Raw genomic sequence first — 135,114 nt, forward strand, 5'->3', positions numbered from 1 at the left:
AACAGAAGCGAAATCCTAGGAAACTCGATCGTACTCAGCGTGCATGCCGAGTGCAGTCAGTGAAAAAGGCTATTAGTGATGCAAATAAATTGGACCATTTAGGTCAGAAAATTATGTAGGTCAAAAATCACCCTCTAGTTTTAAGAAATCCGTTTCTCAATGGGTTTTACCGGGTTTCAAACATTGAGCGACACTGCTTTCGTTGACTCAGTCCTTAAGGCCCGAAGTAAGGCCCTGGGGTGATCCGCCGCGATGACCATGACCATATTACAGGCCAGAGGCCCAATACCCGGTATAACAATACCAATACCAGTCAACGCACCTTTTACGACAAGCGCCGCGCGCACAACAACTAAAGTACATGTCTATCTCCTTAAAGTAGATAATGATTCGATTCTAGATCTTCAGGATAGATCCCCGAGTGTAATTTGTGATTCGTATGTGACGTATACAGACAGCTGCCGTTCGGTAGAATCCGTGATCGAGGTTAACTTATAACATGGATATAATCTTTAAAATGTTCTAAGATCAAATGTCTAATTATTACGGCATAACGTATGCAAATTTATCTACCAAAACATTGTACACACACACGCACACATACATACGAGCAGCTTAATAAATACACGCTATTTACGTATATGTGAATGTATATAAATATTAGCTTAACTTAAATTAGTATCATCCATGCATCCAGCCATTTGAGATTAATTATTAGGAAACGTATGAGATACACGGAAGGCGAAATTCAGCATCGATTTTGCATACGATTATTATGCCAGGAAGACGTAGCCATGCATGTAAAAACCCGATAAAAACCTCGAGCAGGATCGATGCCCCTCTGCAAACTGTTTCCCTGCCGAACGCGATAAAATTTATATTCGCATTGGTTGTTTTTAATATTTACCAACTGCCGCGCGATGCTGAGTCGATTCGGCACTTTCATTTCGCGACCTTGGAGCATCTGATACTAAAGTTTATCTTCCGGTTAAGACTCAGTATTAATTTATGGATACGATAAGGAATGGAAGAGGAAGAAAAATACTAAAAATCGCGGAAGGACTTGAGTTTCCCGCCGCGGTGTTTTCCCAATTATCAAATACCCACAATTGTTCCATCCCGCAAAGTAAAGAGCTTTTAGCTACCTAGCGATGTTTCAAATTCTATTAGGTACGGCACAAATCTAAGGCGGAACCGCATAGCGCAAAACTTGAACATAATTACGCTTGGCTTATTGTTAGTAAAAGCTGCGAATTCAAACTCCGTACTTCGATCACGAAGGTACGCGGACAGCAATCTACACAAATCAAAAGTTGGAAGCCAATGGCTATTTGCGTGATTTAATTTTCTGAACGGTTTTTAAAACTCTTCAAAAAATTAGTGCGATTTGGCGAAAAGAAGAAGGTGCAGTTTGAGGGTTACCCAGAGGAATGAGGGTCTCAGAAAAGAGATTCACAGAAAACTTAATGCAGGCTACAAATCTTCCATTTTGTAACTATATAGATTTAATACTGAAAAAAGATACGCCAAAGACCGAGCTTTACTATTAAACACGAAAGTGTTCGATCGGTAATCCAAGTAGTACAACTAGTACAAGATCATCTGGAAATCGACTGTAACTGACATTAGGCCGGAAGATGACTCAATGACGGTTGAAATTCCACGAACATCTCATCAATATTCTCGACTACTTGTACGTATATATTTGCTGATTGAATTTTTGCACTTTTTAGACGTCACTAAGAGGTCGTTGGGTATTACGTCAGTCCCGGACGATTTTGTGCCACTTTGAAAGTTATTCTTTGGCTCTAAATGGCGTTTTGCCATGTATCTGCTTTGGTGGGTGCTAGGTTCCCGTGATTAAAAATATACGCGAGTACCATCACGGGTAAAATAGGTTTTGCCTAAAGAATGGTTCATGACGAATGCTATTCTCACCGGACTTTGTAGACGGTTGAACAGTGGAAGGGATGTAACAGTGCCAGATCCGTTCCGATATGAATTGGAAGGGGCGGTCGGCAGCATAATAATATAATAATATACTGGGTCAGGGATCTTAGCTTTGCTCGAGGGACATCGCCGCGGGGCATCCCCCATCCCTCCTTGGAGCCAACTTCAACAGAGATCCTTAGCCGCGGTATAAAAACTTGGGTAGAGTACAATTATAAGATCAGAGATATTTCCACGCAAAACCAAATAGAATCACGAGGGTGTTCGATGAATTAGGTACTAGAAAACTACGCGGATAGCTTTTCTTTTCGAGCAAGGCTTATATTCATATGTATAAGGAAATGTCAACGGAGAACCACTACATGCAAAGTGTATGTATAACACATGCGTAAGTGGCAAATATTGTCATTTGGTTGTATTCCAGTCACAGGCTGCAAGTTTGAAAGTTAATCGCTCGTTTGTCATGTATACATATATGTCGTATTCACTCTGTCAAGTATATGTATAGATACAGATCTTTCATTGCCAAAATAATGAAGCAATTTTCGTTACGTGTATTAGAAAAAACTTGAGCGCAAGGACCTAAAACAGACGAAAACTTCGGCCCACTTATGACGCGCAGAAACAACAATCCGCTATTTGAAATTATAATATGAACTAATCGCCGCGCTCGACATATGTAGGTCGACCAGCCGACGTAAGTACGCACATACATACATGCATGCGAGTATATCAAGAGCGAGTTATACAATTTGTTGCCTATTATTACGTGGTTCGACCAAAAAGCGTTCGTGATAATTTAGTTTTGTCATCCAACTTTTTTTCCACACAGAACGGTAGATCAGGATATGACACAAATCCTTTCAGAGCTACGTTGGTTTATTTTGTATTTTATATAAATGGGATTTTTTATTTTTCTACTTTGTCTTATATATTTTCAATTATCATCTATTATTGCTACGTTCATTTCTAGCTACACTTGATTTATGTAAATTCGAATGAATCAACTTATGGTGACACGAAACGCTGTATGTTTTCTTTTCCCTCTTTTTTTTATGATTGTTAATTTATGTATAATAATTAGTTCAACTCATTAGATGAATAATTATTACTTTACCAAGTAATTTGTAACATTATCTATGTCTAATCGATATAATGACGTTTCTATTCAACTAATAATTAAAATTTTACGAAATATACATAAAATATAAAGTATAATCGAAATCAGTACACTAAAGAAAATTTCATTGAGCAGTCGGCTGGACGGATGGATAATATATATGTGTATGACGATACGCGTTCAATGAAAACCCAACCGATTTCAGGTATATGGTAGTTTTAATACATTTATTCTTAGATATCCATATTTATACACAGTAGTAGCTATTATTAATAATTATAGTATGTAGTTAGCAGTAGTGGCGCAATGCATTTTGCATTTTCGATCATCATATCCAGTTTAATGTTTGAGAAAAATACAAAAATTATCAAGGTATAATAATTATTATGAGAACGAACGACGCTTTTTACTCTTGCCTCTTCTTGTCATATCAATTTTTTCCCGTCTCTTAGTCGTGTGTTTTTTTTTTCAAATTTGAACTTCTCATCATAGATATTTAAAAAAAAAAATTTTTGTTTTTTTTTCTCGCTTTTCTCGTACGTTTAGACTTAATATACTTCGTCCTAAGATCATCGTCATCATCATATTTATATGCGACGAATGCAAAATAAACTTAAATATCCTAAAATCAAAATATAAGGTGTGTCTGTCATCTTCTCGGGTATTTTAGTACACGGTTTATATGCGATCCCCAGCGATTTCTTCAACTGCTTCTCTCTACCTTCCTACCGCACGCTAACCTATCGTTCTTTCTCGCTCTGCGCGTGTGTTTCATATGTATAGGTACAGGTATCCAAGTACATGTTTATTTTCTTATCTGCCGTACTTGCAGCCTGCATTGTATATATTTATGTATGTATACATGAATACGAATGAAAAATTACTTACAATGATTTTTTATTTACTTTATATCAATGATGTTTCGTTACTTTGAATCATTAGATATATGTATATTTTATTTTTATTATTTGTAAACGTTGAACATCGTTTGAAGCGAATTTTCGTGCATAGATTTGCAATTTAAGATGGGACCAAAAAAACTGGGAAATAATTTGAAAAAAAAAAAAAAAAAAATTAATCAATACACCCAATCGACATTACGCGCGTACGTCCGAATTTTGTAGCACCCATGATAGATTTTCAGTCTATGTATATTTATAGATGTGTAGTGTTAAAATTATTTCTTTTATCCCTGTCTCAGAAAGAAATGACATTTCTTCTGATCGATTGTAGATAAAGATTAACATTTATGATTCTATAAACAGAAAAAAAAAAAAGAAAATAGAAAAGAAAAGTAATGTTTTTAGAATTTCAGAAACTACAGTATGTATTGCAATAGTACAAGATGATTTTTATTCAACTATCGTACAACGATGCTAAGATTAAATAAAACGTTCATTCGTCCGTTTCAAAGCTAGTTATATACGCTCCATGATGAAAAAAAAGAGAAAACTTAATGGTTCAATCAACGGAAAAATACGCTGTGATCTGATCTAGAACCGTTAAAGAATTTAAGTGCGTATGAAAAAAAAGAATGGCAACACTTTTTCAATCTGATAAACAAACGTGGTTCGTAATGTTTGTCAATGAATGGACATCCCTTAGACTATGATCATATTCAATTACATACATATACAGTGGCATTTGTATAGCAATAAGAATCCTATGCTGTAATGCCTATGTACGTATGTATGTATGTATGTACATAACTATTTATTACCCAACAGATCTACGAGATATGTCCCTTATTTGTGCATGAGTTTGATGGTTCATTTTATTAATTTTTTCTCATTTTTGCTAGGGTAAAAGTCTAAATGTTTGGTCAAGTGACTCGAGATGAAGGGACCGATAATGAATACAGTAGACCAGCTGTGTCGTAGATTCAGTAGAACTTAAATGTAAGAACGGAAAAAAAATTGAATAAAATACATAATAAGATGTGATTCTTTGTTTAAATTAAATATGTTCATGTAAAGAAATTATGTAGAAATCTGTTGTTTCGGCAAAATAAATGTTCACCATTCCCTACTATTTTATATCTTCAATTTTTTTCTCGTGATTAAATACACACAATGATAATCTACAGTAACAATACCTTATTAGCCATTTTACTCAGAGACCATATTTGGCTACTGCGTTTTAAAAGCACTTTAACCAGACGGATTAACAGCCAATTGGAATTATCCAGATAATTTGAGAAATTCGAAGAACCAGCTAACTTCAAAGTAGCTCTACTTTTGTTTGCAGCGTAATGCTGGTACAAATGAAAAGTAATTATGAAGAACGTTGCACTAAGAACGACGCAAATAATAATTTTATGTAATATCCGAAAAGTATACTTCGAATACCGATGATTAAATGAATAATTAACGGGAAAATAAAACTGACGGTAGGGGTTAAATTGTGAAATCTTAGGAAAAATTATATTTGTGAACATTTCATTCATTTCATTGGGTGCATCAAGTTAGAGAATTTAGCCAAGTCCTGGCTTGACGATTGCTTAAGAATGCGAGTTAACGGTTAAGACAGTGAAGGGCGTACGTCAGTTTAAATGATTTTATATTATGACCTTTGGCTTCAAATGCAAAACATTGCCAATTGCACTAATTTATGAAGTCGGATATTTTTGTTGAATTAGTATTTTAAAAATGTGTTTCTCATTTCGTCAAAAGTTATTTAAAACCCACCGAACCAAATTCATGTTGTAAATTACATAAGATCTTTGACTTTATAAGTGAGACCTTCACAACCGTGTACAAGGATGTTGGGTTGAGCTTATCCGGAATTCTAACAAACCGTAAGGGGCAGTGACCCTGTCATTGCCATTTAGTGACTCGTTGAAATATCGTGAGGTGCCGTAACGCCGAATGGAAGAACTAAACAATTGTCCTGATATATACATATATACCATATATATATATATACATATATATCATACTAATATTGTGAGTTATCGTTATGTTTGTTTTATCGATCCTTAGTATCATTCGTAACATGTTTTACAGACGGTAATCTCTAATAATATTTATACAGCTTATGTCTTATAAAATCTTTATATATATTCAAGTTCACTTCAAGGAAAGAGAAGTATATTATTTTATTCACCTACTATCTCCCTGTCTCTCTTCGGTAGCGTTTATAATATTAAGTGAAAAATTGTGTACTCATGTTAAAATTTGTATACATACATATATAAACATTTCCTAATTACCGATATGAAAAAAGCATGGGGATTTGTAGAAAACAAGCTGTGATTTTTAGGACTTTTATCATTTTCTTTCCAATTTACTTTTACTTAAATTGATTATTTACTTAGTTAGAAATGCAGTTTGTATTTATAATATTTAAGTGAATACAACGTGTGTGTATGTGTGTTTATATATATATATACATATACATATATATGTATGTATATATATATATATATATACGTATATATACATATGCATATACATATATATATATGTGTATATATATATTTTTATTTTTTTTTCAACAGACGTACGAATTTTTGATCTTCACTAGGTTTATATGATAATATATCTCAGCGTACCTGAAATGTTCAAACACGGTTTCTTGATTTTAGGACGTTTCATAGCCTACAGCACTTGATATATATTTATACATCTTACTTTGTAATTATGTATAAAAAAATTCGTCTATAAATTAACTCTCACTAATGAGACAAAACGAATTGTCTAATTCTTCCATTCCTTGGAAAGTTTTTTTTTTTTTTTTTTTTTTTTTTTTTTAATCCCCCAATTCATATAATTCGTTCCGAGTTTTTATTTTCAAATCGTCTTATTATAATCCAGTTATTTAATCGTCTATATCCTGTATATATAAAATCTGGTCTAGACCTGGTTTTTTTCTTCCTTTCATGTAGATCGTTAAAGCTTATCTAAATCTGTGTCGACGTGAATTGAACAATCTTTTCTTTTTTACGCTAACTGTATTATGTCTGATTAAGGTTAGTTACCACCAGCCCAGTAGCTTGGACTGTAACCTCCTGGTTTAGCTTGAGCCTTGTTCTGGGAACTTGCATTTGAACGCTGTCCCGTGGTGCTGCCGCTATCTTGATGTAAGGGCTGATGCAGCTGATGCGGCATTGTGGGAATAAACAAATGCGGGGCTCCGTAACCACCTGGTAAAGCAGCACTCTGACTTCCAGCTAACCCAAATGGAGGGGGAGTGGCCGAATGGAACGTCTGTTTATCGTATGACTGAAAAAACAATCGACTTATTCTCCTGACACCCTGAAACAAGATGCGGTTGGTTCGTTGATTGTCTTTCAACGTAGACTTACATTGACCTTGTTCAGTGCGACGTGACTCTTCCCATACATCGTTGCACTGATCTCAGTGGCGGAAGATCCTCCGGAGTTGGTATTTCCAGTGGATGTCCCAGTCTTGCCAGTTTGTGTACCTGTGTAACCGCTGCTGGCACCTTTATACTCGCCAGCTGGTCCAGCGCTTGCCAATGCATCATAACTAGCACCACCACCGTAACCAGAACCGTAACTACCTGGTTTTGCACTATATGCGCCGCTATTGGTGCCTGCATTTCCAGCTGCAGCAATCTGCTATAACCGAGTAAAATCGCATGTTAAAAATGCACAAAACGGTAGTCTATCAGAGGTAATTAGGTAATTACAACACAAGAAGGATAAAGAAAAAACCCATACAATACGAGTTCGCAATACTCACTGGGTAAATGGCTGGCGTTCCATACTGAAAACTTCCAGGCATCATACCACCACCATATGCAAAATATGCGTATCCAGGTGGTAACGTTGGGTTCATCATCGGTTGCTGATGCTGCGTAGCAGTCTTGAAATGTAAATATTCAAATTTAATACCAGAAGAGTGGAGAAGTAAATACATAATTCGGTTAGGGTATGAAGAAAACGTACCTGTTGAGACATAGTTGAGGGAACTGGCGACGCGTTGCTATCATTTCTAGCAAACCTGGCATCGCTAATACTGGTATAGGCCCCTTGTACACCCTGAACACCCTGAACTCCTTGGACGCCGGTCAACGCATCCCCGCGTCCTCCTCCGAGACTCGTTGCTGGGCCAGTCGTCTGATAGCCCAGAGCCGCGTCATAGTAACCAGTAGTGGACTGCACGTTAGTCAGGGAGGCCAAACACAAAACTACATGCATACACTGTGTACTCCAGATACGAGGAGACTAACTAAAACTAGGGTTTATGCCAACTAAATTAGGACCAATGATGACGTCTAGCCGTCTTTCTACTAATAATCTGGGCTCTACTGGATGGATGAATACTATTTGAAAATTGAGCCATGCCATGATTCCGCCAAAGAATAGGGTTGATAGATTGGCTTTGCATCAAAGAATTAATCATAGGCATAAGAATTGAACACTGGAATGAAATAAATAATTAACGAATCAATCGCCAGGCAGTGGTATAAAATGAAATGAAATGAAATGATATGAAACATATTGGCTTGAAGTCAATGTGGAAAAAGGTTGCTTCTTAAACTGTACAAAACTGTAAAATTTAGGAATAAAAAATATTCATGTAGATTTATTTTAAAACTGATGGTTCACTTAGATATACGAAGATCAGATTACTAGAAAAAAGATTCACAACTTAAGCATAGCAGTTCTACAAGATGACAATATTGATCAAATTAATGGGCAATGGAATGTAGAAAAAAAATCCCATCTACTATCGATTACTTATTTTTTTCACCTAACTCAGCGTAGTGTGAACTTGAATCAACATGTTTATACCAATCATACGGTGTCATTTATTGGTTGCCGGATACCTTACCCTTGAACCAGAGAGGCTTGCTTATGTGGGCCTCAGGTAAGGTTGGCTGTGTAAGTTGCATTTATGTTCAGCAACCGATAAAGGACCCCGCATATTGATGATACAGGTTTTCAATTCACTCTTTATAACACTGCAGGTTCAAAATTAGATATTTGGTTATTATTACTCAAGGCAGCCCCCAGAAACTAGAATAATAAACTTCCTGGTGCCACATTAAGATATATACCAAATAATTTTTACCAAATAAAAATAAGAGCGAGCAACTACCAAGCACCAAGTTAATAGTAACTATTGTCATTCTTCAATAATTTGAATAAGTATAATCATTATCCTTGATGTATCTAATATTGAATAAAACTTCAGTTCTCAATCGAAAGCATTAAATATAAAAATTATAACATTCAGCAATTGCAACATTACAAGTGCTGGTTCTTGTCCTTCTGGCACATCTCTAAAGTAAATATAGTTGCAAGTTTTATCAGTCAATCATTCGTATTAAGGGGTTTTGAGCACGAAGCATATTTTACTGTTTTTACTTTACACACTTTGAGTGAAAGTACGACATGACAAGCGTGTTGTAAATCCTTGTATTATTTATAAACTGTCTAGCACTATTCCAAAATGAATAAGTATCGCAGACCAACATAATTCCTTTTCCAAATGATCGTGGATTACCGAACGTTTCGATACTCGACGACAGGACAGTGATATTTAAATGACAGAAACTTTATTCTGCACAAATTATATACTTCCTAACATTTCTATGTATTTTTGCACGTAAAATGCTCAAACTTGTAGTTTAACATGCACGATGACTGAAGTATTTCCAATATGTTGGAATGTGAATCATAAGATTCTATATTACATTAATGTATGTCACTAATTTATCCAACGTTTAGGATAGGTATTATTCTCTAACTTCATAGTGTTGATGCTGTACTCAAAACTCCGTAAAGTATTTAGATAAGTTACTATAAGAAATAATCAGATCAAGCAAATCGAAAATACACTATTTCAAGTTTCGAAACTCGAAGTCAAGGATCACAGTCTTGCATAGACATCGTGAAAATAAATACACATCTAATCGCTTGTAGATGTAGATGAACTATTTGAAATATGTAAAAACCATTAACAAGCGTGTCAAAATGGTATGGATATAGAAATGACAATATTGGGACAGGTTGAGCACTTAGATAAATAGAGAAAAAGTACAATTTCCCTGTATACTAAAAAAAGGTAGAAATTTGCATTTGCACTGACCATATGTGGTATTCTCTGCTGCATCAGCTGCAAATCTTCGTAGCTGTACATTGGCTGTTGGAACGCTGCATACGGAACACCTTGTCCCATGATATACTGATGACTGAGAATTGGTGCCATGCTTCCAGCAGCACTACCACCTGTCATACTGCCAGCCCCACTGCCACTGCCAGTCACGACTCCACTCGACGTGCTCTTTGGTACAGCTGTCACAAAATTACATTCGATTTCGCATTATTAGAATACTAAAATCTTACTCGAGGTCTGAACCAATTTTCGAAAGTCGGGCGTGGTAAAGTTACCGTTTGAACTGGTTGCTTTTGCTTGCGAACTATTTGCTGTAGTCGGAAGACCCAAAGCTGGCGCACTTGTCGTGGCAAGTGAATTACTGGACGTTGTCGCACTGCCATCGTATTGCGAATCCTTATTTGTACCACTATTGAGTTTGTGATTGTGAGTCCCAGTCTGTGGTTGGCTACCATAACTGCTATACGCACTGGCGTAAACCTATAAACAGTAAGAACAGAGGTAAAAGTAAACTTGCGCAGAGGCATGTTTCAAACATTTTCAAATTTAAGAAATTCTTCGAACTATACCAATAACTAAATCGTAATTTATGAGCATTAGTTGTCACGGATTCATTACAATGAAATAAAAGTAAAATGAATCGTGCTTGCAATTGAGTGAAGTAACATTTTAGATGTTTCAACGCCAATTACCGATTGCGTTGCACTTTGATAGCCGCTAGACGCTTGAGTAATTGGTGAAGTAAAGTTAGCTCCAGAATTCTGATAAGCCTGTGGGGTAGATTGGAATGAAGAGGAGCCTTGATAACCAGTTGCTTGGTAACCCGAGTTGCTGTTAGCCGCAGTATTAGTGGCTACAGATTGCGGCTGATACTGAGACGTTGTTGCAGGTACATAACCACTTGCTGGCTGAAATACCTAAAATTAACATAGAAAAAAAAAAACATCTTTACATTACTAGGCACACCTGGAAAAATATTCCGACAGTTGAATGCAGGAATGTGAATTAAAATGAAAAAAAACTCAACAAATTCCAAATTCACAGCAATGAAACCACTCTAGTTCTACACTAGTATTAATATAGTTACCTGATTAGTCGTATTTTGGCTATAGGTTGATGCTGCAGACGCGACAGCAGCTGGGGAAGTTTGATTGAAAGTGGAGGCATTATTTTGGGAATAAGAGGATGACGTGTTGTAACCAGAGACCTGGGTGACTGCTGCGGTAGCTGAGTAACTGCTACTGTTACTAGCAGATTGTGCAGGGAATGATGATTGGGTCGATTGCGTACTAGTTGAGTATGCATTGTAGCTGTTTGGTGTCGCATTGGATGGCTGATAAGCTGTCTTCTGTGATTGATAGGCGGCAGTTGTTCCATATCCAGGTGTGTTCCCTGGAGATACCTGGGAGGAGAAGTCCTGCTTGGTAATATCCAGAGAAGGAGCACTATTGCCACTACGAGCGACAAAACCGCTTTGCGAACTTAGAGAGTGGTCACTAGACACTGGCAAGCTATCATTGCTTGACAACTGAAATCAGGGACAGGGAAACAAGGTTACAACAGGTCACAGGGAAGTTATCAAAGCAGCAAATTAGCTTTCTCTCTTTTGCTCAGGATGCATGCGCAATACATATAAATCTGACATGGTTAATGAGAAAAAACATACATTAAACTGTTCGTGACATCTATGCACTCACCATTTGCGATGTAGCGTTATACTGATTAGTATTTGTCTGGCTGGTCTCAATATCCAGAGTGTTTGAAGCGTTTGTAGGATTGGTGACATTTGTCAATGGAGTAACGTCTATCCCAGGTGTAGCTGAATTTGCCGCACTGTATTTCTCGGTCGCAGAGCCATCCAAAGATCCGGCATCAGTGCCAAATTCCAATGCTCCAAACTGAACGTCGAGAAATCCAATACCACTGTTCACAGCATCGCCAGGCATTTCAACCGCGCTTGACGGGATCTTTGAAGGAGGGGGTACTCGAGGTCGCTGCTTTGGTTGCCTCTGGGGCTGAAAAGCAGATACAAATTGATCAAGAATCTATAAATATGCGCAAATAAGTTTTTCGATTGTTCATAGAAATGCGACGTTGTCAATTACTGAATAGGTCATAAATTTTACCTGATTGTTCATCGTTGACGAGAACGCGCCTTGATTGGCTGCCTTCAAGTTTTCACTCGTTTGTTGAGTAAGCTGAGTGAAATACTGACTCTGGGCAGCTGTAAGAACTCCTCCGGTCGAGACGTGAGGTTGTTGAGGTAATTGCATCGTTGGCATATTCAACATCGACTGTGTCTGCTGCTGTTGCTGAGAGACCATGGATTGTTGCTGCTGCTGTAACTGCTGTTGATGTTGCTGCATGGAAGTATCTGACAACTTGGGCAGTTCCTAATTAAAAGTTCCCATTAACGAATTAAACCTACAGCAGCGGATTCTAGATTAAAATATAGTTTCCTGAGGTTTGTGTCCCTTACATCTTGTTGCAATGGAGATAGTTTAACAGTTTGAGCCGACTGTAGGGGTTGAACTTCTTGGTGCTTTGGATCTTCTGCGCCAGGTGTAGGTTCAGGCAAACCGCCACTCGGAGTAAAAACTTTAGTGTCTGCTAGAGAGCCAGTATATTCTTCGTTATCCCAATCCTCAGTGGGTTCGAGATTATTCCAAGCATCTATGTGCATGAAAGCTTATTCTTACTACACAGTGTTCAGCCGAGGTGACGTGAAAAATTTCAAATATTACTACTCAATGCTAAGCACATAGTTTTCCAAGTTACATTATTTGATAATCACTTATAGATGATGGAAGTTTATAAAATGTTTTAATTAAATGATAGTGATACTTCATTTTGTTTCAATGAGTAAAAATCATTTGAAAAAATTTGACTAGTTTTCAAGAAAAATGTAAAATCCAGGATATTTTTGAGAGACTATTCGACGAAGTAATAAATTCAAGAATATACCTGGAACTTGAAGGAATGTTGAACACTGATAAGATAAAAGTTTTCTTATGCTTGATTGAGGTTTCATCAATTGATATTCAAACTGCTAAATATATAAAGGTTAAATAAAGTCTTACCCATCTTGGGCTCCTGAACTGTCTGTTGCTGTTCTTCACTGCCAGTCCAAGTGTCAATGGGACGACTAAAGCTGTGCCCCGGTGCACCTGAGCCATTATCACCTCGATTGGCAAAAGTACGGGGTCCAAGACCCCTACCACCTCCTCGACCACCACGTCCTGACCGACCAGGTGCGCCTCTGCCGCGTCTGTTTCCGCTGTACCCACCCTCACGGCTACTATCTTCCATGTTTCGTTCATTCTCTTTGTTCTCTCGTCCACGCCCTATGACAAGCAACAAAATCGTTGATGATTAAACAATCTAATGGTATTATCATCCATCAATTTATACTAATGAGTAATTCTTACAGCCACGATTGTCATGGTTTGCTCCGCGTCCTCGCAAACGTGGAGGCCCACCGCCTCGTTGGTTACGTCTCTCTTCCCAATCTCCACCGTCGTCCTGGCCACCTGATTGATCAGCATTCTGCTTTGAGCCTCCCGGTTGACGGGTCTTCTTCTTTTTCACTTCCCATTCCTGCGTGACACCCTCAAGCAGATTATTGACAGCACGATCCAAATCACCGTCACAATCATGCAGAGCTAGCACCACTTCGTCCTCGGAACGGCGTGTCATATCCATCACTTGCTTTATGCGCTCTTTTAGTGTCGGATCCTCCCCGCCAGCCATCCGAGTGTCAATGATTTGTGCGTGTCGCATCTGGTCCGTATTAGGCTGCACCAACAGAAAAAAAAAACACGCCATTTCAGAACTGGATTAATTAGATGATTTTTAACATCACTGTGCGCACTTAATACATAAAAGAGTAGTTGACGCTGTTACTAGCGATTTGATCAATTCATCCTGTGCAACAAGCGGTAAACTTTACAGGAGATAAGTACTGTGGTTAACAATAAAAAAAAAAATTCCGGAGAACATATTCGCCAAAAGTTATATTATAATTATAACTCATCTATAGACATGTGCATATCAGGCATCGATCTATGATTATGTACCTGAAATCCCGATCTATTAGGTTTGTGTCGAAAACTCAAGTCACTGCTAACCCTACGATTCAGCAATTAATTGTTGAAGAGTAAATGTTACCTGGATAACTATTTAACATTATGAAATGGTGAAAATATGGTTGAAAGTTGCATTGATCTATATTATAGCTGTGTATTACTCAAACTCTTTTCAATCGATTATAATAAAAATAAAGTAATTATTAATTACAGCTTTTCCTATTGTTTCATGAGAAAGTATATGATATTTGTGCCATCTACCTGTGCTTTGTCGTGTTTGGCTGTGTCTGTGGACTTGGAGTGATGATGGTCAGACTTGCTGTGTTGCTGTGATGACTTGTTCTTATTGGCGCCTCTCCCTCCGGAGGGCACCGACGATTTGTTGCTTGAACTCATTGCCAACTAAAACCTCGTTCACCTATGTCACTCACCTATCACACTATGTACAGTCACTATTTACAATCTGAAACCACAAACACATAATTTATATTATTGAAAGACATTGCAATACATTCTCAATGTTTCTTTATTGTTAATTAAAATTTATTAACACAAATTAATTTCATTATTGCAAATAAATTGAAACTTATAGTTCAATGTTGTGTCCTGGATTAAAAAAAAAAATCCTAGTTCATAGCACGGAACATCCAATGGATGGAAAATTAAAAATTTCAAGTTGTTTGGATGAAAATTTTCCTTATTACAAAAGTGGAAAGTTGTATTCTGATTCATGCATTCTCCCTTTTGATCAATTTCATGCGCACTTATTACCATGTTTGAATGATGAACTAACAATGAAATATTTGAATGTCAGATATTCAAATTCCAAACTGGAAACTAGAAAATTGTTTCCAAGCTACTATCGTGAAAACAATTCGTTCAAGGAAATTTGAGAGCACAAGAAAAATGTATGATAATAATATTTCAGCTTCAAATTTTACTAGATTGAAATGATATGGTCCAGATTTATTATATGTTGTCATAAAGATGAAGCATTGATATGTTTACAGATTCAGTAAAAAATATAGGTCTATGTTAAAATTGTGTACCAAAATTCTACAAGCAATGTTTGCATATGTGCGCAGTTTAATTTTGTTTTAAAATCCCAACTTTTCTCATACTGTTATGGAATTCTCGAGTTCCCTGCGAAATCGAAACCTCTGCGATTTCCAGGTTCCGCAGGTTGTTAAGACTCCTTGCAAATGAATATTAACGACGCTTTATTATCTCTTTGGGCTAATTATAATGTTGTGATTCAGAACTATTTCCTGCGTAGAAAGAACCCTGCAACACGTTTGACGAGCAGTAGTGTCTGACGTTTAGAATTTATCGATAATATCATAACATCTATGTAAAGGAGTTGAAAGATAGCAAACATGCTCACGTTACTACAAGTGTGACGTGCTATGTTTACATTGCTCATAATTGAACTATCGAGAAATAGTTTTCTAAATCTCAAGAGCCACCGACACACTGGTTGATCTGTGGACATGTCAAGCTTGGCTTAACCACTTATCTAAAAACGAAATATGAAATGCTATAGTTGTTGCACAGTCGGTTGGTTATTTTACCTTAATGAATGCAATATATCTAAAAAGATGGAAATTTAGAGTGTATAAATTACTATGTCCAGATACAGGAGGTTGACTCTACGGCTACGACGATGCTGAGTATCTTGGAAGGTTTGAAAGTAAAAAAAGCACGAAGAAGTGAAATGCGTTCATCGAGTGTCTTGGAACGTGAAATTGGGGGCTATAGGTGTAAATAATTTTCATGGAAAATGGTGAAGTGAAGAATGGTGAAAAAGGAGATTTTTTGACGTGTGGCAACGCTGGGGCGATCCCCGGATGCACACAAAAGAAACTTGCACGATTTACTGTTGTTGGTACGGGGGTTGGAAAAAAATGTTTAAAAAAATCGATACCATCGTGTAGAAAGGGGCCTCGGAAGGATCCGTTACGATATACGTGCCGAATTGATAGAAATAAGTGGTAATTTTATCCAACCATGTGGACGAGAGACGCCATTTCCCAGACAAGGCTTGTCAACCCATCATCTCGCTCGACCATCAATACCCGAAGACCTGATGAAAAAACCGTCGAAAAGAGGGCAGAAATATACCCGTGAAATGCACAACTTTCACGTCTCTACGTTCCCTACCTTTATACTATCACAAATTGTCTTAATTCTCGTAGGCGGCGGGCGAATATCACGAAAAAACAACGATTTTTACCGTACCTGGTTAGTGCGCTCAAAACGCAGCTCGGTCACGTGACCCCGGGCTCCCCCCTTCAAAGCTCATTAACCCCCCGGCGACGCGACCATCGAAACATCGAAACATCGATGCGCGCGCCGCGTGCCGGCTTATTTGTCAAATTGTTCTGCGGGAACGGCAACACCGGCAACAATTTGCAAATTCGAAATTTGATATTATCAAACCGTTTCAGAATTCTGCGACATCTGACAAATACTTACATGTATCCGAATCGACGTAGCTGCTGTTGTATTTTCTATTAATGGCCGACATACCTGAATTGCGGCGACAATTAATATCGACAGACAGACAGTATGCATATATTTTTGAAAACGATTAAAATTCAAGAATTCTTTCGTAACTCACAGCGTTGCTCAGAAATTTGACTATATCGAGAAGGCTGCTGAAGTCGTAAAATTCAATGGAAAAAAAAAAAATCTGAAAACTCTAGAAAAAGCATAGACATCGCGTATCGACGACCGAATTTTTTTTCGCAGCCACGGAGGAATGTTTTTCTCCGATTCAAACTTGAAATTCTTACGGCATTTGAAATTACGTAATTGCGGATATTGCCGGCGCTTAGATTCGATATACGTTACGCAACGTTTGTTTGGCTTGAACTAGGTAGCTTTAGTTTGAACTTAACCTCTTTACCAGTCAAGCATCCTTTCGAGCGAGGTTACCGAGGATACGTTGGATAGTTGGTCGGGTTCGTCGGGTTACTATAAGCCTGCAAATAACCGCATCAAAATGCCGAAGATGCCATGGCACCCCGCTTCCGGAACTGGAATAGTAACGGCTGAAAATGCGAAAAAAGTTATCAGACTCGCACGGTACGGCTGTACAAACAGACCTTTCTTCCACATCGTTGTTACGGAGGTGAGAATGATGTTTCATAGGTTAACCCACGCGCTAATCTGAGAATCTGATTATCAATGTGTTTATAATTGCTTTGTCTTACCAAAAGATCAACTTTTATTCCATCGACAAGCGGATGAACCTTGGTAGAAAAATTTTGTACTTTTCATTCGACAAATTCCTAATCTTCATCTGTCTCTCGTCTCGCACCTAATAACTTTAACCTTGACATTTACAGTCGTTTAAAGAGGTTCGTGCACCGCCGATCGAGCAAGTGGGAACTTTCGACGAGGTCGTAAACGAAAAGAATGAAAAACTGGTCTCCCTCAACTTTGAAAGGATACAATACTGGATTGCTAATGGAGCCCAAATGTCAAAACCTGTGGCAGAATTACTTGGCCTTAGTGGATTCTTCCCAATTCATCCGAGATCCTACATGCTGGCTTGGAGAAATAGGCAAACTGCAGATGCCGAGGCTGCAGCCGCGACTGCTACTGCTGCTGAATCTGCGAAGCAAGAAACCAAGGCGAAGGATTCTTGATAGATTAATTTTAGCATTACTTTATAGGGACTTTATATTCTGTAGGTGATAAAAATTGTGCTAATAAACATGATATACATGAATAGAATACTTGTTTGTAGAATCTTTAAGATTGTTACCATAATCCTGATTCAGTTTTAACATTAATCATGTACCTGCAATGGTTCATTCGGATTTCTATTAAAGAAAGGATATCCATTTTACTGGCCTTATAGTGCATTATCTTTGGTATTATCACCCTTCATTATTCATTTTCTTTCTGAAATGTCCTGCTAACTGAAAAATAAAATCAAATTGTGTAAATATTTCACTTGTCAGTCAACCAAAGAATAATAAATAAGAGAGTAAATATTGTACCAGAAAAAATGACAAATAAAAATAATTCCCCAGGTGAGGCTCGAACTCACAACCCCGGCATTGCTCACGAACACTGTCTTATAAGTACCGTGCGCTAACCAATTGCGCCACTGGGGATTGTGCGTGTTAACCACTTACCAAACCATTTAAAGCTATGATAGTCATTCCACGATAAAGACGCATGTACTTTAGGTATAAACTGAACTCATACACGCAAACTCATGTCGAACGATCCGAAACATATCGGGGCACATGAGTCGGTAATATAACCGCGATATATAACATGTCAAGAATATATATATATATATGTATATTATGTATGCATCATTCTATTCACATGAGAGGTATACATAGGTATAGTAAATGCGTTCTAACGTCTAAAATGTAAAATATGTAGCAAAACTATCTAATACACGTGAAAAAAGTGAATAAATTCAAATAATATTCGCGCGAGTCGCGGACGTTCGATTATTGACCTGAATATTCTTTGAAAAATGTTGAGTAAATGGTTATTGAATTCTGTATCACACAGTTTCAAGTATTACGAATCCAGAAAGAATTATCTTGATTGCAAATCATTGCACCAAATTGTTTTCCGCCTGAAAATTTCTACTGATAATTGTTTACCGGCTGTTTTTATTCGCATATAATGTTTGAACTAATAATAAAATTTCCGGAAAGAGATGCGTAACTATTGACCAAGTTATGAGTACAACTGTGTGCCATGATTTAAATGCTAAAAAGACATTTTGAAGTGCCTCGTATTGAGAATGAATCAACATTAATAATTTCGTAAGCATCTCCGCCCTCGATGAAAATTCAACATTGGATTGAAACGGCATCGCTCTTACCAGTATTAAGCGGAAGGTCGCCCTTGTGTAAAATAAGCAATATAATATAATAATTATAATAAGACACCGTTGTTGAATGTGTGTATAATATTTACTGGAATAAAGCAGAGAGAGTAAAGAAAATATATATCTATGCTCGAAACTCCAAACAAGGGCATAACAGCACTGTATGTAAACTTATATGCGTGTAGCTACGATGTCGTCCGTATATGACGAAAGATTCTTATAACAATTTACGTCAGTCAAGTCCAGACTAGCGACAGTCTCTCCCTCGTCATCGCACCGTTATTCACTCCTTTTTAAATGAATGAAACCGTATTACATGCTAAAATGCAATAGAGTGCAAAATACCTTTTGTACTTGCAAGCACATGTTATTGAATCAAATTCCCCTCTGCAGATGCGTCTGGATTTTGGCTTCACCCTGGTAAGTGCCTGATGATCGGAACCATTGACGAATTAGGCTAACGGTTCTATTCCGAAGACTGGAATTCAAAACCGTTGTAAAGATTGACGATGGCCCTGATGACTGTTGATGAAATAGGATTGCAATCAATACAGTTTCGTAATATCTATAAGTGATATTTGATCATTTGTTGTTTAAATATGTTCGAACGTCACTATGCGTATCAGGCGGAAAAGGAGAAAATTTGGAGGTCAGAAACATTTTAGATCGGATCTATATACCTACCTGCAAACTATATCCGTTGTTCATTGTATCAACGCACGATCTACCAATTACACGTCAAATTATAGACTAAATGGCACCTTTCCTAGAGTGATTACACAGGTGCAGGCATTGACAGTATAATACCTCATAATTATATAATATATTAATTATATTATATTATATTATATCATAATTACCCCAGGTCAAGTCTGCACCCTGCACGTCAAGCTACAAAACTGGATTATGTCTAAATGAAGGTGAATTTTTTTTTTACCGCAGAATTCGATATGCAGAGTTCAAAGTAACGGTAAACAGGATTTAAAATAGTTGATCGCGTTAATGGAATAAATTTTATAGCATGTTACTGTATAATCAATATAAAATTACTGTTATCGGATCTTACAATTTTTTACTACCACAGGAGCAACAGGCTGACGTAATTTGAAACCTTTGACATTTCTGCATCTGCGAAAAATTAACTTTAGCGAACTGCAGTTTCGTAACGATTGTTCCTGAAGCAAAGTTATGTTTGACTTTTTTGTTCCAATAATGCCAATTTGGTGGCAATAATTCCTTTTTACGACCGATGTAACGTACATTTTTATTTTTTAATTACGTTGTACTTTGGCCCTAGCCTTGGATTATTTGTAGAATTTTCCATTGTACAGAAAAATGCAAGGTTGATTAAAATCGGATCACTCGCCTTTGTATTAAGTTGTTATAAACCCTCACACCTTACGTGTTTATTATTATTACAGATTATTGTATTTCGTGATGTATTATTGTCTCGTATCAAGTGGTCCTGAATTACCGGGTAGCAAAATTTAATTTTAAATATTTTCTCAAACCAACGACAAAACATATGCAGTTTCCGCTAAAACAGAACTTCAGTAAACAGTATTTTGTAACTACATACACATCAGTCATTTACAAGACGGTGGCAGAGAATTCAGCATATTTGCAACAGTTGCGTGAAAGTGAATCAAGTTACTTCGAGGACAGAGAACTTCTGGGAAAAAAAAAAAAAAATTTCCTCCAACTTTGTATTGGCATTAGAAGCAAAGTAGAAATACTGCAAAAAAATTATCGAATAAGGAATCGAAACAAAGGCTTAATAAAGTTTCTTCTTACAGATCGAAAAATTCAGAAGGTCGAGCTAATTTTTTCAATTACATACATATACGCTGCTATCAACGTTTCTGCTGAGAATACCACTGCAGGCACTTTATAATAATGGTGTTGAAGGACAGATTACGCGCTTGCACGTTTAGAACATTTTTAATTGCACACTCGCATTTGCCTCGCGCCCAATTTTTGTTGCAGCGTGTGAATCCGGAGCGTGAGCAGCAGCTCCTGATCTCTGTTGAAAATGCCACGCTTTACCGTTAGAAATGTCACTTTCATTAAGTTACACTAATGAAAGAGAGCGTTTTGTCATATCATGTGCGGTGGCATTGAAATCCCCAAAGTTGGATACTGTCCTTGCCATAGATTCAAAAATGCGCGTTAATATAATTTCAAAGTGCTAATAGTGCAGACAAAGTAGATACATCAAGAAGAAAGAATCTTCCTGCGTGAATTATACTAATAAATAACAACGTACAAAATATTTTACACCTATTAGATATTAAGGTGATCCTTAAAAAGATCATTTTCGAATTTTGACCGACTCGCCTGCCAAATCACTTCCAGATTATTCGAAAATAATTCTTTCATTTTTTCAGTTTTTTATCTCAACTTCAACGTGTGCTCCAAGGAGGGTGAATTCCATTCAACCCTTTCAAGGGCATTTGATCTCGATAAAACTCGCTACTCGAGAGTTCTCGAGGTCGCTGATTACGAATCTGAACTTGAAATTACAAAATTCAAAATGGTGGATCCAGTGTCTTTCGGGGTTTTGGTCCATCATATTGGATCCGTCACTTTAAATTTTCAAATTTTGAGTTCAGATTCGTAATCAGCGACTCAAAAAACTTTCCTACCACAAATTTCATCTAAATCCGTTTGGTACATTTGATGTGGAAATCCACCCCCTTTGGGGCACGGGTTAGAGTTAAGATATGGACCTGAAAAAATTCGGGAACTAATTTTAAATTATCTGGAGCCGATTTAAATTTTTTAAGGACCACCCTATTAGATATATAATATACATGTATACCTATGTTAGGTATAAATAATCGTGACGTTGTGAGAATGATAAATTTCCGTTAATTTATTTCCTAGGCGTTTATTATCATACGATAAATCATTTTTACTCCCATACAAATCAGGTGATAATTAGACATCATGCCCCGATAAAAAGGACAAAATATCAAACAGAAGTAAACAATTAATGTCTATCTTGAAAAAAAACAACGGATTGACGTGCAAGTAAAAAAAGTCATATAATCTATCATGCTGAAATTTTTTTTTCTTTCTTCTCATATGACGGAAATCATTAAAAATACATTACGATATCAAAATATCTTTACATTGCGTATCTGAATTGTCGAAGGTTGCCTTGACAGCACCTGTGACCGGTAATAATTATGCATAATCATTGAGAGAGGGGTAAATTTTATACAAAGTATTCTCCATTAGTTCATCATCCGTATGTGAACTTATGATAATTATCCGATTTATTCATGAAACAAGTGTGTTTTTTTCCGTATTAGAAGATCAATCTGCGCTTAGAACGACGACACGTATAAATAATATTACTTCCTAGACAAACAGAGTGCAAGAAAAACGGTGCACCAATTGACCTCAGAGCTAGGGAGAAGGAAGCGGAAGATCTGCATTTCAGATGTCGGACTTGAAACGGAGTAAAGTTCTCTAGCTTATTTCGTTTATCGTTAGTCCTTAAGAGTCGTCGCAGCCGAGCGGAGGTTCAGCTGTCGCCTAATGATAGCCAACCGCTGTTACACGTGGTTTCGGAGTTGCCTATCGCCAGGCTAAGCCGCGAACATCCGTTTGAATTATATTGGCGCGGTGAAACTGCACAACTTCATAATTATTTTCTTATACGAAATGCGATTTTTTTTCAACTGTTAAAACGCGCGTCACACTGTGAGTAATACCGACCGAATATATAAATCATGTGCTAAAGTTCAAGCCCTCAACCAAACGATTCGTATTACGATATTTATTAATTATTTATTTACTAAACAATTATCACATTATTTTACCAGTGGGCGGAACTGAGCCTGGTACATTGCACATTATTTATAAATCGTTTGTAAAACAGAAGAATTATTGCCCAAGTGACATAATTTCTTTCTCATTCACCAACAGTTTTCACGTGCACGTTAGTTTGACAATGGTTGTTAGCGATATAACGTACCAGAGAAGTTGCGAACTATAAAACTGTCGGAAAACACTAATTGACACTTATACTGACTTAGTGATTTCCCAATTCGAACATTGTGCGCAAGTAAAATGGTTAAATTTTAAGCAGCCAAAATAAGACTAAGCATATATGATTCTAAAACAACATCGTTACGTTAAAAATTCGTTAAAAATTCGTGCGTTTAAATTAAAGCCAGTCGTTTAAAGACCAAAAACACGTGCCGGCGTGAAATATTTCTATGAAATTGCGCGGGAAGCAAAACTGTCGAAAATTCATGGTGAAATTTAATTTAATATTAATAGTGACAAGTAAGTTCTAAAAAATGTTAGGTAGTGAGAAGTTATTTTTCTTAGCCTGTTTATTTACGCTCAATCACGGTGACACGATCGGATCCAATCAATATGTATCTGAAATACCGCAATACGCGGAAAATTTAGTACCAGACGCTGGTGCACCAAATTTCCCGGTCATTCGTTTGAACTTGGGATATGTAAGAGGTCAATGGTTGACCTCTGCACGTGGTAGAAGATTCGCGGCATACAAGGGAATACCTTACGCCCAATCACCACTGGGGAATCTCCGTTTCGAAGTAATTGTTGTTTTCATTTGCCGCACCAGCTGACGTCCGTCGATCAGTATAACGTGAGTAAAACGTAAAATTCTCACTTTCAGCCACCGCAAGAAAAGAAGCCTTGGCAAGGTATTCGGAACGCTTTTAACCACGGACCTCAATGCCCTCAACTACTCTATCTAGTGAACAAAATCGTTGGCAACGAGGACTGTCTCTATATGAATGTCTACGTACCCCAGGTGAGTTGTAAAGACTGCAGCATGGTTACATTCCACTCAATTCACAAATATTTTTTCTACTATCACGTTCACATTTGTGTCCGGTTATAGATATGTGTATATAAAGAGGTACAGTTGTGTGTGCCTGCGGTGGATGTGAGCGAAAAAGGCCCATTATTACAATCACAGTTATTCCAGGTTGGTCGATTATGTTGATGTCAGACTTGATAATAATGTCATAAACGTTTGTTTCTGATAAGGAATCCAATTATTTAACTTGAATGATAATATCAACTTCTATAAATAAAATAATCTCATTGATCAAAGATTACCGACCAACGATTTTACAAAGTCGATGATGACATTGACCTACCACTCGAAAATCCATGTTGAGCGTGAAAAGAAACAGGTATTTACCTTGAGAGCGTTCAGTTCAAATTAAAAATGTATTAAGGAATCGATGTATATGCATGATGACTTGACGGGTCGTTAAACCTGTGTTATTAATTATTTCAATAATGGAGTATAAAATATGGTCTCTATTATTTTCTTTCGTGCGTGTAAATGTGTTTATACCAGTGCTGTACCGCGATGCATACGTATAACACCTGAACGATTAGCTTTCCCATGAGATTTAATTATGGAAATTATTGTATATGTTAATAAGTGTTGCGTCAGTTTGCCCATGTTTAAAGTATACAGCATCGCTTCGCCTTGATGGTGTTCGCAATTTTAAAAGTGAATATAAAAATTATTGTAAACAAAAAATATTCCATCAGGAAGCAATCATTTTTTTCCTCTCTTCTCTCTCTAAACATTTCAAACGTTGTTGACTCAAAATCGATGAGGAGTTAATTTATAGTTACAACGAGTTAAGCAATAGCGTTAGGGTCGAAGTACCAAATCATTTCAATGATTTATACATTGCGGAAACTCTGCAGTTACGCGTGCGTGTATTCAATTACAATATTATAGTGGCAGTTGTTTTCAAGAAAATCTCTTACTTATCAGATTTCTCTTGGCCTAAGCGCACAGTATATTTATTTTGAACAACACGGAAAAACTCGCGTCATGGCACACTTTTCATCGCCCACTCAGAACATTGAAAATATTTATCGAAACTTAAAACATCCACAACGGTCAACTTATGTATGTGTAATTTGTTTGCTTTCCTCGTTCATACGCGCTCGAGCATATTCAATGTCAACTGACCGTAAAGGCTTGACTAACAATATATTTCAACTGAGCTGAGGTATGCGGAGATAATTAATCACATTCTCCTCAAACACTATTCTACAATTACGTTAAGAAATTCAGTATATAACAAGACCTGAGAGTCTGCTTAAGACTTCTTCAAATCATCGTTATACGTACAAATAGTTGCATTTACAACAGATGCACCCCTCGATACGCGTATTATTTATCTCGATACATAAAGATGATGCGATTTATGCATATATAATGCACCTGAAACGAAGAACAATGACATTGAGTAACCGTGCAATGTTAGGAACACTCCGTTTCGTCCAGATGTATTTGTCTCCTCTTATTCAACATTATTTCTTTTTAAATATCCTCTCCTCTTCCAGGCAAACGGAAGCCACGAGCCAAGAAATTCCAACGACCAACTGCTGCCGGTGATTTTCTTCATCCATGGTGGGGCGTGGGTTCTCGGAGCCGGGGACATGGATGACTACCTCTATGGTCCGGACATAATAATGGATGAAGACGTGATTCTTGTGACGATAAATTACCGCCTCGGAGCCTTGGGTTTTCTGTATCTACAGGACACGATTCCGGGGAACATGGGAATGAAGGATCAGTCGATGGCGCTTAAATTAATACAAAAAAACGCAAGGTCCTTCGGCGGAGATCCGAACCGAATCGTTATCATGGGAGAAAGCGCTGGCGGTGCTTCTGCCGAACTTCATTCACTGAATCCAGAATCGAGGAAGATCATGTTTGGCGCAATTGCTCAGAGTGGTTCGGCCCTTGCTCCTTGGGCCTGGACCAGACCCGACGTCCTGAATGTCAGAGCCCGTCGTTTGGCCGCGCTTTTGAGATGTCCAACCAACGTGCAGCCTGGTGATATCCTTGAATGTCTGAAGAGAGCCCATCCCGCAGAAATCGTTCGCTATCAGATCTTCACCGATTGGGTGAGTGGTCCGCACCATGGTATAATTATAATAGGCTTAATAGCCTCAACATCATGATTGGAAGAACAGGTTGTGCTCAAGTGCAGCTAAAAATTATACGTAAACCTGTTTTTCCGTTGTGACCGTCAAGAGTTCGCTGACTCGTCTTTGACTGACAAAAAAATCTTATTCATCTTTCAACCCTTATTTATGGACGGTTCAATTATGTTTCATAATAATGCCTGACCTTGTACAATTTACTTTACGCAATCTGAATTTATTTCAATGCCAACCCCCGCCGATTTCAGTCGATTCTGCAAATTCCCATCGGAATCTCTTTCACGCCAACCGCTGAGCCGAAAGGAACGCCAAATATATTTCTCGACGACTGTCCAAGGAACCTTTTGATTCGGCTTCAAGACTCCCATCCGAAGGTACCCTATTTGACAGGATACAACACTGTGGAGGGTCAATTGTTCAGCAAAATAGGTGGTACGGTAATTGATATCGTATAGAGACGGTCCTCGCAATTTTTTTTTTTTTTTCTTTCATTTTACATGTCCCGGCGTTTATTAAAACAGATTTCTAATTTTACAGTTGGCCTGATCGATTCTGTCCTACAATCAATTGTCAGAAGACTAACAGGTCTTCCTAAAGAACCGATGACCGTCGCGTATCTCAGGACGAAACCCATCCTCAAACAGCCGACACCGAAAATTATCGATAACGTTTTAGGTGATTGGCAGTTCAAAGGTCCGATCATAGACTCGGCTCGATATCACTATTCGGGCGGATCCAACGTCTTCCTTTACCATTTCTCGTACAGCGGAAGGAATAACTTCGTCAAACTCTTCTGGGACAGCAGCCAAGGTGTGCAATTGGCCATTTGCATTATACGGTTCACTTGAAAAGTGTTTTTCACAATTGAACCGTAAAAACAGGCGATTTTGGGCAGCTCCTGAAAGTAGAAAAAACACGCTATATCTCAATTATTAGTGACGTACGCGTTGGGAAATAGTGAACCATTTCCCCACTGGTGGGGAAACATTTTTCCACAGTTTAACGCAGATAGATACGCACAGAAACTGTGCCAAAAACAGTATAGAAAACAGTGACAGAATCAGTTTTCTTTCCGCTTCTTTACGGTTCTTGGAATACTTTTTGTACGTTTTTAATCGCGTTTAACGGTAACTTTAGTAGAGTCCGCTCGTGCGGCTAACTTCACACTCACTCAGAATCATCACTTTTCCCCACTCATTGCTCGGCATACTATTTCCCCGTGTCCGCTTGTGTTGTTTGGATTTTTTTCCATTCTTACACCACGAGATTATCTCAAATGAATAAAATCACGGCAGATTAATTCGTATTAGAATTCCACGGTTTGGCCAACTGTTATTTCAGCGCATAAACTAAACACTGGTAACGTAAGCGCGAGATATTTAACTTGTCACGTTATCAACTTTAAGCAATAAAGGTGGCGTTTAGACCCACAAATTCATTTGAGAAGCTAAATTTCTTGATCCGCGGAAACGGGTTGTTGAAGTGAATGAGCTGGATTCAATATACAGTATTTAATAATGAACAAAGATCATGCAATGAAGTGAAACCGAGCGTTAATTCATCGCCTAAATTTTTATATTGACCCAAAAAATGACGCAATTTTCCAGAAATAATAACTTCGAACTAATAATATCGCTTCCCTTGAACTAATTGCATGAGCGTTAACTTGAAGCCTACATCTATAATCCGTATATTCATGGGCGATTCTTACATGATTCTTACAACACGTTTACAGCGCCAACGCACATGGACGAGCTGACTTATTTGTTCAAGGGACGTGGATTGTTCGGAAAGCTGCCCATATTGGAGAACGCGTCACCGGAAGCGGCGGTTTCCCAGCGTCTATTGCGAATGTGGACTAACTTTGCTAAAACTGGGTAATTGTCAAGGTCGTTTAGCAGTGTGACGAGATCTAATAATGTCGACGATCGAAGGATCACTGATTTAATTATTTTTACAGTAACCCAACACCGGGGAACAGCACCGGAGTCGACATTTACTGGCCCTCGAGGCCGTCGAAGCTGCTTCTCATCGGGGCAGACTTGAAGATACGAGATTCTCCACTTCAAACGAGTTGGAGCAGTTTTCTCGACCAGCAATGCTTCCAGTAAGTCTACAATCCGTTGGTGAAAAATGTTTATGCTAAGAAACTGTGAACCATACGCTTTGATAAATAATATTCAATAAATAAGCTACGGTTATGCGACACGGACGTCTTCAGTAATTACAACTATAAGTGTGCGTGCCTTGTGAATTACGATATCCGCTAAATAAGATTGTCAAGATCTTGCTCAACGTATGTATACTATATACCACGCGCATTTGAGTACTTAGCCATGTGTACCTAAATCCTCAAGTACTGTTATATCAATAAGTAATTTAAAATTATTAGGTAAATATAATTCCGAAAAAACGGTTACGAATCCAACTGTGTTAAATGATCGTAAATACTGCGATATAATTTATTGAAAATTTTATAATACGAATATACGTATGTCATATAGATATGCTATACGTAAAATAATATTTATAGTCATCGTCCAGATAATTACAATATAATTATCATAATAACCAATACACTTATGTACATACTACGATGCGATGCCAAATTTAATTTAAAAATATCTAACAATTTACGAACGCGTTACGTTGCTCTGTTATATGTGTACATACTTAATTCGTGTACTTCTCTGCGTATAATAAGCTGCGTAAATAAATAATGTACATACAACGTATGTGTTACCCATAAGAGTTTAAATAAATGTATATCGCATGGGCGAAAAATGCAAATACATATATTATTTCAATACAAAAATATTAACAGAATATCTTCATTTCGCCTGACCATTTATGTACAATGACCAGTGAGTTTAGATTAATGCCTGAATTGGAACCTTGATCGCTTCGCATTATTTATTGCCATCGTTTACGTATGATAGACAGAATATAGCACAGAGCAAGGCCTGGGCTTTATTATACATTTCACAGGCATTTATTAATGTACTAGACATTTGACCACATGCAAAGGCTAACGGCCGAACTGATATTAACCTTGAAATTCACACAGAGTGACGCAGAATGTCTCGCACCTTGCGAATTATTCGGCAATTATTGTATCATACAATCACGCACTGACCACATCGATATTCCCGCAAGGCCGCAACGCGTTGTTTCTATACATCAGCTAATTGCAGATCGCCAAAATGAATCCATTCGTTTTTTTTTTTGTACACTATAGTGTACAATCTTGATTTTCGATTTCTACGATTTTCTCCGGATATACTACATATTAAATAACTCAGGCATATGAATTATTGGTCAAATTTGATGAAAAATCGATTACCGCTATTTATTTTGTAGAATTATTCTAACATTGCGAAAAAAACGCAAATTTTGAAGGAAAAAAACTCAGTTTCTGAAACCAGTGTGAAACATGTCTAAAATATCTCAAAACCGTCCAAAAAGTATTTCTTTACTTAAATAACGGCATTTTGAGTTTATTTTTTCATTTTAAAGTGAACGGCTTAAAGTAACCTAGCTTGCATGTACTACGTATGTATGAACAGGCCAAAGGATAGGCGGTTTTATTTCTTTTATCCCGTTTTTGCTTTTTATGCTCTTCGATGTTTGCAGGCTGCGGAAATGCATAAGATTTTGAACTCTGTCTGATTAGCATATAACATCGAATCACGCGCAAATGTGTAATTTTTTTTATACGTCGGGACTTTGGTTCCTGAAAATCTTGATTTACGTATCTACGTACTCTTACAATTTATGAGTATAACACCTGGCGTATCACGTTTGCCAGGACAGAGCAGCGGCAATTTATTCGAACAAGTTGATCGATTACTGTATAAAAAAAAAACTAAAAAACCTTGAAACTCCCAAGGACATAATCACGGAGGAAATGAATTAAGATCAGAAGTTTATTCAAAATATTCATATAATATTATGCAATTTATTTATTCAATTACAAAAATTGAGAACCTGAATTTTTCAAAATTGCCACCTCACGAGCTATTTTATGGTGTAAAAAAAATTCCTTGAAACCCTTTTAAGAATGGAGTGAGTGTCAGACTTGAAGGGATATAATTTTCATAGAGCGTAACTGATTGTGAGTGAGTTCGCAATAAAGCTCGAGGTGTAATTTTCACAGGTGCAATTTAAAAAAAAATTACTATTATACTTTAATTTGTTTCCAATTTATTATCAATGTACCGGCTAGCAGTCTACTGCAATCGACTGCAAGCAAGGCAATCGACTTCTGAACTTGTAAAAACGTGTGAAGGCCACGCCGATGCAAAACTACTTGTCTCCAAATTGCTTTATGACTTGGAACACTCACGATGCGAAATCCATTACATGCATGATCAATTTTGCTTCTAGTTCCGTGTAAATATCTATAGATATGTATAAACGTAGGCAGTATAAAGTTACAAGTTTATAGCCACGCTATAATGATGTGCGAAATTCGTGTTAATTACGAGCTGGTTCATCGTCTCCTTGATTAATAGGTGAGGAAGGTATCTGACAATGTTTAAGAAGTTACCTCGGCAAACTGCCAATTATAGCATACACCTCTTGAACGCTGATCGTTGTTACTTTCGATGCATACACCGTAGCTATTTCGGGGTCACAAGTATTCGCTGTTTTCTTTTCGAAAAATTATTCGAGCCTCGCAAGAAATCGGGGACAAGGAAAATGTGTCAATTGAGAGTCAGAGGGAGCGTCAAGTGACGTTTGCATTACGTCAATTCATAAATTACGCGGATCATTTGTAATCTGTTGTTTGAATACGGTGTAAAAAAAATAAATACAAACCGTTGCCTTATACCTTTCAAGTACCCACATAAGGTACGATATATCTATCAAAATATGGAATTTTAATCATTTAAATAAATGGCCCCTAAGTGCAAACACAACACGTATAAGTGAAAACTTTGAATGTTTTTTTGATCGATACCTAAAACTGTCTTCCAAGTGAATTGATGAGCAATTTTTTCGCATTAATCAAGTCGAGTACAAAGATTACGTTAGTATAATATGGTAATGTGTTTCTGTAGTAAACCGATTGTGTATTATTGTTGTTATTATTATCACACGCAAAACGGTACTTTTTTATCTCCCCAAAAGCTCTAAAACTGTAACGTTCTACTCGAAAAATAATGGAGACGAAACACTCTACAAAACCTCTGCCAGATGTCGACGAATATTCAACGAGTCTCGATCACAAAGGATTGTATGATTTAAATTTTAGCATTTCGACCATCAAGGCTGTCGAGTGTTTGCTATTTAATAGACAATGTCAAATGTACCCGGTCAAGATCGAGTACCTACACCTTCGATACAAGCTATTATTACTAGAATTTGTTATTGTCCTATTAACGTCAATTCCGTGTAATTTCTATCAATAATAGATGGCTATGGAACCACCTTTCAGTTCCGCAATATGTAATTACTTTTAAGATTTTTAAGCTGTATTGAACGTGAAAACGTAGAGTTCTGAAAGCACGAAGTTGTCAAATTTCGGAGGTCATTAACTTTCCGAAATTCTGGTTTTACTACATTCTTCTTGAAGAATCACAAATAAAAAATTCAGTGAGTAAGCGATCTTCGAACGTCGGTCATTTCGTGTTTTTTTATTCTAATATACAGTTATTATAATTCAATATTTTCAAAATTTACGAACCTCTCAGAGCAGATTGGAATTTCAAAAGATAACTGTGATAAGAAAAAGTTTGATAAAATCAGTGTATCATCGATTGCGGGACACTGCATAAATAATTTTTCCACAAAACAACAAGTATCGAAATTGGAATGAGAATAATTATCTTCTAACATCGAAACGTATATAGGTATTCAATTAATTGCATCTAGATATATTCTATACATACATACATATACCATATATATATATATATATATATATATATACACACACAATGTACAAAACTATTTACATAATGTACTCTGCATTGTTAAGTCCCGAATTTGAATACCCCGATTTTATTATGAATTGACCGGCTATATTATACCGAAGAATCAAAACTGTGTACATGTTTCATACCTGACAGACATGATCAAGAGGAAATTTGTTTGTGCATGAATAATGATTTAAAACTACTTGTTTTTACTTTTTTACTACACTAGTCTTCTTCAGTAAAATCACTCTTCTCTCTACTCACTTCATTTGGAGAGAGACTTTGTTGACGATTGACTGATTGCAAAGAGGTCAAGTCGTATCCCATGAACAGCATTTGTGTACTTCTAATAACGTATGGATGTTGCAATACGTTTTGGCTACGATGGTCTGCAAGAATAACGTCCTCGGAAATTGGATAACTGACTTGATCATTCGGTATCTGTAAGTGTTTTTGACAATAAACAAAATCCCAAAAATATGGAAGTGAAATGAGCGCCACATATTAAACGAAAAATAAAAATTGCTTCGATCATTCAAGAGAACTATTATTTATTGCATACGATGGCTGATACAAGATTTAGTGAGTATTTAATATACCTGTGGATTGTCAAGGCATAAAAGTGCTCGGGACAATGTAACGGGCGAATCCCCTAAAGTAAAATGTACGGAAAGACGATCAGTCTGAGATTGGCGGTCCTCCTCATTACTAAAGCAACAGCAGAATGTAGATAATAGAGTTGAAGATTCAGTGTCGGTCTCATTTGGGGTATTCAAGCGACAAGGAGTATAAGCCCAAAGAGTATTTGAGTTTGTTTTGGGCTCCTCATTATCTTCAACTGCGCTTCTTCGCATGATTCCATGCGAGGTTACTAATTGGATAATACGATGATTGTTTCGTATTCCATAAAATGTTGTGACAAATATTTTGACATATAAACTCAAAACTCACAAATTTGCTACATGTAAAAGTGTATGACGCACTGAACCTGGCAACGTATAACCATTTTTCAATTGTGAAGTTGGAAAATTACAATCAGGATCTTCACTTGTCTTTGAATATTTGAGACCTATTTTCAAGATGCGAATGAAACAAAGGACTACGAAAATAATTATTGCAAAAATTAATCAGCCGCCAACCGAGTAATTGAAAAGATTATTCACGGTTGAAGATCAGAATAACTAATACAACTATAACGGTATTTTCTATGAGCGTGTTTCACTCGGTGTTTCATCTTGTTCTACTACATTGCATAATTGGTTCCACAGATCCTCGAGTTCAGTCTGATTTATCTTACATTGACAAAATTTCTTGAGAAGTTGGGAGTGCGCTGCTAAAAAATTATCCCCTAAAAAATATGTGAAAATTTTTCATGTTTCCGTTGAACTTTGAACACGGTTAATTTTATGCTTAAGTATTACTGAGTAAAAGAATAATATTAGATTCTTACCCGCAGAGAACTGTGAGATTATAAAAAAATTGTCAATACACCACACACTTTCAAGGAATCTCAATATCCACCTTATTTCCAGGTAGACTAAATCAGTGTTGTTCTTTGAGTGTAACAAAATCATTATACCACCATCGTCGTCTATAAATTCTTCCACAGACACAACTTCACGATTTTTTAATTGATTCAGAATTTTTGCACGTATTATATTCTGTTCGGTGTAATCTGATACAGCTGAAAGGTGAAATAATGCAAAGAAAAATTTATTTCGATAGCATAAAGCAAATAGATGAAAGAATAAATAGAAACTACGACTATTAGCAAATGTAGGTTTTATCATAATGTAGATAAACTTGGATAAGTACTGGAGAAAAATTTACCACATAATTTTAGTAAATTTTTAGGCATTTAGAAATTTTCAATATGATTAATGATGGAATGACTAATGTATAACTGAGTAGTGTAATTTTACCACCAAATAAATTTGTGGTATCTTTAGCTTCAGTAAACTGCTGAATCCAAGGTGCTATTTCAAGAAGATAGCATTTTTTGACACTGTCAAAACGGCACTCAACTTCCAAAACTTCAACATTTTTTTCTGAGTCCTGTGAAAAGTAGTTTAATAATCAGAAGATGATCGCATGTAGACCATTCTTTGTAGCCATTACAAAAAGAAAAAAAAAGCCAATTATTTCAGGCATAACAGGCTCCTGTGATATTGTTACCTTTGAATTCACAGTAATCTCGACAAAAAATTCCAACACCTTTGACTTGACATTGGCAGTGTACAAGTATTTGTGATCCGATATCCATTTCTTATCTACGCCATTGAATTTGAAACCCAACATGAAACTGGATACAGTAACACATTTTTTGTTCAGACCATTTCCAGGATCACGTTGACAGAAAAAATCTTTAAATTCATTTTCTTCAGGTAAGAAATCCCTACGTATCGAATAAAAATGAAAATAAAATTTCGGTCAACAATGACAATCCAAAAGTTAAATAATCAAACCACATAGAATTTTCAAAACAAGATCGCATTAAAGCTAGAAGACATTAAGAAAGTTAAAAATGCTTTCAAAAGAAGTAACGAATTAAGTATTATCACAGTTGAATAGTAAGTCTAGCCAAGATTTGCAAAAACGTATTCGGTGTTACTTTTGATATTGATGAAAGTCTTATACTTTTCTGTTTTGTTATGAGTTTTGCCTCCTGCCTTTTCCCAGGCATCCAATTCGTTCCTTAATTCAATTGTCCTCTGAATAAGTTTCTCCTTAACTTTTCTCAATTCAATCAGTTCCTCGTCAACCTATGGAAGAAGATTAGAAAATTGAAGAACTTTAAACTTTACCAAAAGGCATAATATACTCCAAACTAAATGTTTTCAAATGCGAGCTTACCTCCTCAGCAGTCATGTTGATCAAATTCATCTACCAGCAATTATGATCTTCCGATTCTTGGGATATAACAAGCTTCTGTGAAGCACCTTTACAAGCTGAAAAAGTTCAATAATGAATTCAATATAATTGTATCTGAACATCATGACTCCTAGAAACAAAGACAGTTTGAAAACTCTATAAGTTTCAAGGTGAACAATTTTAATTCAATCATTACGTGTGATTAACATCCAATTAGATATAGGTAAAACAAGCGAAACCGAAGAGAGTATCACTTGTGCATTATTTTACGTATACAAAACGTTATACTGCTTGAGTGATTCTTGCACTAGTCGAAAAATGTAATCAAAACATATTCAAGTAGGTAAACCACTAGACAGATGGGGTTTTAAAGATGGTTAACTCTAGATAAATTTTCACGACGAGCACTCAGCGGGTGAGTGCGAAAGCTTCTTTATCGACGGAAGCCATTCACACGCAATCCCATATGACACACAAAACCCCAGTAGAATAATCGTCTTTAACAGCTTTAGTTAATGGAGTTGAGAATGAAAGATTGGGGTTAAAATGAAATTGGAATAGATATCTACCTGCAAACGCGAATTCTAATTTTTACGAACTAAATGAACTACCCTCAAAAAGATACAAACTTCTTTATTATATTGATGGCCCTTAAGTCGAATTCAGGTGAATATTTCCGCGAGAAGGCGAATGAATTAAAACGTTGTCACCATTCAAGGTTTAAAAATAATATTTGAGAGAGCTTGGCTGACGTGGATTTTGGCGGGAAAGAAAATTGATCTCACGGCGCAGGTGGTGCCATAAAAGATGGCCGAGCTAATACCGCGTAGCAACAAAATTGCAAAATAATTTCATTAGCTTCAATATTTTCTAGTATAAATATTACATTGTACTGTTTTTTTGCGTCGTATGAAAACCAGCGGGCCGTTCTTTTTCCCGATCTAAAGTGTTCCTTTATTTTTTTTTTTTAGTTGAATTACAAATCATAATTTTTGTAGGTTAAACATTTCGTCATTTTTATTGTGTAACTGTTATAATCTTTCCAAATAGTCGAAAGTTATGCGTGTCGTATATTATTACTATTGTTTGAAGTTGTTTAAACTTGCTTCAAAGTTTACTTATTATTCGAATGTAACTTTACACTACGTTCACAATCTAGGATAGTGTTTATATCCTGACTGTACATTATAGTTTTGGTTATAATCTTCCTTCTGCGTTTTTTTCAATTACTTACCAAAGAAATATTATGTCGGGAAATAAAATGTCCGATAGAAGTCATCAAGAACTTACAAGTTTATTATCGACATATTCTAACCAGGTGGGATTTTCCGCAATCAATTATATTTATTTTCGATAATCACTAGAATTAGACTCACTTGCAAATCAGGCAATTCCTGAATATACAATAATAATATTCATATAACTCCGCCATTTTTAGACATATTCATTCAATAACTTAATTCTCGTACGTTTTAATTCAACCTCATCCTAGCACATAAGTACTTTTAATTTCCAATCTTGTTGTTTGACTGTCTCTCAACAAAATGTGAACCGTGATTTACATTCCAACCAACTTTACTGCACGTTCAATTGTTCTAGGATGACTCAATGCTCGAATCGATAGATGGAATATCCTTGGAAAACGTCCATACAGTATCGCTTGATTATTTGAACGAATGCATGAGCGATCTGGAAAGCAAGGATTCGGGAATACGTTTGTCTCCCGGTTCGCCTGGAATGTTCCCATCGGATCATCGCATGGATAAATTTACTGAGCATGATTTGGCAAATCTTGATATCGGCCTGATTAAAGAAGGGGATTTATATTTGAAATCTGAATGCAAATTTGATAAAAATAATATTATTCCTAGATTAGGAAATGAATTAACTAAAACCAAGAACAATGTTGATTATACCCGAAATTCTGAATCTATTCTAGCAATTTCAATAGAGAATTTACAACATACTTGTAAAACATGTGTTGAAGTATGCGGTGAAAGTGAGGATACGTTTGTGGAGCTCGATCAGATACAAAAAAATACTTTGATTCACGATTCAGAGTTGGATAAACACAAGGAGCTTTGTTCTGATGAATTCAACAGCAAAGGGCAAAAAAATGATGAAACTGAATGTCACAAAAGACCATCAAGGAGTGACTGCAGTACTGAAAGGGATTCAGAAATTGAGAAAAGCTCGGACACTGAGGAACCGGCTCATGACTGTAAGGTTGAAGAAGAAGGCGAGTCGTGCGACAGTAAAATTAAAGTCGAACTACTGCCTCAAGCTTGTGAACAATGCCCAATGACATTCAAGTACAAAAGACACTTGGATCGACACTTGGAGGGTCATCAGAAAAATAACTGCCCGCATTGTGACGCTAAATTTGCGAGAAAAAAACATCTGGATGTACATTTATTTCGGTTACACGGAGAGCGGATAACTAAATACCCCCATACTTGCGACATTTGTTTAAAAGGTTTTCCAAAGAGACTGCTACTGAATAGGCACAAAGCTAATCACCATGACGAAAAGGCTCAAATGTGTGCGGACTGCGGTGATATACTGGAAAACAGTTCAGAGGCTCTAGAACATAGTGAAAAACATAGTCAGGAGAGAAGGTTTCATTGTGATAAATGTCCTCAGGCTTTTAGTATGGAACAAAAGTATCTAATACATGTAAAAAATCATGATACGTATAAATGTCCGAGATGCGAGTCTGGTTTTGCCTCTAAGAAAAGAGCCAATGAACATTATCGGTTACAACATTCAGCAAAACTACCCAGAGAACCTGAAACTTCTGTAACTGGTAAGTTATAAATGGCACGCAATCTTTTCTTTTAATTGAAATTGAAATTGAAATTGAAATCTGTGATTTTTTAATGAATTTACTTCACTTTCAGGGATGTTTTACTGTAACGATTGCCGGCATAACTTCATGACCAAAGATAGCTATCTCCGCCATTTGAAAACAGCGTCGCACCTGAGTAAAATGCACACCGAAATACCTCTCAAAGCGTTATTCACTTGTACAATTTGTACAAAACAGTTAACATCGCGTAAAGCATTGGACCAGCACATCAGAAGAGTTCACAGAGATGAAAAGAAATATTCATGTGATACTCAGGGATGCGAGTTTCATTCGACTAATAAAAGCGACTTAGAAAGGCATAGACAATTGCACATAGAAGAGAGAAATATAGTTTGCGAACATTGTGGAAAGACATTCACTACGATCAGTATACTTAAAGATCACGTACTGTATGTGCATAACATGGAAAGACAATTTGTGTGCGAAGAATGTGGAAAAGCATTCAAAAGGAACAGCCTGCTTAACAGGCATAAGATGTCTCACCAACAAATTAGACCCTTTACCTGCGAACAGTGCGGAGCTGCATTTAAAAGATCTCATCATTTAACAAGGCACATGGAATCGTGTCACAGGATTACGTTAGAAAAGAAAAAGCGGGTAATGTATATGAAATAGATTAGGTCTATTCATCAAGTTTGTAAGTAAACTAGAAATCACTTATTATTGAACTTATCTTATGATTTGATTTATTTACCAGGTGGTGAAGTTGATGAAAACTGAAGATGGTCGATTGGTACCAATTCCTGAGGAACCTAAAAAACCGAAAACTAAAAGAGTGAAATCTAAAAAGGATAGTCAACTGATTAGCTACGATGAGTCTGGTACAAGTGTAACGAATCGTCTACTTATAAGTAAGGACATGGTCGAATTGTCTACAGAATTGTCCCATGTTACTCCCATGTCTACAATTACAAGCTCGGAATCGACTGACATACCCCTAGGACTGGCAAATACAATTTCTGAGGTCGATTCTGTGCCTCAAGTATTATCTCTGGTCGATGTTAACTCTGGTCAAGTAGTTACGGTCGAAGTAACGAATCCGGATACACTACCATTGACGGATTTGGTTGACCAATTTGAGGCCAATTGTAGCGAGATCCTTGGGCTATCTAGCTACCCTGATCTAGAGTTTCAAAATGGTATTTTGAATACAGAACAAAATTATTATGATCAAGTTAGTTATGCTGAATTACCTTTAGAGAATGTTGGCGAATCTTCGCTCTTGTTAGACCCAAATTCGAGTAAAATGGATAGCCTACCAGCTATTGAAAATTATTTAACACAGCCCTTTTCTCCATTTTTAAACCTCTGAAATCTTAGATTTCTTAGCGGGTAATCACAGGCTATACCTAGAGAATGTAGACGTCTGACCTAGAGCTCCTAGTATTGATCCTGCAATAAAAATCTATATTTTGATGATAACAGTGCGCAAACAAAAAATTTTAACTAGATATCACGACTATATTTTTTCAGGTCGTGTAAGAGAAATTTCTAGTTTGAATAATGTCACCTAATAATGTAAGTACTATAGGCAAAAAGTTAGCTTCGGAAAGTGACAAAACTTCAGTATTAATATTGTAATATATAAAAATTAATGCAGATAAATTTTATTGATAAATTATTTAAAATCGTGTATTACATTGGTGGAATGTTGAATATGAAATAAAAATAATATATACATAATGGCACAATGATATTCCTACATTTTTGCATTTCCTAGCATTGATCTATAAAAATGCATTGCTGTGACATGGTACAAAGCATAATATAGGTATGAAGATTTTGATTGAACTTGAACAAATACCTATTATTTTCAATATTTCAGAAACTTCTCTGACAGAATGATGTAACAAGTACAGTGCTCACAGATTAAATTTAATCAGTGATTTATTTGGTCAATTAGTATTCACATTTGATTTAATTCTAAGATTCCTATTATTTAACAAATATTGTATTAGTTTTATCACTTAATAGTCAGTCTATAACCTTGAATTTAACGACAGTTTAGCTGTCCAGTATATCTCCACTTTAAACGAATACTTCTCGAGCAACACAAGATACGTGGCGTTTCATATTCGCAATTGCACGAGAATCTTCTCGCCAAGCAGCGATATCTCCGAAAAATCCAATCGCACTAATGTTGTCAATTCATTTAGTCAACTGCAGCTAATTTTCCTTTATTAATGATGATTCAATTATTTTAAACATCACATAACACGATAGATAGCAAATTTGTCAAGGGAAAATGTGCACAGGTAATACAAACCATTGTTTTTAATGTAGAAAAAAATAATGATTTTAGTTTATGATAAAATGCGCACAGTGTTTAGTTCGCTTTTATGTATAATTCTCGTATCAAATAGTTTTATTCACTATGTTTTATTCAGATTATATGCAGAGTAATGTTGATTACAATTTGTTTATAATAACTGTTGTTAATCTATGATGTTTCAAGGAATGTTCGGTTTTGCTATTAGGTTGATTTGTTACAAAATTATATGTCTTTTTGAGAGAGTTAAACTTGAGAAACAGCAGCTTTCAACTTGAGCCCCCTTAGACGTAAGGTAATTGTCTTTACATATTGAAAACGAAATGCTACGTTTTTTGGTACGCTAATCTGCTTCTCGATGTTAATCTTAAATCTCTTTCTGATAAATGCAAGTGAACCACAATCATAAAGAAGCCGAAAATATATTAAGGTAACATCAATACCACTTATAGAATAAACACAAAAATATATACCGTATTGGAGACAAAGTAAACAAAAATTCAATAAGTTAGAATGTTAAATTTATTGCCACAAGGACACTGTCGGCGCTCATAAAGCATCAAAAATCACTGCTTTCTCAAAAGAAGTAATTCAATAAAAGTGAAATAATCGTGTTATACAGAGTAACACACGCAAGACCAGAATAAACATTTTTTCCAATTTTCGTTCGTATATCCATCGGTTTTCATCTTTGCAGCATTAAAATAATATGGGATGGACATTATGTACTGAGAGTATGATGTATTAAGTTTAGAAAATGTTATACCTGTACACAATAACTCCTGCTATAGCAGCAACAGCCCCTCCAATCAAACTCCATGCTATAGTGGAAGGCGTAGTCTTTGAGCTTTGATTATTGGTATTTTTATTTGACGTTCCATTTTGCTTGTCTGTTCCGAGCATCTTTTTGTACAAATTCTTTTCATGTTTGGCATCTTTGGCTGTTTTTTCTTTTAAAATCGCCAATTCTTGCTGGATTGCTTTCGAGTCAGGATCCAGTTTCGACGCTTGCAGCAAAACTGCATAGGCAGCAGCACGTTCTCCTTTATGTTGTAAAATTTTACCTTTCCTAAACAACGCCTTGACATTTTTCGGCTGACATCTCAGAACATTTTCAACACTTTTCAATGCTGCGTCATATGCCTCTGTTTTCATTTGCGCTGCTGCTAGATTATTATAGACTTTCATACGATCTTCTAGCAAAGCTTGGAGGTCTGCATTACTTATAGATTCTTCCTGATCATCTTGGGGATAATTTATCCCACCTTTAGTTTCATCCAAATAATCCAAAGCTCTTCGATAGCATTGAACTGCAAGCGAGGCCTCATCTCGAGAATACCACCAATTTCCTCGCTCCCGTTTTTCATTCCTATACAATGTGAAATATTTTATAAAACAATAGTAGCAGATTTGGTTACATAAATTGCTGTTCCATTTATAGAAATTACGGAATAATCTTAATGATAAGAATGCACGTTATTTGATTTTTTTTTTACGTTGCAAAGCGACAGGAATGAATCTGGAGGAAAAATGGAATGAAAAAGATTTATTAGCTCCTAAATATCCAAAATTCATTTCATTACCCAATTTTTTTCCTTTGAGCAACTCCCAGGGTTTCAATTTCCGGTTCCATTTCAACAGACAGCAACTCGATAGTATAAAAAAGTTTAGCACCACCAGGTATGTCTGGTTTCCTTCCGAGGTCGCCATAACCAAATCGAGCTTCAACTTCAACCTCAGCAATTTCCTCAACATCCATTAATGCAATAACCAGATCTAGTCCCTGTTTCACGCATACAAATATTTTGTATAAAAGAAAATTTATTGAATTATTCCAGTAGGCTTAATTAACACTTTTGCAAGACTGTCAACAGTTTCTCTATGTCCAAATTCAATAATTGCCGATGTTCATACCTGTATTACTTCAACATCTCCCAATTGTATGGTGAATTTTTCATACTTTTCAACAACAGTTCCATCTTCCAATTTTCCAGTCACATTAATGCTACAAATATCTGACCGATTAGGACGTGTTCCTTTCTGTCCAGCTTTGACTACTTTCTTTTTCAATTGACCAACACCTAGTACATCCATCCATTCATCTTCCTCGTGATCTTCAAGCGTAGCCTTGGTCAAAGGATCTTTCAGGTCAACGTCGAAGTTTAACTCGTTCTGAATGAAATCAGCTTGACTACTGCCAGTGTTATCAACAGTTTCGTTATCCATTTTGACAGTGCTACAGTGACATAAGGAAGAGACAAGTTGGATACAATTGTAAAAAGCAATTACATATTTTTATACATATATATATATATATATATAATAAAAATTATATAAATATATATATATATAATAAGTAAATCCGCGAGTCAAATAATAACATTCCATACTTTTATTTTTCTCGTAGATTATGATAATCCGGCTAACAGTTTCCGACAAATTTTTTTTCCGAAGTAAGAATTTGACGACTGATTTTGGTTATGTTATGATACGTCACGATCGTTTTCATAAACAAAGCAAGAATTTTTCAAAAGCGAGTAAAACAAAGAATACCGGATCGGACTTATTGAATTTCACCAAGGTAGGAGCACAGGATATAAAACGAATTGTGCAAAATCATCATTCAACATCGCGCACGACATTGACTTTTGATAAATATAACCAGACAAACACATGGATCATTAAATTATACACTAGTTATGAAATTAGTCTACACGTACCTTTACTGGTTTGGAATATTCACACGACGACTCGTTGGGTTGTATAGAAAAATAATATCACAGGTTTTTTTCGACAATTATTCGTCAACACTGCGGTCAAACGCACGCCGCGCAGTACACGAGAATTCAACTCGTTCTATCCTGTAGCTGAATCATATGTATCCGCCTGATATCCGCTAGCACACGAACCGATCGCTGTGTCGCTACTGCTAGCAGACGATTTAACGGCGAACTTTCAAAAGTTACATAAAGTAATCATTAAGAATTCCGTATTTATCCATTTATCGTGAAAAAAAATATTTACTAATCAATTGAATGTTTTCGTTCTTCGCCAATTCTATAACCGAAATTTTATCCTTATCATCAAACCAAAATTTTTGAGGGAATAATATATTGTGTAACAAGGAGGCAAAGTCTTTCGGACCGGGCGTAAGTCTCCAATTGTCACAGGTCGTCGAATAGAAGTCGTAGGTCAGCCGCAGACAAATATTGCAAATAAGCGCGGCGAAAAGTCCGTTGCCTCCTTGTTGTACACGATTCTTTATATGACAATCGTTAAGTTGCAAGTTTTTCACGAAGCACGAAATTGAGGTTATGGTCGCAAAACGTCAGATTTGTTTGCGACAGCGCATGCGCCCAGTACGGAAAAGACCATTTTTAACTCCTAGGCATTTATAGCTCACTACTGCCATGGAAACGTATACTTTGTGTACGGAAAACACGCTTGAAAAATGTGTAAAAGATCCTAGCGTTATATAAAGAAAATTACCCGATTCTTGAAAGTTTCGACGATATGAGGTGGTAAATTGCTCATTTTCATTAGCTGAACGGCAAGATAATAGTGTTCCTTCTCTTGGCCATTATATTATCTTACCGCCCGTTCTAGAATACAGTCTTTGAAAAATGGACAATTTAAAATTCATTATCGGATTAGAGTTTTTAGAGATATGTATATGACAATCGAAAAGAAAAAGTATTGAAACATTACTATAAACATTTGTTGCTCCCGAAAAATTAGTTAACAATAAGTCAGTCAAATAGAAGACACACAAATATGCCCTTCCGAAAATATAGGGATAAAAATAACTCAATTGTGTGCCGAGAATACACGAAGATAATATAGATTATAGACAGATAACGAAGATTCATATATAAAAGTTTTTGAATTCGAAATGACTAGATTATCCAATGAGTTGACCATCAAAAAGATTTGCAAGCTGGTTGAGCAGCTAGACAGACTATTCAAGCGTTGTATAGTCTATAGGTTAGATGTATAATATTGAAATTGATGACTTTGTACGTTGTTCTTATGGAAACGGTAAAACATGTTTTCTTCTTTCTCTTATGTCCTCGAGGCCTCGGATGAGATTACAAACCGTTAATGACGCGTATAATATTCGTTAATTCTCATCGTGAAACAGTGATCAGTTGCCGTTCGTATGTATTTACGTATGTATGTATGTACAATATACATGCATACAACGAGTTAAGAATATTTCTCCAGAATAAAGAAACCGTCGTTTTAAAGCAGCACCTCTCTCCTGTTATATACGTGGCAAATGCTCAGCCAATCAGAGCAGACCACCTATTGCTTTTGTCGGATCTGCGTCAAGATCCGTTGTCAGTTTAGGTCGGTGCCCCTCGTCCTCGGTTCTCCACCGCTTCGTCCTGACCGTCCTGACATTCCTGCACATCTTGATTCGTTATTCTCATTAGTGAATAATGAAACTCCTAATAATCTTCGGGCTCGTAGGGCTGATTTCATGCTCTGGGAGTACCGCCGAAACCCCGAAAGGGCCCAAAGTTACAGATAAGGTAAGGAAAGAAAGTTTATTGAAATATATGTGGGCAGGGGGAGAGGAGGAAAAAGTTCCACAACGGTATCTTACCGAATAACATCGATAGTACAACTCTTCGAATTAAGTAAATTCGATTCAATTATTTCATTTTTTTTTCTACTCTGATTATTTTTCTTCATAATCGTCACATGCCTGTACGAAAAAATAATAACAAAGGCAAAACGAGGGAAACGCCTAATGATTTTTTGCTCTCAACATTCTTTTCTTTTTGATTTGTTAATTTGTGGAATAATATCCTTAGCGCACGAGCTTCTGTGAGAGCAGTAAAAACATATTTCCTTCGTGCGGAAACGCGCGTAATTCTTTATCATTCTATTGTTCCTCAAGGTTTATACAATTGCAAATTGAAAATATCTATTGTTTTAGGTATGGTTTGACATAGAAATTGGCGGCGAACCAGCTGGAAGAATCGAAATCGGTTTGTTTGGTAAAACTGTTCCAAAGACCGTAGCGAACTTTGCAGAGCTTGCAAAAAAACCTGAAGGAGAGGGTTACAAGGGAAGCAAATTCCACAGGGTAATCCGTGACTTCATGATCCAAGGTGGTGACTTCACAAAAGGAGACGGCACCGGCGGTTAGTAGTAAATTCTTTAGAGCTCTAAATTATACTCAACCTTCTTTTCAGCATTTGTAGTTTTCATTTGTCACATTATGCCAAAACAGGACGCAGCATTTACGGAGAACGATTTGCTGACGAAAACTTCAAGCTCAAACATTACGGCGCTGGATGGTTGTCCATGGCCAATGCCGGCAAAGACACAAATGGCTCACAATTCTTCATCACCGTCAAGCAAACCCCTTGGCTCGATGGAAGACATGTCGTATTTGGAAAAGTAATTAAGGGAATGGTTAGTTCAAATTATTCTGTTTCATAGAAGACTCATCTCAATCACTTTGTTGGTAAATTTTGAAACAAAAGATTCCTGCAGACCTGCCATTAGGAACAATAGATGGGCAAGGCTTTTTAGCAAAATGTTCAACTTTTCAGCACTACATTCGATAGAATTAGAATTATAAAAAATAGAGCGAAACATACCATAAATTCGTTTGAAACGCTCAGTCAAATCATAAACCATGCAAGATTATATACTTCCAGTTACTAAGATCTGCATGAAATACCATGTGAAAAATTAATTTTCTATGCAGAACAGTGTACAGAGTGCCCATCAAATGAAAATGTAGGGCCATTTTTATATTGCTATATAATTTTTGAAACAATTCGGAATTATCAGTGTAATTGGAATTTCGAATATCGTATGTGATTTCTAAAAAAATGTATGAATGTCATTTGATTCAACTTTTTTCTGTCCAGGATGTCGTGAGGAAAATCGAGAACTTGAGTACGGACAGCCGTGACAAACCGTCAAAAGAAGTGAAGATAGCTGATTCTGGTGCCGAAACTATTGAAGAGCCGTTTGCAGTTGCTAAAGAGGATGCAACTGATTAAACCTTGAGCTTCTAACCGGTGCAATGAATGTTCCAAGCTCAATACGTCCACTGAGGCCTGATGCATAAATCATTTATGATTAGAAATGCAATGTAGCGTTGTTAAAAATACCAATTTTTATTACTTGTGTGCTACAATTGGTCACCGAACAATGAAATGCTTATTTCATTGTTCGGTGACCAATTGTCGCACACAAGTAATAAAAATTGGTAATTTCAACAACGCTAATGATTTTGATAATTATAATGATTGTTAGCTTTAACAATTCTCTCAATCTATAATTACATTTATACGTCATGTCGATGAATAAATTTGTTAAAATTTTGTAAAATTTTGTTTCCAACAATATTTCTCAATACCCTCGTCTTATTGTTAGTCTGTATTTTGAAATTCTTTTCTTTCTTCACTTGCATTTCATTTTATTTAACTCTTTTATAAACTCTCTCCATTCGAAGAGAAAGGCATACAAAAAGCTAAAGGTCATAGCGCTAAAGGTTACAGCGCTAAGCATGCACGGTTGTAGGTGGGAAAAAAAAACATCTCCAGGCAATCGCATGAAAGGTCAGCATGTTACAAATCTCTCTAAAGAAGATACGCAATAAATAAACGCATCCCATTACTACGAAAACTTAACAATCATCCAAAGTAGGCTGTTCGAAGTTATTTTTGACTCTATACGCATGTAGGTAACCAATCCGTATTTAGCATCAGAAAAACAGTGAGCAATGCAGAGTGTATTTGGCACGGTAAATTCCTACTGCAGAGGTTTCTTGGAATTCTAGAAAGTATCTTCATAGCACGTCATCCTGTTTCTCGATTTGATGCAATTTGCGTAGAATGAGGATTTAAGTACATGAGGCTACAGAATACAAATTTATTATATCATGTATGCACAAATGTTGTATGAAGAGTACATAAAAAATTTGTGCGTCTGTCAAATAGAGTGTCCCCTGATTCAAAAATTCCAAAAACGAAATGATTATTTGATGTAGACAAAGGCATGAGTAGCAGAATAATAAATTACAAACACAGACTGAAAACATAAGGTGTCAAACCCCAACATAATAAATACTTCAAAGGTCTCAGGAAAGGTTTTTTACATCACAAGAAAAAACATTGATATATTTTTTTCAATCAATATCAATTATCTACTAAGGATTGTATTAAAGTAAATATTCATTTAGAATAAATTATCTTAACTCTGTCATTGTATGTACTAGGGAAAAATTGGTGTATTATGCTGAAAAAGAAATAATATGATTAATACAATAAAATTAATATTTTTGTACACATTCAGATATTGTAGGAATATTAATAACAAGATTTTTCTTACACTGCAAAACTTTTATCCCTGTGCATTGAGCGTGGCTTACAAATACTGTGCGCTTTTTCTCAGAACTCAAAAGTATCAAGTTGTTGCGTCAAAGCTTGCACTTCCGGAGTAAAGCCACATATTTTTTTTCAGGGATCGTCGTTCGATCAAAAAGAGAAGGAAAGTACAAAGGATTAATATATATGTTTGTCTTTTGAAGCATGCATTGCAGTACTTTAGGCTATTATTGTCCGTAGCGTTGACCGCAAAGAGGATGATTGATCATTGAAAATTGCCACTGATCTCTGTTTTTCAATACTCGAAAAAGGATTCTATTGAAGTAAAGTAATAACGAAATAAGCTATCCTTTGCTGTACACCTTGAACCTTTTTTGAACCTTTTAAAATGAGGAATCACAAGAAACATTGTAAATTTTGATATGACTTATTTTCTTCAGTATTTTTAAAATACATCGGATAAGAATACTAGTTTGACACAGGCATAGAATCATGTGAAACCTTCGGGTATTATTGCCGCAAATATTCCAGAAATTGCACTATTTTTCAAACGCAGGCAATCTCCATTTCCTGAGGCCTAAAACAAGTCTGCTCGAAATGATCGGAACAAAGCAAACTTGCTTGCTTCGTTAGGAAGATAATTCTCCTTCCCCGTTATACTTTTCAGTCATTTTTGCACATGACTGCGTAGAGGAAATCTGAAAGCAAACCAAAATTAAAATAATATGCCCTTAATCAATTAGAACTATTACAAAATGTATCCAGAGTACCGAAAAGAAAAAATCTATATTGTCTTATCCGTATAATACTTAATGGAATTAATGTAAAACGAGAATTGCATGTGAAAAAAACAATAATCTTTGTGTGTTGTTTTGTAATTTGCAAACATAGTTAGAACACTTCCATCAACTAATTTCACATTAACACAACGACACGAACAGTATATTTGAGATAAATACTTACGGATGAAATGTTCTCTCGGTAACATTTTTCCTGGCCTGTTTCTCGCATTAGCAACATTTAATTACCATTTTATTTACAACAATAATTACACCGCATAAATGAAATTCTTTACTCATCGGATAAGTCAACGGTTAACGCTTTCGATTTATGATACTAGCCACGGACTCGTTTAAATTTTCCGCCAGAAGGATGTTACTCGGCCTACAGATATACTGCTTCTAGTTCTAATGCTCACGAGAAATTCGGCCCGCTATAAGCAAGAGCATGGAGGGGGTAAGAAGAACGATGTAAGCGCCTCTGGTGGTAGCTTTACGAATTTTACCCGCCGAGTTAAAACTTGCAGCATATACATATAGGTATACTAAAGAGTTAGAATCACGATGAATTTAACGGAGGGGAACGGAACGGAACGGAACGGAACGTAACTTAACCTTCTTAAAAATATCACGATCTTCGACAGACCTCGCAGTTAGTTTTTTATTTTTTGTTTATTTTTATGTACAACAGATACCCAGCAAACAGCAAATTTAACATTAAATAATTATCTCGTACCACCGGCATTTTGATATCAACGCCACGCGTAAAACAAAACATGCGACCACCGTCATTTTAAAACACCCGCGTCGTCGTTACAATAATCCCGCTGTACTACGGCCACACCGTTCTAGTTACGTTCATTTTCGTTACGTTACGTTACGTTTCGTTAAGTTCATCGTGATTCCGGCTTAAGGTGCCGAAGACACAACTTGATTTTTTGTTGTATCTCACGAGCTATCCGGATTATGAAAAAAAAAAAATTCCTAAGAAATTTGTACATATTCCAACGAGGAATATTTTAATTGAAACAAAAATGTATGAATCCATTTTAAAAAAACTGGTTCATCCTTTCCAGCATCACCAGTTATGATCCTGGACCGCAGGAAAAAAATTCTTCATGCGTCCTTCTCTGAACCATACAATTTTTGTAGGACACAAAACTTATTTCCAATTGAACCATTAGGTCGGCTAGAAATGTTACGTGTCTCATCATTTGGGACACCCTGTATAACCTGGTATTTCGATATATGTATATCCATGTCAGAAAATGTCAATAAAAATTCAAGTCTTGATTTATTTATACAGCCAGATATGTCCGCGTACGATTTTGCATATTCGGATGAAATATATATTTTCGAATATATAGAAATGTATGAGAATATCAGGATATGTATATCCATATCAGGTCACATACAGTCATCCCTGGTGAAAAGAAACTCTGTTTATTTATCTTCCAATTAATCAAGAATAAAAAAAATTAAACAGAAAAATAATTTCTGTTCTCGATAATTTCAACTTTTGAAAATCAAATCCATCTTGATATGGACGATTTATATCAGTGCTTGCCAGAATTTTTTTTTAACGCATTATTAGTAAAAGAATGAAAAAATCACTAATTAATAAATATCGGAAAGATCATACATGCTTTCGATGGGAAAACATGTGACTACGTAATAAGACGGAATGATTCTGTTATGAACAATCATGTGTGTTTCCACATTGCAGAACCTCAGCACAACAAATAGTGCCTCTAAGATAAAATGAAAAAATGATTAAATAATGATTACAATAATAACAAAAATAGAAATATTAACGTTATCGAATGTATTGCACACATAGAATTGTATATGAAGAGTGTAGTACAATAACAAACAATATTTATAAATTATCCTAAGATATTGGAGTTTCTGTTGTGAAAACAGTTAATTTGAAAAATATTGTCGTTGTTTTAGTAAACATTGTTTATTTAAACACATGGCTTAGAACAGAAATGGCGATACTTGTTTAGAGTTTATCCAGATAGATTTACGATATTATGCCAGGGGTGGGACTTCTTTTTTTAAAGATCAACAAGACTTTTTACCATTACCAATGCTCGTCAACTATATAAGGTTCAGATTATTTGACGCTGACGTCTAGTATGATATATGTTTACGATACGATATTCGGTACGACATATGATTCAAAAAACATGAGGTGGTGTCTAGCAATATTGTTTTTCGGACTTTCGTCTACAGCATGTCTTGGACAGAAGTGCGGTAAGCATTTTGGCTATTTGATAAAAAAATATCCTCCATGTTAATCGCTGATAACAGTGAAAATACATAACACAATACATATGATAATCGCTGCTACTGTGTTTCAGAGCCCACTTATGGGGTGGACTTCGAGTTATTGACCTCTGCATATGCGGCGGGTGCTGAACAATTTCCAACACCGACTATCGAGCTCAATGATCGCTCAGCGTGCAAATTTGGAATGAAATACACGAATGACGTAACGGCATACATCGAGTCACTTTTTCTCAATGTATACCTTCAGGTATGATAATTCAGCATAGTGTAATAAATTCGACTTGCCGTCAAAGTAGGTACAGATTAAGAAGCAGATCATTCACTTCAAAGATATAATTATTATTCTTTTTTTTTTTACATAATCGACAGGCTGATCAGACAGGTAATCAACTAATCAAGGCTGTTAAAGATCGCTCTAATGTATTAAGAAGAGCGATCCTATCCATTGGGAACATGAAACAGACAGAAATCGGTATAGAAGAAGGTTTGAAATCGCTGATTGGACAGATTAACCTTTTTTTGAATCTACTTCCTGGAAACGTAGACATCAAATTTGCGGTGAGAGAATTAATATTTTTCTTCCAAAACCTGTTCGGAAAGTTCTATTTTCAACAACCTCTGAAGCGTGCGTCAGATGCCCCGTTTTTGAAAATGTGGGAACAAGACGTTGGCATACATGCACAACTAGAATCCTCGATTTTCACACTGTTTCATCGATCTATTACTCAGGCTGTGGAATTTACGCTGCTTATCGAATTAAACTTGCCTTGATATGTGTGGCAAAAAATATGGAATGTCATACGCAAAGTTGGGCGATATCTGACTCATTTGATTACAGCGCTCGCCTTAACTCCCATTGCAAACTTCGCACTCATCGGAAATCGCCTACTTTCCGTACTAGTTAAACAATATTCTATTTTGTATTCAAACACCGAACAATTCTTCAATCTTCCATTGTATACGAATTGAATAACCATCGAAAGTTTAACCGTCACAGGCGCTGCCCGATTTACCTAAGGAACCAGTAAATGGCCCGCTTTCCATTAACAAGGAGTTATCAGCGGCTGATTACTTTCTGCATTGGGCAGAAACAGCAGATTCAGTTTTCGTTAGATTGTACGGGTACATTACTGGAATGTTTTTATCCGGCTGGAGTAACGCTAGGTTGTATTTCAACCTCGTTGGAACACAAATTCGTAACCAGGTGAATTTTAGCCAAACTTAACGGCAAAAATTATAGCAAGATTTCATGCGGATTTTAACATTTTATTTTCTCTATTCACAGGTTCTGAATTCAATAGCTTTGAAAAACTACAAATTTGCCGTTGCTGAAGTGCTCAGTGAGGCTGATCTGTTTCAACGACACTGTACAAACGAAACATGGGGATCATTCCAAGACGTCGCTTTCAAAGTAGCTGCGCTTTCGCATCACTTGCACGAAGCTTTGGAAAACTATAACGCATGCCTTGCATAATATAACATAAATATACGTGTACATTGTACACTACCTTTGTATCTATCGTTAAATTAAATGAATTTATTGCTGTATATCCAATTTGCTTGATATGAAAATATAATATTTCTCAATCTATTTTCTTGGCAACTGTATTCCGTCTTTCATTACTCGATAAATTATACCTTCATATCCGTTCCTCCCAAAGAGAAGATAGTCACGCGACTAATTTTATAATCATGGTGTCAGATATTCCTCGATGCATAATCGAGGTTACTTGCAATAAAAGAAGATCTGAAATGACTCGTATAAATTCTGTTCGTTTCTTGGATTATAGAGGAGTGTCAGGAATAAGGCAATCTCATATTCGGTATGAGACATATCACAGGCAAGAAAAAAATAACATGTGCTTCATCGTTTTGAAAGAATAAATAACTGCTTCGACTGCCACACCATGAAGCCAAATAGTATGTCCATATTTATTTTTGTTGTACAAAGACAACCTTAGGTACTGCATGTTTGTTCTATGGGTCAGCATTTGACAATAATGAAGCCCTTCAAACGACCTTGAGAATTGTAATACCCTACTAAATATGTAGTTTATTTTTGTTGCTTGAATATTATTTTAACAAAAATAACATCATCGCTACTGTCATTGGTATATAAAGTTGAAGCAACTTGACTTGGAACATCAGTATTCGGTAGACACTCTGAACAGAATGAATTGGCTTCGAATATTGCTGGTTGGGCTCTTTGCCGCGGAGTCTTTGGCAAAAACGTGCAGTAAGTTCATAATAATCATTTGATGTTTGTCATTTCTGTTCACGACTGTATACCAATGTTGGATTGATTTTGCAGGTTTTAACGATTCAGTGGCACTCGATTATCTGGCCGATGAATGGGCCACAGCAGCGAGCAGGTACCCACCACCATGTATTGAAGTTGGTGATCAAATGGGAGAAACTTTTGAACACAAATTTCAAGCATCCGCAGTGAGCTATGGAGTGTACATAATGGGAAAACTGTACCATCAGGTATCTAATGTCGCAAATTCATCTCCCAAAGTGAACGTTTGAATCGTTGATTCAACCCCGATTGCGCATTGGTAGCTCACCCGATTTTTATTTTTCACCTTCAGGCGTTAAACCGGGGTCAAGAACTTATCAACGACGTAGAGAGATATCGTGCCAACTTGAAACCAAAGATTGAACTGATAAAATCAAACATCAGCCCACAACCAATTAGCTTGGACGAAGATTTGAACTCAATCATCAAACAGTGTCAAGTGTTCCTGAGTTTATCACCTGGAAACGTGGCGATCCCTACACCGGTAAGTTTATACGATATTTGTTAATTAAAAAATACGTATGAAAAAATGACTAATTTATAAATATCATGTATGCTCCCATATCGCAGGATCTTGGCGCTTTGCCAGCACAGCAAATAATTCCTGTGAGCAGAACAACGCCTCGGACGCTATCCGAGCTTCTTGTAAATTGTAACCAAATTTTCGATCAGGACTTTGCCGACATTTACGGATTCATAGAAGGTATATTCCTGACAGGCTGGGCTAACGCGAGGAGATATTTCGGAAATGTTCAGGCGCAGCTGCGTGGTGAGGTGGGTTTCAAACCTAATGACACGGATCTTTGGTTGATTATTCTGATAGTTACTGGGTAATCGTATCAGGGAGAAAAAGGTTGATAATTTTCCTGATGTGAAACGTTTTTCAGATCCTGAATTGGCGAGTGCTGAACTCTTACACGCAAGTGGTGAATGATATTTTTTTGCACTCTGATTTGATTGGGCGTTACGTTCATCCGGAAACATGGGCAGCGTTTAACAACGTCGGCCAGCTCATCAGAACGATTTCACTTAATTGCTTTGATTGCAATGAGTGATAATGAAGATACCAGGGCTCCTATAATTACACAAAAATGATTTTATTGCGTCAATTTTATTCGGACTTGTATTGTCTCGAACTGTAAACTGGATTAGAATGTATTCATAATAAAAATTCTGTTGGCATTAAAGTGGCACACTGTTCATCGTCTATCGCAAATCCTACACAAAAGTAATATTGCTAGAAAGAAGATTTGCAAACTGTTCCAAAGGCAAGGGCATGGAAATATGGAGAGTTTACGTCCTCCGTCAAGTGTGAATAGAATAATTCAATGACTCTGCTGCCAAATTTTTCTTTGAACAAATCTTGATGAAAATGAAAATGATGATCATAATGATTTTGAAATATGAATACGAAATTCTACGCTGCAGAGCTAATTCGCGTAATTTGAAGAATCTGACGATAGGGAAAAATATGTAGCAATAATTAGCGGTGTAAGTTTTTAAATCCGTAATAAATAAATCGCAAAATTTTTCAGATCTTTTTCTAGAAGTGCGGCAATCTTATTCGTAACAAATGCAACCTATGGGCGTTACACTTTACGCCAGATTTTTTTTTTTAAAACGCAAGTAGCTGTAATAATATGTGTATCTATTACAGAAATGTTTTTTTAAACAGCGAAAGCCCGCCAGTAAGAATAAAAAAATAATAAAAAGAAAGCTAATAAATGCAACCGCGTGTATACCAGAGGGCATTACACTTTGCATCTGGTGTTTCTAACAATAAGATGCAAGTAGCTGTAATAACGAATGCAAGTATTACATGCATGTTTTTTCATCCAACACAAGCCCGCTGGTCAAGTGTTGACACAAAAAAGTATTGCAGGAGTAATAGGACAGCATATCCATTTCCGATATCCATATGTATACATTCTTGTTGAGAAGACAATATTTTTTTTACAAGCAGCAGCCGTAAGAATAATATTGAAGCGGCATAATATTTTTCGGCACTCCATACAGCATGAAAGAAAAACATGACCATTATCGTGAATAAGGTTTGGGGACGAACGAAGATGTAATTCCCGAACCGCGCAGAAAATTTGGACGCCCGTTGTTAATGAGAGGAAAAAGTAAGCGGGGAGCGATTGGTCCATCAATTCCGCAATTCTATGAACTATGGTTGGAGATTAAAAATGATGTCTGATCCATATTACAACCGAATGAATTCCATTCGTTGATGTGTGAATTTATAAATAATGATTAAATAAAAAAATGAACCTAAAAATACGAGGGGCAGAAATAAAATACGACCTATCGTTTCAACAAAATGCTGTAATTGTAAATTGTTTATTCATCTCGACCCCGCAGCCGATGCCTGAAATTATTTCTACACGCTGGAAGAGTAAAATGTTGAAGTTCAATAAATATTTCTGATTTCGGACTGAATAATATTTGTTTTTCAATATTTAATGGCAAATAATTGATCAATCCCATAAAAATACTTGTAAGTTACAAAGCAAACAGTCTTGTTTAACGCAGATTTTTCGCGCTATAAATGAACAAGCATTTTGAATTAATGAATATAACTGCTATAAAGTACAATTGAAAATTAAAATTTCCGTGTTTGTCAATTTCCCGCTCTCCTTTTCTTGGGGACAAAAGATACAAGGAGAAATTATTATAATCACCCCGAAAATCCAAAGTAAAAGATTTTTCCAGAGGCCGATGTTCTAAGGCTTAGAGAATCACGTCCGACCATTTCCGATGGGTGTGTGTGTCTGACCATTTGTTCTCCGGCGATATTTCGAGATCAAAGGGCAGAATATGAATGATTTTAGTTATAAATCGATATGGCTTTGCTTGGCTGAGAACTGCATAAATTTTTGTTTGTAATGACAGAAACTTATATCTATATACAGTTCATAACTCGTTTGATAAAGCTCTTGCAGATAAATATAAACAATATGCCTCACTCTCGTAATTTTCAAATTTATCCAAGAAATACGACAGATTGTTTCACTTGTTTTACATTATTTGAGCAAAAAATGTCGGATGCATGTGTCATTCAAAATGTTTGCAACAACAAGCCTGCGTCAATGGTATGAACCAGCTGTCAATAATCCAGAGATAAGGAGTCGGTGTTAAACCATGTTTAATATGAAACGAAAAAGACAAAAAATGATAATAAAACAATTCTGTCACTAATAACACTTTTTTCACACCAGATATATGATGTAATTACGTATTCAGCATCAGTATATAATTCGAAAATCAACCAAAATGGGACGTTTCATCGTAGTACTGTGTTTCTGCTTCGCGGTTGAAAAACTTTTGCACAGACATGAGATGAGTTTTAGAAAGATTGAAGTTAATTCATATTCGCATCTGATCGGGCAAATCGGTTCAAATTATTTATTTCAGTGTTTAAGAAATTTTATTTTAGCTATTTGAATTGCAGAACCCGTCGACGTAATTGACTTGACCGTTTTAGCGAGAACAATCGCGGAAGGTGCATAAAGCCTTGCAGTGCCAAATTTGGAAGAAAATTATCACTTGGCGGATGAATTTCAGATGTCTTTCGCAGAGGCAGTCACTAAATGTGTAACATTTTTCTTGTCGTTCTCATAGCCTGCTCCAAAAATAGGATCAATAATTATAATCAACTTCTTATATCATGCAAAGCATAAAATTGATTGATCAATAATTGAGGAAAATGAAATTCCGATTCAACTGTGTCGCGCCGGAAAAGTAGTTGAGAATACAAAGCCAATTTGCCAAAAAATTAAAAAATTGGAATCTTCAGTTCGTAACTTGTTTTATAAAGTTTTTTCATGAAAACGTGCAAAGCATTCTTCTTCAATAAACATTACACCTCATTCTCTTCGTTTTTAAATTTATTTAAGACTCGTCGCAAATTGTTTCATTAGTCCGAATTCGTATGAGCGAAGAATATTGTATGCGTTGGTCATTTTCGATGTTTCCAACAATAAGCTTGTTCGAATAATGTGAAAAATATTTGGGAGAAAGTGCGTGATAAGTGTGAAACAAGCTGTCAATATCCCAAAAACAAAGAGTGTGGAATTATTTTTAATAAAAGAAAAAAACCGGTGTGCGTATATATATCCGTACATATGCACGTAAGTACGTTGAGTACTTCGATAGTATCAGTCATCTTAGGAAGTAAAGCGACCAAAATGCGACGTTCCGTCATAGTACTGTGTTTCTTCCTGATCGCGGCTCAGAGATCTTCCGCAGAGATATGCGGTAAGTCCTGCTAATATCAAAGAGAATGACAGATTCGTGCAAATTCATATTCGCATCTGATCAGACACTGCCGATCTTGTCCACTTGATTGACATTATAGTTTACGTATACTTGAAGGCCGCAAATAGCTTCCCGAAAAAGTTTTCAAATAAAATAATGGCGACTGTCTGAAAAAAAAGTTAATTTTTCGTCTCATTTATTTCAAGATCTTCATTTTCTAAGAACAGTAATTATGGTCATAATTTCGTAATACTCCAAATTTGGTTTATAGAGGGATATATACGCAAGGTTCATTCCAAATTTGAAGTTATTAAGTTGAATAGAACTCGAGATTCTATGTCAACCACGTTGAAAAATGTGGTTTCGCGATAAGCGCGTTTAGTATTTAGACCTCCATTTTCACGTCGATTTCCGTAGCAAATGAAATAGAAATTTTACTCACCCTCATCGAGGTCTCTCGAGGCATACAGAGGCCTTCTGCCGCATCCGCAGCTTCTTCGTAGGCTGAACTCGGTTCTATTGAGACGCAGACGGTACAACATTGGTTCATTCAAGTGCTCGTGTCTTTTTAAAATTCTTAGAAATTCGACATAGGCTTGGACCCAAATATTCTTAGAAGATGTAACTATAATAATACGTAATAAAAAATCGGAATTTTTAAATTTCTGAACTAAGTACCCTTTGAAGTTGATTCGTATTCCACAGCTGATCAAGCACATCGTCCCAAACTATTCGTTTCAGTGCAATTTGACGGATTTTGATCTATTTGAATTGCAGAACCCATCGACTCGGCTGACTTAAACATTTTAGCCAACGTGTGGGCAACGGGCGCGGAAAGCCTTCCGGTACCAACTTTGGAAATGAATGATTCCTCGGCGGGTGATTTTCAGACTATTTTCGCTGAAGCAGTCTCGGCCTATGGCCGGTCTTTAATGGCTAATATTCACCAACAGGTATTGCATACTTACATTCCTGGTTACATTGTTGTTGATTTTTCCAACGAGTGCATGTAGGGCAAAATAAAATAATTGCATGAATTAATCGTAAGAAAAATCATCGATGAACAAAATCATTCGGATGAAATTAAGTCCGCACTCGAAATGACCAATTTTCTATCCACTTTACGTGCGATTAAAAGGGCCTATTTCGTGCACGAGTCGGAAGAAAATGTTTTGCTTGTCGATTGATAGTGACACACGAGCGAGTGAAAATGTTTTTACGCTTTTCGCGAAGAGTGAATCACGCGCGACTTGCGAATTTTTGCTGCAGTTTTCCTTTTCGTACAAAAATGTTCGATAACTGTAAGCTAGATGTAGTACTGACCGCAAGGATGTAATGAAATCGGTAAGAACCGACGGAACATTTTGAAAACACGCGGTTCTTCATGAATTATTAATCGTTATTGCAGATAAAAATAATAAACATATATTTCCATTGCAAGAATTGGCTTTCAGTTATTCACTCGTACGTATGTTACACGTGGAACATGTTGATGAGCTAAAACGGACACGAATCACGCCCAAAGTGAGCTAACATCTTTCCATGCCTACAGGCGATAATCAAGGGTGAGGTTTTAATAGACGATATTATTGAGCTTGCTAATGAATTGCAATGGTCAATTGAAATGTGCGCACCAATCAAGGGAGTCTGTCACGCAGCACAAGCCTTAGATCGGATTTTCAAGCAGTTCAAAGTATTATTGGCATTGTCACCCGGACCTGGAAGACCTGCGCAACCGGTAAGTGCTAGAAGATGAACCTGAATAACGATACTTTCATTGGTAATTTGTTAGAATTAATTGACACGCGTAGAAAAGATGTTGGGATAATTTATGCCTACAACTGATAACAGAAACGAGGAGCATCGACGATTTCATCGTTGAGTTTCTGTCGGTGTACGAAAAGCAAACTACGCGTTTCCAGATCATGGAACTCTATTGCGAAAGATTGATAGAACAATTTAGATTACGTGAACGAATCTCGTTGCAGCCGCTGCCGCCTATACCCGTTCTGAACGTGAAGTTGCATCCTGTAGAGAGTGCGCTATCGCTCGATAGCCTGTTCGTCAACTACAACGCCACGTTGAACAACATTACCAGCAACATCCTCGCATACACAGGTGCGATATATTTGGCAGGGTGGAATATTGCATTGTCCAATTACGATATCTATGGATTGCAAGCTCGCAACGAGGTAAGTTGACCAGAATCGGCAGACAGAGATTTTGGACGCGCTGCGCAGGTCGCACCTTGAATGAAAGTTCATACAACGTAAAAGCTCGTCTAATCGTGCACAGTGTCACAAATTACTTTCTGATCGTCGTGTTTTCAGATCCTGAATGACAAGGTATTAGACGTTTATAGACACGTCGCGTCGCAAATTAATTATCAATGCGGTTTCATTGAGGAGAACGTCAACCCGGACTTATGGAATGCTTACAGAGAAGCTGCTGATCGCATAGAGACGGCATGGAACGCTTATCAGCTGTACAAAAGTCAAGTGGCATGCATAGCAACCTTTTAAACTACTTTACAGGCTAAGCCTAGTCCTGTCTCCGTTGGTAAAAATATTATCGAATACCTACTTTTAGCATATGACTTAAGATCTGTTAGTTTCTGTAATGTGCTCGTCACTGTAACTGTTCGCCCATAAAATTTTCTTGTAAAAATACACGATTAGAACTATGTACGATCATTCATTCATTCTTGAATTTCTCCCCGAACTTCCCCGAACGTTTTCAATCCAATCACACTTCGGATTTGTGAACAACAGGCGCTGACTCTGTCGTTTTTGGAGGTTGTTCAAACAAGCTTTGGAATACAGTCTTACAAAGTCGAAAAAAATGAGAATTGTTGGGGATTTTTCACTTCTGCAAATCTAAGCGCGAGCTTCTTTGTAAAAAGTGGGAAAGAAAGGAAAACACTCCTGGTCTTGAAATGGCAGTTGCTAGTAACTCAACCCTTACTCGACACCCTCGGGTTAAGTCGACTCCACCCCAAGTTCAACGTCCTGTAGAATACAGACGTGCCTCATTGTCTTAGGAAAAACTATTCTGCCAGCAAATATAAGTAGTATGGGGTATTTGAGCCCTTTTTTGCGTTTGGAATACGTGAACTTCGATATTTGTGAATATATACCACAACGTCGAAATCGACTAGCTTAATACATGTATAATCAAAGGTGAATTGAAATTAATAAAATCGAATAATTAATGACTAAGAAAAAAACTTTCTATCCAACTGTTTTCAACTCTGTTTTCAAAACAAATCTAATCAGGCGAAAAAATTTGGCATCTTCAGTTCATAACTTGTTACATGAGGTTCTTTATGAGGCAATGCGAAGCATTTTTATTCAATATACCAACAATATATCTCATTGTCGTAGTTCCTAGATTCACACAAGATTTATCACAAATTGTTTCACTTCTTCCAGATCGTATAAGAAAGAATATTGTATCCGCGAGTCATTCTCGATGTTTCCAACAATAAGCTTGTTCAAACAATGTGATAAATGTTCGACAGAAGTGTAAGACACATCTGTCAGCGTTCAAAGGATGAGAAGTGTGAAACCATATTGAACGAAACAAAAAGAATTTGTAACAAAACAAAATAATGCTTGTTCTGCGGCATGTATGCCTAGATATTCAATACGTGTGTATAAGGCTGACAAGATGGAGTACTCAGCATCAATATACATCCCAATAATCATCCCAGCTTTTTCTAAGATCCATGTGCAATGCAAGTATGGCGTACATGTTCTTTCATCCAACGTAAACTCACCGGCCGAATGAGTTGAACGACGGTATATCCATACGTATACATTCTCGTTGAGGAGACAATATTTTTTTACAGACAGCAGCCGTAAGAATAATATTGAAGCGGCATAATATTTTTCGCCACTCAATACAGCATGAAAGAAAAACATGACCGTTATCCTGAAACAGGTTTGAGGACGAACGAAGATGTAATTCACGAACCGCGCAGAAATTTGGGCGCCCGTTGTTGACGAGATGAAAAAGTAAGCGAGGAGCGATTGGTCCATCAATTCCGCAATTTTATGAACTACGGTTGGAGATCAAAAATGATGTCTGATCTTTGATGAATTTCATTCTATGGTGTGTGAATTTTTAAATAATGAATGAATGAAGAAATGAATTTAAAAATACGAAAAGCAGAAATAAGATTCGACCTATCGTTACAACAAAATGCTGTAATTGTAGGTTGTTCATTTATGGCGACCCCGCAGCCGATGCCTGAAATTATTTCTGCACGCTGGAAGAGTAAAATGTTGAAGTCCAATAAATTTTTCTGATTTCGGACTGAATAATATTTGTTTTTCGATAGTTCATGGCAAATAACTGACCAATCCCAGAAACACACTCGCAAGTTACAAAGCAAACAGTCTTGTTTAACGCAGATTTTTCACGCTATAAATGAACAAGCATTTTGAATTAATGAATATAACTGCTATAAACTACAATTGAAATAAAAATTTCCGTGATTTTCAACTTCCCGCTCTTCTTTTCTTGGGAGAAAAAGATGCGGGAGGAAATTATTATAATCACCGCGAAGATGCAAAGTAGAGGATTTTTCCAGAGGCCGATGTTCCAAGGTCTAGAGAATCACGTCCGACCATTTTCGGCTCAACCTCTGATTGTGTGTGTGTGTGTGTGTGTGTATGACCAATTTTTGGTTTTAATCGACACAGCACTTTTGAACCTGAAACTGCAATAATTTCGGATCACGTTAATCGAGTTATTTTCGAGTTACTTGAATAACAATATCAGAAAAGAAAAAATAAAGATAATGTCTCGAAGGTGGGCCACAGATTTTCTTATCGCTAGCCTAGAACTGACTAAATTTTGGATTTGATCGATACTATATTTTTGCAGTGATTTGAATGACAAAATACAGAGAATAAACAAACTTTATGTGTTAAAATCTTATGGGCTCGAAACACATCCCAGTCAGAAATTCTTAAGGTGGCCTAATCAAGATCAGCCAAATTGGCCACTTTATTTTCACTGTTCTATAATTCTGGCTAATGTTTGGCGAGTGGCTGTAGTGAGTTATTACTTCCAGCCTTTATGATTTTCAATGCAATTCATTTATATTGATAAACAAATATTGATGAATGAAATCAACAAAAGGACTATTTTTGGACAGATTTTATTTTTTTTCCACCAATCTACGTCAAAATTGACGAGGAGTTCTAAACGACAAGCTATTGCAATGACAAATTTTCCATTGCGATTGTTTTGATGCTGAAAAAGAATTTAGTTCGAAAGAAAAATTTATATCTATACAGTTCATAACTCGTTTGATAAAGCTATTGAAAAATATTACGCGAGGCATTGCGAATATAAACAATATGCCTCACCCTCGTAATTTTTCAATTTATCCAAGAAATACGACAGATTGTTTCACTTGTTTTACATTATTTCAGCAAAGAATGTCCGGTGCATGTGTCATTCAAGATGTTTGCACCAATAAGCTTGAATCAATGATATCATCAAGCTGTCAATATTCCAAAGATAAGGAGTCGGTGTTAAATCTATTTTGGTATATAACAAAATGACAAAAGAAAAGAATAAGAACATAATAAAACAATGACCTTATTAATAATATTTTTTCTTAACGGGTACATAAGACTGATGTAATTGCGTATTCAGCATCAGTATACATTAAAAAAATCGACCAAAATGTGGCGTTTCACCGTAGCACTTTGTTTCTGCTTCGCGGCTCAAAGATCTTTCGCACAGATATGTGGTGAGTTTTAGAAATATTGAAGTTAATTCATATTCACATCTGATCAGGTAAATCGGTTTAAACTATTCGTTTCAGTGTTTAACAAATTTTATTCAAGCCATTTGAATTGCAGAACCCGTCGATGTGCTCGACACGAACGTTTTAGCCAGAACTTTCGCACAAGGTGCACGAAGCCTTGCGGTGCCAACTTTGGAAGAAAACGATCACTTGGCAGGTGAATTCCGGAATACTTTGGGAGAAGCAGTCGCGGTCTACGGCCGGTCTTTGGTGCTCAATATTTACGATCAGGTATTGTATACTTGCATCTATTGAATGTGTAAAATTTTGTTTGTCGGTTGACAGCGACACGCGAGTGAGTCAAAATTTATTTCAAAATGGATTTTGAATCTTCAGGCTTTTGGCGAAGAGCAAATCACAAACAGCTTGTTTATCCTTGCTGTAGTTTTCCGCGTCGCGAAACGATCTTCGATGACTGTAATTTATCGTTGGTTCTGATTGAGACATGACGTTTTTCATAAATTAATATTTATTACCGCTTATATTAGACGGAACTAAAATATTGTACATATATTTTTATCTCAAGATAAGGCCCTTTAGTTATTCACTCGAACGTATTTTAGACGTGTGTCACATGATGATTAGGATTAAATAAACACTGTTCACTCCCAAAATGAACAATATATTCCCAATATCTTTCCATACCCGCAGATGAAAACTCAGGGCAAGATTTTAATAGACGTCATTAATGAGCTCGCTGATGAATTGCAATTTTCAATTCAAACGTTCGGTGCGATCGAGGCAGTCTGTAGCATCGGAGAAGTCATAGATCGGATTTTCAAGCAGTTTAAAGTATTATTGGCATTGTCACCCGGACCTGGAAGACCTGCGCAACCGGTAAGTGCTAGAAGATGAACCTGAATAACGATACTTTCATTGGTAATTTGTTAGAATTAATTGACACGCGTAGAAAAGATGTTGGGATAATTTATGCCTACAACTGATAACAGAAACGAGGAGCATCGACGATTTCATCGTTGAGTTTCTGTCGGTGTACGAAAAGCAAACTACGCGTTTCCAGATCATGGAACTCTATTGCGAAAGATTGATAGAACAATTTAGATTACGTGAACGAATCTCGTTGCAGCCGCTGCCGCCTATACCCGTTCTGAACGTGAAGGTGCATCCTGTAGAGAGTGCGCTATCGCTCGATAGCCTGTTCGTCAACTACAACGCCACGTTGGAAGAAGTTACCAGGAACCTCTACGCGTACACAGGTGCGATATTTGTGGCAGGGTGGAATTCTGTATGGTCCTATTACGATATCTATGGATTGGAAACTCGCAACGAGGTAAGTTGAACAGAATTGGCAGACAGAGATTTTGGACGCGCTGCGCATGTCGCACCTTGAATGAAAGTTCATACAACGTAAAAGCTCGTCTAATCGTGCACAGTGTCACAAATTACTTTCTGATCGTCGTGTTTTCAGATCCTGAATGACAAAGTATTAGACGTTTATAGACGCGTCGCGTCGCAAATTAATTATCAATGCGATTTCATTAAGACGAACGTCAACCCGGACTTATGGGAATCTTACAAATGTGCTGCTGATCGCATAGAGGCGGAATGGAACGCTTACCAGCTGTACAAAAGTCAAGTCACATGCTTAGCAACCTTTTAAACTACGTTATAGGGCAATCCTAGTCCTGTTTCCGTTGATAGAAACATTATCTAAAGCAGATCTTGGCACTCTCAAAAAAATTCGTGAATGTTTCCAGAAGTGGGTGTGTGAAAGCACGGATTTCTTGTAAGCAGGATTTCGGGCGAATCGCTAAACCAATTCGCATAAAACTTACACGGGACACTTTTTTTTATCATGAAAATATGCCGTGGAATGTTTTCAATCCAATCGCACTTCGCATTTGTAAACCACAGGCGCTAACTCTGTCGTTTTCAAAAGTTGTTCAATGAGCTTTCAAAATCGAGAAAAAACGGGAATTTTTAGGGAAAAAACTACATTACATTTCCAGGTTTTCCAGGACCTAAGACCTAATTTTCCCCGACATTTTCCCAGTTTCAGGAATTCATAATTTTTCTCTCGTAACTGCATTTATCATTATTTCATGGTAAACGATGTTTGTATTGTGCAATGTTTGAAAATAAATAAAGTTGACGTTTATTCACTTATTTACAAATAAACACTTTATCCATACTATGCTGAATAAATAAAGGTACTCCAGTTGATAAAATAATGTTCACCTCATGTACATACAATTTGTGCAAAATGATATCGAATTTAAAGTTTTTAACGGTAGTACTTCAGACTATAATTAACTGAAGCTACGACGCTATGAAGTAGTTTTTTCTTTCTATGAGCAACAATACCCACTTCCATTGAACAATGATACTTTAAAACAACCGTAAAATGTCAACCCTACAGTTTACGTAAATAATCAAATAGGATATCAAACTTAGTTTACTGCAAAAATGGGATCGCATAGTTTCTTATCTGATACGAAATATTACAGAATAGATCGCAACACGTTTGGTAACCAATGTAAGTGTTGTATCTTGTCAAAGTAAATACATACCTTACTGATATTGGGGAAAAGGAACTGGATCTAGGATTGACTGCAATTACCATCTGATTCGTCAGGTTCATCACAGCTATCGGCACTGTTTTTGCCATAGAGCATGGAATAAACTGTCGTTCTGCAATGTTATTTTTCAGCACGCTTAGGTCGCAGTTTGACAATGAGATAAGTGAACCATGTCTGCACAAAAAATAAATTTCCAAGCTTACTTTTCATAGAATTAACACTTGCATCAAATCGCTATCAGGTCTCACAGACAGACATTCCTAGACCGCAATTTTTCATCATTCACACTACCTGAAATCATGGGTAATTTTTTAACATTAGTCTTTGAGATGGCAACAAATTGACTAAACTTTATTAAAAACACTTACGATAAACATAATTCTGATTTGTATAAAAATAGGTAGATTTAGGTACGTCGTATTGTAAATGCTGGAATTCCAATTCACCTCTCGTTATTGCCGATGAGACTTATCTTAGATTTATTTTATTCACTGGTGAATTTGGGCGCACGTTTTTCGACAAACGCCGTCATTCCTTCTTTTTGATCGGCCTGCAAAAGATAATTCACATATTTATACATCATAAAATCCTTATCTATAAACCGCTAGAGACTTTATGAATTTCTCTTCGCAAAGAGTGTTTGCTATTTAATCTAGTCATAGTGATAATGATTTCAATATACCGTAGCAAACGTTCCGTAGAAGAGCTTTTTCTCAAACTGAAGTCCTTGCCGCAGCGTGGTTTCATATGCTGAAAAATATTTTTTCATGAATCCCAGTAAATCATTTTGTACGTTTAAATGAAATATCTCGATACTAGAGTAAACTTGGAATGTGACCATCATTTTGATAGAATACGAATCATCAGATTTCTAATAATCTGCAGTTACACACGTACACTGATTTATTTTCCGAACAACTTGAAAGGTAATCATAGTTATGTATGTGCGGCGATCAATTGTTACTACCGCTTTGAAACGAGTTCATGAATCAAACGAGCGTATCAATTATCTAATGATATAATTACCAGTGTTGACTGATTCCTTTGCCATTGATACGATCAACGGAGAATGAGTGGATATTTTCTCTCCAAGCTTGATGGCCTCCGGCAATAGCTGCTCCGGAGGGAAAATTTTGCTGACCAGACCTGTATACATAAAAAAAAAAATCGCCATAAGTATTAATCAAGACCTTATAAATGAGGCAAACAAATGTATAAATTCTTTTGAATTACTTTTCCTCAAATAAGGAGGTCAAAATTTGAATAAAAAACTTGTAGATCAACTAACCTGCTTTCTCAGCCTCCTGAGCAGAGATCTGATTTCCGGTAAGTACCATTTCCATCGCTTTGCTCTTTCCTATTACCCTGATCAACCTCTGGGTACCGCCTGCTCCTGGAATAGTACCAATAACGATTTCTGGTTGACCAAAGCGAGCTTTTTCCCCTGCGTAAATGATGTCACACAACATAGCCAGTTCGCAACCACCACCGAGCTGTAAAGTAAATTTTTTAAACATTATTTTGGAACGTTCTGAATGGACTGGATCAAAATTAAATTTTTACAGAAAAATTTAAGCAGAGCACTGCAGTTTTCTGCAGCTTGAAATTTAAAATTCAACGATTATGATGGAAGTATAACATTGTACATCATTTAATTACTTACTGCGTAGCCGTTAACTGCAGCAATGATTGGCTTAGAAGCCTTTGAAATGTCTTCCCACCCTGCGAGCATCTTTGATTTAACAGTTTGAGCATATGAGCGATCCTTCATTTCCTTGATATCAGCGCCTGCGAATTATAGGAGAAAAAAATCAAATAAACATTTTGAAATAATTTGTCCTAGCTGTAATCACATTCAAAATTGGCTTCAAACGAGAGGACACTGACCTGCAGCGAAAGCCTTCTCGCTTCCCGTTATTACCACTGCACCAATGCTGTCGTCGTTGTCAAACTTGGTAACAGCATCACCCAACTCATCTACAAGCTTATCGCACAAGGCATTTAAGGCTTTCGGGCGGTTTAGAGTAATAACTGCAACATTCTGCTTCTCCCCAGCCTTTTCGGTTTTGATAAACTCATAGCTGGATGTTTGACCTGTAAGCATACAAGTTGAAGTTTAGAATTGTGTTCTTCAGTCTTTGCATTTTTATATTTTAGATAAAGTGGAAAATGCAGTGGTCGGATAGAAAAGAATATATTCCGCTACATTTGAAAGCCTGCTTAGTTGCAAAACCTGATTTTACAACAGATTGGAACGATTCCCTGTTGCAATGTATGGTATTAAAAATCAATTTCATTTAAACATTTAGTAAATTTCTCAAAAAATCCGCAGATATCTAGGTTCATCTTATTTAACGAAAAAAAATTCTCTATCGTTTGTATAATAAACGTAGTTAAAAGGAAGACCAAGACGTCGAAAATTACCATTATTGTCGACTTTAACGTCGGCGATAAAGCTAGGAATATTTTCGAGTGGAACTTGAATGTCAAGTTCGGAAGTGTCGAGATCTTCGTGTTCAGCTTTCGGAGCATTGCTTTTATTTCTGTTACACGATCGCATTGCCGAAAGACTTTTCGGAGATCTGGTTTGCTTCGAAGTTAAAGGTTTGGGGCTCGACTTCCTCGAGTACTGGTGATCAAATTGCCTCTCATTGTCTATAGGAACCTGAGGTTCGATCACGTCGTCCTTCACGTCCTCGATCGCGTTATCAAGCCTAGAATGTGCCGCGGATTGTTCGCCCAGAACGGGCGAGACGGTCCGCGACTCGTCGTGATAATTGTGATCAAGATTAACGGCGTTTTGCCCGTGACTAACAGTAACGACCTCCCTTTTCCTTTCCCGTTCGCCGCAGTTCTCCTCGCCACCCATAACGAAGCCCTCAATCTCGTTTCCGTTGGGCAGATTTATCCTGATCTTATACTGCACCAGCCTGCCACCATCGAGCTTCGACTCGTCGTTTATGAATACAGAATTTTTTCCCGCAACGAGCCTCCCGGAGATACCAGTTTCCTCTTTGTCTACGAGCTCTTTAGCCGCGCTAATCGAGCTCGCGGTGACGCTCGAGTTCGCGCGATCCAGGAGGTAATCCGTCAAGTCGTAATCATCATCGACGCGCTGTTCGTCGGTGATTTTATCCGCGAGATTCTGCCGGCGCTTATTACTAGCCGGCATTGTTTTGTTGTCGAATGCAGCTGGGCCGTTCGCTTTCCAATGCGCGCTTTTCAAATGGAGAAACATCGGGAGCAGCAGCTTCTTCCCTTGGATCATATACGTGCAGTGTTTACACTTCCAGATGCTGCTGCCCAACGTTGTGCCTCCGATGTGATTGTCTCTTGTGAAGCTTTTCATCACACGATCGCGCATGCGCGAGCCCATGTTAGACGAAAGCCGCTGGACCGTAGGCAGGGTCTCGATGTTGTCGACCATCATCCCCTTCTCCAACTGGTGTATCTGCTCAAGGTGCCGAATGAGCGAGGACGTCGTGTGCTTCTTGTTCTGTATCTCGTGTTGGCAAACTCGACATTTTGCGAGTGAACCAAGACGGTCGAAATAGTGCCACACGTACGATCTGTACGGCTTGTTAACCCGCCGTCGACTCTTTCCCTTAATCGGTTTGTTTTTGGTCACCCGTTCGCGGCCTGCCGAACTGGTCGATGCAGGCTGGCTCATCGCTGCTTTTTAGCGCGAGCTTTGACCGCAGGGTGATCCGTAAACCGTTCGATAATTAACTACTTACTCGAACAATCTACGCTTTCTCTTCAATAATCGTCGGACGATACAACCGAACTTCCTTACAGCCTTCCAAGTTCCAACTGACTAATCGAACACTCCAGTTCCGCGGAGCTCAACACCTCGGAATACGAACGGGCGCCATTACGTGTGCTCGTTACACGACCGTTTGCTCAGCGACACGGCAACTCTACGATCGCAGCCTTCAATCAGAGCTCGAAAGGTCGCGCAACGATCGCTCGATAAAGTCGCATTCTGCAAACAAATTTTCGACTGCGCGCGGTGACCCGAGCTCGTCACAAGCAATTCGTTAAAACGACCGCAATATCGCTCGTAAGCTCGCTCCCTCGTCGGCTAACTGTGAGGAAATGATTATTTTAACCAGCTTTTGATTACACAAAGATTACACCCATGTATAGTTAATGTTTTGGCATTTTTTGACCGAGTTCATTACACCTCGTAATCGGTCTACAATTACGTAGCTTCAGAGCTGGTCAAAGCTCGTCAATTTCTATCACAATCGTTGTATCACACGAAACCGCACTCGCTAGCTTCGTGCTTGATAAGTGAGTTTTTGGTATTCGACTAACCTTTTGATTTGGTTGAAGCTATGATTAAAGACTTCAGTCAACGTTTCATATAATGTATATAATGTATATAACTTATACTCCCGAATAATAAATGTCAATAAATAATACAGAATAACATGGCATGATATTGAAATTACCTAGGTGACATAAGTACTGTGTACACATGAAGAAGAATAGGACGAGTCACGATTGGAATATGGCTCCCATGATCTTACTTCATTCGAATACAGTGAATTTCGAACTTTGGAAAAACTTTTAAATGCCCAGAACCGCTACTGCAGTATTATGTCTACTATTGTACAGATTCTATAACTACGACGATTAAATTAATGAAATCGCGTAAAGACGTGTAGATCATAGGCAAACAGCCTGATGCTTATTGTTAGTTTGAACCTCTAGACAATAAGAAATTAGTTAGCAATTATCACACTTCTTCAAGTTTGGATTAATAAGGAATGCCTGCCAATGATTAGTGATTGAAATTTTGTTTTTCGACAAAGCGAAAATCTTATGTATTGTATCGTTCCACGTCCTCACGAATAATCGACGCACTTCACAGCATTCTATTATAGGCCTCCAACTGTAAGGGTTAGGAATGTTATCAAATGTATGACAATCGACGATTTGGTTACTCACATGAATAAAACTTGGTTGATGTAAGCTGGGGTAAACTTCGAACGACTTGAGGCAATCGGCGGCCGAAGAGAAGTCGTGTTACAGCTGAGGTGGTAGCCATTTTCCAGAATATCAGTCAGTCGCTAGCACACGGGAATGCAAAGAAAGAATGAGCTGATACAAGCCGGTTCAAAGCTCCGATTGTATTCGAATTACCGTTACGTAAAGAGCTATCACGGCTCTTACGAAACTCTCTACCGACTGATAAGAACGCGCCAATTGCAATACTCGGCTATTATACTCGATACTATCGCAAAACTAACAAACTACAAACCATTGTTACTGTTGTTGACGAACCTATTGCGTTCTTGTCATGTTATTTAATTCAGATGCGATTCATGCAATACACTCACAATACACTTATTCAAGGCCTCTTGTCACCTGTCGGTAAAACAGCTATGAATTTTTTAACTACTTGCGATGAATCATAGATGTCAGCAAGGCCGGAATGGAAATTAATTGCCTTCCTACTTTGAACGTTTAGTCGTTTTGAGTTGTGAGAAGATGATCGTAAGTAGTACTTAAGTTACAGATTTCGTTGATGAATTTATGTACTGAATTCACGAATTAGCGGTGAAATAAAGCTCAAGTTCAGTCATGGCAGAAGTTAGCAACGCTCAAATAATCGTAAGCATACCGATATACTTATTAGCTCATGCGGACTTACACCGGGTTTTGTTCACGGAACAATCCTGATATGTATCGCTATTTTATCGAATACATTACTTACAGGCTGTACCAGACGACGTTTGCAGAAGAGCTGGCTTGGCTGCAACCTGGATCGGCCAAAATAAAATCGGAGTTCACGCCTACAAGCATATTAATGCTCATTCGAAAGGTAAGGTTATGTTTTTCAGCAGGTGCCGAACAAAAACTGTTTTTTACAACATCGATGACTCGGATGTATACGGCTTATTTTTCGTCTATAATGACAATGCTGATTAATATTTCCATCCGCTCGTTTTTAGATGTTCCAAGCGGCCTTGCACCCTGTGAGGCTAAGGTTCATTGCTTGCGGCAAGAGGTGATTTTGTTCAAACCGGCGCTTCGTAAACTAGTCAATGAAAGCAATGGTGTGTTTCTTGCGATACAGAAGATTAGAAATTCCAGTGATGACGTTAGACCGGAGCTTTTGAAGTACAGCAAACATTACAGGTCCATATTAAGAGCCTGCGTAGAAAATCTGCAAGATGTCGTTGAAAAGTCAACGCCAGACAAAAAGTCGACTTTTGAAAATTACTTGACCATTTTTTACAACGTCGAGTGTGTCTGGCACCTAACAGAGATCCTCTATGTCGACGTCGTCCCAGGTATTGCTAATTGTGCAGTCGGAATTAATTCAAACTTTTTTTTTCTTTTCCAGTTAATATTTATGAAGTAACTACCTACATGTGCTAATTTCTTTGTAGGAGATGTGATACTTCCACAGCTCTTAGAGTGGGTGAGATTTCACTTTCCATCCAGAGAATTAATGGCCTCAAAAATACTTGTGAAGAAAAGTTTTACCGCCGATTTGGATAATATACAGTACTGGGAAGCAGCCATAGGATGCGCTTTGCATGGTAAACTAGATACCGTTCGCTCGTTGTTAGCTATGCACAGCAAGGCAGAAAACCCTGCTTTTGTCACTGCCGAAAATGCTATGAGGACAATGCCTGTTTACAATGTATATGGGGGTTATTCTATAAACGAATTTAACATGAGGTGGAAGCATTGGCAATTTGACCTCTCTTCGCAGATTGAAAGCAAAACGTTTTCTACAGACCGCAATTTAGAGTTACTTATGAGGGTGAGATTTCAATTTCTCTGGTTGGAAACACAGATAAAAGCATTAGTTTTCATTTTCGTGTTTTTTTTTTGTTATCAACAGCTCATAGTTGGCGAAGAACTCGTTCTGTGGGAATTTTCCAAATACACGGAAGCATGGTATGAGTTATTGGCTGCACGTTTGTTTTACTCTGCACCCTGTAGCAAACAGCCAGAATTTGCTAGACATGCAAATCATATTGCAGAAAAGTGGCGTGCAGGCAGGTATTTGGATCATGTAATATTGGCTCTGATGGAAAGTGATTTGCACCAAGTAATCAAGGAAATTCAACACATGAGCGACAATGGATGGTTTGCAGCACATCTGACCAACTTGTTGTACAACTGTGGCAGGCTAGATATTATAGACAAGCATCAAATAAAGTAAGTTTGATATGATTTCTTATGGAATTACATTTATTAGCCAGGATACCTGTACTTGGTGATTTTCGTGCAAGGTACGTGAGATCGAATAGTAAAATAAATGTACGTTTTTTCAGTGTTACCTCACAGCTTCATGAATCATTGATATTAGATTATGCCAGTACTTTGATGGGTCATCATTCACTGTGGCAGTGCGGAGCTAGCTACTTTGAATACTGTCCTGCTCAAGGATTAACTAGACTGCAGGCGTTGTTACAGTCCATTCCATTGGGTAGTGAAGCACGAGTGAATAAAATTATCGAAATCGCTCGTCAAAAGAATATGACCAATGTCGGTATGTAAAAAAAAAAAACTTGCAACTTTCACTTCATTTCAGACCTCAATGAATTGAATAATCTTTTATGCTATGATTTCAGTAACTAGTATCTCCAAAATACAAGGAATGAAGTGTATGAGACAAGGCAGGCTAGGAAATGCACTTGCCTGGGCATTGAAGGCACAGGATGGTGCATTTGCTACCTTTATAGCGGACCAATTTCTGAAAAACTATGCCAAACATGGAGAACTCGAATGTCAAGACCTTCTAGAGAATTTAGGAAGCTGTATGCTGATCAGTGACAGACTTACGTTTCTTGGTTTGTATGATACTATATAACAATTGAATGGTTATCAAAGTATTTTAAAACTACATCGAAAACCAAATATCAAAATTTGGTCTTGTTTCAGGAAAGTATTGTGAATTTCATCAAATGTATGCACTAGGTGAATTTAAAGACGCTGCTGCCTTATTAGTCTCGTTGCTGGTCTCTAATTTAACTCCAAAATAGTAAGTGGCTCCATCTAACTAATTTCTAATCCCTTTAACAAAAAAGTGTTTGTATAATCAATGAATTCACAAATTGTTTCAGCTTCTGGTCGATTCTTCTCACCGATGCAATTCCGCTTCTGGAAGCAGAGGATATTGTACTCTCATCTGAGGATACTTTCGAGCTATTACAAAGTGTCGAAGAACACGGTGACGATCCGAAATTTCAAGACAAAATCGACATTTTCCGGTTAGCAGCGACAAGAAACTTGGCACGAGCATTAAATGTTGAAGGCTGCTGAGGGGATCATATACATTCATTACAACAAATCGAAAGTGAAACTTGGCAACTGATGTCCAAAAATCGGTTCTAAATAAATTTCATGATTAAATTCTGTCCGAATGGTCAAATATTCGTTTGTTAAAAAGATATTTGACTCTTCAACCGAAGTTCAAAGGAAAAAAATATCGAGCATTTGCCATCTATGCAGCTGAGAGCTCAATCACTGCCATTTTTGAGATAAGCCTCGATAAATGCACGTGCAAACGTACTCTGTCCCTGGATGTTCCAGTATTTTATTTTAGTTAATTTGTAAGATATAGTTTTGTAACATTATTTCACCGAATTTTCATTAAAAAAAATGTTAAAAAAAAAAAAAAACTATTCCCTATCCGTATATCCTCATGCACCGGAATGTCGTATGGATGTGTATTCAATAGCTTGGTTCAGTTCAAGCGCGTCATAATGAATCCAAAATTAATGCAAGTTTACACAGAGCAACTAGTACGTGAAGTCGTACTATACAAGGTTCTCTGTAGTTTGATGTTACGTAAACAAGCTGCGTGTATAAATGTTAAATAAATAAAGCATTAACTCGAAGGTAAGTTATCTGTAACTATATTCAGAGAAGTATTAATTATTTACTTTAAAAAGAACTGCAATAATCAAGAACCGCGCATAGCGCGGATTTGGATTATTGAAGAATATGTCATTTGTACCAAGGATATGATTTAATTTTCCTGGCGCGAGGTGGCCGATCGGAAAAGCGATACCATTGGTTTAAAAAGTGCAATGTGGCGCCATCGTGGCTCCGTGAACGAAGACTCTCCACGACATGCTGTTGTAAATTTGTGTAATCACCTGATGTGTACCTAGCAACAAACTTCATGTGCAGTGACAGCCTCCAATCCGACAACATGAAATAATTCTGCCAACTTTCTGTTAAGTTTCGATAATTCTTGTGAGTGTTTACTTTTTCGTTATAGCAAAGCTTATGCATTACAAAATTTTGACAACTTACAATCATGACACGTGAACACTTGTTTATTTTTACACCCTTTTGTATTTCACAAATAGGTGATCATTGGCAGCCCTACAATATGTTTATTTATAGAAATAGGCACAGATATGAATACGTGAAATAATGTTGATGTATCTTTAGACAGCACACGAAAATTAATAACTTTGATTACTGTTTAGCAACATGTTAAATCAGTGATGCTAGTAGTCTCATTCAATAATAAAAATCTTTCAATGATCATAACACCTGGTGTACACATTTTTAATATTAGTTCATTTCCTAATATTCTCAATTAATCAATTCCTCAACTAGGACTTTGATGCGTTTGGTATTTTGTATTATAATGAGACCAAACTCTGCCATGAAAATACAGGTATAAAAGCTACATGATGCAACTTTTCACTGACGTTTCAAATATTCAGTCAACAGAATATTAACGCTTTTGTTATCTGTCATGTATTGCACTATAGGAAGTGGTGACTGAGACAGATTACACACAATGCTAATTATATTTGAAAGAAATGTTTACATCATAACACATTACCCATAAAGAATTCGAATAATAATAAAAACATTGAACAACATCAAATTCACCACTGGTAGAAGTACAAAATGATTTTCACCGACATTTTTTTTTATCTCATTGCAGATATAACAATTGAAAATTCAAATTAAATTGAAAAGTATATCCGAGGCAAACTCCAGTGGGGATGACATCTTGCAGAGCTCTTTCCTCATATAGCGATTCCTGTTAAGATAGTAATGAGTGCACCCTCAATGGTTTCTTACCGAAGACTCTTTGGATTTAAATATTGGAAAATATTTGGCACAGGCGTTCACATACTAGGGAATTGTATTGCTGTTAGGAACTGAAGAAGTATTTGCTAAAATAAAAACGAACTCCACAATAAATTAAGAATAATAAAAATTAGTAAGCACTAAACTCGTCAGAGTTACTGACATCCAATATGACGTCAACGACATCAACTAATTCAACGATGCCCATACTGGCGAAAGAAAATATTTCTACTTCTGCAATGGACTATGCCAGCATCAGGGGAAAGGTAACTTAGCCGGCATAAAGAAAATGTTCAAATTCAAGATATCTTCATCTCGTACAGAGTTAATTTTGCTCAAACATTGATAATTCTACTTGCAGGATGTCCTTGTTAGTCCAACGGAGGATCAGTACGAATTGCTACTGAGACGACTACAAGAAAGAATACAGGATGGCGGAAGTGAAACAATATTTGACATCGGTGTTGGGGAAGGTGCGTCTTGGACGATTTCTCTGTTTATTTCTTCCTTTACTTGCATAGAGGTTTTCATAATTACTCTCATCAGGCGATTGTTATAACGAAAATAAGGTTGTCGGTAGTAAGAATGCTAGAAACATCGTTAGTGTGGCCTGAAAAACATATTTTAATCTTTCTTTGAACGTACTGTTTTTCCGAGTAGATGGTTCTGAGAATGGTCTGAAAGAGGATGAGTATGATGCATCTGTGGCCACTCTGCAGTCTCTGGCAGCAACTTTGGAGGCAGATTGTGTTCTGTTGAGGCAACGAAAAGTTGATCTGGGACTCATAGGACAATATTTGGTCAGAAGACGCTTAGATCAACAAGATTTCCTTGAAATAAGGTATCAAAACAGTTGCCTTATTTCTCCTTATTTAAAATTACTCTAATGTAATACCAATGGAGTTCCGCTCATTTTGCAGTACATCAAACTTACCTCTCTGTCGATTTGTAAATGCTTTAAATACACAGAATATGCAGTTTGCAACAATTGAACAATATTATAAGATTAGTAAAATGATAAACAGTGATTAAAGTAGACACAAATCTCGTTTCATTTCACACTGTATTGATATTCCAGGGTTGCTGTTGTTGGCAATGTAGATGCTGGAAAGTCAACCCTATTGGGTGTCCTAACTCATGGTGAGCTCGATAATGGACGAGGGTTGGCTAGGCAAAAGTTGTTTCGTCACAAGCATGAAGCTGAAACTGGAAGGACAAGTTCTGTAGGAAATGACATTCTTGGTTTTGACAGCATCGGTATGTAAGCTTCAACTTGATCCTTATTTGACTGAGCATTGATATTCAAATGTGTATTCAGGAAATGTTGTGAACAAACCAGAACATGGTTCCCTAGACTGGGTCAAGATCTGTGAAAAGTCTTCCAAAGTCATCACATTCATTGACCTCGCCGGACACGAGCGTTATCTTAAAACTACCGTTTTTGGTATGACTGGGCATGCACCTGACTTTGGTAAGTAAACTATTGCTAGCAAAAATCACTACATTTAAAAAATAGTTGCTCAAATATGACATATGCGCACGGATATTGGTGGGAAACGTTTCACCACCACATGTGTATAAAGGAACGAATAAGCTTATTTAATCAGAGATAAACGGAGTGGACCAATATACCTAGTAATATTGAAACGAAAGAAAAACAGTCTTCATCTTGTACATGAAAAAAACTTAGCAGTAATGAAATATTGATATTAGTCAGTTAGAAAACCCCTAATTGAAATGATAGAGCGTTAATAAACATAATTCAATATTGTTATATTATTCTAACACTTTTTCCTCATTTATTGTTTGAAAAGGTATGCTGATGGTTGGTGCCAACGCAGGCATCGTTGGTATGACTAAGGAGCACTTGGGTCTGGCTCTAGCACTATCTGTCCCAGTATTTGTAGTGGTGACAAAAATTGATATGTGCCCACCAAATGTACTACAGGAAAATTTGCGACTACTAGTTCGTATCCTAAAATCACCAGGATGCAGAAAAGTTCCAGTTATGGTAAAATGCCAGGATGACGTTGTTATCAGTGCTACCAATTTCGTGTCCGAAAGGTATTGTCAAAGTTACCGCATGTCGACTCAGATGATTCAGAGAAAAAAATTTCCACCGATTCAAATTTCGCTTTGTTTTATTATCCAAACAGGCTTTGTCCCATTTTTCAAGTGTCAAATGTAAACGGTGAGAATCTACACCTTCTAAAAATGTTTCTCAATTTGTTAACTGCTCGAATGACCAGTCACGACGACGAGCCCGCGGAGTTTCAAATAGATGACACATATTCTGTCCCCGTAAGTATAACGGACATCAAATATACTCAATATAAGAAAATATACTCAAATATAACGAGTCAAGTTCCAACTGTACAAACATTCTTAACATTGTTATTTTCAGGGTGTTGGAACAGTTGTTTCAGGAACGACTCTCAAGGGTGTAATTAAGCTGAATGATACTCTGTTGTTGGGACCAGATCCATTGGGATACTTCATACCGATTGCTGTAAAAAGTATTCATAGAAAAAGAATGCCGGTCCGTGAAGTACGTGGGGGTCAAACAGCAAGTTTTGCTCTGAAAAAAATAAAAAGATCCCAAATTCGTAAGGGAATGGTAATGGTTTCACCTCTACTAAACCCCCAAGCTTGTTGGGAATTTGAGGGTGAAATTCTGGTACTACATCACCCTACTACCATCAGCTCAAGATATCAAGCCATGGGTATGTTGGATCATAATTAATATGCTCTTGTCATAACCACAAGACCTTACTTTGTACACAGTGAAACTTGCCATGGATACCACGTAACAAAAAAACTTCTCAATAGCGGACACGTTTGAAAAATTTTCAATTTGTTCATTCTTTTTCGAACTCTTGACTGTTGATCTGCCGTTGCGCACGCTGGAGCCTGCGACATACGTACCTTTAACACCGTTCTTTCTTGAGTTAATATTGTATACGTTTCATAATAAAAACAGTGATGTTTTTTTTCATTTGTGACAGTGTATGTATTCCGAATACTTACATTCACCTATACGTTTATGTAACTTGGTCCGTTGAAATACTACATTTTTATACACGTTTATACATAGTTGTGCAAGAATTTGTGAATAATAAACGCTTTTTAATAGCGAGGAAGATTTCCGGTCCCAAAAATGTCCGCAATTGAAAAGTTTCACTATAAACATTTTAGGAGATATGTAATAAGAAATCATCGTAAGAATCTATTTTTTGTTGTAGTGCATTGCGGAAGCATAAGGCAAACAGCCTCCATTCTAACAATGTCGCAAGATTGTCTCAGAACAGGGGATAAAGCTCTGGTGCACTTTAAATTTATTAAACATCCTGAGTACATAAAACCAGGACAACGTATGGTCTTTAGAGAAGGACGAACTAAGGCCGTTGGCAATGTTCTACGACTCATACCCCACTCTGGTCCCACTGGTTCGCAAACAATGAGGGGCAATAAGCCTAACAAAGTACAGCAGACTCGTCAGAATGGCTCTGCAATGATGCCTCTTACTCAAGTGAGCTGATAAAGCTAGTTTCTCAGAGAATTTACTCGCATAGATCTTACGACAATTCAGCTGGTTTTCTTTCCTTTCTTGACAATCAATTTTTAGATGCCAGATGTGGCGGACCAAAATTCACCTTTCGAAGTGTCTGCTGATAAACGCGAAAATATGCCACAGAGATCGGGCTCTGGCGGCAAAAAGGGGCGAGGCCGAAGAGGGGGACGAGGACGACCCCACAACGCGACAAGCGGGAATGTACAACCTCTATCTGAACAAAACCCTCCAGCCAAAGTTTAAAGAAAATTTGTGTACAAAGTATAAATAATTCCTTAGCAATATTACCATGTGATGTAATAGAGCAATGACAACAAAATTTTATTCTTTTTCAAAAATACCAGTGCTGCTTGGAAACTGAAAATTTTATTTGGATAAATTTTTGATAAAATTTAATAGCAGCCTAGACACTCAAAATAATTTTTTTGTTCAGCATCGATACAATATTAATTAACGAAACTTTTATTCACGGACTGATTTCATCATGTTTTTCACAAAGTGTTATTTTAATTGATTTGATTCTGATCTAATCGAAAAATAACAAAATAGTTACGAGTTTACTGCATATGACTTCTAAAACAAGACAGAAAGAAGTGAATAAAATTTATAAACTGTATTTTAATTTTTGCTCTGTTTTTCAAAGCTTGCGTTTCCTTTCCCATAGCAGCACAAGTTAGAACTTTCTTTAAAGTGCAAAGGGGGTGTTACAATTCAACATTTCATATCGAATACCTGTATACATATAAATATGTATATAAAGTCCGAACACAAAAAAAGTTTGAAATATTCGAGGCAACATGTAGCAAAATTTTTGTAATTATATTCCAGCCTTGTTATATTGATAAAGATATACTTTACACGTCACCTTTTTTTGAATAGATTACCTGTATGGAAAATTTTTTCAAACAAATATAAAAGCGCAATTTGCATTGCATATCAAAAAGAAACACTCTTACAGCTGTATGTTCCCTAGTTCAAAATCTAAGAATAAAATACTCCGAACTTATTCAGGAAAAAGACACCTCGTCTCTGCAAACGACTTATAGTGTTCCGCTCAATTATTGAATCAATATTACAATAATTAACGGTATTAGCTAGTTTTGTTGCACCAAGCAGTTTCTCATATCATTCCAATACTCCTAAACAATAATTTTTAATGCCTGAATTTCAGAAATCTGATTTCGCAGCAATAAAAGTCTGTTTGTGTTTTCTAGATATGTTACCCAAACAGTTGGTGTGACAGTAAAATCTGCATATAGCTTTATTCTGTGACATTTGACTGCATTATGTTGAAAGTACTTTCATGGATAATATGTGTTGATTTCATACTTTCTTTACTGCTGTAGCATCATCAGATATGGGGTGAAAACAGCTATTTTTGGTATCAATGTAGACTTAAAATGCTTCTTTCTGTTAACTGTGAGTTACTTCTATTGCGCTTGTCCTGGCCGTATAATCTAAATATAAAACTGTGGTTCTGTATGTATATCACACATGTAAGGTATATGAGTATAATACTTTGTGATTCATTGTACTATTTTTCATATGATTGAATAGGTACCATAACTGGTGAAGAATGCTTGTTAGATGGATTATTTTCTTTGACTGATTATGATTTTAATATTAAAATTACTATGTAGATAGTAGGAATTTTGAGAGATACGCTTGATCTATGGGTTGGATTTCTAATGTTGATTCTTTATGAAAGTATTTAGTATGCATATAAAGTATTAATGATAATCACGTTTGCTACATTAGGTTTCATCTGCCCAGTTTGTTACAACGGATAAAAGATTAAGAATACTGTAAACGTACGTACTGTATTATGTAGCTTATTATAATTTCGTTACTTTATATAACTAACAACATTATTTTGAAACAAGTTGATTTTTATGAGCAGTAAAACTGGACTGATCTTAATACTTGTAATTATGGTGTTTTTCTTGTTATAATATCCAATAAACGCCACATAATACAATCTGACATTGGAAATAACTTCTCTTTTTACATCACAGTTCGTTAGTGGCTTAAATTTGCTGGATGTATCACGTAATCTCAGGCCTTTGATCAATATTTAATTTCAATGGTGTGATTAGAAAGAGAATTTTTTTTACGGCTGGTTAGTTTCTACAACAGGTTTTAGTGAATTTTGATAAAAATATACAGATATCAGATGCAAATTCAAATTTATATAAATAAAATTACATCAGATAATCGAAATTGATTATAAATCTTGTGGTGTAGTCTAAAAACAATTGAATTTAAAACACTCTCCACAAACTACAAAGTCTGCTCGCAATTAGCTGTATATACTACTAACACAATACAAAAAATTAATTTACTTGGTACCACAGTCGATGCCGAAGGATATTAAAGAAATCACAAGTATGCTTATTATTTTGGAGACTCTTCTAAAAATTTCAATTACAAATTTGTATGTATTTTTGTGGATATACGTTTGTCGCTGCCTTTGCCATATATAAACGTGGGATGCATGTAGGCAAAGTGTAAGAAAATTAAGAATAACAAATGACTTACGAATAATGTAGAACAAACTAAAAGTCGAAAGGCCGGTTTGGGTATACTAGTTATAAGAATGATGCATACTCTAAGAGCACTTAGTCCTCCAAATAGAAATAAACATAGGAAAAAGAAGGCGTTACTTTCTTCTTGATATATTAGAACGCTCAGAATTAACGTTATAAGATGAGAATACAAGGCATAGCCCAACGACCCAGCTAAATCCCAGAACGCGATACTGGCACGGGCCAATTTACATAACACAAAACCTAGACAGGGATTCAGAACAATGTACAACAGTACTGAAGTTACAGGAGCCAGAATTGAATCTGTAGCCGAAGGGTCTTTAATTCTGTATCCATAATATAGAATTGCAATTAGAAACAAGACTGCTAAAAGGGGCCCTACTAGATCCACATTTTCAATTTTAAATTTCTTGTTACAAGGAGGTCCGAGGGAAGCTATAATCCGTCTTCCAATATCGTAAGGTGTAACTCTCATATAACGATTGACAAACGAAACACGGCCATCGACTTTAACAGAATATTCTTTGGAATCTGTAGGCACCAATACAATGGCTGATCCTTTGTATGCCATGATAAACTAATGGAAAATTCTAAGCTAATAAATCTAATTCACAATTCGTGGAAAAAAAAACTGATTCATCGCAGTACTTGCGATGGATTATTAATCGCAAGAGAGTTATCTGATTACATTACAATAAATGTTACTTAGATTGTTTCTTTTTCAGGTCTTCCTTAGCAGCTGCAATTTCTTTTTTGAGATTAGATGAGAAACGGGATAATAAACTTGCATATCGCTCACCAAGCTCCTTCCGATTAGATGGTATACCGTAATGGTCAGCTCGATGCATATAATAAACAACTAGCTGAGCGGCTCGTCTTATAGGTTTTGAATCTGCTAATTTGTTGATGAGGTTTTCGTTGTTGGCCAAGTACCGCATAAGAAAACGCAGAACCATAATGAACTGAAGTCTGAATGTCTAATTCTTTATACTTTGGGTATGTCAAATGTACACATGTTACGATACTTGAGTAGTAGTTCTCGCTTCAATCTGAGCTGCCTACGAAGTGTTTCTAGCTTCTGTAATTGCTCCTCTTTGCTATATTCTATTCCAGGCAATCTTTTAATCTAAAATCAATCAGTTTTGGTTTATTAAATTACAGAAAACGAACACTTAGTCATGCTAAACTTGATGATCGTTCAGTATACACACCTGTGATCTTGCCGAGTCCAATTTTTTTTGTAATTCTAGTATTTTGTGACTCGTGTCCTGAGAATCCTTAGCTTTTTGGGTATTGTCATGGGGATCTTTTTCTACGCTATGTGGAACAAATAAAATTTTTGTTGTATTACATAACGAGTTTGATAAGAAAAATTAGCTGTACATTCAATAAGGTAAATTGTTGTTCCTATGCGATGCTACAAAATTTTCAACGTCACGATCTCCTGTTCGGAGGGCAATTGAATAAAATTAGAACATTAATTTGAGAAATTGAGCAATCATTCACCTTGGGTGAATAATTTCAATACGCAACATATAAGAGCTATAAATAATTTGTCGAACGTGGCAGACAATGAAGTGTGCATTCGCAGCTTTGTAGCTATAAAAGAACTTGGAAAAAGAGGACTATTTCTGACGTATCAATTTTAAAGAGTACTGCTAGTGCTAACAGGTAAATCAATTAACGCCACATACCTTCGGATTATTTCGTACACAATCGGTAGAATTTCTATGTCTAGATCGTCGACTGTGAACTGACTTCGAGCAGGCACTTCCTCTGTGATCTCAACAACTTCCATCATATTTTCACCGCAGTTTTTTTCGGCATCTTCCGCTTTTTCGACACTAATTTTTTCTTCTTTAGTTTTCAGTTTAATTGAATTTATCACACACGTTCTACGTCACGCGGACTAGTCGTTGAAAGTCTCTTGCATACGACGAAGGTTTGACCTAGGAGTTTGACAAAAGTTCACGATATTGTCAGAAACAGAAACCGATAGAATCAAATTTTGTAGATGAACGGATGAAGCAACGGCAGGGAGCTCGTCTAACTTGTAAAGATAGACATAGACTTTATATAATCTTTCGTGTAGTCTATGGTGTAGTACCGCGAACGCCGGAAACACCTCCAGGACATTTAACCAGATATTTCATTTCCGTCTCTTTCATTCAGGCTATCAAGAGTCGGAGGTATGTTTATCGTAAATGCTGTTTTATATCTTTAATAATCCGAGGAATCCTGCATAACGGAAATTGATTCGTTTTACTGAACGGAATTAGGTTAATTTACTAATTGTTACGAGTGATAGTTGTTTCGATAAATAATTGTGGTGTTTATATTTTCAGTCCAAAATGGGGCGCCGACCAGCGAGATGGTAAGTCGTCATGCCTCGCATTTTCTAATTTAGAAAAAAAAAGGAAATAATTGGAAAGAGAAACAATCTCTAAACAACGATTCCATCAATTGACTTGAGCAACGAATCAATCCGAGGCTCTAACAAAACTCACTTTTTTGCTTCAACGCAAGTCTATGCCAAACTTCGAAGTGTATTGTTCCGTGCTGTCGCTTCATTTACTTGCTTATTGTGAAGTTCTCTGTAGATGCTTCGAAATTTTAGCTAATCAGAGTTGCAGTTCCAGGCCATTAGTTAGATGTCAAGTGTTTTATGAAACTGCAAAATCGACATGGATATAACATAACCTCGTTAACACTAGTGTCTAACCTATTTCGCAATATGTGGTGACAATCAGATGTCAAAGTAGAAGTCATTGTTGCAATATGCTTTAGGATAAACGTTACACAATTTTAGTATCTGCACAGTTTTAGTTAATTCTTTGGGGATTCAAGTACTGTGTAAATGTATTCTGCACCAATCAATGATAAGAATTATTGTTAAATTATAGTTATCGCTACTGCAAGAACAAACCATACCCCAAGTCTCGTTTCTGTCGGGGTGTCCCTGACCCAAAGATTCGTATCTTCGACTTGGGAAAGAAGAAGGCATGTGTCGAAGACTTTCCACTTTGCGTTCACTTAGTTTCTGACGAGTATGAACAGCTTAGCTCTGAAGCTCTGGAGGCAGGTCGTATTTGCTGCAACAAATACATGGTCAAAAATGCTGGCAAAGATCAGTTCCACATTAGGATGCGACTCCATCCTTTCCACGTCATTCGCATCAACAAAATGTTGTCATGCGCTGGAGCTGATAGGTAAATCACATTAACAATAGTAACTCATTTATTCAATAACGGAATATTATTTACTTGATTGAAAAATTAATCTTACGAATCTATTCAACTATCTAGGCTCCAAACTGGGATGAGAGGAGCCTTCGGTAAGCCTCAAGGTACCGTTGCTCGTGTCCGAATTGGGCAGCCGATCATGAGTGTACGCTCATCGGACCGTCACAAGGCGGTAGTTATTGAAGCTCTACGTCGTGCCAAGTTCAAGTTCCCTGGTCGTCAAAAGATCTATGTTTCGAAGAAGTGGGGATTTACCAAGTACGAACGTGCCGAATATGAGGATTTGAAGGTAGCTGGCCGTCTTGCCCAAGATGGTTGCAATGTCAAATATCTTCCTGAGCACGGACCCCTGGACGCGTGGAAGAAATTCAGGGAAAGCCTGGCCAATGCTTAATCTGAGCCAGACACTTTTGTAAATGTGGTCTCAATAAATTTTATTCCGACTAATTAAAAATGTGAGTTTCTCGCTACTGTACCTCATTATGTTGCAAAGAGATGCATGCAATAACTTCATCATCAATCCCCGATTTTTTTCTGCCTATTTATTATTCCCATAGTGGAAATTAAGAGTTCGCTTTTATATTACATCCTTTCTTACACATATCAGTGTTCCATAGATGTTCTAGTAGATGATTGTCTGTTTAAAATTCATAATAAAACAGGTATAACGTAAATGAAAACAACATTTTGTTTTATTGGATTATAGCTCAAAGGTTGAGAATTCGATGAGGATCGAATGAATAGGGTTTCAAATAAGAACACAGTTATTTCCCGGGTTATGTAGTGAACTATAACTTGCTCGGGCGTAAAAAACCTCACGGAGTAGAGGGAAAAGCCCGAGCAAGCCAGATAGTTAAAACAAGTTTATTGAACAGAAGGTGCATCAGACATGAGTATATCGAAGTGAGGACCACCTGAGGTCAATCTTACTTTCTACATCTATTATCGCTACCTAAGAGAGCTCTCTTATTATAGTTTAATTAACGCGGGAGGGTCGGACTTAATAGAAAGAGAAACAACACTTCGAGGGAACGAGACCTTGATCGATCTATATAGTATTATGGAAAGTACACCCCACCTAAGCCTGCAACCCGGCCTCCGACGCCTCGGGGCCTCATGTTGCAGGATGTGGACACAAGGTCGCATTAGAGGTGTACCCCAAAGGTGATCCTGAGATCACCTCCCGCGAGCACATCATGTGACTCGTCCAGCTGATGCCACCTGGCTTGCTTGAAGAGCTAGTCGAACAATTGGCTAGTAGCTCTAAGAGTCGAGCCCCTTGTGCTGATGCACCTCGATACATGGAATACCATAATTGAAAGTGGACGCAATATAGAGACCTGGATCGAGTGTACTGCAAGTTATGAAACACGCGCCAAGACGCGCTCGTCCGCACTCGCTGAGTGCCGAAACTTATCTGCCCAAAACCGCGTGCTCGCGGCTCTCGGGCGTAAGCGGCACCGGCTTCTGCCTGGTTTTAAGTGCTGAAACTATATTCGAACTATACTCTGCATCTTTAACCGTACAGATCGCCAAAGGCGCGAACAAGGCGTGGTGTTGTAATTTTAAGAATTTATTTATTTTACAAACGATTAGAACGCCATATCCTACGTAACTCATTACAAATTAGTAAAATCATAGAAAATAAAACTTCGAGTGAGATTACGCGTCCATAACGTGGTCCATTTAAATTATGTACAGGAGTATAGTAATTACTTAACAAACGATATCTAAAAATTGGAGTAAATATAACTCACTAAAATACTTTGTTAGTAAAATTATTAGAAAGTACCTAATTACCTAATTAAAATTTGAAAAATACAATATTAGGGGAATGTATGGGTCTATTTTATAGTACAATTGTTCAAGCTGCCCTAAGCTGCTATTCAACTTTGAAAATGAACAAAAGTTCGACAGATAAATTGCACCTTGAAACTTTTTTTTGTTAACGAAAGATGTAGTTGTTATTGTTCCACTATTTAACAACGAGTTTGCGGAAACAAGTTTTGAAATTAGTGCGAGTTTTTCTCATTAGTACGATCTAAGTTCTGCGCACTTCCGTTTTCTACTTGCAATTCGTCATCGATATCCAGATCATCAATAGGCTCTATGTTATGTATCGGATGTATACGGGTATCCAGTGCTTCTGTGCTTGTAACTGCGTCCAATAAAGGGGATAGTTTTTCTGCTTCGCTATCATCATCTTGACCCTGAAAACCCCGACGAAATTATTTGAGGAACAAATCCTTCAATTTGTTAGCAGCAAAAGAACTACTTTACCTCATCAATAGCAGTCGATTGCTTCTCATTAACGAGTCTTAAAGTGTCTCGTGTACGAACGGCAGTTTTGTCACGTGGACGACTAATTACTTTGGCTCGCGCAGCTGGTGAACGACTGCGAAGATCTTTTTGAGAACCAGAAATTTCATCCCTTGCAAGTAGAACAGACATTCGGAACTCGGGTGTTGCACAAGGCATACCACTAGTTCTTGGTGACTTCTCCGTATCTTTTGGAGATGCGTGTTTGGAAACTGGCGTACGCTCAGCTGATCTAAAAAAAGTTCTTGTTTCTACCATCCTACTGATATTTACAATCTATACAATTTAACCCTTTAAGATTACACCTTTGATTCATGGATGTACAAGTTTGAGCTCGGAATCCCATCCTATTCTTCGTTCTCATACAAGTTTGATAAGTCTTACACGTCAGTCACCAAGAAAAAGTGATAAATTACCATTAGATTATCGTTTTCTTATCAAGTAACGTAATATTAGGATTAGTTTTTAAGGGAAATCTTTTCTTTTTGTACGCGTGCATTAATGTTGAAGTGAACATTATATTAAGATGCAGTTAAAGGGTTAAATATGTTAGAGATGAAATGTTCATGACTATAGAGATGCGTTGAATTCTGTTAGAAGCATTTGAGGGTGAAAGCAGTAAAGAGCGGTTATTTCAATTTCAAAAATAGCTAGTCAATAGTATATTAAAAAATCTATTACTTTACTGACATACCGATTTAAAATTTCAGCAGCTTGAATAGCACTGGCTGTGTCTGTGTCAGGAGTATCCAGCGGCTCAATTGGTAGGACCGTTGCTCTCGGTGTATAAGGGCCGTTCAAAGCTTCTATGAGTGATACTGCCTCATAACCAGGTGGTATATTTTCACAACTTCCCTAGAAATTAGTTGAGGAGTCAAATTTAATTGCTAGTTTACAAAAGAAGAAGTGAATTCATCAGAACTAACTCCCATTATGCAGACAAATGACAACTTGAGTTATAAAAAAGAATGAACACTAATAATCAATACCTCAGCCAGTGGCGGATTTGATAGTATTGCCCCAGTCGCTTTCTGTAAAGCTTTAATTTGCAACAAAGCCCTAAATGGTGCTCGACATATAGGACAATTATTCGCTTGATACCGTAACGAGTCTGCACATCCATTACACAGGCATAAGTGCCTGCACGGTAGAATCAATGTGTCACGTACGTCACACATGCATATAACACATTCAGATCCACTATCTTCAGTATCTTCATCGCTTCCTTGTTGCTAGAAAGAAAAATAAGTGAATTAAATAAAGTGAATTTTTTGACATGCAACTTTATGGCTCCTATTTTTTGTAAATGAAATTAGATCTTGACTAATTTGGTGGTACCTTAGCATTTTCACTGTTCTTGTTTTCAATGCCGTAGATTTCTTGCAAGAGATAACAAAGTCCATCCACATATAGCTTTTGTTTTAATGCTTTTAAGACATATGATCCATCGGAATGTTTTTCTATCACAGCGATGGTGGTGTGAGACTGTTTTGGCTCTTCCGTCCCCTCCTCTGCAACGCAGTGAATTGCGATTGGAATTACCTGGAAAGAATTGAATGTAACGATATCAAATGAACAACTTTATGAAGTACTATTTCGTTTGTCAAGTGTAGCCAAATTTTAACACAATCACACCTCTCTGTCTGGGTTATACAACAAATCTTCCTCATTGTACAGAGTTGGATCAAAAATGTGAGACGATTGGCTGAACTGTTGATTTGCTCCCTTTTTATAATGATATGTCTCAGAATTCATCAAAGGATCCCGAGGTATATACCTGAATAGAATAAAAACTATACAATGTAAATTCAAAATGTTAGAACACTCGGTATGATATGGTTATTCTCAAACTCTATCGTACTTACACAACTCCATTAGCGGTTACGTCCTCTGTACAAAAATAATAAATCGTTATGGCACATCTAACGTCACAGTCGAAAGTAAATTCTATGTTGAACCTTGTAGGTTTATAGTCGGTATCTCCGTCTCCGTAATGCTTGCTGTTATGGTGTTGCGACGAAGTTGACGTTTGGTCTATGATACGGACTAACCGTAGCGATTCCTTCCGTATGTTTACAAGACTTTTCAGAGTCTTTGTTGGATCATTGGCTTGAGGCGGAGGATATGGAAACTGCAGGGAAAAAAAATTATCTACATTATGGAAAAGGGTCCAGCTTTAATTCTCTGAGTATAGATAACGAGGCTGAGAACTAACCGGAGTTGGCCTACTTCCAAGGAAATTTAAATCAGCATTTTCTCCAAAAAGGTAAGCCTCTGGTTGAGGTGTGTCGAATCTCTCACCACCCATTATAAAGTGGCTTCCAAAATAGCTGCCTGTTAATTTATGAAAAGTTTGTAATTGTATTCATTTATGATTCGGTGTAGTCGAATCGACGTCATTTGTCTTTTAGAGAAGAATGAATGTAGCACGTAAGAAAAAAAAAAAAAAAAAAAAATTCTTAGCATCTAGATACGAAGCTATACGATAAAGCTGGTTTTTTGACAGATAAGTAGTAAGAAGAGGTACACAATAAGATTTCATTGAAAAGTACGAAGCCTAATTTAATAATAATAACATTTTACCTGAACGTGGAGGATATTTGTACGCATGGTTCGAAACTATGTCGACTTCTTCGACACCAGCATTTTGTCTACTGGTTAACGAGCCCATTATCAACTATTTGCCTTGGAAAAACGAGGTGAAATAAAGAAAGTTCGATACTCGTTCGCACTTTTGACAACTAAACAACATTCAACAAGATATCTACGGCCTCATCAGCTGGTGACAAAGAGTAAAGACCATTGATCAAACAACTCACGAGATTACAGGACTAGGAAGTAAAAGTAACGGGCAGATCGCTACCGCTGGGGAGATATAAAATTGTCCAGTTAACGATAATCCCTCCATTTCCCACCGAGCCTTCCGCAACTTCTGAATTTATTTTCATGTAAATTTATCATTCTATTTGCAAATTTCAGTGTGTGCCTAAAAATTTACGGTGAACATTGTACCTGTCGCAAGGGAAACCCAGTGAAATTTTGTTGGAATGTGTCGTGAAATTGGGATGTAAAATACTATGGCTAACTGTTGATATTACGACACTGAAATAGAGTTATACTAGGATTTTTTACCGTGATTTCTATTACGTTGTAGACCAATGCTCTGGGAGATTAGAAAATAGAGATTGCCTTGAATTTGCCTTGAATCATTTCGCATCATTCTACTTATCTGGAGTACGGTTTCAACTCTCAAGTGTATACCGCCCCCCGCAAAAGAACAATTCAATTGCTACCGATGCTCTGTGTCCGGTGATACATTAATAATTATTTTATGCCTGTCGTCGATGTAAGCGATTATCTTCGGCAGGGATATTTCAATTGGTTTTACCCGTTTTACCACAGATTACCCGGGTTGTGGTTATCCTAGGTGGTTATGGTGGTTATGTTGTGAGGTCCACGGACGATTATTGGAATGTCATCATCGCTGACCGACTCTTGTGCGTCGTCGATCTTTTTATTGTTTTTTTTTTATCTTTTGTTTCTATTAGAGTGAATTCTTGACATTTACATCGCTAAGTTTCGACTGTTGTTGTTTAATCTAAATGGTTGGTATTGATTACGTTTAATATTCGATGTGCATTGTGTGTTTTGTGTCCTTGACTAAAGATGACATGAAATTTTCCAAATAAATCATGCGAGCTGTTTTTAACACTTTGTTCCAGCCAACAATAAGACTTATGCGTCATTTTTTGTTAACTTCTCATTCCCGGAATGGTATTTACATAATCTTCTTTAATAAAAACGAACAGAAATCTGAAAAACAAACAGTACTGAGTATGCAATAATTTAAATTCCGACTTTACTTCTCAACTTTTTCTTTTCTCACACTTTAAATATATTGGCAATAGCAAATTTCTTTCATGTTTTAGTAAGCATCATTTTATAGGCTCTTCGTATGATGTCAGCTATAGTCCCTGGGGCGAATAATTTGTCAGAAACCACTCCAGAATCCGACCATGTAACTGACAGGCAAAAATTACAAGAGGACTTGTTGGCTGCTGCTAAAAAATGCCATCTCAGATTTGGCGGACGAGCAGAATTAGCTACTGATTCTGATGTCTGCGTTAATCTGCTGTGTTACATGTTTGAGTCGATTTTTAATCACGGATTACGTGCTAATCGCACAGATAAATTAAATTCAGCACTTAGGTGAGTTCACTTTCAGTTCCTGAGAGTTGTTCAGCCAAGATGGTAATTTATTTATAGGAATTGCTTCATTGGTGTTGGTTGTCGAATAAATTGTCTATTTGACATTTTCGACATTCCGAGAGGCCTTGGCTACACTCAATAAAAAGTGAGTAAAACTATTCTTTGTTTGTATTCACTCGACATTTTCATGCTATGACAGGCTCTTAGGTTAGTCCTGCATGTGTTACATGTTTTTTCAATTTTCTTTGATTTGATCTCAACTGTGTATGTATCGCATCGGTTTCATAAACATAGATAGTTGCATAGTCAGGATCAAATCAAGAAGAATTGGAAAAACTCGTAACACATGCACGACTCACCTAAAAATCTGTCAGCATGAAAATTTCAAGTATATACTATCTAAGAATAGTCTTGTACACGTTTATTATTGTTGCGTAGCCTGAAGATGACCGCTGAAACCTCCGAATCGTTGGAAGAATAATTTTTTTAAATGTTTAATGCCAACGAGGCAATCCCATTCATCACTTCGTGCTCATGAATCACACATCTATATTTACTAAGAGGAATGGCAAACCAGGAACAGAAATAAATATCAGAATCTGAACTTCAGCCATAAATTCATTATCAAGATAGCAAAATTAGGTTTTAACCATCACAATGCAAGGAGCTCGACTTCATTAATACTGTAATTCATAGATGATGTAATTTTTTTTCTAAATGATAATGTATCATTCGTTCATCATCATTATTTCTGTTATTCTTTTTTACTGATACTGATTTCATCAAATATGTATTTTTTTTTTACATTCTAAGTAAATTTTATCTTAAAAAACGTTTCGCAATTTGAATATAAAAGTTTGTAAAAACTCTGGTGAAAAATCTGAGCATGCATTGGAATAACATGTACAATTTTTGCTAATTCCAGGCACGTTTCAGACTTAGTATCAGGTGGCTTATACAAGACTAGTATAGCTCAAGAGGCCACATTTTGGCCTTGCCTTAGGGAACAGCTTACTTGGCACGAACAAGAGCGCTTCAGTGTGCTTAGAAAAGTTTGCACAGATTTGGGACGAGGTAGAGCATGGCTCAGAGCTGCTCTGAATGAGAAATCCCTTGAGAGGCATTTGCACTCTATAATTAATCCTGAAAATCTGTCCCCTTTTTATGAAGATTGGGCATTTTTATTAGACCAAGAAAGATCCTCAGTCCTACCTAATGTAGCAGCAGGTACTTTTCAACTATGAATTAATTATGTTTCTGATAATTAAGAACTTTCTTGCGAATGATAATCGCTAAAGTATTTTGATTTTGCAACAATTTGTTCAGGCCTGTGAACTTGTGATACCAGATCAGTGTATCTTTAAACATGACTGTTGATTATAAATACTTCTTTTATCAACCGTTAGGTCTGGGGACAATATTATTTGCGATACGGATAGACAATGAGAACCTTGATGACCGTAATAAGGAAGGACAAATCGCAGGTTGCAATATATCGCAGTCTGAACCAATTATTCCAACAATACTTCCAGGTATTATATTCATTTTTTAGTATAGTTCAATCTAGAATTGAATTTTGTGACAGGTCTCCTCACATTGTTTTCAACAATAGTTGGATTACTTAGTTTGTTGTACACTGGAATAAGTAAAAGCATGATAATGGACTTTGCATTGTTTAGATTCTTCCAAAATCGATCATGAAAAGCGCAAGAAAAAGGTACGCACTCATATAATCTCATTTGATGACGAGGACGAGTACGGTCAGGAAAGCGAAGTTATAAAAGTGGATGTATCTGTCAGTGCACCTCCAACTTGCTTAAGCTCACCAACTATGACGTCCGTTAAAGACTATTTGCTGGAAGGTCAGCCTGATTCCGATGGTTCATCTGTTGAGCGAAATAACACAACAGTTGAATGGCAAAAGTGAGATATTGATATTACCACTAATTCTTATGTACATAAATTAGTATACTATTAGTGTGACTCAGCTTTTGAGGGAAAATATCATTTCTAAATTTTGCGTAGCGAGCCTGTAGAAGAGGAAAGAGTTCTGACTCCCTTAACTGACGTTGGAAGTATGGGGGGACTAGTGCCAGTATCACCCACCGAGGAGCCAAATCTCGAGGACTTACTCGTCACCCCTCCAAGTTACTCCGATGTAAGCATCATTGTTCGATCTTCGTTCAGTTAGAAGCATTTACGCAATGTGGAAAATGTTGATTTTATTTTAATGTAGGATGTGCAAGAGGTGACAGAGGCTGCGGTAGAAGCTATTGAACCACCAACTGGTTTGGAAATACAGAAAGATGTGGACAATCTTGATATTGAAACTCTACGCATCAGGTTACTCGCTTTTGCTGAACTCCTCGACCAAGCTAAAGAAGATGCGACAGGCAGTAGATTACAGCTGGCCCGTTTTCAGAGGCAACACCAGGATCAAGTTGAGAGGCATGATTTGCAGCTGCAAGCATTGCACAGGTGACTTTTGTCTTGTATTTGGTTAACTGAGAGCGAAAGCTTAATCCAGTACATATCAGCTGTGTTTCATTAATTTCATGTCTTCGTGATTTCAAAATAATTTATTACTCACTGTGACTGTGCAGAGAAAATCAACTTCTTAGGCAACAATTGAGGAAGTATGTCACTGCCGTACAAATGCTTCGGAGAGATTCAGACTCTACTAACGTGTCAGAAGAAGATCATTCGTTAGATTACCATAACGAGGCACAACAATATCAAGATAAACTGGTGCAAGTAGCCGAAATGCATGCGGAACTAATGGAATTTAATGCCAGACTGACTATGCAATTAACTAACAGGTATTCAGATACACAAGCACCATATTGCTGTGAAAAACAAAAATAATTCAATGAACATGACTGTAAATACTCTTCCTTGTTTACATAGGGATAGGCTGGTGAAATTACTGCAAGCGGAATTGGAATGCCTTCGAGGACCATTGAGTGAAGATGGACTGCCAATGGAACCACCTTGCCTCATACATATATGGGTGCCATCTGCTTTTTTGACTGGGCAGTCATCGGATATTCATCACGTTTACCAGGTATCTATTCATAAAGAATTATTGATAAGATACAACAAGTGTCACGAACAAATACGAAATTCGAGTTTCAAGTTATTATCTGCATAAGCCAAATTAAATGAAAGTGATATGGTTTCAGATATACGTACGTATTAGGGACACGGAATGGAATATCTACAGACGATATGCGCAATTCTACTCACTTCACAAGGAACTCAAGAAACACGATGCTATCGTAACAACGTTTGAATTCCCTCCCAAAAAGACAATAGGAAATAAAGTAAAAATGATTTTCCCACCTATTAATATGGCTCTTAATGTAGATTTCATGCTTTAATAGTCATACCATTTGTTCAATAGGATGCTAAATTCGTAGAGGAGCGACGTCTAAGGCTACAGCAATGGTTAAGAAGAGTTGTTGGCCGGTTAGCTCATTGTTCTCCAGCATTTGCGGCTAGACCAAGCAGACAAACTCTCGTATCGTTGATGCCTTTTTTTGGGTGAGCTAATTTACAAGATGTCTTGTGACTTATAACTTCACGCGAGTGTATGTGGAGTGGTGGATAGTCTCTGAGAGTACACTGAATCCATGAATACAAAATTGTACGATGTAAATCATACCAGTTAAGTACTGTTATCTCTGTTGTTATTATTATCGTCTGTAATGTAAATAGGTAAATACTTGTACAGACCTGATACGAGATTTTCTACGCAAAAATATGACGATGATTGCCAGTATCTAGTATATATTTATGTCCACTGTTTCACAGTGATCTTCCAAACAACGACGATTCAAGAAAAAAAGGAAATCCGACGAGAAACACGTTCTCAACGTCACCTCAGTATACAGGACTATAATTAATACGTTTACCTAGATAATTTGTACATAACATAACGAATTCTTAGTTTACATATATTTAACTACTGTACGTAATAAAAAATATTTGAAAGCTGGTCTTTTATACAAAGGTCGAATCAGATATATGTTTTTGGTAGTTATACTGAAGAGGATACAGTATATTTTATTGCATCTGGTTTTTATCGATTAGAAACACAGTGACCCGTAAAGCCCGTGCACTTATCAGATATTTGATAGTCAATTTTTATTGGTGATTTGAACTCTAAAGGTATTTCTTGCATCGTGTACAATTTACAAAGTCTGATACTATCACACATAGGTTTTACAAAATAAAGATCTGTGTAAATTTTAACTGCCCAATATCTAATTGATTATTTTTTACGCTTTTGTTAAAAAAGGGATGATAAATTAATAAACAAGTGTTTGCAAGTTTCGCTACTATTAAACACATGCCGCGTAAGATAAGGTACATTCCAACATAAGAGGAGTTTGTAAAGATTATTACCGCGCTTTCCTAATAGTTGAAACAGCAACTGAATTACTTCTGTTACCGCAATTAAATTGTGAAACATATACAATTGTATATTACATAAAGCAGACTGAAGTGCTCACATGGACGTCCCGACGAGGCGAACCCTCTTTACATAGTTCGCCCGATTTTTGGCTTACACAGTATGAAGTCCCCAAGTATCGGTGGTTTATTGTAATAAACGAACCAAACGACCCAAATTTGATTATAATTATAATAATGCACCTAAAAAATCTCACGAAACTAGAAATAACTGGTTCTATGCAATTCCCCCCCCATTTGGTGCTTTTGAAAATGAATCAGTTCAAAGTTTATAAATTATAAATAAAACTAAAACTAACAAACTTGTTGAATGAAGTGTAAAACATTAAAAACTAAATAAACGTAGCGTACATTAGGACTTGCCCTAACGGGATACAGCCACGAAGAAGAAAATAATAGTAACAAACCAAACTGTTATTTGAATTATTAATATATATTGTTTATGATTATGATACGAGCTTTTGTTATCAGTATTTTAGTTTTGTATGAACATCATTGAAAGATAATAACGGCGTTGATGATAAAAAATGATTTAGAATGGAATAAACCAAAAAAAGAGACAAACTGGTACATAAATATAATTACAGATCGGAAAGTTCCATGAAATTGGTCAATTTTATTTATTATTATTTTTTTTTTCTATTTTTTCACTCATTTTCTTCTCTTTATATAAGGCGACTTAACAATAATATAAAAAGGTACACTTTTTTCATTTATATATCATACTTTATGATAAAAAATAAAAGTGCATAATTGTTATTATTATTGGAACAAGTACATACATGTTTATTCTGATAAATAATAATAATAAAACTAATTGTATATAAAGAACCATACGTTTAACAAGTTGCGCAGAAAGGTCTCACTATGGAGAGGTAAGGTCAAACGCTGCTTCTGAGATCAAAGGATACTACATATTTGTTTACCTGTAAAAGTATATCAAAATGAATTTTTGTGACCATATGGATCAATTCGTCAACCTATTCATCATTACTCGATAGTTTTACAAGTGCATTAAATAAAGCAATGACGAATTGTTATTATTATTATTGGTATTATTATTATTATTACATAACATAAGTATGAATCAAACTAAGCTCACCTTTCCATATTGAGATTAAAGGTTGCGTAGAATATAATACCAATGTATATTATCCATATTATTATTATTATTATTATTATTATTTTCTTCAGTTAATGAATATAAAAAGAAACTTTTGTAAGGCTATATGTTATACGAACTATGTTGCATCACCGTTTTTTATTCTCATTTTACATTGCATCAGTACGTGAAAATTTGTTTGAGTACGTGTGAAAAGATGTTTCTTTCTGGTTATTTTCTTTTTTTTTTCATTCACTTCTTAACCAGCGTAGCGTCAAGTTAAAAACTGAAATTATTCTATCTATTTATCTATCTATCTATCTATCTATCTATCTATCTATCTATCTATCTACCTATTTAAAAAAACAAAACTATAGTACAAGTACATACATTATATTATAGTAATAATATGCAAAAATTGGAAAAAAAAGAACAAAAATATTATAAAAATTAGAATGGAAATACAAAAAATAGTAGATAATAGGTGAAGGCTTGAGTGGAAAGTGGCAAATAAGAGAGTATTTTTTATTAGGTATGTTGCATTTATACATTATTCTATACACATATAAGTATATGTAAATGCATATGTGAATATACACATAGACACATTACATATACATACATATGTATATAAGTACGCATACGTGTACGGTGAAAGAAAAAGAAAGAAATATTATTTCCGCTTTACTAACAAAGCGATTATTGAAATTATTACAATTAAAAAAAAAAAAAAAAAAAGTTATAAAATACCCGCAGATCTACTTATAATACATAGTACAGAATGTAAAAATTATAATAATGTATTATTTTTTTTTTGTTTGTTTTAAATACTGTATTTTATCAATATTATTTATGCATTACTTTCTCCTCCACTGGTTTTTATTGAATATACAAGTTTGTTTTTTTTTTATCGTCAATTGTTGACAATCCTTCTTTCTACACCAAGTTAAATTTAGTGGCTAAGCTGTCTCAAGTCTCTCTTTGCTTTTCACAAAACTGCAGGTACTTTAAAAATAAAAAATATATGAAAAATCTAGTGTTCACTACATGTATCAAAAGCCATTGTACAATACTGCTGAAAATGTATGTTTCCATGAATTGTCATCATTAAACATGTCAAGCAGCATTATTGTAGAGGGGTTTAATGCAAACTAATATGACACATGAATAAAACATAAAGACATATAGCCATCTCAAAACCATTGATGGTTCTGCAAACTTAAGAGTAAAAAAGACGTGTCCGGGTTGTACAATACACACATTATGTTGGAAAACTACTCGAATCATTTGATGAGATATAAAAAACGAATGAAATTTAAAAGTAACGTTTAAACCTTGCACAAATAAATTTTGGAGAAAAACTTTTTTACACATATAGGTAAATGCTTCGTCGAAATTAAGTCGGACGATTTTCTTAATACAAAAAAAAAAAAAAAAAAGAACAAAGGAATGATTAATTGAACGATGAAAAAATTTAAGAAATATTCAAGAATTACTTAGATTCGGCTGCTTTCACACAACTTACTCCCCATTTTTACTTACTGTACGTGATCATGTCTTTTACTCCGTATACATCAATAATATACTATATCCCGCTCACAATGTCCCAGTTTATATACGTATAAAACAATATATATATATATAATTGAAAAAAAAAAAAAAAAAAAAAAAAAATGATCACACACACACACTCACACTCACACTCCTTTTCGTTACGCATCTCTACATAAAGTCATGGTGAAAAGAATAACGTGTATGCTAATCATAGTTTTTCAGACATTGATCTGTCAGTGTTAACGCTATCAGGCACAGGGGGTACCTCTTCTTATAAACTTAAAGATAAGATATTACACTCGCTGTTAATGAAGACGATTTGAAATATGTTTACGTGATATGAAATATAAAAACGTTTTAAATAAACAATCGTCATAGGTTTGTATAAGTTTAAAAAAAAAAATTAAAAAAATTAAAAAAAAAATACACGTATATATATATAATTTAAAAAAAAAAAAAAAAAAAAAAATCGTCAATTATAACTAAAGTTTTAAAAACACATTTCAACATCGCTCGCAATTTTTTTTTGCGAGTGATCATCATTTGTACTGTAAGCTAACTTAGTTGGCTTTGGCTATTAAACTTTGAATGTTTATTAGAAAATATTTATTCAGCCAAACGTGAGAGCTAAGATCTAACCCTGCTCTAAAAGATTTGAGAGAGAAAAAGAAAGAAAGAAGAACAAAGAGAAAAAAACAAGAACTTCCCCAAGTTAGGAAAAGATGAAAAAACGTTTCATCTTTTCATTGTAATGACTAATAATAATGAAAGTGTAAAATTAATACTCAAATTGAATATTCTCGCTTTCCAATGCAAAAGTTGCATTTTTCGACTCAATCCTGCAGCCAAAGTAAAGCCTAATGTTAGTTTTGTGAAAACGAGCGAATCTAGATTTGAATATAGAGATTTGATAATACTGTAGTTGCAGTATATAAGTTAGATCAGAGAAAAGTTGAGCCAGTTTCCTCGCTTTGTTTTGATTAAAGAACAAATTTATGAGCAGGCAACGTGCAGTATTTTAAGACAGGATTATTCACTTTTCCCTATCTCTATATTCCAATCTAGAGGTACACACGCCGTGTTGTATTTATACTTTAAATTACGATATAGCGTACTCACTAATTCATTCAACTGACTAATTTTGATTTAGCCCTAGGACGGACTAGAATAGGAGAAGTACAGACACGCGGAGTTACATATTTTATATAAAGTGTACAGTTTTGAAAGTGTATTACATAATATCTTACTGCAAAGTAGTGAACTATAGGTGTATTGGTAAAAAGATATTGTTACGCAAGATAGTTTGTCAAATACGTGTACCTGGAAATTGCTACTTTTTAAGAAATAGACAAAGCAACATTTGGTATCAGTCAATGATTTTGGATGAATAAATAAGGAGTTGAATACTTTTTTTCCCTTATAGTACATCCATCGAATAAGTATTATTATAACAGGTATTTTAGACTTTATGTAGATGCATTCCCAACTTTGATTAGTTACATGTATAATTAATGATGAACGTTGATTTCGTCTTCCATAAGTTGCAAATCTAAATTTTTGATCAAGCTCAACTAAAATAAAAGTTTAATCTTACTAGGGTAGCCAAAGTTGCGATGCCTTGTCGATTTAATAAAAAGGAATAAATAATAATAATAATAACAACAATAACGAATTTAATCCCGAGATACCGAATATTTCAGTAAGTGCATTTTTTATGACGTGGGGACTTTGTATTAGTTTCTCTTTCTTCGTTTCTTTTGTTTTTTCAATAAAAAAGCAGTGAAAGATGTTTGATATATTTATTATAAAACTGCGATTAAAAGATTTACTAAATTTTTTTCTTCCAAGTATATAAATTTTTCACGGTATTTTCTTTTTCATACAAACATACAAGCTCTCTATTAAATTGAAAAATTACTCAAACTTATGAGTATCTTAGAAATTAAAACGCAAATTCAATAAGTATCATAATTATCAAATTTCTGCACCAATATTAATATGTATATCTGGACAGTCCTAGGGTTAAATTAATGTATAATTGACATAATCATTCTGCTATTCTGAAACATACTCAGATTGATTTAGATATGTTAAAAATGTACCGAACAGCGGTCGCCATAGATCATACAATATTGAATGGGAAGAGTTGGGACACTCTCCTGATCAATAGGTGAACAATGAGAAATTGTTTCTGCCTAATTTATTTAAATTTAATTTTGGATATTTCCAAATAACAGGTAATCTTTTAGCAGTCTTTATACATGTCACTCCGTCCTTTTGGAACGACATAAAGAAAAAATTAACAACAATGATAACACATTAGGCAAGTTCACAGAGGCTGCGAATACAGAGTCTCACCTTACACGAGTGCAAGGTTTATTTTATTGATGTTTTTTCCTCCAAACACTCAACATTTGAAAAACGTTATAGCAATTTTACCAAGTATTAGTCAACGGTTATCTGTACTCATATTCAAATATTCGATTTTTGAATGCAGGGCAAATATTTATAGTTTTTCGAAACTTAAATTTGTTTTAATCAGAGCAAATTTTGCCGCTTGCGTAAGGTGGAACTTTGTATCCATTAGTCTTTGTGCAATTAGCACACTACTATGCACGCTAAGGCATCAAATTCTTAGTAGGCCGGTTTAAAGAGAGCATAGACCAGTGTGCCAGGTACTTGTGTGTTAACATTTTTTTTTTCAATGCCGTGGCTAGATACGTTGCGGTATAAGACAGTGCATCATTATTGTATTTCTTAGTAAAAAAAGCCTGCTTTACGTGAAATCCTTGATTATATTTTTCCAATAACTGTTTTATTCTGCCAAACCAGAATTGTATAAGAATATTGTTTGCAAGAACTTTGTGTATTATGAAGCAAAGGAAAATCAATTGAACTTGTCAAATAGTAGCTATATCCGAAAATACTAATAGATAATTTAATCTATCTCACGAAAAACGATTGCACATTGCACATTACGACATCATAATGTTTGTAAAAAATTTAGCTATCTCAAGAAATGCGGAAAATATTTTTTGGATAATATTTTGCGATACTTACATTATACCACACATTTATACGAGATATGAAAAATACTTGGCATGCGATGATGCCATTCGTGTAAATTTTATTTTACAATAGGATAGCAGCAAAAATATCTCCCTTCGATAGTAATAAGCGTGAAAAAATTTGATCAATTTTTCTTTTATATTTAATTAAAATCAAGCCACAAAACCACTTTGGGATTCGGATATAAATCAACGTTAAACATATTTTTTTACATGGACCATGTAATACAAACGGTTGATTGAAGATTGAAGGTGAAACTGCTTCTTTACAGTAGATAATCAAGATATCTATTTCTTATCTATTCGTAGAGTGATGAATATGCCTGCGTGCGTTATTCGTGGATAGTTTAAATGACATTCTGATATAATAATACACTCGCACTGTCATTCACGTAATTCTTAGATAATAACACCTTGTCAATGTTATCTACGCCAGTATATAAACAGACACACCTGTAACATACCAATTGGGGGATCCACTTATGTGCTTACCTGATACCATACTTTCTAAAACCATAAATCATTACCTCAATCAATACTTCATATTGTCAGTTGTCATATTTGCAATCGCTACATATCGATCTCATATCGTATTGGATTCACACCGCCATACATTCATCGATCTGTCATTGCATGCTTTTATTGGTTGTACATATTCAGATTGTAGTCTAACATAATGCAAGGTGCCTTAAAAATCGTACAGTTATCTAAACAATCTTTTACTCAAATATATGATAGTTGCTTATAAGTAAAACGGTAAAAAAAAAAAAAAAATAACTAAAAAAAATATGGGGAGTTGAAGGAAGAGAGGAAAAAAAAAATAAATAAAAATTAGAAAACTTGATGAAAGAAAGAGAATGATAGTATAGGTACTGCTTGCTAGGTCTAGATCAGAATATTGTGATGCTATCCGAATGTTCAAATTATCTTTACTGTTATCAGAACTGGCAAGTTAACGAGCGCAAGACCTGGATCAATGTTTAAAATGCTTAAAAACGATCAAAAAATTTTTGAATTTTTTTTCTAATTTCTCCAATTAAGAATATAATAATATGAAAGAAAGAATTATAACAATGTACCTCCACGTCGCGTGATCTTTAAGGCATCCTGGATAATAGTAATTATTGAATATTTTAGCATACAAGTAATAATACAAAACGATAAAAGGAATTGTCACTTGTGATCGTATCTCTACGAGGTTCGATTATTCATACCGGTGAAAGCTTTATGAAAACATTAGAAACGGGTAAATATGCTTACCTAAGCATATAGGTAACGCTTGAATTTGTATAATTTGTTTTTTTTTTTCTCACATTGAAATTTAATACTTTTTCATCATTTTGAATATTTTGTCCCTGTATACAAAACTAAAGTTGTTTAGCACGTTTTTGCACTAAATTTAGAATACACAATTTTTTTTAGTCTTTTTCCCTGTAGAACACAATGTTTATTCCTAAACGTTGTTTTCAATTATCACAAATTATTTTTTCAAATATTAATGCGGCTTAGTTTTTTTTCATTCTTTCGTTTCTTGAAATACTTCGTATTGACGTGATTATAAAGCTTGTTTTCTTCTTCCATTTCATTATTACACAATCACATTATTACCCAAAATGATGGGTTACACTGGGAGTTGGCTGTTCCGTTCGTAACTTTTTGCAATTGCAAGTATGCATTTGCAGTAAAGCACATATCCTAATCACGAGGTTCATTTTTCTTTTCTCGTATTACTTTTTTTTAATAATATTTTCTTTTCTTTTTTTTTTTTTGCATTTCCCTAAAAAGTACAAACCAACCAGGTTTACGCGTTTCTTGCCGAAAAATATAGGACTTGGGACTACGGATTTGTGGGTGGTGTGGGAGGTGTTGTACGTGGAGAGGGTGATGCACTGGCGACCAATGTGGGGCTCGCCGGTTGTTGCAACGGCAGGAACGCTGATCCCAAACTTGGTTTTAACTGGAATGTTACACTCGGCTTCGGGAAGTTGTCTAATTCGCTCAAGTCTATCATGGGCCGCCTATGCATATGAAAATAAATATCACATTCTACGATCATCTTTACTATTCTTCCAAGTCTGCGGAAATGTAAAGAGGCGGACACCGCTGCCAATCATTGACATTTCGCTCAGTAGATAAGAGATTTCTATTTTCGGTTCATAATAATTATATTCATTCCAACCTCCTAGAAGCCCGGTAAATTGTTTTTTGGTACAGCTTTTTTTGAAATAAACGTAATTTGTTTTCAACTTTGCTAAATTTTCAGTATGGAGTTACGTCTTACCTGACTTCCTCAAACTTCAGATTAACCTTCTCACAGCCATCTGGGGGTTCTCTAGCCAAAAACTTGTTGATGTGTGGTGACGTACCTGGGCGCCCATCTTTTTCTTGTTCTGGTGTCGAGCCACGACTTCCGCCTATGGATTCGGAATCACACATAAAGATAATGAGTTTGCAATAACTGAATCATATTGTGATTCCTGAAAAACACCACAGAGATAGGTGAAAATCGAACAAACAAAGAAACTAATCAACAAACCTCATGCTTTACGTAATTTCAACTACTCAATCGAGCACGAGACACTTGGATTGATGACATTTTGACTAAACGTTTCATTTCTTTGTTGCAACGATTGCACATATTTAGAGATTCTACATCGAACAGCCATTCGTTCAAGTTTGACTCGGTTGAAAATATTATAAACAGACTGTATGGTATGAAATGTAGGCAATTCTCGTTAGAGTAGTAGTTATAGCTATTGCGGCTGTTACTCAAGTGTATGGTGAGCACATAACAATGCTTTATAAAGTTTCACATCAGATAACGTAAGACAAAGATAAGATCGGAGGAATGTAGAGGCTGGTGAGATCATAGAAACAGAGGAACGCTAATACGGCCGAGTGATTACGTTGAGTTTCAAGATGATACTAAATCTAGTTTAATTCATTGCAGATTGAAATACGAAGGGTCTTTTTTTCAAGTTATCAATGTAAATCTAAATCTACTCGAGTTGAAATAATTGTAAAAATCAATATTCCGACTTACGAATAACGACATAATTTAGATCAAATATAACTTAAAGAAAAACTCTTTCGTGCTTTTACGTACCAGAGTGAAAAAAAAAAAAATTATAATTAAAAATAGATTTTTTAACGTAAACATTCAAATGAAATTCTGAAAAAATTGAAAAACAAATCTCAGAAGCTCACTCAGATTTGTTAAGTGGAATATTATTTAAAAATTGAATAGTTTTGTAAAGGCAGCATGATTTTCAAAAATTTTCCAACATTATTATCCCTTGATAAACGTTAGAATGTGATCAATTGTGAAGCTATAATATTTACTGTAAACTGACAAAGTAGGAGCTACGGTTTCTCAATATTTAGGTATCCTAGGATAGTTATAATTGCCCCGATGTATATTCAATAAGTAACATCTGACAAAGTTGTTGCTTTCTTTGGATATTCATAATTCAACCGATGTGAGTGGAATGGGACAAAATGCATTCTCAACATGCACATGCTAGAAAAAAAACGTGTATCAAAATGTAAATTTTGATCGACCAATAAATGGATTTGTTGGATTAAAGTTCAAAAGTTTGTGTCGTATAGGAGCCAACCTGGTGGTAGTTCACTGGCTGGACGGGAAGCATCCATAATACCAAGAATCAGTGGAGACTCAGAATTCCTTGACGAAGGGCCTGTTTTGTAACGAGTATATGCTATTGTTAGATGGCACTTGTGTTTAGGTGGCCCTAATGTTACACGACATTACGAAATACAATATGCTCCAAGAAAAAAAGAACAATAAGAAAAAATTCAAAAGATGTTGGCGAATTTTTAAAGACTACCATAATTATAATCATTAACAATTTTGATGGTTTACATAGACGTGAATGGGTCTAGAAATTCTTATCAGAATTAATAATTAAATTTCACAACTATAAAGCGCCACATTTTGATGTGCTCATTCAATTTATAGGCTCATTGAAAAACAATTAGTTTTTTAGTGATAGAGTGTCGTCATGCTTACATGAAGAATGAGAGCTGGAGTGAGCGTCGGCAGCTGGAGTTTGCGTGTTGACACTGCGAGTACCTCTTAGATCTGGGAAAGGCGCTCGGTGTCCCTCGGGTGTGATTTGTTCACGAAATCGTAACCACTAGACATGAAAAATTACGATTGAGTGAAATGCGTATGTTATAAAAGTAAATACATAGAAGTCGATAGATAAAATGCAGATAGTTATTTTTGAATATCCGATAGAATATCAATTCGATGGTACTTCAGGTAAAGTTTACCTTATCTTCAACGATTTGGTCTGAGTCAGTGGTATTGCCGCTTGATTTGAGCACCAACCCTTCAATTTCTTGATTGAGCCCTTCAATGGAAGATCGCATTGGAGGCCTCATTGGTTTCAATGGAATATTCATAGGACTGGCTTTAAAGCTCAAATAGAATTGGCTGTCTGTTGAGAAAAATCAAGTACTGATTAAGTACGAGGTTACATTAACAAATTATTTTCAATATTAAGTAGTACGGCCATTTATACAAGACAATACTTGTTGCAGTTCTCTAAATTGAATCAGCAATGATCGCTGTCTTAAAAATTCATCAACTCAAACTTACACATGGATGTTTGTGAAGCGATGCTTGGTAACGGGACTGTGTGATCCCCAGCCAAGGCAGGGGGCGGCCCGCTAGGCATTATGAGTCCGAAGGCAGCCGTTCTTTCTCTGCTACTTGTTCCTTCCTTGTTAGTACGTTGTAGTCTGAAACAAAATAAGAATTACGTGACGATGGGCGAAGATGAGATCAACGGTACTGTGAAGAGAATTAGTATTTCATATTTTCACCTGAAGGAAAAATATATTTCAGATTATTCTCACCGGTGCCTGATGAACTTTTCTAATTTTTCTTCAGTTGTGGCGACAGTGGCAGTGGTTTGCTCTATAGAATGCCGGGTATACATCTTTCGCGACTCGCTAGGCCATTCTTCGGTCTGATGAAGAAACAGGTTATTTAAAATTAGAAAAAACTAAATAGAGCTCGTTTATTCTTCTACCGATAGAATGCTAGAATTATAGTTACCTGAGTGGATTTGTCCACAGAGAGTAGAGTTTCGTGAACGTAATAGACGTCGCGTGGCCACTGTCCTTTCAGGTATAGAGTATCGAGGGATGCAGTCCTTCTGATATTTTGGCCGCTGCTGCATCTTAAACCTTCGCTGGACCTGCCGCTCAATGTTTTTGACTTCGCTACAAGTCAACAAAAAGGTTTAGAGTGACCAGATTCAACCGTGTAACCATTCAACTCAGTTTACAAAGAGGTCAGTCGGCGGTACTCGCCAAAAAATATTATTTTGGAAGTGTTTAGTACGATCATATAAAAATGTATGCTAAAAACTGTGTACACATTTAATATGATTCGAATGGAATGGAATCCACTGTTTGGTAGTTGCCGATTTTACTAAAAATGAAATCTCATGATCCCAAACAAGTTTTTAATTGCGTATCTTGCCTTGTAGACTTTTGATAAGTGATAGTGCCACCGTGAGCTCAGTATGTATATCCCGGCCTGCACCACGCTTAGTATTTTTGCCAAAAGTAGTACAAAGTTGACCGATGTTGTCAATATTTCATTTGTTAGCGTTGTCAATGTGAATTACAAGTGTTAGAGAATATAATGAAACAGAGGGAATTCATCATAAGAATCGGAGGTCGCATCTAATGAAATTCGATGAAGGAACTTTGAGTGTGGATCAGACTGTGTTATTAAAATTCTTATTTTTCTAGAAATATTACAATGAGTTTGCTTCCTTTTATCAATATTATTCGCAGTTTATGTGGCCCAAGTAATAGAACAAGGCGGACTCGATAAAAATTATATAAATAATTCAGCGAGTTGAAGGAGAGTCTTGCAAACAAAAATCAACAAAGAGAGGGTGAAAAACGAAAAGAGATATTTGTATCGTTTTGCTCTCCCAAGTACAAATAAAAGCGAAACAAATCGGATGTGTTGAGTGGGGGATAAAGTTTCCCACACCGTGAGAAATAATCAAATTGTTGTCAATTTAAAAAGCGGATATTCGAAGGAACGAATCGAATCGAATCCGTAGTATTGCGGCTCGTACTAGGCAGGTACACATGCACCATGTGTGCACGCGCATAGTATACGCACACAGAGAGAGGCGGCCGCCTAGCGTAGACGCAATACACGTAGACGCGCTGGCGCGTAGGCACGTGAAGTTAGGCGTAGATGTGTGAGAGGGTGTTATGGATGTGTAGCATAGCGATGCATCGGCCCGTTCGATTTCCATACGTCGAAGGAGGAATGATATCCGGTTGAAATAGTAAATATCCAAGGGTTTCGACGGATGGCCGTGAGAGTAAGATGCGAGCTGTTTCTACAGCGACAAGCCGGGAGGTTATAAAATAGAATACCTTTGTAGGAAAGAGAGCCAGGGCTTCGCTGCCCGGAGGAGGATTGATCGGGGGAGATGCGAGCCCGCCACGCGTTCGTCGGCGAGACGGTCGGGCTGTTGCTGTTGCTTTTTTTCAAACTGCTGCTTTGTCTGAGGAGAGAACTCATAGGTAAAGTGGCCCGCATCGGGCCCTGTTTCGACGTTGAGCATGGTGAGGATTTTCGCATCCGCTGCGATCCCGACATTTTGTCATGTAGACAGATGCGGTCGGTCCCCTCGGCAGGATGGATGTATTTCTATAGTTAATAAACTCGCGTCGGCCCGCGAGGTACACGCGCACTCACCACCCACTCGGCACACGATTAATAACCGATTAAACTAACGCCTCCCTTATGTCTTCCGAGTCTTTTAACACAACGTATTTAGACACGGCACCGATTATACATACACTCTACGCTACGCGTCTTGTCATTTGCAATGTTCTGCTGCCTCAACACGCGCATCACGTGATCACCTATCCTGCCCGGTCATTGGCGATCCCGTCGCCCCGACAGAGCGTCGTACTACGCTGGGACGCGTTCCATTCACTACCGTCCTCTCCTTCTCCCTCTAACCATCCGCCCGACGAGGACGCACCGGGGCTCTGCCGTCGGTCGAACGAGGACGCAGAGAGCTTAGAAAATTTTTGAGCGACAACCTCGTTGTACCTACTCTCGAGTCTCTCGACTGCTCGCCGCGGCGTCGCTCGTTTACTCGCCTTCGGCGTTTCGGAAACAAGGACGGCACGTTGCTCGCCCTGGTGCGCAGGAGCAGGATAAGTAGCGTGCATGAGAGAGGGAGAGGGAGGAAAAAAAAAAAACAAGACCTTTCGTTAGACCCTGTTGTGTACAGTACCTACACGTAGTTTCATCGTACCGAAACGTGCCCAAAGTATGTATGGGCTATGTTGTACGCGGCTTCCTACGAGTTGGAATTTCGAACATTCTTTTTTTTTGTTTTTTTTTTTTCATACTTCTCTCGTACTCCCCCCTCTTCTTCTTACCTTTCGCCTACCTAAATGACCACCATTTCAAAGAATAATAAAGTACTAAAACAAGACGCTAGCAGCCTTGGAGAAAAAGTATGTCTTACTACTAGATATGGTAGCAAATTTTTAAGCGAAATGTATTTGCTTGTTTTTTTGTTATCGGGTTTTTTTTTTTTTCCTTTTTTCTTTTTTTGAGTAAGCAACAACTATTCCGTAGCCCATCAAACTGAGATACTTTTTTTTTTTTTTGCTTCTACTACTTACGTGGGTAGAGATGTTTCAGAGATATTCTGCGATGGTTTGAAATTTTCATTATTCGATAAGTTTCAGATCGTGTATTGAATTCACTGAGGATTATCGTAACGTATAGATATCGGGGTGTAAATAAAATAGTATCTTTATCTGATGTAATCGTAAAACGAAGCGTTAAGTTTATTTACAAACAAGCTTTGTACAGCGTAAGATCTGGTTTTGCTTTTTTATTTTAGGTAGTATTTATATGACATTGATTTACATTGAATTATGTAATTTTGTTTCTATTTTTTTTTTTTTTTCTTTAATTATAGAATATGACTAGATCAAAGAATATCATTGATGAGTATAGTCGAGTATGTATAATATTTAACACTGTAAGATCTAGTTGAGTAGTTTTTTACTTAACAATGCTTTAACCCTCGACTGTTGCGTATATTTGTGAACATTGAAGTAAAAAGAAGTGAACTTGCAGTTGTTGGCGTTATATGTAATGAACAGGTATAATACTAAATTTCTGATTTTTCTGTCAAACATATTCAAAGATTTGCAGCCGGGTCTGCTTAAACCTGTTTCTTTGATTATGACCCTATAAATTTTTAACGAACGACACAAAAGAGACGGCTTATAATTAATTTTGTGATAATAAATTTTAATACTATCTACGCAGAAATTAAGTTGCGTAGGATTTATGGCTATAGAAAATAATGGCAATAATACTTACATTCTATAACTTACAACGTAATGTTTAATATTTATAAATAGAAATTGTGTAAAAACGATACAAATGTTCAGCATATAAAACGAATGTGACAAAAAGTTAGAAGAAGACTAAGAATTCGGTTCTCCCATCAATAAACATTTTTAAGTAATATTCCGCCATAAAAAATGGTTTTAAGATAGCAGTCTTTTCAACTCTAGTCTCTGCCATCTCCTACTTATAATAGTTTACTAAAATGCCACGTGACTTATAATTAGCTAAATATTAGTTAACCACCATTTTACTTCAATGCACACCTGAATTACTTCAACATTTTATTTAGTACACGTGGCATGAACAGAAACTGAAATTTTTCCCTTTTCGGTCATCATTGCATTGTGATTAGTAAACAAAGTTAAAATGCATGTGTTTAAATGCAAGTTTTTGCACAGTCTAATATACAATAAGAAATGTGTTTCATCAAATGCCAACAGATTGGAAAAACAAGTATATGAATTAATAATGGCAAGTTACTAGAAACGAGAAAACATTAAACAAGTTTCTTGCATTTAATTTTAACCAAATTAAAAGACGTTCGACACGAACGTTCTGAATGCTATTAAATGCACTTTTACTATCGCTTATAATAATTAGTAAAGAGTAAAACCATTTCGTTCGCCTGTGAATTGTATAGATAGAAGTATTCTCGTAAATTTACACTGAATCCTGGATCATTCGCACGGAGGTAAATGAATGAGCAGTATTGTTTCTATAAACAAAAGCCATTTCGTACTGACTATAGATCTCTATAATAAATAGCCACTTCTATTTCCTAATACTGAAAAAATATATACAAATTTTTTACATAATTCTCATACAAATAACAATTCTTTTTTTACTTTACAACAATTTTTTTGTATCAACCGTTCAAGAATTGAAATTAATTCTTTCTGGCGAATGTTATTTGTCAAACTTTTTCCCTTTACGTGAAATACTGCCGTTTTCAATAACATTTTCGTTTTATAATCCAGTTTTATCTACAATTAATTTCAACGACAATCATAGATAGGTAATTGTTTTTGTAATCTCCCGTTGCACAGACAGGAGTGAAACTACCCATAATCTCTAAATAGAGAGAATTATTTTTTTTACATCCAAAAGTATGTATTACACGTTGCTGTGGTCGTAAAATCAGTTTTTTCAATTTAATCAAATCTAAAGATATAATTTCCTTTAGAAAAAAATTATACATTTGTATATATAATTATATGTCACACATCATGTTACTTTACACTAATATATCACCTTGTTTGGGTCATGGATAAGTTTATTTCCTTGATCTATCGATTAGTCAAGATTTTGACGCGCAAAAATAATCTATAAAAACCGTATTTGTTGAATCGTTAATGGATAACAGGGGTCGTAAGGTTACTTAATATTCGTAAGGCACTAACATCGGATAACTGAACGAATCCTTCTGTTTAAACCCCTGATCGGTGAACAAATTACTTCTGAATACAAAGCTGGGTATAATTTTTAGAAAGCGATATACTCAGCAGAGCTGTACACAGAACTGTAACATTTCGCTCATGAACACTGAGAATAATAAATAATAATTGAAGATTCACAGAAAAGTATTGCACGTTTGCTCACATGTCGAAAAAACCATCAGTGATAGTGGACAACGATTACTTAGAAATTAACATATTGTAACATCAAACAAATGCGTGTCGACAAGATTCGATACTGAGTTCTAATCACTCGAATATTTAACAGTTTTAAAGACACGAATATGAAATAATATTTAGTAATAGACTGGTTTTCAATTTTAATTAAACAATTTACTGAGTGATTTTATAAGGTTTATGTTTGGATAGGCACTGCATATTAACTATTGTTACCGTTCATTGATTTCACTATTACTTTGGCAGTTGAATTCATAAATTCGTGTGGTTTCGCAAATTATTGTGAAAAAAAAAAACGCAAATTATTCTGAGTTTGTTTAGAAGTATTTTGAGGACATCTCCAGAGCAGTGTTGAGTTTTAGGCAAACATCCCATAGCATTCATAGCACTTGTGCGTAACATTACGCCTAGAAAATTAAGCAGTCAAGATACGAAGCTCGAACGAGATAAATATAGCTAAGCATTTTGTGTATTCAATTCCCACATACACAGGAAATTGATTTTAATCAAATCATTGACATGGAGCTTTGAAAGTAGAATAAAATCTAGTACTCTTCTGCATTTTGTAAATGCTTATGTAATATTATCCTGCAAACACTCACCGTGATGGATGCTAACGGATTCGCAGGAGTTTTTACGCAATCTCATCGCATCGTGCGAGAGAATTACTTTTAGTTTTGCGTAATAGCATTCACCAATACCGATATTTCTTCAGACAATCGTTTCCGAGGTCGACGACGACTAAATGGTGATTAGGCAGTATCGCGATACCCGAAGGACGCCGTAGTTTTGAACTGTGAGAATCTATTTCAGTCAACAGTGTACCTCCTCCAAGTTTTAGCACATGAATTACACTGCGACCCTTGTCACATCGAGACCCAACAATCTTGCCATCCGTGTCTACGGCGATGCTTCCATACCTTCCTTTCCCTGTAAGAATTTTGCAGAGATTTGTTATTTAAATTTCGGATTAATTCCAAGATTCAGTTGGTGTCTTATTTGATTGGCTCCACTCTTGGAGAGATTTTTATCGACCAGTGTCTAAAGGATTTGCAAGCTAGATATTCTATAACATATTCTATATCTTCCGTTATACTTGGATTAAGATTGCTGGACTTACCTTTACCTTCGGCGTAGATTTCTTCTGAGAAATCTCCCTTGGCAGAAAATACTTGAATACGCGAATCGGCGACTAAAATTTCACCAGCTGGTCCGACGGTCACTGAACTTATCAATTTGAATGTATTCCGTTTACCCACCTGTCGAATATTCAATAATTTTGTGATACATGTATATTATTGTATATATATTATACACATACATTTTTCTTACGTGTTTCGTAGTATTATTGATAATTGAATATGGCAACTCACTTGAAATAACATCTTTCCATCACAATCAAATACGAATACACAACTTTGGCCATTGTCGGCTACTAGTACGTGACCATAACTTCTGTCCACAGCGACATCTATAGGCTCCTAAAAAATATCATACACTGGATAGTTTGAGAATATTTTAAAATCATTAACAAAACTATATGTATTTTCGAATGAATCTCGTATTCCTTCATTTGCCGGATAAAGGGACACAACCTTATAACGTGTAATGTTCACCTGGAATCCGTTGTACGAAAAGGAGCGTATCGTATCCCCAAACGAAGTCATTTCTGTAACTGTGCGAGTTCTCCAGTTTATCACTACAAGTCCTTGCTCGGAAATTGCGATTCCCGTACAGCTACGTCCGTCCAATCCTTCATTAGTAATGTGCCTTTGGAATTCCAGATCGTGGTTCAAAACCTGATAAATGCAATTAACACTATGAGGGGGTTACCTTTCAATATCATACAGTTAGTATTACACCTTCTGGCTTCACTGAATAAATTTGATTGTTAGCAAAGCACAAGTTGAATCATAAAATCATGGCGTGTTTACTGTTATCCGACAATTTCCAGTGTCTACAACGTAGATTGTTCCATCGTCGTCAACAGCTACGGCAACTGGTTGATGAAAATCGTCTTTTCCGTGACCTCGTTTTCCATACATTTTAACAGGTTCATTGTGCTCAGTTACATCAAAATAGAGAGGATGATCTTTTATGGGTCGCTCAAAGACAGACACTTTCAAAATGTAACGACTCGCACTGGGCGGTCGAAATAATACTTCATACGTTCCATCCTCTAAGTCTTTAATCTCTGTTTCAACGGAAGTTGTTGAATTTGTCGATTGAATTGTTTCCGCTAATGTCAATTCTGCACTGATTGGATCACCTCCTGCATTCCTGGGGTGTCCGTGATAATCGACTGTTTCTATCACAACTATTGACTGCAGCTTAGCAACTGCAGGTTCTTTCAGTCTTGCTCTACACAGACCTGTGGTAGTAATAAAATTAGCATACCAATTCAAATTTCTCATTGTAAACTATGCCTGCGGCGCTTTCTGATATAATTCTCTAATTTACCTGGTAGTGTTGTGCTCGAACGTACTCGCCCAAAAGTACTAAGTACAGCTTCTATTTCCGCGTGCGCTTCGTTGTGTAAAAATTCTGCTGTGATGAATGCATTTTCTCTTGGTTCGCTAAGAGCTACGGCTGCATCCAATTGATCTGACAAGCTCCCAATTCTTTGAGTAATGTTACGGACTTCGACCTTAGAAAAAATGTATATTTTAGTCCAGTCAAACCATCACACGGCATACAGATTCACAGTTTTATACCTGGTACTGAAGACCTTCGCACTCTCGCTCAACTTTGTTCTTTTCTGCTTCAATCAGTGCATGCTGTTCCTCAAGAACGTGCCTCTTGTCTCTAGCTGCTGCGGTGACCGCCGCTTGGAGTTCCACTTTCCTCCTTTCTACTCGCGCAATAATTTCCGCAAACTCCGTGTCGACTGCATTCAAGCATCTCTCTGTGGCAGTCTCTAAGCGTCTGAGCTCAGCGCTGACCGAGTCTTGTGCCTGAGTTAACTATGATTTGTACAAGAAGTGGAGTTAAAATGAATATTGCAGATTCAGAAAGTAAAAATGAAAAATATATTCACACCTTGGATATACACTCGTTCGCTTTGTAGAGCAGTATTTCTGACATACGTTTAATGGCGATACTAAAAGGAATAATAGTGTGTTCCGTGCATCCAGGTGAAGTGCCAGCATGGCTGCCGCCGGTGCAGACCGTACAAAATACAGTATCACAGGTCTCGCAGAATAGAAGTTCTTGATTTATGTGGACCGAACATTTAGGGATGACCTGTAACATTTCGTAAAACCATGTTTCTTAAGTTATCCACTTGCGTATTATTGTGATAAATAATTCGTTACTTTGCTTCTTTAGAAGGCAGCTTAGATTTAATTATCAAAGATTCGTTTCAATTGCCCTAAAAATGTGACTTTAATTTTAAATTGCAGTAAATTTTCACAACTTGTATCTGATATTTTTGCTAAAATTTATGAAAAAATAAAAATTCCATATTTTAATGTTTCAGAATATTTGGGGGAATGGATAAGTAATCGTCATTTGTCCCAGGATGACGAGTAATGAAAATATACCTCGCGTCGCTGCCTGGACATGAGGTCGAGCAACTGATTAACCAGAAAACTCGGTGGTAACGCCGGCACTCCACCTCGAGGAATAGTGATCAGTTCTCGACAAATAGGACATCGGAATGCTCCAGCTTCTCGGGTTTGTGACGCGGCGATCCTTGTCAGACAATGGAGACAAACCTGCATGGAAATAAGAGGTGTGATTTGGTTAGAAAAAAAATCAGATAAACTAAAAAATTTCTATATAATATATTTATATAACGATTACCAACCGTATGCGAACATGGCAGTAATTTTGGTGTATGTTCACTGCCGTCGTACACGCAGAGACAAGTTCCGCACGTTAAAAAACTTTCGTTAAAATCTTCGTAATTAATGCTGACTGTTTCTACGAGCATCGAGCTCATGCTGACCATTCGCTCCCCTAGCCGCGTCCTGGAATGTTAAATATTGAGTTAAAAAACAAGTTGGCTGCACTTTGGAATTATCAAGAATTTTAACAGTTTTCAGTTAAGGAATGAAAATTATTTAACAGATTTTTCTTTTAGCTCCGAGTATTCTTCTTCTCGGAATTTATGTATGACTCATTGAGTAGGTCAGGGAAAAGTGTTGTGTCTACATCTCCTAGAATCATTTCCTTTTTCGTAGTAAATAAAGAAATGAGGAAAAATACGACACTATCATAGTTGTTAGAAAAATATAGAAATTCGAAATTTAAAAGAAAACTTACTGGATGGCGAGCCGTAAAGCTTCCATATCGGAGCAAAGCTCCAAGCTGTGTTGTAGGATTAAATGCCCACTGACCAAGAATGCTAGTATTCAACTACGTCTTTCAATTTAAATATAATCAACAAAGAGAAGAAAAAGAAAGACAAAAAAAAATAATAATAATAGTACACGTGTAATTGTTTGAAATTCCTTTGTCGTTCACAGTCCAGGTTTAATCGTAGGTAATTATTTAACGGTTTAAGAACTTTTCAAAGAAAAAAAAAAAAAACCACCGAATTCCAATCGTTCCGCAGTTGCACTTTTATCGAGAATGAAAATCGAAAATAACCTTCCCCTGCTAACACACTCCAATCGGTAAGACAATGTATAATATTTATCTCCTTCTCTCGTTATTTCTCAACTTTATTCCGGCAATTTTCACGTCGAGACGCTCGCCCGTTCATTGTCTGTTTACCGATCTATCTATCCTTCTATCCATCCACCTATTCTATCGCTGAGTTGAAAAATAAAAATAAAAAACAAACTGTTGTTATCACTCGACTGGCATTGCCCTACGACGTTAAGCGTATACAAATTGCACGGCACGCGTGTTCGATCGTAAAGTAATCAATCAACGATGAACGAAGGTAATAGTAAGAAAGTACAAGATACATACGCAGCCCGAGCTACCGGAGCCAAACGGCGAAGCTTTTAATTTTTCTAAACAAAACACGGCCGAGTCGAGGCTGCGTTGCATCGCGGCAGCAAGGCAGCAAGGCAGCAACACTCGGCTCGCTGCGCGGCACTGCACTCTGCCGATACGTTGTTGGTTGTTATGTGTGCGCGACTTCACAGCTGTGCCGTTTCCATGTCGTCCGTGTGGTCCGTGTGGTGCCGTTGACATTCGGCACGAACTAGTATTTGTCGGCGCACACCAGGCGCAGCCGGTTGCCGGTGTGTGTTTCCTACGTTTCCTATCTCCTCCACGCATCGTCCGCCGCGCCGGCCAGCAGCTAAGCGAGCTAAGCTAAGAAAAGGAGCACCGATGCGATTCCAGTCCGGCATCCATTGCGGGAGGGGGACTCTGTGTAACCCGTCTGATTGCGTTTGTGTCGGAGTTTTACTCCCGCTGCCGCGCTGTAGCGGCAAAAGGTGGCTGTGTTTGAGCAACCGAGGGTAAGTCGCGCAGGTGTGCGTCGTGAGTGTGCTAAATCTGTTGTGTGTGTAGTATATTGGAGGGAGAGATATAATAGTTGAAAATGCGTAGTACGGGCACTTGTTTGGGAGAATTTGAGAAACAACCGAATCACGTGTTTCCGCGCTCGGTTGTTTCGGACTTTTCGAATCTACGACTCTGAAGTTAGTAACGTAATAGTTCAAGAAAAATTATTGTCGTGCAATTTTAAAACGATTTTCAACTAGTTTTATAGTTTCTTATGAGAATAATGGTTTGTTTGTCATCGTTTTCCTTGATCTTAGACAGTTATAGGCTCGTTACGGTAACTTTAATTATCAACTTCTCGAATTTTGCATCGCTATCGAAGTCGAATAACATAAGCTACTGAGAGACCGACATTTCGACAAGCCAACAGCATCTCGTTCGGCTTACAATTAGCTCCGATTTCTTCACGCAACCTTTGTCTGAGCATCGCATCGTTACGTGAAGTGCATTCTTGGTAAGCATGTATGCCCTATGTATTTGGAAATGCAGGTTTAAAAGGAGCTCCGTACCTACATACTAGCATTGTCGTTCCGGCTGACAATAAGCTGTGAACTAAAAAGGCTCGGGCGGTTTCCATACATGGATGAAGAATACGCAATTGCTGCACGTGTCTCTGGACCTTATTATTATACATATATTACTCACTTATGCCTTATTGTCAATCATACAAATGCATATATTTCGCTTCTCAAGTGCGAACGTGATCATTGACTCCACTGTAGGTATACCGTACAATTATGAGACTGAAGTAACGTAGTAACGTTAACGCAACGAAACATGGATGGAAAAATGACTATTTTGCAAGTTTGTATCGACTTTTAAGTAATTAAGTTTTCAAAAATGAATACGTTTTGCCTCATAAAGGTGTATATCGCGTTTCAGACATCTTTACAATTGAGAAATTATAGCGATTTTTTTCGAAACCTCGTGTATAATTCAGTCTTCTCGGTTCTATAATACAGGCTTCTTCAGCATGGCGAATGACGTTTATATTTCCAGATCATCGTTCGCTATTTAGTAGTGGTATAATACTCGATCAGGAATGCGGAAATGTTCGTAAATTGAAAGAATTTAAATTTGTACATTGTCGTAGGTTCGGTTTAATAGAAGTACAAACACAATTAGTTATTTATTGTCTTTGGGTAAATGAGACTTGAATCAACGAATGAAACGCGCAAGAACGTAAAAAATAATCGTTGTCTGAATATGGTATAATTAAAATACTCACATGAAGGGGCAGCAATTCATGAAGGTTTCGTCCTGCATCAAACGAAAAGATCACCAAGCTGTAACCCAGGAAAAAGTATTCGTTGTCTAAATCAGCTTCCAAAGAAACAAATTACACATTTACGACAAGACACAATAATGATAATAATAATAATACAGAAATGAAAAGAGGATCGAATTATTCTCCGTAACGGCAAAGAATAACCGAATATATGTATATACATTCGCGTGCCCGAGATTTAACAGCAGATAATTCAATAACCATCCTGCACTGACCCAGCTGCGTCACGTGCATATCGCACTTTGTCGTTATTATGCCTACCAATACCGAATCGAAAAGAACAGTTTTTTCATCCGTGTTACCGCGACCAGCTTGTGGAGCATTCTCAATCGTATTACACCCAATCCTGCTATATTAAATTACTGCATTAACTTCTGCCGCATATATAAGCTGCTGCTACCGAGGGCATTGAATTACGAGCGTGAGATATATGTCTGTTATACATCATGCGTACCATATACACCTGCAGTTTAAGTCGTCTACCGTAATATCATACAATTACTGTTATTACGCGACTGCGATAAAGCACTCGCGACGACGACGAGCGGAATATTAATTATTTTTACTAATTTCAATTCGAGACTCGTTCGAACTGATTGCTGCGGAAACTTTCGTGCGACACCTGCGAGCCGTTGCACATGTACACCATACCTTATCGTGTGTATATATATATATATATATAATTATATATATATATATATAGGTGTGTATAACTTTTCGATGCTCGTAGCGATGTTTCTGCACTTTGTGCATGCAGCCGTTGCACAGTTGCATGTTATTCCTAGTATACCATTTCCTCGACAAAAGACCAGGTGGATCAGTTTCTGGTGTCGCGTTACAACTACAGCAACCTGATACACACCCTATCCCACATGTAAATATGTATAATAATATATAGTTATGTCGGTACATAACGGCAGAATGGGAACACTGACGAAGGCATGCAATGTGGAATTATTCATACTTGTTATTCGGTGCGCAATTTTTCTTCCAAATATTTAAATTATTAAGAAAATTTCGCTTTATATATTTTAGTACGGGTGTGTTCGAGAAAAAGTGATTACGAAGATAAAAAGTTTTTCCATCGTACATACGTGTACATACTATTGTAGGTATACTTGTATACATATGCGGAGCTTATCGTTGGAAATAATCTCTTGGTGCACGAATTTTTTTAACCAAATACTGGAGGTGAAAGTTGTGTACTTATGGTATACAGACGCGGCGTATAAGATAAGACAATATCATGCATTCAGTGTAGATCTTTGGTCTCTACAACGTGATACGGAAAAGCCAGATTTAACTTTAGAGAACTCCTGAGAATGTGTCCATACGTTACTAGAATTAGAATGCCCAAGTCTCGTTTCAACTATACCGAATAACTAGAATTTCTTTCACGTGTATTTATATATACATGTATGTGTGTGTATATATATATGAATATTGGGCAGAAGTTGGAAAAACTATATATAACTATCACTGCCCTTAATCCTGTAACATAGGTATGCATTTGACGGCTGCACTCTTAATTACCGAAAAGTAAAGTTCCGACGGAGTAATATTCCGAAAATTAAAATATACTAGCACAGTGTAGTTCACTCAACGAGTAACGGGTGCAAAAAATTCCGAATTAGGTGCATTCCGAACGTAAAAATACGTAAAAATATGGAAAATCTAAAACAAACAAATATCAAAGTGGTGAAATTTCACTGAATCAGAAATTCATGGAAATGAAAAACTTCGATCATTCGAAATTTAGATGTTTAGTCAAGGTTTTAACTTCTTTACTTCAAGTTTCGCCATTGATAAATTCGGAATTTAGCGATTCCGGAACTTTTTAAATACGGAATTGCAACCCCGCCTCGTTTGAAGTAAATATCAGTTTGCCCGCGATTTACAAGATGCTCTAATATTAATAACACTTTGAATTTTCAGCTCTCTAACATCAGCCGCAGCAGCATCCTTGTTATCAGCATGGAAAGTACCTACGTAACCAGCAGCAGCAGCAACGGGTCTCACTGCATGCAACAGGGAATAAAGGGAGGACAGCTGATATTGATTTCCGTGTGATGAATAAGAGTCGGAGCGGCGCTCGTGCGTAAAACGATGAAGCTACTGAACAAGTGGCTCTCGAAACAGGGACAAACTCTTCGACGACTTCGCCGAGCGAGGGGCAATATTGAAACACCGGAAACCCCGGAGTCTGGATGTTTTCGCGTTTCCCATGCACGACAGCCCGTAAGTAAAATCCATCCATTCATCCACCTAAATCTTTTCTTCTCCTACAGGCACCCCAGAGAAGCGCGGAGAGCATGCGCACCTTGATTTGGGTCACTCACCAGCCGACAAGCCGCGCAATATTTACGTCGAATCATCTACCGCAGCAGCGGTCCTCCTTTGTTCGACGAAATTCAATTTCCGAAAGGTTCTCGCTCGAGTCTTTTATTCTCGATCATGTGGAATCCCGAGAAATTTGTGATCCAGACGAAAGGGATGAACTAGATAACTACTTTGTTCTCTCTCACTGCTGCTATGCAGGGTCACGCTGGCCTTTTTTCGGGGGTGCCAAAGCAGAAGCAGACGCGACGCGGAGGAGTTGAAACTATGGAAACACGCAGCCCGGCTGAGCTGAGGCCGAACCGAGAACTGACGCCCCTTCGCTCCTTCGGAGTACCACCACCCCACGCCAGGGGTGCAGTCTATGCTTTGACAGAGCCGCGCGGCGGCCCTTTCATGACGTTTTATTGGCCATCCGAACGCCTTCCAGCAGTTCCAGCTTCCCAATTATCACCCTGCCTACTTATCACGTGTGTCCCTGTTTCTGTATGTACGCCGAGTTTTCCTGACCGAGGAAACACTCGGTGCAGGCGACCTGGACAGGCTGCGTTATAATTCAACGTCGTCGACGTGTCATTATGCACGATATGAGATATCGGCAAGTTGAATTGATTCGTTATATATATATATATATATATATATACGTTAGGGTGGGTTTTGTCTTCTATTTTTTTTTGCATCTTTACTCGGTCGCACCCCGGACCGGTTTCAAACAAGTAATAAAAATTTTATTTTTAAAGCAGAGATCTCTGTCTCAACCGTAAACCATGGTGCAAGAGCTGTGAAGTTTGCCACTTAAACTACATACGTTTTTAAATTAGGTTTCAGTATGTATATTTCCTCACAGGAACGATTGTTTGCAAAAAAAATTACTTCTGCGATAAATCAGTGAGCGTTGATTCTAATATGCAATAAAAATATCCGCATCGTCTGTAAATCATTCTACGTCAGCTGTACCTCCGATTAGAATTTGAATTTTTTGGTAGTTTGATGTCAGTGGAAAATTGAGGAGTTTTTTGCCTTCTTTCTCCGTTTTTTCATATATTTTGAAGTGATTTAAAAGTTTTGAAAATTTTCCCTCGAATCGATTAGTTCCTCACATCGTTCGATTGTTTTACGTTCTTTGGTTTTACAATCTGAATATCATCTCGAAATGCTGTGATAGCAAATGATTGCTGGTAAAATAGCCTTGGTGAGTTGTTTCGTGACCTTTTTTAATTTGAAATCATTGCGCTGCAAATAACTCGCGCATCCCGACCGGTAGAAGCGAGCTTGTCTATCCGCTTTTAAATCGACGTAGTAAAACCATTCCACCACCGATGTCAGCACCAGTTGGAATCGGAAGTCGAGACCAGTTGCCAAAGAGAAAATAACTCACGTGCGCGACAAGGAATGAATTATTTTTTAGAGAAAAAAAAGAAGATAAGTAGATAATAGTTGTATTTTGAATATGTTAAAATATTCATTGACTGGAATAGATTCTTCGTAGAATTTAATTTAATAAAACTGCAATTTATCGCAGGAAATTAATTATGATATCTACGTACAGCTATCGGAGTTTTGTGCATTTTGCTGGTACAACAAATCTCTGAAAGTAGGTAAAAACGTTTATTCTGGAAAATGAAATTTTTCTTATTTATTTTGGGAAATTTTGATAAACAGGTATGTCTTGCCCCCCGTGAAAAAAAAACTTTGGTACATTCTTGGAATGTTTCACTTGTAATTTTATTTTGGAAATTTATTTTATCTTAATCAAAAAATTTCCCTGAGTTTTCTCTTAAATTTAATCAGAAAATTTTCCCTGAAACGATTCGAAATAAATGCACACGTCGATTTTCGGAATTTTCTTGATCAGGAAAAACATTGCCATAATTTTTTTCATTGTTGACGAATGCACCGAACATTTTTAATGAAATTTTAATCTTATATTCTTACAAAAAATTTCTGTTAATTTTCAAAAAAAATATTCGTTCGTTTGAAATGTATGAATATTTGTGGATGTGCTGCTACAGCATTTTATCATCGTTACTGCATTCACGGGCTCGAAAATTAGTAAAAAATTAAGAAAAATTGAGAATAATGAAAAAATTTTTTTTTAATCAGCAAACAAGAACAACAACAAATTTTAATTGAATTACAAAATCCGCGTGTACGGATCATATAAAAGATGAGCCACTCGCTGTCTGATCCCGGCTACCTTTGGGGAGTTCAGAGCAATTTATTCATACCGGCGATTTATGCCCTTTGTAAATAAAGATGGGACCAAAGGGGGCGAGCGTAATTTGACAAGGGAATTGTAAATCAAGCTTGTTCGTGGATCAGCTCGTTAGTGCTGTGTGCACAGATCCTTTGCCTACATGTATAATAATTGACAGTTGTATCGAAACACTGCTTCCGGAAATTTTCTTCTCTAAAAAATGAATAACTTTGCTCCATCTCAGATCAATAATTTATTTCGTCTAAATAGAATATGTATTAGGGTGTGTCGAAAGGAAAAAAAAAAAAATCTTTTTCTTCTCAAACGAGCATCAAAATTTCGATAGAGCATCTTAAATAGAATATCTCAGCCAAATATGAACTCTTAATATTGATATTTAGAGATGCCTATTTTATTTTTTTCATTTTTCATTTAAACAAAAACGGAAAATTATTCGATTTTTTTCTCTCGTAGATTGTTTCACTTATTAACTACCTAAATACAGATTTTCAACCTTCTATAAAAAAGTACTGAGATACAATTTTCATAACTCTAACCGATTAAGAGATATTCGCATATAAATATCGAGTCATCTTGAATATATCGCTTATTTGATTAGAATTAGGAAATTTCCTGTAAGAATCTGTACTCAGAAACTTTATAAGTCAAGCCGTTAACAAGAAAATACAAGTTCCAAAGTTTTCCGATTTTTTGTAACGTATTGTTTAAATAGAAAACCGGAATAATGAAACATGCATCTCTAAATAATAATATTAAGAGCTAATATTTGGCTGCGATATAATATTTGAGCTGCTCTATCGAAATTGTAACGCGCGTTAAAAAAAAAACTTCTAATATATTTTTGTTTTTTAATTAATATCAATACGAGGATCGTTTGATTGAATTTGTTGTAGCTAAGTAAAAGTGAATGTCGCATTTGAAGTACAGTCGAATAATTAAGACCGTTTCAATCCTCATGAGAATATTCGGAATTTAATTCAGGGAAATTTTACTTCGTTTGGATAAATTTTCTTCTACTCAAGTGAATATTTCGAGTGTTCAAAGAGCTCTAATTATATTATTCGAATAGTCCTAAAACGATATCAACTCCTTGTCAGTGAAATAGGAACCGAACATATCAATCAGAGTATTAATGAATTCATTATATTAAAGTACGCCTCGTCTGATCGCCAGTGAAGAAAATGAGGAAAAACAAGTGAATGTATTTATTCGTAAACGTGAAAAATTTTCCTCTCAGTATCGACGTACGCATAATTTTTAATACAATGCCCGAATTTATTATACATCAAATTCACAAAAATACTTACAAAATATAAATTACAAATGAGGAGATTTGAATAAACCTACCGGCAATAAATTGTGTCGGATATTTACAAAATAAAGGGATCTAGGGAATTCGGATTTCCTTCTTAATCTTTACTCTCTTAGCTTCGTACTTTATAATATTATCGTATATCTGTATATCAAATTACTTCTCTTTAGATTTCGGGGAGAAGATACGAAAGGAGTTTTGACGGAAGTTACGTAAACCTCAGGGAGGTAGAACACTGTATTGAGATATACGAGTATAAGTACCAAAACTCGATTAATCTCAGCTCAATCGGTATAATCTAGAACAACTCGTCTTCCGCTCAGGGCTGCAATGTAATGTCGTTATATAGCTATAGCTAGATAATGATATATATTATACATATATGTATCGGTGTAATAGATCGATATCGCTGTGAATTATGACGCCGACCGTCTTCTTCTCTTTCTCCTTCTCTTCGCTGTATCTATCAATCTATCTTCTGTAACGTAGAAACTCTCCTCGTGACTTTGATAATTGCGAAAAATATAATCGTGAATCGTTATGGTATCCATCGTTGAACTCACTGTACATCGATAGCTTTTACATTACAAAAATTATTATTGTTATTCCGTTATCATTCCGTTAATTGACGATGTGGATAATCGACATCCTCACTGTATAACTTTGTTAGTTCCGAATTTTTTAACGCGTTCAATGCGGAAATTTCTTCAGTCTAAACAATAAGAGCAAGAACCGAAAATGTGAAAATCACTTCACTTCGACAAACAAAGCCGAGGAATAAGGAAAAGAAAGAAAAGAACGAGAAAATTTCAACCACTCACGTACTTAAAGCTGAGTGAAGTTGAAAGAGACTCTTGACTCGCAGGAAACCGGAGTTAAAAAATATGCGAAAGGGGGTATATTTTTTTTGAACGAGTGTTTAATTAACATTAAAAGGTCGAATGTTCTGATAGATGCGACCTTCTGCTACTGATTCAACCATAAAAACCTACGTCGACTAATTCCATAAGGTCGTATCAGCCAAAAATAATTTTCATCACTTTTCTTGGGATCAAGTATGAATTCATAAATCAAAAGCAAAATGTCGTACGTGCCGGTAGGTACGACCTTTGGTCGTAGTGGAAATTTAAAAAGTGATCAACTAGGGTAATTGCATAGGGACGTAACCGCCAAAAATTATTATTGTTATTCCGATCATTTCGATAATTAACGATTTGGATAATCGACGTTCATAAAATCGACATCCTCACTGTATAACTCTGTTAGTTTCAATTTTTCTATGCGTTTTAGTAGTCTTTGGAGCGTTTGAAAAAAACAAAACTTGGCAGTTACGACGTTTTGTTTTTATTACCGTTAAGATTACTGAATTTCTTCAGATTTCCATTAATCTATGCGTCTCAATGGTTTTTAGAGCTTTCGCAAAAGAAAAAGAAAAATTGGTGTTATCGGAGAAACGTTTTTTGACAGTCAAATCCTGCGGATAAAATTACCCCTTGAAATTGCTTCAACGTTACAGCTGCTAACGACCAGCATTCAGTTTGTGGAAAATTAATAATACAGACGTATAATTAAATCATAGTTACTCGGTAATGGCGGATCGTTGGATGAACGCCGCCAAGTCTTGTCAATGGTACAATTATTTAAATGGAATGTTCAAGCAGGCATTTCGAGGTATAATTTACTCGCATTTAGGGTTTACACACCGTTACAGATGTTTCTCTTGAATTAAATTCACTCGCTTAAAATTAAGTAGAATTAAAAATCTTCTAATCCGATCAACAATTATTCTTAATTCAAGTACGATACATACATCATTGTAGTTGAGTATGCAGACACTTATTTCCTCAATGAATTCGCGCTGCTTACGTAATAGACACTGGCCGAAAGCGATGGGCGATGCATTCCGATTAATCGAAAACACCGATGTTTTTTTCTAATTAATTGATTATTCTTTGTCGATATTTTTAACTATCCCATTAATCGATGTTCGATTCTGCAGTTTTCTCAACATCGAATATTTCGATCATTTTTTTTCTCGGTGATTTCGTAACGCGAACGTGGAACACGTCTTATTGTTGATATTGTGTATATATTTTGAAAAAAAAAAAAAAAAAAACTAGGTTACAGAATAGACAGAAACTTTTTCTTGCAAATATTTTTTTTTTTTTAAATCTTCGATTCGTGCAATCGATTTTTTTCATTCATCGAATATCGGTTTGTGTAGAAATCGATTATTTTCTTAACTTTCTTGCTCATCTCTACATCGACCGACGACTTAACGCTTGAATATATGTACATAGATCAGTAAAAACGGGGTTCGAATCAGTTACTTGACTGAACGCAAATCATGACGAAGACTGAGCAAAGTTCTCGTCCCCACCCGGTAATAATTTACAGCGGTAAAAGCAGTCTTGCCGGCTGGGCATTCGTCCTGTAGAGGATGTTGCTGGCGGTCTGTACGAGGCCGACGTCGTTTCTTATCGACAATGGGACGTAGGTATCGTGTAACTATAGGGAGGGTGAATTACGAGGCGGGAAAAGCGGTGGTGATTGCCTCCCGAGTTTAGACGAAGGGTGTTGGTCACGAGGGTGACGGTCGACACCCAGAGGTAGGGAGGGAGGGAGGGCAAGTAGACGATGCGCCACCGCGATATCGATACCCTGCATCTTTGATTAACGATCTAACCCTCGCAAAAGTGGTTGTTGTTTGACCGCGGTGAAATCTGGCGTGGGATTTGGTCCGCAGCTGCGTTCGATCCTCGCCTCGGTGTCCCCGGGGATCGAAGCTCCCCTGGATCGCAAGGAGGAGAGGGGTGGAGGGGTGAATTCGCGGTTGAATCTAATGAATCTTTGTTTTCCAAAGCCTCGAACTTTTTTTTTTCACCCTTCGTTACGCACCACTTTATACCGAATGAATTTTCTCCAATCAAAGAAGAGTTAATTAAAATCCAATCCATCCGTTTGCGTTATATATATATATATGAATTTGCGGAGATTGATCGGACGCTCGTGTAATCAACTGCGATCCTATGTCTAGCTAATATCCGATTCTGTCTGCTGTGTGTATCGCATGAATTCCAATTTCAATTCCAATGATACCTGCAATTTATAATATAAAAATGTAAATTTTTGCATACATATATGGTACGTGGGAAACATGTAACGAAATACGTACTTTGAAATGAGTACGGATTCTACAATTGAATTCCAGTATAATTCGCTTTAACAAACGACTGATACGCGGTTCACGATCGACGAACATGAGTAGTAAAAATGGAGAAAAAAAAAATATTGCATCCACATCAAAGAACGTAATAAATGAAATTGGATTAGTACTGGTAGAATGGATTCAAGCGTTAAACGAATAATATACAATATTACCATCGGCGTAAATATATTCCAACGTAATTATATCGGTACAGTAATAAAATGATGAGCAGAAAAATTTTTGACTCTACCATTAACGCGACGAAATTTTTAAATCGTTCTGTGTAATGTTATTAATTTTCTGCAAGCGGCGGATAAAGAATTCAATTCGCGATTCCGACTAATACCAAACAATGGTCTAATATTCATAGGTAAACAGCAGGAAAGGAAAAAAACTATCCGTGCATAAAAATTTCACGATGATTAATTCGATCGGCGAACGTACTTCGGTCGATCGGAGTCGTTCGTCTTCGTCAAAACGACGCTATTTCAAACGATAAGTTGTTCAACCCGTTTCCGACTCTCTATCCAATCGTCTAACATAACATCTAATTTTCTGACCTTTGTAGAAAGATGCGTGGAGGTCTATATCGAGCTCCGTAATTCATCCTTCTGTTATCAGGTATTCACTCTGATATTGAGTCAATCAGATCATCACTTTCGACGTAATTCGTCGAATTTCTCAAGGCAAGGTATTTTTCGAATACCTCATCCCTCCTCGAATAGAATCTTATTCTCATTTCCGGCACATTCCAATCCGCGTGAAACAATTTCTTTTTTTCTCCTTTCTTTCTTTTCTTCCCTCCTCTGTTTTTTTTTTTTTTTTTTTTTTTTTTTCCAACACACCGCTCGCACAGCAATCGCATCTCAACTTGTTATTCAGACTGGATAGTGGCGCAAGAACATCCCTCGCTGTTTTCGAACCACCGTTTGATTCCGATCCGGCTTGAAGATATATCAGTGAAAAGTTGACAGTTTTTCTTATTCATCTTTCATAGCTGGTTTAAAATTGTTTTTTTTTTCAAGTCTTTCAATCATACATAAGGTGATGCGAATGTCTTTTCCTTCTTTTTGAAAAGCATTTCTCTTCGTTCAACCGACGGCTGTACAACATCGCACAATGCTTTTTCTAACTCCTAATTAGATTCGTGCTAGTCTTGCAAACGATACCCCCTCCCCTACACTCCTGTGGCATTTTTCATTCTACAAGTGCAATCAAGGCTCAGAGGCGATACGATTTAACAGTCAGACGGTATACTTGGGGCTGCCTTTGGCGCTGAAAAATTCTCTTTCGCTGTAGTGATTCCGCCCTGCTCGAGAATCTGGCACGTGTTTCGAATACATCTCTAACGATAAGTCAAACTATTGCTGAATAGAATTTATTCAAAGTATTATAACGAACATATTTTTAAATGCGGTATTTAGTCAGATATTGTATTTACTTAATTTTCATTCAAAATCGTCATTGGGTCTCATATCTTTGGTATGCATACTATTATTTTTCTTCTAATCTTCAACGCATATAATTTTATTATATATTAGACTTTTCAGAATTTTCTTTACAATTAGTCTAATTCACACGATTATACTTATTTAATCGGAATGATTATTAGGAATAACAAAAAAGGATAAATTAAATATTACATATACATGATATCAGTCAGACGTTCGTGTTGTTTGCTATCCAGTCGACGTAGCTGAATACTCGAGTAAAAACGTCGGGTTTTCCTCTAGCGCAGGGTGTTCCCCATGAGACAATCCCGATTTGTACTTTCTCAGAAACGAGTGGACCTCCGGAATCACCCTGTTTAAAAAATGAATGGTTAGAATTTCGTTCTTGTGATTTCCGCCCCTTGCATGATAATAATTAGGGCCAGGATTTATATGTAAATAGATATTTTTTATTTAATAATTTTCCCTCCTTATTTGGTTTTCCATGTAAAGTATGATGCTTTTTCTACATTTTTTCTTTCCATATATGCACGGAAAAATTAAATGACTACCATTTTCAAACTATATAACACAACGTTTTACATTGAAACCGATTAATAAAGTTGTGGCTCAATGGTTATCAGAAAGCAAGAAGCTTTGTTCACACCGCTGGCGTTTATTTTCGTGCTATTTTTCTTTTCTGCATAATGAGAACTCGATCTAGGAATATTTTCAATAATGTGTGATCTACATTCTATAATGGTAAACAAAAATTGTTGAATCTGTTTAATAATATGTGAAAACAAATGTTTTGTAAATTCAAAAAAAAAAAGCACAGCTTTCACTTCATAACATAAATATTCTTATTTCAACCACATTTTTGTCAAATCAAAGGAATTTGTTTGTTTTTCTTTTTGTTTCTAACATATAAAAAAAAAATACTTCTTTCTTCCTATCTGACTGTCATAACACCACGTTATTAACGGTGAAGTCAACGTAACTCTACTCTACGAACAGAATAAGAAGCTCTTTTGCCCGAGGGAGCATCGACCGATGAAGCCATGATATATAATATTACACCTAATACAGGGGCTGTAAAACACCGTTGCAATCTTAATCAAGGAGAAGGAGAAGGAGGAGGAGGAGTAGGAGTAGGAGGGGGAGGGGGGCTAGACGTTATCGGAGAACAAAGAAAGCGTGTTATCCGGGTTTTGGTAGGACGTCGAGGATGTCGGGAAAGGTTGTACAATCATAAAGGGGTCGGGGTGTAGAGGGTGGGGTACAACGTAGGAAACGATAAGGGTGCTTTACGCTCTCGTATCCCGGTTTATACGAGGTCTTAGTACCATGCAGCAGGACTCTGCAGGGCACCGTTAAAGGAATTGCTCTTCGTTCGCGTGACACTTGGCCCCGCGTGCTTTGAACCCCTTGTACTGCACGTCTGGATGGTCTGCAGTATTGCAGGAGCATCGGACGTTGCAGTTTTCCGGGGTCACGAAATGCCCGGAGGCTTTGACCGACGACGACGCTAATCAAAATTCAACTCTGCACTTTGCGGTGCGTCTTCGTCAGGGAAGCTTCCCTCGCTAAGATCAAGCGATAGTTATTTATTGCACATCGATAGTAATCGCTCCTAAACTACACCGTCTCGAAATTTTTTATGGAAATCAATTTTTTATGGTAATCACTAATTAGGGGTGTTCGTTAATTATGCGGGGGTTTGTATACTCACGTGACAGGCGCCCTCGCCCGTTTTGTTCAATGTACAGATGTTGCTCTTCGTTACGCGAAAGCTTGTGTTCAGGCATTCATTCTGGTCGATGACGCTCAGAGTTATGTACTGAAGTTCGTTTGACGCTTTTCCCGGATACTGGGTGTGATTGTATAACAAAAACAATAATAACAGTTGTAATAACAACAGCAGTAAAAAATTCATAACGGCCGTTTTTTTTTTTCAATTCAGCTGGGATTTGACCCGACTCCTGTATCTGGCCCGTTTCGAGTAATTTCCAAATAAATTTCCCAACTAAATGTGATAATAATAATTGAAGCGAAGGGGAAAAGGAAACAGAGAGAGAGAGAGAGAGAAAAATTAGAGACTGATTTCAAACTCGCTAAAAATTCAATGCCTCCGGAGGGAAATAAATTAATTGAATATTTAACCAAACTCTTTTTTATGTGGGTTTTCTTTTCATTAATTTAGACTCATATACACTCTTCGAGGTGAATAGGTATACCATTTTTTAATTTTCATGTATTGACTTATGGTAATTATAGTTGAGAATAAAGTATCCCGAGAGAGGAAGGAAAATAAACATTACACAATTGAAAATAGAAAATGAATAACGAAAGGATCATGGCGTCGCGTGTTTTTTTTTTTCTATTTTTTTTAGACTATAAGTGCGGCTTTAATTTGAAACAATTCTTACCGAGGTTGTTCCCCAGCCTGATAAGACAGCCGTTTGGTTAGGTTTATCGAAATCTTCGGTTGGAAGAGCAACGGGTTGAACTTTGTCCGTGAATAATATCGGCTTCTCGACTTCGATCAGACCAATGTCGTCGCGAATTAGTATCTCGTTGTAACTCGGATGGTGGACTAATCGGCGCGATTGATAGGAATCTCCTCCATTGTCCAAAGTGGGAGTTCCGACCACCACGGTTACGCTGTCGTTATTCGATCTGCTGAGCAAGAGAAAAAGACAAAATTCATTTCTGGCGAAAATTATCATCGCTGACGATCCACTCTAGAGAGAATCAACAAGACCTCTTGGTCTGATAGTAGATATACGAGGCGAGTTCTGGGTACAGATTCCTATACCGACGTCTTACCGACACTTAGCCAAGACACAAATCTTTTTCTAGAATGTTCGAGGGTGGCGTTCTGGCTGACCTTATCGATCCACGGACCATTCAGCTGCTCTATCTTACCGACAGTTTACCTCGCCCTAACGTAGTTTCAACTCTCATTCGGCAAAATCCCGGATCTGCATTAGCGACACGCATATTCTATCGAGCAGAATCTACTGTCAGTTTGAATTTACACATTTGCTCATACCCGTAGATGCAATGTGCTGCAGTCAGTATCCATCGCTCGTTCATTATCGAACCACCGCAAAAGTGATGATTTTTCGAACGCAACGATACTTGGTATGGAAATTGTCCATCCTTCGCTGATGTTCCACCAACAATCTTCGTCGTGAAGTTTGCCACGTCAGCCGTTGCAGCGGCTGCATTAAAAATTTAAAAAATTATATTTTCAGTATTTTGTTTGAATTTTAATTCATGTCGTGGTGTATTGTTATCGATTCTTTCTTACTGAATTAATGAAAAAAAATTTATGAAATTTTAATACGAATATTAAAAGGTCGCTCGAAAAGATCTAAAGAAATGCACCAAAAAATTGAAAAAAAATTATGAGTGACCTTTCAAAATTCAAATTTTGAACTGAAACTTTCGGAAACTTATTTTTTTTTGTCTATAAAATTATACCGTAACGAGAAAAAAAATTAAAAAAATCGATTTTTGACGATTTCTGAGGTTTTTAAAAATGTGGAGCGACCTCTTAAAAATTTTTTTTCAACTGTCCTTTGGAGTGAGCTCTTGAAACATCAAAAACTAACCTTTTGTCACACGAGACTCAGAAAAAAAAGGCGGTTTTTTTGCGCCACCCTAATATACATATATATATATATCTTCGACAACATAAAAAAAAAATTCGATCACTCAGAGATTTTACCCGTCGTCGGTGAGAATATCGTCGACGATGCGAGAAGGCTGAAGGTACAAATTAGCCGCAACATTTTGGCTGCGGTTGTGATATCCAAACTTGCAGAGGGATCTTGACGAGGGTGAGAATGGAGTTTCGATCTATCCTCTTAGTTTCGGTGTCGATTCGACGACGCAAATTTATCTGCTGGTGTATCGTCAACGATACGTTTGTACTTCCCCGGGTATCGCAGGAAAGTCAACTAAGTTTTTTTCGAACAGGTGTTTTCCCGCAGGAAATGCTGAGCACGAACAAGGAGCGAATACTTGTACTCGGCACTTTTTTCCTTTTCGTTCTTATATATACTCACCCCAGGTTCGTCAATGCGCGATTAATATGCGTACGAAACAAGCGCAATTAAGCTGCAGCGATATAAACGCCGAACTTTCGCACGCGTGCATTATACTTGTCCATGGCATACAGCCTCGATTCTCGATGGCCTCGCTCGCCTTGGAAATTTGAATTTAGGGCTAGATATTAGATGCTTGAAAATGGTAAATAATCCCGGTCACGTTCACCCTGATAACCTTGATAAATCCTGGTACGTGAGCCCGCAGCTTTTTCGTATATGTATACCTACGTTATACATAATATAAGCCGTGAAGCCCCTCCTCATTCGATTTTCCTATTTTTCTTACATCTCATTCAATTATCGAACGCCACACACTTATCCTGAAAATATAACGCCCCTGAGTTCTTTCTGCTTCTTGAGTATCCGCGTGGATCGTCGAGGTATCGGCTGAAAATACAACGATTTTCAAAGCACCGAACAAACGTTCGGTTGTAACTTAATTCGGTGAAATATACCGCGTGCCAAATGCTAAAAGGACGTGTGATTTTTTTTTTTTTTTGTCAATCGCTTTTTAAACATGTTCCAAGTCTAAAAAAGTTTTTAACAAAATGTAGCCAAATGAGAATGAAAGAAATTTTTAACCTTTTAAAACCTATATTTTAAGAAAAAAAAAATTTCGTCTAAATCTTTTGATATTTTCTTTTGCTTTTATCCCTTTCTCACTCTTCCTACAGTTCAATTTCTCATTCTTCAGTTTTATTTTGATGTAAATGGAATTTTTTTATACGCCCTTTTGGCATTTGGCACGCGATATCATATTTATCGTTGATCGTAAATCCTGATTTTTATTTACCGAGATTATCCATTTTATTTATCTGCAACGAAAACTAGATTCTACGCAGGTTCTAATTGTTCGAGATCAAGTTTCTATGGCTTCGCAGAAAACAGAAAAAACCATTGGTGTGAAATTTGAAAAATATTATCTCATTATATAAATTGTATAATCAGTTGAAACGATGGACTTGACATATATCCTGACAGGGAAATTGGAACGCCTAGAAGGAGATGATTTATCCTGCAAATCACATCTGTAATCCTTCTACGTGTAATTCCTTACCTAATGACACGTAGACGATAAACACAATTCCTCGTGTTCATAGGCCTTTCTCACCCTCAGCTCGGTTCAACCCTCTCGGTCTTATTGTATCAAAGCAAATATTTGGTGTTTGTCTGGAAATAGAAGCTATAAGCTCGTTTGTACAACGAGACGAGGGGGATGCTTGAATTACTCGTAAGTTGTTTCATCAAAGTCTGTGTACGTATAATTTATTTGATCAAATCTGCACTTGAGACGAGGACGAAATTTCCCTCACAACTTTATCAATATTGAAATAACACTTCGCGAGGCTCTAACTTTTTGCCGAGCAAACCGAAACAGGCGTCCATCAATTTAGTAAAATCCTATTACTTCGCTTTCCAAACTCATCCGTTAGGCAAACAGATTTATTCCACTGTGGATAAAATCCATTGTGGCTTATGGCTGTAATCTGTAAGCGTTTATTCCTCCACGTGCTCGTACACCCAGTCCATGAAACTCGAAACACGCGTGTAGACGTCGGGATATCCTTTCGCGCATGGCATGCCCCAGGAAACAATTCCTATTTGCGTTCCATTAGCTGTTAACGGACCGCCGGAGTCGCCCTTTTAGAACAGAAAAAAAAAACAGAAAAGAAAAGAAAAGAATCAGCGAATATTAAAGTCAGTTTAGTTTAACGGTAGCAAAATTATCGAGGTCATAAAAATAGTTGCAGAAAATTATTTGAAAAACTGATGAAAAATTAAATGGCTTTGATGCGACGTTTAAAATGGTCGCAAAAGTAATTTGCAGACTCGCTTCAGTATATTACGATGAAATTCGTTTCGGAAACTTTTCTATTTCGGTGAAGGAAATCGTCCGGTAAATGATACAGTCGAAAGCTTCTTACGGTCAGCAGGATTCAGGATACTTACATGGCAGGCACCCTCTCCTGGCTGAGTCAAAGTGCAGATATTGCTGTCTGTTATTAATTGATAACTTTGGCTGGAGAAAGCGGCCGCGCAACTTTCTTGGGATATCACAGAAAGACTAATCGTTTGAAGAGCGTCAGGAATTTTCCCAGGATACTGGATGAAAA

General features: G+C 36.6%; 24 protein-coding genes, 1 long non-coding RNA gene and 1 other non-coding gene across 50 annotated transcripts in view; 13 read left to right on the forward strand and 13 right to left on the reverse strand.

Annotated features, from left to right (window-relative positions):
* Positions 1–6,823: 6,823 nt before the first annotated feature.
* LOC124410456 (protein lingerer-like) lies at positions 6,824–16,556 on the reverse strand. Of its 7 annotated transcripts, XM_046888840.1 has the most exons (16): positions 16,404–16,490; positions 16,168–16,326; positions 14,505–14,706; positions 13,587–13,953; positions 13,239–13,502; positions 12,638–12,831; positions 12,285–12,551; positions 11,856–12,173; positions 11,246–11,686; positions 10,851–11,075; positions 10,434–10,638; positions 10,132–10,337; positions 7,983–8,192; positions 7,777–7,899; positions 7,377–7,652; positions 6,824–7,293 (listed from the first exon to the last, which is right to left on the reverse strand). In XM_046888840.1, the coding sequence occupies exons 3-16, from the start codon at positions 14,637–14,639 to the stop codon at positions 7,042–7,044; spliced, it is 3,483 nt and encodes a 1,160-aa protein (XP_046744796.1). In that variant the 5' UTR covers positions 14,640–14,706; positions 16,168–16,326; positions 16,404–16,490; the 3' UTR covers positions 6,824–7,041. The 7 variants fall into 7 exon arrangements, with proteins under 7 accessions (XP_046744796.1, XP_046744794.1, XP_046744795.1 ...); XM_046888838.1 differs by lacking the exon at positions 16,168–16,326 and having other exon boundaries at positions 16,482–16,556; XM_046888839.1 differs by lacking the exon at positions 16,168–16,326 and having other exon boundaries at positions 16,404–16,533.
* Positions 16,557–17,013: 457 nt separating this feature from the next.
* On the forward strand, positions 17,014–17,980 carry LOC124410463 (probable 28S ribosomal protein S16, mitochondrial). The gene is made up of 2 exons (XM_046888854.1): positions 17,014–17,376; positions 17,594–17,980. The coding sequence occupies exons 1-2, from the start codon at positions 17,248–17,250 to the stop codon at positions 17,894–17,896; spliced, it is 432 nt and encodes a 143-aa protein (XP_046744810.1). The 5' UTR covers positions 17,014–17,247; the 3' UTR covers positions 17,897–17,980.
* Positions 17,981–18,278: 298 nt separating this feature from the next.
* Trnai-uau lies at positions 18,279–18,370 on the reverse strand. The gene is given in 2 exon segments: positions 18,279–18,314; positions 18,333–18,370. It is a non-coding gene; the product is annotated as a tRNA-Ile (tRNA).
* A 4,989-nt stretch (positions 18,371–23,359) lies between these two features.
* Positions 23,360–28,307, forward strand: LOC124410459 (juvenile hormone esterase-like). The gene is made up of 7 exons (XM_046888847.1): positions 23,360–23,690; positions 23,774–23,911; positions 25,480–26,046; positions 26,334–26,517; positions 26,623–26,895; positions 27,821–27,962; positions 28,046–28,307. The coding sequence occupies exons 1-7, from the start codon at positions 23,424–23,426 to the stop codon at positions 28,194–28,196; spliced, it is 1,722 nt and encodes a 573-aa protein (XP_046744803.1). The 5' UTR covers positions 23,360–23,423; the 3' UTR covers positions 28,197–28,307.
* Positions 28,308–32,313: 4,006 nt separating this feature from the next.
* On the reverse strand, positions 32,314–36,225 carry LOC124410461. 3 transcript variants are annotated; one of them, XR_006929601.1, is made up of 7 exons: positions 34,860–35,050; positions 34,644–34,768; positions 34,182–34,401; positions 33,929–34,061; positions 33,457–33,690; positions 32,606–33,354; positions 32,314–32,447 (listed from the first exon to the last, which is right to left on the reverse strand). XR_006929601.1 is itself a non-coding variant. In XM_046888852.1 (7 exons), exons 2-7 carry the CDS (start codon positions 34,887–34,889, stop codon positions 33,212–33,214), a joined length of 885 nt encoding a protein of 294 aa, XP_046744808.1. In that variant the 5' UTR covers positions 34,890–34,945; positions 36,112–36,225; the 3' UTR covers positions 32,540–33,211. The 3 variants fall into 3 exon arrangements, 2 of the variants coding, with proteins under 2 accessions (XP_046744808.1, XP_046744806.1); XM_046888852.1 differs by lacking the exon at positions 32,314–32,447 and adding an exon at positions 36,112–36,225 and having other exon boundaries at positions 32,540–33,354; positions 34,860–34,945; XM_046888850.1 differs by lacking the exon at positions 32,314–32,447 and adding an exon at positions 35,074–35,167 and having other exon boundaries at positions 32,540–33,354; positions 34,860–34,954.
* Positions 32,374–39,179, forward strand: LOC124410458 (zinc finger protein 90-like). Of its 2 annotated transcripts, none has more exons than XM_046888846.1 (4): positions 32,374–32,449; positions 36,477–37,683; positions 37,778–38,343; positions 38,444–39,179. In XM_046888846.1, the coding sequence occupies exons 2-4, from the start codon at positions 36,486–36,488 to the stop codon at positions 39,056–39,058; spliced, it is 2,379 nt and encodes a 792-aa protein (XP_046744802.1). In that variant the 5' UTR covers positions 32,374–32,449; positions 36,477–36,485; the 3' UTR covers positions 39,059–39,179. The 2 variants fall into 2 exon arrangements, with proteins under 2 accessions (XP_046744802.1, XP_046744801.1); XM_046888845.1 differs by lacking the exon at positions 32,374–32,449 and adding an exon at positions 36,062–36,195.
* Positions 39,180–39,615: 436 nt separating this feature from the next.
* On the reverse strand, positions 39,616–43,133 carry LOC124410460 (peptidyl-prolyl cis-trans isomerase FKBP8-like). Of its 2 annotated transcripts, none has more exons than XM_046888848.1 (5): positions 42,736–43,133; positions 41,930–42,253; positions 41,599–41,798; positions 40,782–41,384; positions 39,616–39,921 (listed from the first exon to the last, which is right to left on the reverse strand). In XM_046888848.1, exons 2-5 carry the CDS (start codon positions 42,239–42,241, stop codon positions 39,903–39,905), a joined length of 1,134 nt encoding a protein of 377 aa, XP_046744804.1. In that variant the 5' UTR covers positions 42,242–42,253; positions 42,736–43,133; the 3' UTR covers positions 39,616–39,902. The 2 variants fall into 2 exon arrangements, with proteins under 2 accessions (XP_046744804.1, XP_046744805.1); XM_046888849.1 differs by lacking the exon at positions 42,736–43,133 and adding an exon at positions 42,406–42,691.
* A 1,201-nt stretch (positions 43,134–44,334) lies between these two features.
* Positions 44,335–46,201, forward strand: LOC124410462 (peptidyl-prolyl cis-trans isomerase 5). The gene is made up of 4 exons (XM_046888853.1): positions 44,335–44,550; positions 44,961–45,168; positions 45,258–45,442; positions 45,907–46,201. The coding sequence occupies exons 1-4, from the start codon at positions 44,458–44,460 to the stop codon at positions 46,039–46,041; spliced, it is 621 nt and encodes a 206-aa protein (XP_046744809.1). The 5' UTR covers positions 44,335–44,457; the 3' UTR covers positions 46,042–46,201.
* Positions 46,202–50,225: 4,024 nt separating this feature from the next.
* Positions 50,226–51,990, forward strand: LOC124410227. The gene is made up of 5 exons (XM_046888437.1): positions 50,226–50,408; positions 50,516–50,691; positions 50,814–51,002; positions 51,442–51,648; positions 51,730–51,990. Exons 1-5 carry the CDS (start codon positions 50,291–50,293, stop codon positions 51,916–51,918), a joined length of 879 nt encoding a protein of 292 aa, XP_046744393.1. The 5' UTR covers positions 50,226–50,290; the 3' UTR covers positions 51,919–51,990.
* Positions 51,991–52,570: 580 nt separating this feature from the next.
* LOC124410244 lies at positions 52,571–53,827 on the forward strand. The gene is made up of 5 exons (XM_046888464.1): positions 52,571–52,680; positions 52,756–52,931; positions 53,036–53,227; positions 53,314–53,517; positions 53,631–53,827. Exons 1-5 carry the CDS (start codon positions 52,617–52,619, stop codon positions 53,796–53,798), a joined length of 804 nt encoding a protein of 267 aa, XP_046744420.1. The 5' UTR covers positions 52,571–52,616; the 3' UTR covers positions 53,799–53,827.
* Positions 53,828–56,928: 3,101 nt separating this feature from the next.
* On the forward strand, positions 56,929–59,525 carry LOC124410606. The gene is made up of 5 exons (XM_046889097.1): positions 56,929–57,003; positions 57,781–57,956; positions 58,556–58,741; positions 58,992–59,195; positions 59,334–59,525. The coding sequence occupies exons 1-5, from the start codon at positions 56,934–56,936 to the stop codon at positions 59,523–59,525; spliced, it is 828 nt and encodes a 275-aa protein (XP_046745053.1). The 5' UTR covers positions 56,929–56,933.
* Positions 57,071–85,269, forward strand: LOC124410618 (60S ribosomal protein L10). Of its 2 annotated transcripts, XM_046889117.1 has the most exons (5): positions 57,071–57,081; positions 71,799–71,803; positions 83,919–83,947; positions 84,477–84,782; positions 84,879–85,269. In XM_046889117.1, the coding sequence occupies exons 3-5, from the start codon at positions 83,925–83,927 to the stop codon at positions 85,207–85,209; spliced, it is 660 nt and encodes a 219-aa protein (XP_046745073.1). In that variant the 5' UTR covers positions 57,071–57,081; positions 71,799–71,803; positions 83,919–83,924; the 3' UTR covers positions 85,210–85,269. The 2 variants fall into 2 exon arrangements, with proteins under 2 accessions (XP_046745073.1, XP_046745072.1); XM_046889116.1 differs by lacking the exons at positions 57,071–57,081; positions 71,799–71,803 and adding an exon at positions 83,738–83,762.
* Positions 62,658–64,504, forward strand: LOC124410622. Its single transcript, XM_046889120.1, has 5 exons — positions 62,658–62,770; positions 62,883–63,058; positions 63,479–63,664; positions 63,915–64,118; positions 64,257–64,504. The coding sequence occupies exons 1-5, from the start codon at positions 62,704–62,706 to the stop codon at positions 64,446–64,448; spliced, it is 825 nt and encodes a 274-aa protein (XP_046745076.1). The 5' UTR covers positions 62,658–62,703; the 3' UTR covers positions 64,449–64,504.
* Positions 65,691–70,663, reverse strand: LOC124410614 (probable enoyl-CoA hydratase, mitochondrial). 2 transcript variants are annotated; one of them, XM_046889111.1, is made up of 7 exons: positions 70,324–70,663; positions 67,255–67,461; positions 67,031–67,155; positions 66,656–66,860; positions 66,394–66,513; positions 66,050–66,117; positions 65,691–65,917 (listed from the first exon to the last, which is right to left on the reverse strand). In XM_046889111.1, the coding sequence occupies exons 1-7, from the start codon at positions 70,421–70,423 to the stop codon at positions 65,852–65,854; spliced, it is 891 nt and encodes a 296-aa protein (XP_046745067.1). In that variant the 5' UTR covers positions 70,424–70,663; the 3' UTR covers positions 65,691–65,851. The 2 variants fall into 2 exon arrangements, with proteins under 2 accessions (XP_046745067.1, XP_046745066.1); XM_046889110.1 differs by lacking the exon at positions 70,324–70,663 and adding an exon at positions 67,792–69,085.
* Positions 70,824–74,026, forward strand: LOC124410615 (nuclear pore complex protein Nup85). Its single transcript, XM_046889112.1, has 9 exons — positions 70,824–70,989; positions 71,095–71,200; positions 71,331–71,672; positions 71,772–72,151; positions 72,233–72,552; positions 72,669–72,886; positions 72,969–73,187; positions 73,279–73,378; positions 73,461–74,026. Exons 1-9 carry the CDS (start codon positions 70,960–70,962, stop codon positions 73,657–73,659), a joined length of 1,914 nt encoding a protein of 637 aa, XP_046745068.1. The 5' UTR covers positions 70,824–70,959; the 3' UTR covers positions 73,660–74,026.
* LOC124410616 (GTP-binding protein 1) lies at positions 74,451–79,463 on the forward strand. Of its 2 annotated transcripts, none has more exons than XM_046889113.1 (11): positions 74,451–74,598; positions 75,308–75,722; positions 75,818–75,929; positions 76,117–76,297; positions 76,535–76,713; positions 76,775–76,927; positions 77,271–77,520; positions 77,613–77,757; positions 77,861–78,179; positions 78,699–78,985; positions 79,082–79,463. In XM_046889113.1, exons 2-11 carry the CDS (start codon positions 75,627–75,629, stop codon positions 79,268–79,270), a joined length of 1,911 nt encoding a protein of 636 aa, XP_046745069.1. In that variant the 5' UTR covers positions 74,451–74,598; positions 75,308–75,626; the 3' UTR covers positions 79,271–79,463. The 2 variants fall into 2 exon arrangements, with proteins under 2 accessions (XP_046745069.1, XP_046745070.1); XM_046889114.1 differs by having other exon boundaries at positions 74,462–74,669.
* Positions 79,667–82,268, reverse strand: LOC124410617 (protein YIPF3-like). The gene has a single exon (XM_046889115.1). The coding sequence runs from the start codon at positions 82,142–82,144 to the stop codon at positions 81,452–81,454; it is 693 nt and encodes a 230-aa protein (XP_046745071.1). The 5' UTR covers positions 82,145–82,268; the 3' UTR covers positions 79,667–81,451.
* Positions 82,148–82,529, reverse strand: LOC124410621 (protein NCBP2AS2 homolog). Its single transcript, XM_046889119.1, has one exon. The coding sequence runs from the start codon at positions 82,527–82,529 to the stop codon at positions 82,275–82,277; it is 255 nt and encodes an 84-aa protein (XP_046745075.1). The 3' UTR covers positions 82,148–82,274.
* LOC124410620 (mediator of RNA polymerase II transcription subunit 9) lies at positions 82,559–83,533 on the reverse strand. The gene is made up of 3 exons (XM_046889118.1): positions 83,268–83,533; positions 82,785–82,890; positions 82,559–82,699 (listed from the first exon to the last, which is right to left on the reverse strand). Exons 1-3 carry the CDS (start codon positions 83,372–83,374, stop codon positions 82,559–82,561), a joined length of 354 nt encoding a protein of 117 aa, XP_046745074.1. The 5' UTR covers positions 83,375–83,533.
* A 1,103-nt stretch (positions 85,270–86,372) lies between the features above and the next one.
* On the reverse strand, positions 86,373–89,941 carry LOC124410318 (E3 ubiquitin ligase Rnf157). Of its 2 annotated transcripts, none has more exons than XM_046888581.1 (9): positions 89,718–89,941; positions 89,350–89,468; positions 89,000–89,265; positions 88,770–88,911; positions 88,473–88,676; positions 88,124–88,366; positions 87,829–87,989; positions 87,096–87,366; positions 86,373–87,025 (listed from the first exon to the last, which is right to left on the reverse strand). In XM_046888581.1, the coding sequence occupies exons 1-9, from the start codon at positions 89,803–89,805 to the stop codon at positions 86,828–86,830; spliced, it is 1,692 nt and encodes a 563-aa protein (XP_046744537.1). In that variant the 5' UTR covers positions 89,806–89,941; the 3' UTR covers positions 86,373–86,827. The 2 variants fall into 2 exon arrangements, with proteins under 2 accessions (XP_046744537.1, XP_046744538.1); XM_046888582.1 differs by having other exon boundaries at positions 87,096–87,246; positions 89,718–89,940.
* A 370-nt stretch (positions 89,942–90,311) lies between these two features.
* Positions 90,312–95,597, forward strand: LOC124410337 (sorting nexin-29). Of its 6 annotated transcripts, none has more exons than XM_046888618.1 (12): positions 90,312–90,497; positions 91,077–91,343; positions 92,269–92,570; positions 92,750–92,875; positions 93,023–93,266; positions 93,369–93,501; positions 93,580–93,821; positions 93,947–94,162; positions 94,251–94,407; positions 94,526–94,666; positions 94,747–94,886; positions 95,157–95,597. In XM_046888618.1, exons 2-12 carry the CDS (start codon positions 91,090–91,092, stop codon positions 95,242–95,244), a joined length of 2,043 nt encoding a protein of 680 aa, XP_046744574.1. In that variant the 5' UTR covers positions 90,312–90,497; positions 91,077–91,089; the 3' UTR covers positions 95,245–95,597. The 6 variants fall into 6 exon arrangements, with proteins under 6 accessions (XP_046744574.1, XP_046744573.1, XP_046744570.1 ...); XM_046888617.1 differs by lacking the exon at positions 90,312–90,497 and adding an exon at positions 90,615–90,739 and having other exon boundaries at positions 91,064–91,343; XM_046888614.1 differs by lacking the exon at positions 90,312–90,497 and adding an exon at positions 90,615–90,739 and having other exon boundaries at positions 91,081–91,343.
* Positions 95,598–100,286: 4,689 nt separating this feature from the next.
* LOC124410693 (protein FAM117B-like) lies at positions 100,287–108,499 on the reverse strand. 2 transcript variants are annotated; one of them, XM_046889263.1, is made up of 9 exons: positions 107,979–108,499; positions 106,627–106,793; positions 106,425–106,537; positions 106,165–106,307; positions 105,837–106,003; positions 105,571–105,697; positions 105,158–105,238; positions 103,822–103,954; positions 100,287–103,558 (listed from the first exon to the last, which is right to left on the reverse strand). In XM_046889263.1, the coding sequence occupies exons 1-9, from the start codon at positions 108,202–108,204 to the stop codon at positions 103,378–103,380; spliced, it is 1,338 nt and encodes a 445-aa protein (XP_046745219.1). In that variant the 5' UTR covers positions 108,205–108,499; the 3' UTR covers positions 100,287–103,377. The 2 variants fall into 2 exon arrangements, with proteins under 2 accessions (XP_046745219.1, XP_046745220.1); XM_046889264.1 differs by lacking the exon at positions 105,158–105,238 and having other exon boundaries at positions 107,979–108,496.
* Positions 108,500–108,519: 20 nt separating this feature from the next.
* LOC124410695 lies at positions 108,520–115,441 on the forward strand. The gene is made up of 2 exons (XR_006929615.1): positions 108,520–108,889; positions 115,102–115,441. It is a non-coding gene; the product is annotated as an uncharacterized LOC124410695 (long non-coding RNA).
* On the reverse strand, positions 111,768–120,855 carry LOC124410691 (tripartite motif-containing protein 2-like). 5 transcript variants are annotated; one of them, XM_046889259.1, is made up of 12 exons: positions 120,717–120,855; positions 118,318–118,349; positions 115,432–115,594; positions 115,166–115,339; positions 114,663–114,866; positions 114,338–114,586; positions 114,084–114,270; positions 113,558–113,994; positions 113,240–113,422; positions 112,997–113,104; positions 112,750–112,882; positions 111,768–112,553 (listed from the first exon to the last, which is right to left on the reverse strand). In XM_046889259.1, exons 1-12 carry the CDS (start codon positions 120,750–120,752, stop codon positions 112,315–112,317), a joined length of 2,145 nt encoding a protein of 714 aa, XP_046745215.1. In that variant the 5' UTR covers positions 120,753–120,855; the 3' UTR covers positions 111,768–112,314. The 5 variants fall into 5 exon arrangements, with proteins under 5 accessions (XP_046745215.1, XP_046745214.1, XP_046745216.1 ...); XM_046889258.1 differs by having other exon boundaries at positions 112,744–112,882; positions 120,717–120,852; XM_046889260.1 differs by having other exon boundaries at positions 112,744–112,882; positions 118,318–118,375; positions 120,717–120,841.
* An 8,252-nt stretch (positions 120,856–129,107) lies between these two features.
* LOC124410607 (chymotrypsin-2-like) lies at positions 129,108–132,682 on the reverse strand. The gene is made up of 5 exons (XM_046889098.1): positions 132,619–132,682; positions 131,938–132,109; positions 131,312–131,561; positions 130,615–130,752; positions 129,108–129,255 (listed from the first exon to the last, which is right to left on the reverse strand). Exons 1-5 carry the CDS (start codon positions 132,680–132,682, stop codon positions 129,112–129,114), a joined length of 768 nt encoding a protein of 255 aa, XP_046745054.1. The 3' UTR covers positions 129,108–129,111.
* Positions 132,683–134,483: 1,801 nt separating this feature from the next.
* The window catches only part of LOC124410694 (chymotrypsin-2-like), a 2,946-nt gene continuing 2,315 nt past the window's right edge, over positions 134,484–135,114 (reverse strand). Inside the window, exons 4-5 of the mRNA XM_046889265.1 lie at positions 134,951–135,103; positions 134,484–134,641 (exon numbers count right to left, since the gene is read on the reverse strand). Coding sequence (XP_046745221.1) covers positions 134,498–134,641; positions 134,951–135,103 — 297 coding nt within the window. The 3' untranslated portion in view covers positions 134,484–134,497. The remainder of the gene's footprint in view (positions 134,642–134,950; positions 135,104–135,114) is intronic.

Source organism: Diprion similis, chromosome 9 (assembly GCF_021155765.1).
Source record: "Diprion similis isolate iyDipSimi1 chromosome 9, iyDipSimi1.1, whole genome shotgun sequence".
Taxonomy (NCBI): Eukaryota; Metazoa; Arthropoda; class Insecta; order Hymenoptera; family Diprionidae; genus Diprion; species Diprion similis.

What these genes read in the sequence shown, in the direction of transcription:
- LOC124410456 (XM_046888838.1), bottom strand. Translation starts at nt 14,639, where the DNA reads ATGAGTTCAAGCAACAAATCGTCGGTGCCCTCCGGAGGGAGAGGCGCC. An exon ending in CCTCAACTATGTCTCAACAG is followed by an intron (nt 7,900 to 7,982) that starts GTACGTTTTCTT and finishes TTACATTTCAAG; the next exon opens with ACTGCTACGCAGCATCAGCA. An exon ending in TCGCACTGAACAAGGTCAAT is followed by an intron (nt 7,294 to 7,376) that starts GTAAGTCTACGT and finishes TTGTTTTTTCAG; the next exon opens with TCATACGATAAACAGACGTT.
- LOC124410463 (XM_046888854.1), top strand. Translation starts at nt 17,248, where the DNA reads ATGCCGAAGATGCCATGGCACCCCGCTTCCGGAACTGGAATAGTAACG. An exon ending in TCCACATCGTTGTTACGGAG is followed by an intron (nt 17,377 to 17,593) that starts GTGAGAATGATG and finishes TGACATTTACAG; the next exon opens with TCGTTTAAAGAGGTTCGTGC.
- LOC124410459 (XM_046888847.1), top strand. Translation starts at nt 23,424, where the DNA reads ATGTTAGGTAGTGAGAAGTTATTTTTCTTAGCCTGTTTATTTACGCTC. An exon ending in CTTCTGGGACAGCAGCCAAG is followed by an intron (nt 26,896 to 27,820) that starts GTGTGCAATTGG and finishes ACACGTTTACAG; the next exon opens with CGCCAACGCACATGGACGAG. An exon ending in ACTAACTTTGCTAAAACTGG is followed by an intron (nt 27,963 to 28,045) that starts GTAATTGTCAAG and finishes TTATTTTTACAG; the next exon opens with TAACCCAACACCGGGGAACA.
- LOC124410461 (XM_046888852.1), bottom strand. Translation starts at nt 34,889, where the DNA reads ATGAATTTGATCAACATGACTGCTGAGGAG. An exon ending in AGATTACTGTGAATTCAAAG is followed by an intron (nt 34,062 to 34,181) that starts GTAACAATATCA and finishes TACTTTTCACAG; the next exon opens with GACTCAGAAAAAAATGTTGA. An exon ending in TACCACAAATTTATTTGGTG is followed by an intron (nt 33,691 to 33,928) that starts GTAAAATTACAC and finishes TTCACCTTTCAG; the next exon opens with CTGTATCAGATTACACCGAA.
- LOC124410458 (XM_046888845.1), top strand. Translation starts at nt 36,124, where the DNA reads ATGTCGGGAAATAAAATGTCCGATAGAAGTCATCAAGAACTTACAAGT. An exon ending in TATCGACATATTCTAACCAG is followed by an intron (nt 36,196 to 36,476) that starts GTGGGATTTTCC and finishes CAATTGTTCTAG; the next exon opens with GATGACTCAATGCTCGAATC. An exon ending in CGTTAGAAAAGAAAAAGCGG is followed by an intron (nt 38,344 to 38,443) that starts GTAATGTATATG and finishes TTTATTTACCAG; the next exon opens with GTGGTGAAGTTGATGAAAAC.
- LOC124410460 (XM_046888848.1), bottom strand. Translation starts at nt 42,241, where the DNA reads ATGGATAACGAAACTGTTGATAACACTGGCAGTAGTCAAGCTGATTTC. An exon ending in GAGATGTTGAAGTAATACAG is followed by an intron (nt 41,799 to 41,929) that starts GTATGAACATCG and finishes TGCGTGAAACAG; the next exon opens with GGACTAGATCTGGTTATTGC. An exon ending in GCTCAAAGGAAAAAAATTGG is followed by an intron (nt 41,385 to 41,598) that starts GTAATGAAATGA and finishes CACATTGTATAG; the next exon opens with GAATGAAAAACGGGAGCGAG.
- LOC124410462 (XM_046888853.1), top strand. Translation starts at nt 44,458, where the DNA reads ATGAAACTCCTAATAATCTTCGGGCTCGTAGGGCTGATTTCATGCTCT. An exon ending in GGCCCAAAGTTACAGATAAG is followed by an intron (nt 44,551 to 44,960) that starts GTAAGGAAAGAA and finishes CTATTGTTTTAG; the next exon opens with GTATGGTTTGACATAGAAAT. An exon ending in GAAAAGTAATTAAGGGAATG is followed by an intron (nt 45,443 to 45,906) that starts GTTAGTTCAAAT and finishes TTTTCTGTCCAG; the next exon opens with GATGTCGTGAGGAAAATCGA.
- LOC124410227 (XM_046888437.1), top strand. Translation starts at nt 50,291, where the DNA reads ATGATATATGTTTACGATACGATATTCGGTACGACATATGATTCAAAA. An exon ending in ACGTAGACATCAAATTTGCG is followed by an intron (nt 51,003 to 51,441) that starts GTGAGAGAATTA and finishes TAACCGTCACAG; the next exon opens with GCGCTGCCCGATTTACCTAA. An exon ending in GAACACAAATTCGTAACCAG is followed by an intron (nt 51,649 to 51,729) that starts GTGAATTTTAGC and finishes CTCTATTCACAG; the next exon opens with GTTCTGAATTCAATAGCTTT.
- LOC124410244 (XM_046888464.1), top strand. Translation starts at nt 52,617, where the DNA reads ATGAATTGGCTTCGAATATTGCTGGTTGGGCTCTTTGCCGCGGAGTCT. An exon ending in GTCTTTGGCAAAAACGTGCA is followed by an intron (nt 52,681 to 52,755) that starts GTAAGTTCATAA and finishes TTGATTTTGCAG; the next exon opens with GTTTTAACGATTCAGTGGCA. An exon ending in AGGCGCAGCTGCGTGGTGAG is followed by an intron (nt 53,518 to 53,630) that starts GTGGGTTTCAAA and finishes AACGTTTTTCAG; the next exon opens with ATCCTGAATTGGCGAGTGCT.
- LOC124410606 (XM_046889097.1), top strand. Translation starts at nt 56,934, where the DNA reads ATGCGACGTTCCGTCATAGTACTGTGTTTCTTCCTGATCGCGGCTCAG. An exon ending in TGGCTAATATTCACCAACAG is followed by an intron (nt 57,957 to 58,555) that starts GTATTGCATACT and finishes CCATGCCTACAG; the next exon opens with GCGATAATCAAGGGTGAGGT. An exon ending in GATTGCAAGCTCGCAACGAG is followed by an intron (nt 59,196 to 59,333) that starts GTAAGTTGACCA and finishes TCGTGTTTTCAG; the next exon opens with ATCCTGAATGACAAGGTATT.
- LOC124410622 (XM_046889120.1), top strand. Translation starts at nt 62,704, where the DNA reads ATGTGGCGTTTCACCGTAGCACTTTGTTTCTGCTTCGCGGCTCAAAGA. An exon ending in TGCTCAATATTTACGATCAG is followed by an intron (nt 63,059 to 63,478) that starts GTATTGTATACT and finishes CCATACCCGCAG; the next exon opens with ATGAAAACTCAGGGCAAGAT. An exon ending in GATTGGAAACTCGCAACGAG is followed by an intron (nt 64,119 to 64,256) that starts GTAAGTTGAACA and finishes TCGTGTTTTCAG; the next exon opens with ATCCTGAATGACAAAGTATT.
- LOC124410614 (XM_046889110.1), bottom strand. Translation starts at nt 69,037, where the DNA reads ATGAGCCAGCCTGCATCGACCAGTTCGGCAGGCCGCGAACGGGTGACC. An exon ending in CTGCAGTTAACGGCTACGCA is followed by an intron (nt 66,861 to 67,030) that starts GTAAGTAATTAA and finishes TTTACTTTACAG; the next exon opens with CTCGGTGGTGGTTGCGAACT. An exon ending in TCTACGGAACGTTTGCTACG is followed by an intron (nt 65,918 to 66,049) that starts GTATATTGAAAT and finishes TATCTTTTGCAG; the next exon opens with GCCGATCAAAAAGAAGGAAT.
- LOC124410615 (XM_046889112.1), top strand. Translation starts at nt 70,960, where the DNA reads ATGGCAGAAGTTAGCAACGCTCAAATAATC. An exon ending in TTAGCAACGCTCAAATAATC is followed by an intron (nt 70,990 to 71,094) that starts GTAAGCATACCG and finishes CATTACTTACAG; the next exon opens with GCTGTACCAGACGACGTTTG. An exon ending in TCTAATTTAACTCCAAAATA is followed by an intron (nt 73,379 to 73,460) that starts GTAAGTGGCTCC and finishes AAATTGTTTCAG; the next exon opens with CTTCTGGTCGATTCTTCTCA.
- LOC124410616 (XM_046889113.1), top strand. Translation starts at nt 75,627, where the DNA reads ATGACGTCAACGACATCAACTAATTCAACGATGCCCATACTGGCGAAA. An exon ending in TGACATCGGTGTTGGGGAAG is followed by an intron (nt 75,930 to 76,116) that starts GTGCGTCTTGGA and finishes TTTTCCGAGTAG; the next exon opens with ATGGTTCTGAGAATGGTCTG. An exon ending in CAAGATTTCCTTGAAATAAG is followed by an intron (nt 76,298 to 76,534) that starts GTATCAAAACAG and finishes TTGATATTCCAG; the next exon opens with GGTTGCTGTTGTTGGCAATG.
- LOC124410617 (XM_046889115.1), bottom strand. Translation starts at nt 82,144, where the DNA reads ATGGCATACAAAGGATCAGCCATTGTATTGGTGCCTACAGATTCCAAA.
- LOC124410621 (XM_046889119.1), bottom strand. Translation starts at nt 82,529, where the DNA reads ATGGTTCTGCGTTTTCTTATGCGGTACTTGGCCAACAACGAAAACCTC.
- LOC124410620 (XM_046889118.1), bottom strand. Translation starts at nt 83,374, where the DNA reads ATGATGGAAGTTGTTGAGATCACAGAGGAAGTGCCTGCTCGAAGTCAG. An exon ending in GTGTACGAAATAATCCGAAG is followed by an intron (nt 82,891 to 83,267) that starts GTATGTGGCGTT and finishes TGTTCCACATAG; the next exon opens with CGTAGAAAAAGATCCCCATG. An exon ending in TGGACTCGGCAAGATCACAG is followed by an intron (nt 82,700 to 82,784) that starts GTGTGTATACTG and finishes GATTGATTTTAG; the next exon opens with ATTAAAAGATTGCCTGGAAT.
- LOC124410618 (XM_046889117.1), top strand. Translation starts at nt 83,925, where the DNA reads ATGGGGCGCCGACCAGCGAGATG. An exon ending in GGGCGCCGACCAGCGAGATG is followed by an intron (nt 83,948 to 84,476) that starts GTAAGTCGTCAT and finishes GTTAAATTATAG; the next exon opens with TTATCGCTACTGCAAGAACA. An exon ending in TCATGCGCTGGAGCTGATAG is followed by an intron (nt 84,783 to 84,878) that starts GTAAATCACATT and finishes TCAACTATCTAG; the next exon opens with GCTCCAAACTGGGATGAGAG.
- LOC124410318 (XM_046888581.1), bottom strand. Translation starts at nt 89,805, where the DNA reads ATGGGCTCGTTAACCAGTAGACAAAATGCTGGTGTCGAAGAAGTCGAC. An exon ending in GCTGCTGAAATTTTAAATCG is followed by an intron (nt 87,367 to 87,828) that starts GTATGTCAGTAA and finishes AACTTTTTTTAG; the next exon opens with ATCAGCTGAGCGTACGCCAG. An exon ending in AATCGACTGCTATTGATGAG is followed by an intron (nt 87,026 to 87,095) that starts GTAAAGTAGTTC and finishes CGGGGTTTTCAG; the next exon opens with GGTCAAGATGATGATAGCGA.
- LOC124410337 (XM_046888614.1), top strand. An exon ending in CCCCTCCAAGTTACTCCGAT is followed by an intron (nt 93,502 to 93,579) that starts GTAAGCATCATT and finishes ATTTTAATGTAG; the next exon opens with GATGTGCAAGAGGTGACAGA. An exon ending in ATATTCATCACGTTTACCAG is followed by an intron (nt 94,408 to 94,525) that starts GTATCTATTCAT and finishes ATATGGTTTCAG; the next exon opens with ATATACGTACGTATTAGGGA.
- LOC124410693 (XM_046889263.1), bottom strand. Translation starts at nt 108,204, where the DNA reads ATGTCGGGATCGCAGCGGATGCGAAAATCCTCACCATGCTCAACGTCG. An exon ending in GAAAAGTTCATCAGGCACCG is followed by an intron (nt 106,308 to 106,424) that starts GTGAGAATAATC and finishes ATTTTGTTTCAG; the next exon opens with ACTACAACGTACTAACAAGG. An exon ending in ACCAAATCGTTGAAGATAAG is followed by an intron (nt 105,698 to 105,836) that starts GTAAACTTTACC and finishes TTTCATGTCTAG; the next exon opens with TGGTTACGATTTCGTGAACA.
- LOC124410691 (XM_046889258.1), bottom strand. Translation starts at nt 120,752, where the DNA reads ATGATTCGACGTAAATATTGCGCGGCTTGTCGGCTG. An exon ending in ATTGCGCGGCTTGTCGGCTG is followed by an intron (nt 118,350 to 120,716) that starts GTGAGTGACCCA and finishes CGTTTGATGCAG; the next exon opens with GACGAAACCTTCATGAATTG. An exon ending in CGAACGAGTGTATATCCAAG is followed by an intron (nt 114,587 to 114,662) that starts GTGTGAATATAT and finishes TACAAATCATAG; the next exon opens with TTAACTCAGGCACAAGACTC.
- LOC124410607 (XM_046889098.1), bottom strand. Translation starts at nt 132,682, where the DNA reads ATGTTGCGGCTAATTTGTACCTTCAGCCTTCTCGCATCGTCGACGATA. An exon ending in GATATTCTCACCGACGACGG is followed by an intron (nt 132,110 to 132,618) that starts GTAAAATCTCTG and finishes TTTTTAATGCAG; the next exon opens with CCGCTGCAACGGCTGACGTG. An exon ending in CGGGCGAGGGCGCCTGTCAC is followed by an intron (nt 129,256 to 130,614) that starts GTGAGTATACAA and finishes TTTTTTAAACAG; the next exon opens with GGTGATTCCGGAGGTCCACT.